The sequence below is a fragment of the Gobius niger genome (genome assembly GCF_951799975.1).
Source record: "Gobius niger genome assembly, chromosome: 1".
Classification (NCBI taxonomy): domain Eukaryota; kingdom Metazoa; phylum Chordata; class Actinopteri; order Gobiiformes; family Gobiidae; genus Gobius; species Gobius niger.
The window spans coordinates 49665602-49809780 of NC_136852.1; the positions used below are offsets into that span (position 1 = coordinate 49665602).

At 41.6% G+C, this 144179-nt stretch overlaps 4 protein-coding genes across 7 annotated transcripts in view; 1 reads left to right on the plus strand and 3 right to left on the minus strand.

The window, feature by feature from the left end:
- Positions 1-336: 336 nt before the first annotated feature.
- add2 (adducin 2 (beta)) lies at positions 337-19731 on the minus strand. Of its 4 annotated transcripts, XM_079567680.1 has the most exons (17): positions 19485-19731; positions 15430-15546; positions 14552-14737; positions 13308-13449; positions 10991-11142; positions 9779-9859; positions 9545-9694; positions 9137-9280; positions 8960-9058; positions 7558-7734; positions 6919-7167; positions 6250-6366; positions 6087-6173; positions 5120-5246; positions 3907-3978; positions 3308-3328; positions 337-1652 (listed from the first exon to the last, which is right to left on the minus strand). In XM_079567680.1, the coding sequence occupies exons 3-17, from the start codon at positions 14687-14689 to the stop codon at positions 1396-1398; spliced, it is 2013 nt and encodes a 670-aa protein (XP_079423806.1). In that variant the 5' UTR covers positions 14690-14737; positions 15430-15546; positions 19485-19731; the 3' UTR covers positions 337-1395. The 4 variants fall into 4 exon arrangements, with proteins under 4 accessions (XP_079423806.1, XP_079423807.1, XP_079423808.1 ...); XM_079567681.1 differs by lacking the exon at positions 15430-15546; XM_079567682.1 differs by lacking the exon at positions 3308-3328 and having other exon boundaries at positions 19485-19730.
- figla (folliculogenesis specific bHLH transcription factor) lies at positions 19657-38207 on the minus strand (the record flags this gene model as incomplete). The annotated part of the gene is made up of 5 exons (XM_079568842.1): positions 19657-19755; positions 30493-30636; positions 36315-36404; positions 36521-36667; positions 38022-38207. 5 exons carry the CDS (start codon positions 38205-38207, stop codon positions 19657-19659), a joined length of 666 nt encoding a protein of 221 aa, XP_079424968.1.
- Positions 38208-43307: 5100 nt separating this feature from the next.
- hk2 (hexokinase 2) lies at positions 43308-79125 on the plus strand. Its single transcript, XM_079567332.1, has 18 exons — positions 43308-43591; positions 47569-47731; positions 48409-48557; positions 51126-51245; positions 51529-51624; positions 54178-54277; positions 56129-56312; positions 57864-58025; positions 58186-58419; positions 60467-60771; positions 60856-61001; positions 61079-61198; positions 66595-66690; positions 68066-68165; positions 68367-68550; positions 74648-74803; positions 77178-77414; positions 78818-79125. The coding sequence occupies exons 1-18, from the start codon at positions 43520-43522 to the stop codon at positions 78963-78965; spliced, it is 2772 nt and encodes a 923-aa protein (XP_079423458.1). The 5' UTR covers positions 43308-43519; the 3' UTR covers positions 78966-79125.
- Positions 79126-103505: 24380 nt separating this feature from the next.
- Positions 103506-144179, minus strand: part of npffr1l2 (neuropeptide FF receptor 1 like 2) — a gene marked incomplete at its 3' end in the record, with an annotated part of 48898 nt that continues 8224 nt past the window's right edge. The window contains exons 2-4 of the mRNA XM_079568207.1: positions 122052-122431; positions 110216-110315; positions 103506-104505 (exon numbers count right to left, since the gene is read on the minus strand). Of these exons, the coding sequence (XP_079424333.1) occupies positions 103506-104505; positions 110216-110315; positions 122052-122394 (1443 nt within the window). The 5' untranslated portion in view covers positions 122395-122431. The remainder of the gene's footprint in view (positions 104506-110215; positions 110316-122051; positions 122432-144179) is intronic.

Here is a 144179-nt window from a genome sequence, read left to right on the forward strand (position 1 = left end):
TAACAGCTTTCCTCTTATCTTTTCTCTCTCAATCATGCACATAAGGAGATGATTTCGGAGACATGTGTATTTTGAAATAAAACTTGCGCTTTAATGACTGGTACATGGAAACCTTGCAACACACACTTATACATTCCTAATAAAATAAATAAACTGAATCATCACGCAACAGCATTTCATTAACAGATATTGATAAATAAATAACACAAACAGTAAAAAGAGGTATTTTGCACACATACATTGGAAGTAAAATCAGTGGAATGTTTAGTACCGTCGGTAGCATCTTCTATATTCTGCAACTGCATTGACAAGCAACAGGATCATATTTTTTTGGGGGGTAAAACGTTAGCATTGATAGCGCGGAGTGATTCAGTGAGAGCCAGTGTTATTTGCTGCACAAATCAGGCATAACATCAACAGTTCCATGAAAGACACTGACACTGCAGACCGGGATATAGATCTCTCACAAGAGCTGAATAGGCAATTTGAATTGGCAATGTCTCAAATACATACACATGCAGATATTTATGATGTATAAAATGAGCTAGCCCTATAGTTTTTAGACCAGCGGTTCTCAAACCTTTCACTTCCAGGATCACCTCATGTTTGACTGTCCAAGTCTCACCAAGCCAAGATCAGGACCAAACCAGGACTAAACCAGGTCTATAGAGAGTTTAAAATTGAACTAAATAATGTCTAAACTCAGTAAATGCAGCATGACTAAAATTAAAATGAAAAAAGTCTAAAATTGTGAGCGAATTCCAATGAAGTTGAACCAAATCATTGTGCTGATCAGTGGTCGTAATGTTATGCCTGATTGGTGCGTGTTTTCTTTACATATTCCCTGCTGTAATAACATCAATAGCTTGAGTTTTTTTTTTTTCCCTCACAAAATTGGCATTCAAATTCAAGAAGAGCACAATCAGTAGCTATGAGTTACACATTCAGCCTCTGCCCTAGACGTTACAAATTGGCGACAACTACCATCGACCCAAACCGTGACAGAAATGGTTGACGAAATGTACTACAATGTCAATATACATCATGTAGGTGGCTAGTAATGTGAACGGGTGCATAATTCAGTGGGTGTCCAGGAGATTTGGTTTAAAAATGTGGCAAGTAGTGCACGGGATCATACTAGCAATCCCAAAGTTGAAAACCAAACGTCCGATTATGGCTTTACAGTGACCAAAGCAAGAGTGACAGTGAGGAGTGATGCGCTGAAATGTTGTGTCCAGCCTTGGTCAAATAGTACAACGTGAAACAGCCTTTTTTTTGTGTGTCAAAAAGTGTTATTTAATTTTGCGTGAGCTGATTTGGATGCACCATTTTATTCAGACACTAAAGAAATGCTTCACTGTAGTATTTAACCCAAAAGGCTGCGTCAGGACTATCTCAAGTCTCGACTTTCTCTTTCTGCTTTTTGCTCTTTTTCAGGAAAGACGGCGGCTTGAACTTCTTTTTCTTCTTGGAGGGGGATTTAGACGGCGATCCCTCCGGAGTGTTGCCCTGCGGTTTGGCCGGGGCGGAGGCGGGGGGCGTGGACGTGTCGTTGGTGGTGAGCTCCTTCATGCCCTTCTCCAGCTCCTCGGTCGTCTGCTTCTCCTCTTCGCCGCCGTTTTGGAGCACCGCGTCGTCCGTCTTGGGCTCTTCTGAAGGAACGAAACACAAGAGTCTCACAGTTAGCGTTGAGTATAAAAGGAGAGCTGTGGAGCTGCTGAACGAGCTGCACATGCTGTTCAGTGAGTAAATAATGGTCTTTGCAAGCACTTTGACCGCAACAATTACGTACCTCAGTCAATCCATGCCTAAATTAATAAAAGAAGGTTGTATTAGCTATATTTAAGTAGGACAGTCCCTCTGAGATTCAGAATCTCTTTTTCAGGGGAGTCCTGGCAGCAGAGAGGGTAAAACCTACACAGACCCGGAAGGAACGTCTCGCTATGCAAGGCTGCCCAAGTGTTTTTTGTTGTTGTTTTTTTCAAATGTATGCCTCATCCAGAACCAGAAAACAGAACAATAATGTTGATCTATTCCTTTAAAGACTGTTTCTTTTAAATTTGTATCATTTATTTGAGCTGAAACAACCAAGTCACTTCCTTTAGTGCTGCCCCTGGACCCAACAGGCATCAAAACTTTGTCTCTAAAGACATATATTTTCCATATCTGCTTTCCATACCAGTACCTAAACTTTTTTTTAACCCACCCATACCCAAGTGCAGGGGCGTCGGACTGGGGGGGTAAAGGGTGCTGTGTACCCAGGGCCCAGAGCAGGGTGGGGGCCCTCAAAAGTGCTGCAAAAAGCGTTCTGTATTGTACTTTCTAAGTTTCCTCATAATTGATACTATAAGAATTGAACAACCGGGCTGAAATACAACGGTTGCTAGACAGAATTTTGCACAAACAATAATGATGGATGATGAATTTAAAAATGTGCCAAATGGTTCAGCCGGCTTCAAATATGGTGCGAGACTAAATGAGGCTGAAGCCCTTGAGCTTTTTTGTTCATGAGACAACATATAGTATAATATTTCTTTTTTGCAAAATAGCATTTTAATGCCTACTTTAAAGTCACACATTTGTTATTCCCAGCACAAATATCCCATGTCCCTGGTGCAGTCGTCCTGTTTAATATGGTCTGCTAATAATCATTATGCATGCAGAATATCCCACCACCAATTTAAATATCTATATCACTACAGGGATTGAAGGTTATTCAATTTCTGTAACTGAAGCCAATCCAGATGAAATTTCAAGTCAAACATCGAGTACACAAACAAAAACAAAACAATGAACTAAGTATCCAGGACTAATCTAGATTTTTAGGTCGCTGTATATAATAAAGTTATAATAGAAAATAAATCAACTGCATTGTCAAACCACTGTTATGTGGTTAAAGAACAAGAAATATGAGGGGGGTCCAAAAAGACAGTTTGTGCCTAGGGCCCAGAATTTGGTGCTACGCCCCTGCCCAAGTGTCCCAGTCAATGTACTGTCAACCGAAATGGCATGGGGACACACAATTACCCTGAGATGACAAGCTCAAAGCCCAAAGAATATTAATTTGAACTCATAAAACGCTTTGTCGTTTAAATCAACAGATTCAAAAAATGTTGTTGATTTGAATAAAATTTGAATAAAGATTAAATCATGGTCAAAATCTCAGCACAAGACATTTTAACAGACTCAAATACATTTTCAGAGGATAAATACTGGAAGAAATGTTCCCCAACAAAAATAGTTCCGTGACCCACCAGTTTAGAACCACAGATTTAGGCCTCTGGCACCTATCCTGATCGGAACCCACCTTTTAATCCGCAGCGTGTGACTATAGTGTTAAAAAACACAAAGAACAGAAATGTTTTAAGCTGCGGAATATGTGGAACCTAAAACCATCCCAATCTCAGCAAAGACTTGGCAGCAAATGAAATGGTTTGCATGTGCTATGACAGTCTCTCTATGACTAAAAAAGACAACATTGCGCACTCGTATTGTTATGAAATATATTGAAATATATAAAATACAATAGAAATACTTTTTGACATCTGCAATATGAGAGCGCAATGTGTTTTTTTTTTTATATTTGAGAGATTTGCACATCAAGCAAGATTTAGTTTTGGTGTGCGTTACTTTTCTCCTTTAATCTCACTCTATGAAGCACTTACTTTCTGAAGTCAGTCCAGCAGACGGCACAAATAGTCCCACTTTTCCCAGATTTGGCCTCCCTATGCCTTAGCATGTTTATCAGCTCATCAGCAAACAAACAGAAAACATCTCGACCTCATCTTCAAATGCAACCATCAAATATGTAAAGCACAGACGTCCATGATGATCGTACATGCAGTAAATACTCAAAGCATGCTGTAGACACATGCGGCCGATAGGGGGCGCTCTGTCTCGCCTCACCTGACAGAGGGGACTGGCTTGGGGAGAGAGGCTTTGTGGGGGAGGTGGCGGGGGAAGACTCCACATCCTCCCCTGTGCTCACACGGGGACAAAGACAAGAGACAGAGACAGACACATGGTGACTGGGTTTGGGGTTAGTTTTGTTAAGACGTCAAACAAACACAGTGACAGATGAAAACAGTCTCAGTGTAAACTAGGGCTGACTAATCGACTAATCGATTATTGAAATAGTTGTCAAGTATCTTAGTCATCGATTCATCGTTTCTGTCCCAAACTCAGATAGATTATCGTTGGAGAAAAAAAAGAAGCATTTTAAAAGTAAAGTATACGTATTTTTGTATATGTGTCCCTAGGTGTGAAATAAATTGTATTAAATCAGAAAATTGATTGAGCTCCACATTAATTGTTGCCATATCCTGAGCCTAATACCAGTTTGGAAAAAATATATTTAAAGGGACTCGCTCTCAGTCCCACAATCCCAGCCCATGGCTCCAAACAGGTCCTTATTTGTGCTCCGGCAGTAAAAAACTCTGACTGAATTTCTTGAGGTTGTAGTGTCTTATTTAATGAAACCACTTAGAACAGCCTACAAACATTACTTTAAGTTTACTCTGACAGCGTCACTTTAGTTTCATGTGTTATGAAGACTGCAAATAATACACTTTCCACACACCAAATAAGTAATCGTAAAAGTTAATCCACGGAAAAATCGATGACCAAAATAATTATGTGGAGTCCTATAGTAAACACACAAACCATGCTGTGAATTTATCACAATAACGCCACGGTATGACAATCATATACAGTGTTACATTAAAACTGAGGGGAAAAACAGACAAAACCTATTCTATTACAACACGAAATACACCCCGAAGATCCGGCTTTGTGTCTATTTTTCCTAGAGCATGTAGTGTTTAGTCTGACTGGTAAACAGGGAAACGGGTCATTTATATCATGAGCATGGAAACGGAGAATAGGAAAGGATTGAAGATCTGCAGGGAGTAACCCATTCCTGCAGGGTCGACTGTACTTTCACAATAAAAAACGCGACTTGTATTGAATCTTTCCAAGTTGGTGTTATCTTTGCTTCTGTGTCATTATCCATAGATTATACACTACCGTAGAAACAATGGCAGAAGTAACACCAGGAGCAATAGTAGTAGTTTTTACAGCAACAGCACTTGAAGTCCTCGTAAAATATAAAGGTTGATACCGTTGGTGCCCGTGTGCTGCTTCTTCTGCACCTCTTGGCGATATTCCTCCAGCGCCTGGTCTGTGAGCTCGTTGAAGGGGTTCGGGGGCTCGGGCTCTGGGGGCAGCTGAGGCGGACTCTCCGGAGACTGCAGCACCAAAAACACAAACCAGACGTTGATAAACATGACTCCTGTAAGTCCTGAATCGTGGCTTTTAAAAGTACTTCAAGAAATCCTTTGAAGTGGAAGCAATTTGCTGACACACATTTTCAAAACATAGGGGTATTAGTATTTGAGCAAAAACAAAAATGAACTGTGAAACGAATATAAGAAACAACATTCAGCTGTTTGCAGATGACATCACTGAAAGACACTATACCAGATTTTTTTTTCGAGTTATGGTATAAAAACATTTTTCCTCCAGTATGTTGTAACTGACATGTGGGAAAACACCGTGCCTCTAATTATAAAGCATTATATCAATATCATGAAGTTGCAGGTGACTTTTCTAGCATTTCTGTGAAAGTGACCCTACAAGTTGTGAAACGTGACTATAAACTTGTCCCTGTGAAGAATTGAGATGCTACAAATACGTTCGGAAAGTTAGGAATGTGTTTGGAAAGAGGGAGCCACTAAATTAAAATTAGTTGTGGTCCAATCATTGTATTAAAATTTCAGAAATTGGGCCTTTAAATAATTGCCTTTGTAATTTTTGTGATTGCAAAACTCAAATAGCAATTTTGATAAAATTGTAATTAATCTTTAATTGAAGTCGAAGAGTGTTTCCTGGAGATCATCATGTGTCACTGCCCACTCTGCAAACTGAAGAGACTTCAGTCACAATCCTGAACCTGTGAAGAAGTGAACTAATCACATAAAAACTGGACTGCTCTTATGTGGCTATAACACCAACATTTGGTTTTCTTTGGTCTTCCGTCTGGTGTCTGTCTATGTTGCATGTTTTACAGTACATTTCGTAAAGCTTACCGGAGGGCTGTCTTCATTTATGACGCCGGCAAGCACTTGGGACTGAGGACCAGCTGTCTTCATGTCCTGGCGATTTTGTTGTCGAATCTTGTGGGGGGGAAAAAAAGAAGCATTACATACAAAGCACAGTGTGGATTTGCCTTGACCGAGTCAGAGCGCTGACCTTGTTTCGTGTCTCGAGCACCTCCCGTGGGTTGGTGAAGAGAGGCACAAATTGGTTGGGGTTTTCGATTTTGATTGCCGTGCTGCCAGCCTGGTCAGTCTCGTCGGTCTTCATCCACTACAGAGGAGGAAGGGGAGACATAATTCTAATGAAGGAAAGTAACAGAACTGTAGAATGAACATGTGTTTCATAACCTGTCTTTTTAGTTTCTTGTACTACATATTGCTTTTGTTTATGTCACTGTTATTATAGTTCTGTTTATGGCCAGTAGAGGGCAGCCTGTGCACTGCAGTGCTGTACTCAGCTGTGGGCTTCCCCTGCAATGCAGAGAGGGGAGAGTCTGGGAGGGACCAAAGGCATAGTCAGAACCCGCCCTCTCGTGTGTTTCTGACAGCAGCCCACAACAGGCCAAACAGAAAATACTACAGATAATGGCAAATATGTGCAGTACAGAAAGTTTTCGTCTTTATGTTTACATCATGTCTGGTTTGATTTGTAAATATCATGGCTGCCTTTGGAACCTGAGGAGAGCGTAGGAAAAGGCTACATGTCTTCTGTATATTGATCAAAGAGTTTGGCAGGATTGTTTCAGTAGCCATGTTAGGTCCCTTCATAGTACGCGTACCCGCAAGTGGCAAAAGCATTATTTAATTTTGCAAGTACTCTTACCATGGAGCGCTGGTGGCCGGGGCTGGCCTGCTCCTGGTTGACCTTCTGGTAGATGTTGGGCGTGTTGAGCCAGCGGGTCCTCTCCTGCTGCTGCTTGTTGACGAACTGGTGCTGCCTCAGAGCGGAGTGCCCTCCGTCTTCGTCAAACGGGTAAAAGGAGGTGACCGTGGCGGGCACCTCCACGTCCCGCCGCGTCCGGGACCTCTCCAGCAGCAGGGGGAAGCGGTAAGTGTAGCCCGTACGGTAGCCCTGATGAAACACACAACAAATGGCAAAAATATTCTAGTGGGTAACATGATTTTCAAACTTAAACTATGGTTTTGGGGCCACAGCAGAGTTTTCCTCTATCCAGCCTCGGAACCAGCAACTATTTGAGTGGTTAATTTTGTGTTTATAGGTTTAGATACAGAATTAAAAAGCTATCCCTGATATTCTAGAATAGTCGGCACTACATTTCCAGCTAATGCTTTCACTTTACATCCTAACCACAGAAAGGCTTTTATGCTTTCATAGTTTGAACAGGAAACATCAGATGGTGCGCGGTAAAAGTGACTCAGCAAAACCCATTAAAAGCCAACTGCCCTTTCACACTGAGCTGAAACTACTCCAAGGCATCTCTAAACACTGTGTCCTCCTCACCAGGTTGTCCAGGGTCCTCATGAGGGCCTCGAACTCGTGCTCCCCGGTGCGGCTCTTGCTCATGGGGCCGAAGGTGGACCCGGCCCAGCCCACTGTCCCGGCCGGAGCAGGTCTGTGGGCGCTGCGGTCCAACATGATCAGGTTCTGCTCCCCTCCGGAACAACACAACGCCGACACCTGCAACGACATGGGCAGTTTACAAGTTTGATCGGGGCGCTTTCAAAAGGATGTATTTAATCTACAGAGGCTTCATCAGATTTATGGTCGATAACTCTGCCCACTGGGGCACCATTGCGGAACAAAAACTGGCACAAACCTGTTCTCTTTTGGCCGACTTGGGATTAAAAGGTGTCGGCACTTTCAATCACAGGCAAAATGTCAGTTCAAAGGACTTTAAGCCATGAGATCAATACGGCAAGTTTGCTGTACTGAAGGGCCCAGTATTCAATCAGTATTCATTACACAGTACAGAGGAAAGTAGTACATGTACAACAGAACACTTCTCGTGTACCAAATGCAACCATGGCGGGGAAATGTACCCAACACAACCTTGAAAACATTCCTGGACAAGCTAAAATATAGATAATATGTAAAGTTGAAAGCATAGCTCTATTTATTGCATTTGAAGCAGTTTTAATATAAATGATACTGTGACAGTGATAAATGTTTGATGGTGCCGCTCCTGTTTCAGTTTTTCAGAGACTGATGACTCCACATTTTAAAGGCGCAGTTTGGCACTGGTCTGTTCCTCTGCACTGCAGCTCAGTCCTGTTCAGTCCAAACATACAATCTGCATTTACTGCAGTTAAAGAGGAGCCACTCTCCTTCACACTCACAGCAGTTCACTTAAAGGGACACGCTACACTGTTCAGATCTGCCCGGGGCCAAGGCCAACTCTGGTGGCTCCAACATGTCCCGCTTCATTTAAAAAAATGTGTTCCTGAAAATTGACATTATTTACATGCAATTCTCTTTGTCCCATCTGTCCATGTAGCATAACAGTATCAGTTATGCTATATAGACAGCCTGAAGCAGCCTGAACAGTGTAGCATTTTCAAACTATGAGGGAAGAAATAAAACTTTTGGGAGACACCAGAGTCTCCATTAATGGGCAACACTAGACGTAACAAAATTTCAATTTATATTAATGCTTTTTTTAAAATAAGGTAATATACACTTCATTGTCTCTGTAGGAAATTGTTTTCTGCATTTGAACTGTCCAATCCATCTGCAGTGCAGCTGGGACAGCCTGTCAGGAGCAGTGTAGGAACCACTCTTCAGATCATGAGCTGGTTTGGGTCAGAAGAACCAACTGCAGCTGATGAAGTTTTGCGTAGTCTAGTTTTTTTGGGCCAATACATTTTCATAAAGGCTTTGAAATAATAAAACAGAAAAGTCTGACCTGTATTTGACACGCGGCCTGTATGTGGTAGATGGAGTAGAAAGCCTCCTCTACCGTCTCCCCCAGAGCCACGATGCCATGGTTTCTCAGCACAAGCACCTAAAGCACAAAAGCAACAAACATCCTGCTCAAACATGTCTAATTTAGAAGAACAATATCTCTTTAACTTCCACCGACTTTGCAGGTGGGCCCCAGGCTTTTCTGCAGCTCCACTCTTTCCTCTTCTTGCTCCATGACTCCGTTATAATCATAATAGGCGACTTCTCCGACCAACAGCGCCTCGTGAGACAGAGGCAGCAGCCCAGACTTCATATTGGAAACCTGGACACAGAACGATCAGTATTTTCCTCACTTTAGAATGTCACTAAAAAGTCCATAATGCACAAAATTAACTTTGAGCTTTTAATTCATTCATGACTGTGTTAAATGACCTTAATGAAAATAGGCCCCTGGAAGAGCAGCTTTGACCGTTTGTGACCAAATCCAATTTTACTTTAACAATTCTAAAGGGCTTCACAGTAAACGGTGATCAAGGCTAGTGCACTGATGGTATTTCAAGTCATAAATCCGAAAGCCTGGACTCACGGCGGCGGAGGCTGGGGTCTGGAGGTGCAGCAGGCAGCGCACGTCGGGGCGAGCCGAGTAAATGGCCGAATGAAGACTGAACTTGTCCAGATTCACGGCCAGGTTAGTGCTGCCCCGCTCCACCACCTCACCCAGCAGGTTCACCTTCACCTGAACGACAAGAGAGCCGCTCCGTTAGTGAACAAGTTCGGTCTGTGTCAATGATTATATGTGAAATATTAAAAACATACTGACCAGACTGGAGCCGGTCACTTCACTGTAGGCGAGGCCATCGGGAAGCACCAAGAAGTGTTCCTGCTCCTTATTCACACGCAGCTGTGCAGGAGGGAAAAAAACAACCAAAGATGCATTTTACTCAAAACTCAGTTCAGTTTATGTGAAAAACGCTGCAGTTAAAGCACCTGGATTTACAAAGACAACAGGCAAGAGTGACCCACTGGATGATTCAACAACATTATGCGCCCAAAGAAAGGCAAAAGCTCCGAATCAGTCATCTGTACTTGGTAGTTTAAGTGCTGCAGACATTTCCCCTCTCATCCAAGCAGAGGTGGATAGAGCAACTACTTTACTGAAGTAAGAGTAACGTTACTTCGAAATAATTTTCCTCAAGTAGAAGTAAAAAGTATTAGCCAAAATCATGTGGAAACTGTGATGTTTACAAAGAAAATTCTAAGAAAATACAGAAAACCAAAATAACTAAGGCTAAATAAGGTGCATGAGACGAAGTCCACCTATTTCATAAATTAAAAAAAGGGGCTCGATGCAAGTTAGCCATTTTATGCTCACTACTGCCACCTCAGGTCATATGTGTAACTGCACCTTCTATATTAATTAATTCATTAATATGTATGACTGGTAGGGGAAACCGGAGTACGCGGAGGAAACCTACGCAGACACGAGGAGAACATGCAAAAACTCCACACAGAAAGGCCCCGTCCAGGTGGGAATCGAACCCGTACCTTCTAGCTGTGAAGCATGAGCGCTAACCGCTGCACTACTGTGCCGCCCAAAAGGCTACTATCAACGTGAGAGAGTATTAGTATCAGTAACTCCCAAAGAGAGGTCACCTGATTTCATAGCATAGGTATATTTCACAATGATCCCACTATTCCTTTGGCTAAAATGAAGAATAGGGAATAGAATTCTCTGTGGTGGCTAATCCATGTATGAAAAAAGGCAGAATTGTGCCAAGCCAACATCTTGCACTTTTTAAATACTGATTCAAGGTATCAAATTCAAATAAATGTACTTACAATATGATTTAACTTTGTGAATTAGTGCTTCAGCTGCTCCTCAATACCAATTTTAAATGCTCTAATCTAATTTTACTAAAAGCCCTCAAAGACACGAGCCAGCGATAAAAAAAAGAAAAGACTTGACACGCCCTAAACCCTGAGCTTGTCGGTGCTGATTTTGTGTTGCTGTTGAATAAAGCAGTTTTCTCACAGTGAGGCAGGTGTGGCCGAGCTGCGCCCAGCCGTAGAGGTCGAAGAGTCTGTGCACAGAGGCCAGTTTGCACCTCATGAGCCGCTCTCCCTTCACCAGACGTCCGGGCTCCCAGCACTGCAGGTCATTCACAGGCGTCACCATCATCATGTCTGAAAAAGGACAGTGAGGTAGAGTCAATCACTGCATCTGTACGCCACAGACGAAGCAGATTAGCTTATTAGCCGCCTTTCTGGAGCAACAAGTTATTTAATGAGGAACAAGAATCAGAAAAGCTACAATAGGAGTTGTATGAAAGTTAGAGTTTGTGAGAGTGTGAAATATTTTGAACAAACAAGATCTTAGTTAAAACTTGCAACACTGGAAGGAAAATAAATCTTGTGAGATTCTTATGAAAACAATTCTACAGCAAATGTTTCACTCCGTTATCCAACCACGAAAGTCAGAGGTAGTTGAGTAAAATCTCTGAGCTGTTTCCTAAATGTGTTTCTAGCTCTCATAGACACTTCTGAACATCCCCATTGTTCACTCGAGTAAATTAGAAGCACGTCTCAGCCGGAGTTCATAGCGAGTATAGAGACGTGAACAAGGCGGACCTCCTAATGCCAACACTATCAATTTTCCCTAGACTTCCTGGTTTGTTGTGTTTGAACTCTAGATCTGTGGTGCCAAATGAACTCACTACAAGATAATATATTGGTCAGTACAGCTTTAATCAACTCTAAAAGTGGCCTGATGACATTAGAGTGAGTGACCTTTTGGGGGGGTTGGGGAAGCAGTGTCATGCTCCATTTAGCCAAAAGTGTTTAGACACATAAAACACTCAAAAAGGCAATAAATACATTCAAACAAGAAGGTCCCGGATTCGATTCCCACCAAGACGGGGCCGTCTATATAAAAACATAAAATACCTACATAAAAATATAGTGTCTACTTAGGGCTCGCTTCAGGTTTAGGAACAGCAGATTTGGGGCAATGGCTTTGTCCTTTGGGAATAATCAATAAAAACAGGCAGACCCAGATAAATGTGACTTTTCCACAGCACAGACTGGAACTTAAGCACCACAATAAGCTGACCCAATAACCATAATTACCGATAACACAAACCACTGCTTGGGAACAAACTTAAATAAAATTAAGCATCTTTGATCCCATGCATAATTAATGTTATTATTATAATGAACAAAGGTTGTGGTTATTACGTTCTCCTTAATGGAAACACAAATAAAGAAAAAGACATTAAGTCTTACAAAGAAAGTAATATTTGCACTAAAGCAAAAATAATTAGCCTTCACAGCATTTAAGTTAAGTTAATTGCAAACTCTAGACACACACAATGTGGAAAGCTTACCATAATTATAAAAATACAAAGCTTTGATTGAAGAAAAAGTTGTCAGATGATGTGTCCAGAGAATAAACACGGATGAAGCTTAGCATGAGCAATTATAAACCGTGGAGTAAGACTTCACGTGGCAGAGGGCAATTAATATTGAAGGTTAGCAAAAGAGTAACAGGCAAAGTTGTTTTGTTCTATACAGAGACGCTTTTACTATCCACTGCTTCACTTGTCACTGCTTTAACCTTGTTCATTTCAGCCTGAAAACATTTCCAACAGATACCGACTGTTGCAGACCAGGAACCGCTCCAGAGGCTGGTCTTTCGGAAATGCTCTGACCCAGTTCTTTGGCCCCGTCGTGCCCGACTGGTGTGTCGAGAACCAAATGACAGTCAAAGCCCCATTTTCAGCGGGATAAGGCAGAGCGATTACAATCTAATTTTGTTTTTGTATAAGCCTAATTGTTGAGTGTGTTGGTCTTACACACAGAGGAAAGCTGGTAAAATACATATGGGGTTGGTTCCTTCAAGCCAAAATGAGGGACAGCAGTGGAGAAAAAAAATACATGCACATCAAGCAGGCATAGCGGGAAAGACCTTGATTTTTCATTTTATTTTATTCAATTTATTACCTTGCTCTTGGTTCGGACATTTGCCAAAACCAAATGTTAAAAGTACATTATGTAACTTTTTATGCAAGTAAAAAAAAGAAAACCTTGATTTTTGTGCGTGTTGACCTTTTTGTGACCCAATGGCTGTATGAGTGGTTACCATGGCACCTTTATTTGGCTTGCTATGCTAACCTAAAAAGTCAAATATGCATGAAAACATTTTTATTTTCCACTTAAAAAGCTCCACAATGCACCGATCAGTCAGTGTCATAATGTTCCTCCTCATCAGTGCATAACAACACACAGCCAGTCCTTACTGCATGAGAGGCCTGTATAAGATATGACTTTAGCGGTACGAGTGAGTGACGTACTGTTGGGAGCCACAGGCAGGTTGGCGGGAGAGCCGTGTGATGTCATGTAGTCGGCCAGTTGCCTCAGAGCCCACAGGTTTGACGAGCTGCCCCCTTTCTTCATCTGCTCCTGGATCAGCCCGTCCAGGTCCTCTCTGAACGACTGCACAGACACAAATCACACTAATTCACATGCTCTTTCAGCCGCCGAGGAAGAGGAAGAATAAAGAAAAAGAGGAGGAAATAAGAATTCTATTGTAGTCTATGTGCCAGGTCCAAAATAACTGCATGGCATATAGCTATAGCATAAAGTTGCACATGTTCTGTAAAGGCTAGTTTACAGGTTTCATGAAATCAGTCGGTCATCGGGCACTTATTAGAAATGCTGCAGCCACAGTCGTCACAAAGACCAAGAACAGACACCACATTCAAAGGATAGATTTAAACATTCTGAAGTAGGTGTGTAGGGCTTTGAGATCAGCCAACTCTTTTCTGCTGGCTTTTTACCAGAGTACAGACTACACATGATGTATGCAGCTAACCGCCTGAAATCCATCATCTTGAACCAATGCCAATAATGCAGTTGTTATTTAAGTCCAAACTAAAGACTCAGCTTTTCAATAAAGTTAGTTTCTACTTGAAATCTGTATTATTTGTGTGTGGGAAACTCACTGATGTCAATTTTTTGCTGCATTTCTGACGCACTTTGAGTTCGCACCTGTACATGAAAGGTGCTCTATAAATAAAGTTGCGAGCACAGATGAACTAAGGTACAAAACAACAGTGTGAAATCGATTTTGTTACTCACTCACACAGGCGCAATTGATGTCAGAGGAAAAAACTTGAGGTGTTTGGGAACCTAATCACTATCACTCTTCAACAGCCCCTTGATAGCCATCTGAAATCATGACTGAATCAAACTCGAGATTGTGGTTTAGAAGAATATTCCCCAATTATCTGAAACTATGACTTTTGCATTATGATGTTTTGGTTTCATTTGTACAGGGGCAGTGCACAACACACTGACCATGTAAAAGTCAGGAAAGACGCTTAGTGCCAGGGTGATGTGCTAAATGCAGCATTTTGAAGATCCTGCTTTATTCACCACTCCCACGCCTCTGTGCTGTGAAGGAATATAGAAAACTGAACCCGCTGCACCCTAATCGACTACGGGCCAAGCGGCTGGTGGAATTACACATTCTTCTTCACAATGACAGTAATCTATAACACGCAGAGCAGAGGGCACTAAATCAGGTATAACTCACTGGGCTCTGGAGGAGAGTGGAGATGCGTTTCTTCAGCTGCGGGCCCGTCCCAGATTGGGGTGACTGCAGGCCCTCGGGGACCCCATCACTGGGACTCCTCTGCACCGGAGTGCCCTTAGGCGTGGGAGACTTGCTCATCTTCTACTGGTCCGTGCGAGCGTCAGTAACCGCGGGATAAGAGGAGCGCTGGGAACGAGAGGTAATTCAAGATTAAACAATACGGAGAAAGAGGCACAGTGCAAAATAATAGTGTTAGAGCTGAAGTATTTCAAATGAAGGGAATGGCAATGAGTTGGCGACATCGTGCAAGTGTAAAAACATGTTTTGGCAGCGGAATGTTTTGTTAAGTCCTTTGCAAAGAAGACATTTGTGGAAAAAAGACCTTTGTATATATCCACTCTTAAAGTCTTTTTAATCAGCCGTGAACTAGCTGCTGTTTTTTACTTGTGTTAATAAAGTTAGGAGTTAGTTTGGGTCACAACTAACTGCTTAAACTTCATTCCTGTTTGGTAAGCGGCCCCCAGTCCCAAAATCATTAAGAATCGATGCCCAATGTTTTAGTTTTTTTTTTTTTTTTTTTTCAATGTAAACAAAAATATCAATATCAATTTGTATTAGTAACCAATCTCGTTTCCTGCACTTGAGAACCACAGTCAACAGCACACAAAGTTGCATCAGAAAACATAACAGCAAAACCCTCCTGCTTCAGGCATGGGGCGAGTGTGAAATATGATCTTTGTCAATCTGGCACACTACAAGCAGACGACCAATAGTCCATGGGGTATCACACTGTATTGCATTTCACGTCCCAAAACAGAGAACAGCATCCCTAAAAAGTGCACATCGAGACAACCGGACAAAATGAAAGGCGGTCCTACCTCCCCTCGCACTGGAGCTGGCGTTTCCTTCTAGACCAGAGCAAACCCAGTAGAAAGCATTAGCGCTAAGTGGCTACATGCAGACAGATCAGACAGGAAGTTGTCCAGTGATCCGCGCTGGTAATAGGAGAAAGGAGGACAGGGTTACCGTAAGGACCTTAGCCACTCCCAGCGAGAACTCAAAAAAACGACTACACGCACATGAACGCAACTGGAGGCAGAAGATAAGGGCCTTGAATGCACCACACCCCACAATTTACTTTATAGTGTGTTTACAGAGAGGACTGGAAGGTAGCACCACTGGGTTTTTTTTGGCAATTAATATGGTTCATTTTAGACATTGTATTTAAACATTAAATTCACAAATGCCAGTGAGTCAAAGTGTGAAGATTAAGAAGATAATTATTGGTCTTTGAATAAAGTGACAAGATTGTGCCATGTCCTGCTAAGTCCGTCAGCTTGAAAATGAAGGTAAAACGGAATAATTTTGGAATATTATTTTGAATGGAAATGTCATATAGCATTGTAGTAAAATTTATGGTTTTGAGAGTATTGTAGATTTATTTTGAACACAGCATTGTCTTTACTTACAAATAGTGCTTTTAAGTTTAAGTTTATTGATGGAATGCCCCTTGAGATGTGCCATCTCATTTTCTAGGGGGTCCATTAAGTGATGCCTTTCTAAATGGAGGATCCAAGGGGTCCACCTAGGCCTGTCACAATAACAAATTTGAAGTTAGATATATTGAGGCAGGAAAGTATCGCGATAAACGACATTACTGACTCTAGCGATACCAGATACCGTCAACTCTCAGGCATCCAAATGACAGTAAACCTTTGTTCTAAAAGTGCATCATCATATCTTAAAATACCACACAAGCTGCAATAAACATGAAATATAATGTAACTCAATTTGCTTCAGCTAGAAATCAAAATTCCCAAAGTGGGGTCCGATGCCCTCATGGGGGCAGACTAAAATCACAAGTGATATTTAGTCTGGGGACCACCAATTTATTTTCTCGTAGGAGAGGTGTGGTTTACAATCGTCCATAGCCGTTTATTGGGCGCTACGAATGTCTATAGTGCGTCTGCACGGGCCACAGCCAATCGTATCATCGTATCCAATGACGTACGATGTACCCGCTGTAAACTTTCGAGCTAAACTATTTGGAACATGGTCTAAAGCTTGATCGAAAAATAGTGTCGCATCTGCTGCTGTCACGTTTGATCCGTAAATACTTTTTTTTTTTATTATTCGTAAATAAACTACAAGCTTCCGTGTATCGAAAATTTCGGCCATGGTCCCCAGGCTGCGAGTATATTTTTCCTAGGATATCCTCAATGTCATGGGTTAAAGTCCCAGCCTCGAGAATCAGCTGAATGTCTCTCCCTGCACTTCACCTCCTTTCACCCTGTGCAGTCCTGTCAAAGGAAAAAAAATCCGTAAAAGAAATCTGTCAAAGATTGTGATTTCCTGGTCAAGATTGAGTTGACATTGCCTTTTATTTAAGCTGTTGGTTGTCGCCTTTGAACTGAAAATGATCTGTGAAAATGATTGTGCACATACAAACTACACAGACAGGGTTATGCAGTTGACATTGTACCTCTTCAATATTTTTCACCAAATTGCCTATAATGACTATTCACTGTGCAAAAATTGCATTGAGCCTCGATTGCAATCAAGAAGAAATTACTAATGGAGTGTCCAGCAAGTGAACCGTGCCTTATCTAATGCTATAGCACAGAGCACGAGTCTGTTGGAACCAGCGCCCCTACAGTCATTAAGGCCGCCCCCAGGAGAGAGGGCCTTTATGTGGGCTCAGTGTCAGCAGCTGTGGCCCTGTCCTCCAGAGAAATCTACACACCAACCTTCCACAAAGAAAAACGGGGACACAGATATCAAGTCTGAATGAATGAAATCCAGTGAAATGTGGAGATGGCTCAATACAGACAGTGCCCCGTTATATTTAAGTCATTTCAACACAGCACACACTTAATTTAAACAAATATTACTAGTAAAAAAAATTAAAATGAAACCTAAATCAGGATCAGAACAAGTGGTGAAATATTGTGCAGTCCTATCATTAAGACACAGAATTTGCACTTCTGTTACTAGAGTAGTATATTATGTAGAGATTAAGGTAGTGCGGTACTGCGTGGTATTGATTAGTCTCTGGCTAAAAGGGCTTTGGCATTTTGCAGCGTAGTCTTAATTTAAGCGTCGAGTCCAGGTCTAAGCTCCAGTAAACACAGCTAGTACATGCCTGTATTATTGACCACAGTCGCTCCACAGTGAACAAAAGTATGTGCTGCTGCTGCTGCGTATCAGGAGCCGAGAGCCACAGGAAAGACCTAAAGTACATCGATTTCTTCTGGCTCCACTTTCATTATTAACGACTGGACAGTTCAAACTGCCGTTCATTGGAGGCAGAGATACAAGGATCATGTAGTTGTGTCTCTCAAGACTAAAACCAGATGAAAAATTGGAAAATATTCTTTGAGGCTTTTCTGATATTTGGATTTTTAGCCGAAATGTACTTAAATTATTGCTTACAACACAAAACATCCTTTAGTGGTCATCTACTTTGAAACAAGGCCCTAGATCAGGTTCTATTTTAAGTGGAACAAAATTAGTTTTATCCTTCAGTATATTGTACTGACATTGGTGGAATAAAAAAGCCTTTTGTGCACTTAAAAAGACTTTATAATTGGATGTTATCGAATGTGAACTAACAGGCTTGTTGTTTACATTATGGTGGCAGGATTGCGCTCTGAAATGTGCTTATAAAGTCATCGCTGTGAAGAATTGAGATGTTATAAACATGTTAGGAGAGTTGGGAATGAGTTGGACCACAACTAACAAGTGAAACAATTACACAATCCTTTAATTTAATCACAAAAATCAAGTACAGGGCCTTTAAGTGCAATCTTTACTGGAAAATGCACAGAGATGTTAAGCACATTAAGACAAAGATGGATTTTGTAGCTAAACGGCTAAAAAACAAAACAGAAAACTCAAACAAACGCCTACAATGTCTTATATAATCAACAATCGCAAATACAGCAAAAATGTATATGCTATATGGACTTTTTTCTTTCTTTTTTTGACGATGATAAAGACAGCCTACATCTAGACAACGACTGTTTATAAAGTAGATTCTAACGTATGCAAAACTGCCAAATAACTGTCTTTTTGTTATTGCGCTCCGCCTCTGCATAGATTTAGTCATGCTATTGCTATCATAGATGCTTTAGCTACCCTCTCCCCGCAGCCCGTCAAACCCACTCGCCCACTCGCCCACTCCATGTTACAAATACGCAACCATTGTATTGTGCCGCCACATCTGAAGCGATATATTCGCCAGTGACACACCACACGCCTTTTTTTTTTTTTTTTTTAATTTTACGATGGCATCCCGCGAGCGTGCTATTTGGCTCGCGGCCCAGGCTCGCGCACTTCATGGCTGCCTAGCAACACGCCGCCGCCGCAGCATCAGCACCAGCACCAGCCGCCGCTAATGTCCACCCGCAATCTGCACAGAGGGCCATCTGCACAACCAGCAGCGGCCGGATCCAGAGGGGATTTGGCGCAGAGCAGCAGCCACAGACGCACGCATCTCCTCGGGCAATCTAACCTTGTGCGTTAAAACCCAACCGAGCACGACGCGCATGACGCCTAAAGGAGAATGTGCACAGATGAGTGGCTAACAATAAACCACCAGCAATGGCAGTGAAACGGGTGGATTATAAAGGGAAGCTAAAAATGGCTGCAGCTCATGACAACACAAGCGCATAGCAACGCAAGAAAAGCTATTCTCATCGACACAAGCTAATGCAGCGACAATTAAGTGCATTAGCATTTAGCCTCGTGATGGTAAACAAGACCGTTTCCAAATATGGGTCGTGTTCGGGGAAGGGATCATGGGCTGGGGTCGACATGCGGAGAGGAGACGTGTCATGGTGGAGCATAGCCACGGTGGTTTTCATGGTCAAAGACACACGGGTCGAGTAACCAACAACAACACACACCAAAAAAAAAGGCAGCCAGGACTCACCTCAGCGCATCCCCGAGAGCGGGCGTTGTGTGCGGGCTGCGCCACACCCACAGCAGCCCCCCCAACTCCTCCTGGCCCGAACACGGATGTCGCCTGAAAAAATAACACTTAACAGGGGTTCAGTGGTTGAAGTTTGTGGTTAAATTGTGTAGAGCCAAACAAAAACACGTCGTCAGGTGGTGTTTTGGTGCGTGCGCGCGTTTGGACCGGCCCCCACGACGACCACGCCTGACCGGGGGAGGGAGAGGGGGAGGCAGGCGAACACGGGCGCCTGGTCACGGGGGAGACAGGCAAGTTAACGGAAAATGGACCTGGATGCTTTCATTTATTGATACATTTAGTTGTGGCGATATGCAAACTGTCGTCAGATCGGTGTAACACGCGTCTCCTGCCGCAATTGTAGAAAAGATAAGAAAAAAAAAAAAAGTTTAAATAGGTAGCTAATGGTCTAATGTTGGGAAATGGACCAAATCAAATTAAACTGTATTTTCTTCAGTTTTTACCCGAATTCCACATTTCTCCTGAAAATAAAATGCATATCCAGGTATTTATATAGAGACACCTGAAGTGTGACATACCAAGACAAAACAAAACGTTCTTTTAAAATATATTTTCACATATAAATGTACAAGCTGCAACAAAATTAATATATTTTCCAAAACCTGAAGCACTTTACACAAGAATGTGTGCATGAAAACAAAATTTACAGTAACTGCAGTCACACAAAGCAGGCCAAAGAATGACGTTTACGTCCAGTAGAGGGCGACACGAACACACGCTTTGGCTTAACGAAATAATTCACACATATTTCACATACTTAATTGAAAACTAATGTAATACTATTATCAGCATTCACAATTTTGCTTCAAAAAATTATTTTGAATTAAATAGTATGTTTAACTTTTAAATAAGATGTACATGTAAAAATTACATTGTTTTCTTTTACTTGTCGCGATTCTCAGCCCACCTGTTGAAGACTGTATGGACAACAAAATAATCTGTTCAATGGTTGAAAAATCAGATAAGAAAAGCTGTTGTGTCATTCATTACTTACTGTATAAATCTGTAACAATAAGTACCACTTCTGATCACACGAGGGCATCCTTTACACACTCTGGGATGGCTACATCCATAGGCTACTTACAAGAAACAGTGTTTCCAGAGCAAAAAAAAAAAAAGAAAAACGTGGAATTTTCTTTGCAGCTTTCTAGATGGGTGCATGTGTTAAACCTCAGCATGGTGAAGGCATCTGGAGGAAGAAAGGGGGAAACAGAATTTAAGAAATCTAAAAAAAGTTCCACATAAAATCCAGGCTTAATTCATAAGACTTAATGCCTTCTATGTCAAGAACAAAATATCCTTCCCGTCTCCACAGGGAACTCCAAAAAATTCAGATAATTATTCCAGACTACATAAAACATAGGTGTAAAAATACTGTTGAGATATTGGATTTTCCTTTTGAGTTTTCTCATTTCCCTGTTATATAGACTAGTGTATGCAGGTGATGATGGCATAGCAATGGCATGGCAACTGACAAGCACAACATTTGTATACAGCACACCTGCTAAGCTCCTTATACACGCCGTGAAATGCATGACTTTAAACAAAAGACATTTCACTCCTGACTGGGTGCAGAAATTGTTACCTTTTGCTTTTTTTTTTTTTCATCATTCACAAAACCAGGTTTTTTGTTTTGTTGGCAAAAATGTAGCTCAGCTGTGACAAAGTGTGCAGCAGCTGTCAACCTGTTTTATATAAAATAGGGTTCATAAAGGCTGCGCATCAGCTGTTCCGCTTTGGTCCATCAATCGAACAAAGCCGAGAGGCACAAGTTGATGACCAACACATAAACGAAGCACTGGCTTATCTGGAAGCTTGAACCTCCTTTGTGTTTGTTGGCATCATGTAGTGGCTCCGTCGGGAGGTACTCATGTGTGCTCTGCCTATGCTTTATTCCTTTTAATTAAAGATAATTCATTTATGCTTTAGTAACATAATAAAAGTAGGTGATTTAGACATGGTTTACAATACAACCCCACTTCGTGGTTAAGATTGACTTCTATGAGGGGCTCGGAGTAGAGTCGCTGCTCCTTCACGTCAAAAGGAGCCAGCTGAGGTGGCTAGGGCATCTGTTCCGGATGCCTCCTGGTCGCCTTCGGCGGGAGGTGTTCCAGGCATGTCCTAGTGGGACAAGGCCTCGTGGAAGACCCAGGACACGCTGGTGGGACTATGTCTCCGAGCTGGCCTGGTGTCGCCTCGGGGTCCCCCCAGAACAGCTGGAGGAGGTGTGTGTGGATCGGGAAGTTTGGGCATCTCTGCTGAGACTGCTGCCCCCGCGACCCGGCCCGGATAAAGCGGAAGAAAATGGATGGATGTCACTCATAACACAATAAACGGCATTCTCCACCAAGGGATTGTCCTCCGCTCTTTAACGTAAATTATAAATTCATTAAGAAAAAGGAAAATGCCACTGTATTCTCTCAGGGCACACCTTTTGTTAAAACAAAAGAGCCAGAGTTTGCGCAAAGCAAAGTTACAAAATCAGCTGGAGCTTTTAATCATGCAATCACATTCCCTTTTTAAGCCTCAATTATGCACATCTATACTTTATATAAGACTCTAAACTAATCACTGGCGAATGTGAAATACTGTAATATGTGTAATATCATCATTGGGAAATAAAGACATGCAAACTGGAGGTGAGAAGAGCTCCATCTTGAATAATTCAATCAGATCATGCACTTGTTAGATCAGCGTACCAAAGAATTGATTGCAGCTAATAATGGAATGGAATGAATAAAGCTACAGCTGGTGCAAATCGCTGTGATTAGCTATTGTTCACTGGCGTTGCGTCTTTGGCTCTGAATCAGATAATTCACTCATGCCATTAACGTCATAGGTCTACGTTTCTTGATTAATTACTCACCGATGAAACGGGACTTAACAACTCCCAGTTTTGCTCCATTTGCAAAACAAAGACTAATTATTGAAACTGTTAAGAAGTGCAAGAGGTTTGGCAGTCCTGATTTCAAAGACCTCTGGAGATCGAAGCGAAACGTCCTGAACTCAATCAACCCAGTCCAGTTGATGATACTTCAAAATTTCTACAAAATACTGATCTGGTTTGGAGATTTCCTTCAAAAAACGTTCCTTCAAAAACTATATTGGCCCCTGCCCTCCATCTTAGGAGCATTTCGCAGCTCATCTCATTAGCTATTTTTCTTTTTGATTTCTTTGCTTCAGCCTGGGAGGCAGGAGGTGTGGTTGTCCATGGATGTCAGGCAAGCCTTGTATTTATTATGGAAAATGTGAATCATGTGTAAAAAAACATGGCATATTACTAGTCAACACTGTGCTTACTGTGTAATGAGGGCTTGAGAGGGACGTACACAGTTGGACAAGAATACAGATTTGAGCAAAACCAAATGAACAGAATCCAGTGAAGCGTAATCAAAGTGTCCCCACAGCGTGACACACACTAGAGCTCAAGGCAATGTACAGTTGGCTGAACAGGAATTAAATGAACTGCTCAAATGGATGACTGCAGAATGCTTGATAGTTCTGCCTGCATTTGGTTCTATAAAATACAAAAATACAAACATTGATTTAGCAGTCTTACTTTGACACATACACACAATGACGATTTTCACTTTGCCTGCAAAATCTCATTTGAAACAATCAAATACTAAAACAGTAGTACAAGAAACCCCTCACAATATGCTAATTCAATTGTTGTTGAAATTAGGGATAATCACGGCTAACCACCAAATCCGTAACGGAACTTCAATGTTCCGTTTGCCAGTTGCACTAACTCCTGTGCAAGTATTACCAATTTACCCTCACACATTTTATATTTGTCAGAAGATGTGTGAGGTCTGTGGGTGACTTCCGCTTCAGTTTGTAACATGCGGTAAAGACAAACCAACTCAGCAAAAAAACAAAACAAAAAACTCTCCCCAAGAATGATGTTTACAAGGACAAGATGAAGGATTGCAAAGCGTAAGAAGACTGCAAGTAACCATTTGGACAATGTTGGGGAACACCATGCGGTGAGGGTGAGCCCGGCACCGGCATTTTGGAGGAGATACACCATATCAGGCAGGAGCATAAAGAAGCAGCAATGGAAAATAAACAGGCAATTGCTAGAGGGGAAATTTTGTTTAAAAAAAAGTCGTGAAACAAACGTCCACACTGGAAAAACTGACGATGGAGCTGGAGACACAAATGAGGAACACGAAAAACAGAATGAGAATTTACCACCTGGTAAAGGCCATTGTTTATCTGCTCCAAAGTGAAGCCAAACTGGCGGCTAAATGCAACAAATTAGAAGGCAAGAGAGAGAAGAAAGAATATCCGAATAGATGGGGTTGAAGAGCAGGTTTATGCATAGACATTGAACAAGCACATCGCATTGGCAGCATGGGAATGGGGAGCAACACAACACCCATAGTCGTACACTGTCTGAATTACCAAAGTAAAGGAAAAGTGATAAGAGCCGCGTGGAAACAACTGAATGTGTTTGGAGGACAGGACATCTACTCAATCAGGAGTATACAACAAAGGTTCAGAAGAAAAGGGTCTCTGACGACATCAAGCAGGAACAGAACACAAGCTGCTTGAGGTTCAGTGTGAAATATTCACAGTCAGTCATGATTTGGAGTGCAATGTCCAGTGCAAGTGTTGGTGAACTCTGCTTTCTTAAATCCAAGGTCACCACATCAGCATGCCAGAATGTTTTAGAGGACTTCATGATTCCTTCTGCTGAGGATCTGTATGGAGATGCAGATTTCATCTTCCAGCAGGACCGAGCCCCTGCCCATACCGCCAGAAGCACCAAAACCTGGTTTGATGCCCATGCCATCACAGTCAGTGCTTGACTGGCCGGCCAACTCGCCGGACCTCAACCCCATTGAGAATCTATGGGGTATTATCAGGAGGAAAATGAGGGACACCAGACCCAAAACCAAAGAAGAGCTGACAGCAAGCATCAAGGAAACCTGCGCTTCCATAACCCCCTCAATGCCCAAAAAATGTCCCAACAAAGACACGGAAAATTATTAAAAAGTAAAAGTAAACGCAAGGCAAAGAACAAAATTTTAAAAAATGAGGACCTATGGCTGCCCTCAATGCAGCCATAGGTCATTGAGGGCAACATGCTGAAGAATATTAGCCAGCATATTTACTCAAGTAAGAGTAACCTCTCTGTACAAACACATTTTTAAAATAGAAGTAAAAAAGAAGAACTGAGCTCTTATCGGTTCAGCCCTGTGCAGTGAATGTGAATGAAACCAGGGAAAGTCTGCAGATATTAACAAAATAAGGAGAAGCATGTCTATGAGCTGTTGTTTTAAGTAGGGCAAAGATTTGAGTGAAGCCGATTAAGTAATAAGGTGAGTTTGGCAGCGATACATCTTGATCTAATGCACATTTGAACTACCCCTGAAAAATGAAGGGATCACGCTGTGGAAAGCAAACACTGAGCTCTGACAATCACTTGGGAAATATGCTGGACCTTTACACAATCACCTCACGGGTTTCAGCATCCGAGTCACAAAATGCATTACAGAATTAGGTGGCCTTTTTTAAGTGAGCCGTCTGGGTGACGCTACATTTTAACAAAAGGCTTAAGATTCTATTCTGTTTTTTTCAGACTTGTCAGTACTAATCTTCTCCCACTTCCATCTTATAAAACATATGCAAGGCTTGATGTGCTGCATTGGAAGGATTCCATTCCCAACGTATAGGAACCAATGTCTTACAATGTTATAAACTGTGTTTATTACTAATATTAGTGGCATTTTCCATGGTCAGATGAATTCTATGACTTACTGATTTTGCATAAATTCTGTCTTACCGATTGCTGCTGTAGTATCTCAGAATACTTCTCTGATGGACAGGGACTATCTGCAAAATATTCTCACCGCTGGTAAAAAAAAAAAAAGTTTGCCTCGCAATCTGTGGGTCAGATCACGGAATGATAATTTCATTGCGGAGCATGTTGGCGACGTAAAAAAAAAGCCCCATCTAATTGTACACAGTAGTACACCATTTTTATGAATCTCCACAGCAACACCGTTGATTGTTAGAGGAGCATGCTGGACACGCGCTCTTCAAAAGTCCACAACAATCTCTTTTGTCTTCTCCACATTTAAAGATTGTTTTGTGTAAACCACATGGTCAGACTGCTCACCTCACCCCTGTAGTTTGACTCGTCTCTGTTGCTGTTGAGACCCACCACTGTTGTGTCGTCTGCAGACTTGACGAAGAGGTTTGAGTCGTACTTTGGAGTGCAGTCAGCAGAGTGAACAGGAGGGGGCTCAGCACACAGCCTTGGGGCTGATCAGGGTTAAAAAAAAAAGCCAGGTGTAAATTGCATGATTTTTGCCGTCTGCGACGAACGATCCCTCGTTGTGAGGAAATTCTTAGGTTGTAGCTCAAAATTGAATGTCGCAGGTCGTACAGTGTGACAGGGACAAAGATTTAAAATAAAACCATCGTGCGACCAAAGAAATGCTATGCGACCGACATCAGGCAGTGTCTGATCTTTTGGAAAGCTAGTCGCAGAGTGAGCCATGAGGATCTTTGTCAAATGTCTTGTTAACACCGCACCGCACGAGTCACAAGCAACATAGGCCAAATGCGGTCCGACTCTACATTTTTCAGGACTTTCCCTGCACTTTTCAGTGGAAATAAACACCACTAGCATGTGGCACTCGTCTAAAATCACATCTAAAAAATATTATAAGACAAAGAAAAAAAATGCACAATGTACACCAGCTGTTAGATCACAGGTCAGCCTGGTGTTGTGTAGCTGCACTCTGTGCACTGTGTGGGCTGTAGTACTCAGGGGAGGTCGACTTTTATTCCTATAACCATTCAGCTCCTAAACACTGACCCCATCCTCCCCTGGTATTGTAAAATCACAGCACCCATAGCCTGACAATGCATTTGACCATGCACTGCGTGCATTTATTTATATCTTTTATCTATATTTTACAGTTTTTTATTACATTCCAAATCTCTCTGCCTTTTGATTGATTGACATCTTTACAGCAGACCTTTGATGTAAATAAGAGGTGGATTTTCATAAAACAGTGTTTTACAGCTTGTGAATTAGAGTTTCTTTTACCTGGCACTTGTTGTCTAAGCAAAGCAACACGAGTCAGGAGGGAGAAAGAGAGGAGAGTTGATGCGTGTTAGAGGACAACATTAAATCGCTATTTATCATACTGGGTCAAACTGTAAAGTCGTACTATCCGTGGGTCAAGCAGCACAGTCGTACTACCTCTGTCATAGCCTTGACTGTGCTGCTCAGCCACCCACTCTCAGCCACTGAATGTTTGCTTGTGTATCCGTATGACGCTCGAGAGGGTATTTATCCCTTTTCTGTGGAAGCATAGACAGACTTGAATGGCAGGACTAGTGCAATGTCTCAAGTTCATGTCTCCAGGTTTCGTACCGATGATAAATAAACTTCTCCTGTATAAGACATCCCGACTGCTGCCTATTCTTCATCAATCCTCTTGAACACCATTGTTAATTCTCTAACGATGCATAACTGTCTGATCTTATATACAACCCCAAACTGGGGTGAAGTTAGAAGCTACCAAGCTGTTCCACGTTTTCCCCATTTAAATGAGCCTCTACACGATCCAAGTCTAGTTACACAAAATTAAACATGTCGATTTTCTAAGATAAAGGATCTAGGATAAAAAAGGGGAACTATATCGTAAGGCGTAATAATACCTTAGGAGAACTGTATGAAATGTTATTGGCATGTATTTTTCCATTTGCAGTAGGTGCGATAAAAAAGTTCATAGCTGAGTTAGTACATCAACCAATGAGAAGTCATGATATTGACAAAATCAATACTATTTTGTCAATATCATGAGGCTGAAAGGCCATACACATATCAACCAATCAGCTTAACCCTGACCTAGCCACGAACCTCAAGCATCTTATCTAATCTTTCAGTTTCAAAACCTTTAACTTATATTTGTCATATGTCATTTGAATCTGGTGTATTTCCAAATAACATGAAAACAGCCAAGGTTATTCCTATATTTAAACATGGTAACAAACACCTCTTTACTAACTACCGACCCATCTCACTCCTCCCACAGTTCTCAAAAATCATAGAAAAAATATTTGATACAAGACTGGACTCATTCCTACAAAAGCACAATACAATTACTGACCATCAATATGGTTTCAGGAAAAAATGATCGACATCCCTGGCAATAATTGATACAGTTGAAGACATAACAAATTCCATTGACTCCAAAAAACATGTAGCCGGGTTATTTATTGATTTGACAAAAGCTTTTGACACTATAGATCGTCATATTTTAGTAAATAAATTAGAGAGGAGTTGTTTTAAAGTGGATCAAAAGTTATTTATGTAATCGTCAACAGTTTGTGAAGATGGGTAACCATACATCTGCGCGCTTGAATGTTGCTTGTGGTGTCCCCCAGGGGTCAGTGTTGGGCCCTAAACTGTTTAACTTGTACATAAATGATTCTCAAAATGCTTGAAAATGGTCCTCTTCGCAGATGACACCAACATGTTTTGTTCTGGTGATAACCTTGATCAACTAATAGAAGTAATTAAAGTAAAAAAGTAAAAAAAGTAATTAAAAAAAATAAATCATGGTTTGATTCTAACAAACTCACCCTAAATTTAAGTAAAATTAAATTAATGATATTTGGTCGGCGCAGTAAGAAATTAAATGCACAACTGCAAATAAATGGATCAGTTATTGAAATTGTGAAAAAAATCAAATTTCTTGGAGTAATATTTGATGATTAAATTCGATGGAAAGGTCATATAGAACATATTGGGAACAAGATATCAAGAAATTTCTATAATGCAGAAGTCAAAGTACCTTTTAGATCATAAATCACTTCATATATTGTATTGTTCACTGGCATTACCCTATCTAAGCTATTGTGCTGAGATTTGGGGAAATAATTACGAAAGTTCACCAATTTCATTAACTCGTCTTCAAAAAAGAGCCATGAGAATTATCAACAAATCAGGTTATCTTGATCATACCAACATAATATGTTGGTATGGTATGAACAATATTATTGTTCTTGGAATCAAAAGTCAATAAACTCACTGACCTTGTAGATTATCAAAAAGTCCAAATGATGTTAATGAGTACAGCAGAATACCTTACCAAACAATATACAAAAACATTTTCTCACACAACAAAATGTGTACAGCCTCAGGAGTACTGATGACCATAAATTTACAATACAAACGTTCAAATCAACTATGAAAAGTTGTTGTGTTTCCATTACTGGTGCCAAATTATGGAATGATTTACGCTCAGATCTAAAACTGTGCTCAAGCATGAATCAGTTTAAGAAGAAATATAAAGAAAGCATTTTTTTGAAATATGAGACAACGGAACTTACAGATTACAAGCGATTCGTCTCATGTATGTGCCTTGTTACTATTGCTACTTAGCAATTTTTTTTCGAGTTTTGAGTAACTACGTAGGAACAGGAAACTGATGTTATCAATCTATTTTGAAATAGGGGGTGGGGTTAAATAAGTTTAACTTCTCCTCACTCCTTTTTGGACATGTGCATTTGTATTTGGCTTTTCAAGGGAACTGGCAAGTTTGCTTTTGTCTTTTTGATTTGTAACAGCCATTACGTTTAAAATGTTGTAAAGGTGTGTTGTGTTGCTCACATGTTCAAAATAAAGTAACGAACGAAACAAAATCTTAATACACTGCGTTCCAAATTATTATGCAAATTGTATTTCAGTGCAATAAAGGTAAAACAAAAAAGTTTTTTAATTAAACTCATGGATGGTATTGTGTCTCGGGGCACTTTGAATCACTGACCTCAACCTCAGATGCCTGGGATGATTAGTTTTCAGGTTAAGCTCAGTTAAGGGAAAAACTAATGAAAAAAGACGTTCCACATTATTAAGCAGACCATCATTTTCAAGCAATAAGGCAAAGAAAAAATATCTCTGCTGATGAAAAGCATGAAATAGTTTAATGCCTTGGTCAAAATCATCTTCATCATGACAACGCACCATGTCCTGCTGTAAAAATACCTCTGCATCACTGGCTGCTATGGGCATAAAAGGAGAGAAACTCATGATGTGGACCTCACATTCTCCCCTGACCTCAACCCTATAGAGAACCTTTGGAGCATCATCAAGCAAAACATCTATGAGGGTGGGAGGCAGTTTTCATCCAAACAGCAGCTCTGGGAGGCTATTCTAACATCCTGCAGAAACTCTCCAAAAACTCACAAGTCTAATGGATTTAAGAATTTTGAAGCTGCTATCACAGAAGGGCTCCTATTTCAGTAAATATGACCTCCTAATGCTGCAAATTCAACAAATTACCATTAATTAATTACAAGCTTTAGAATATATTGAAACCCTGAGTTGCATCATAATTTGGAACAGTAGATTGATTATAATAGATAGATTATTTTTGAAACAAACACTGTTATGACCGAGATGTTTTTCTACCACATTCAAATGATCCTCTACCAGTTAAAGACTTGGAAATTATGCTGACTCTCATTTGAGTTGACAGTTTAGAAAATCAGACAAAAATGTCATTTGCATAATAATTTGGAACGCAGTGTACATCTCTGATTGGATGATTAATGTCCACAGTGAACCAACTCACCGACGAAAAATAATTTCACCTCCAGGGTGCCTTCTGTACTTTACTTTACTTTGATAACAAGCACACAGGTTTGCACTGCACCCGATTATAGCTAAACAGCTAGTTTACATCTATAGTCCCTGGATACAAAATAAATAAATGATGTGGTCTAGGACTGCAGATGAAAACAAGCCTTTTTGACTAACTGTCCATATTTCCAAGCTTTCCAAATAAAGAAATTGTGCATCCCTAGTAGTAATATCAAAATATTATCATCAACAGACTGCAGGGCTGCCACTTACCAGAATAAGTGTGTCTTTACTTTAAAATTAAAAAATGTTGGTTAGAAAGCAAAGCGTTACCGTGGCTTGGTCCGGTGCCACTTGGATGATGAACTGGTATGAACAGTGCTGAAGGACTAATCTGGCCATGTCAGCATCTTCTGGTTCAGGTTCGGCGGTCACAGCAAGATCTTCGTCCATGTGGTCGTCGGGTAGATTCAAGAACTAGATAGAGGATCATTTAAAAAAAAAAAATCATTAAAACAAAGCAAAGATACTGGTAAAGCATTTCACCACTCAGCTCAATTCTCACAGTGTTGGTGTGAAAGCATAAAAGCTCTAATTTAATGTAATAATGAAAGGCTTGGAAATTATTGAGTAAAAAGAGGGGGAAATAATTTTAGGTGTACTGACAGAAGAGAATGGAACAGGTGGCTAAAATCACCAGACAGTTTTTTACAAATTTAATTAAATATTTTCTAAAGAACATACTCCACATATAATAGGCTGAGCATGTTTTGCATAGTTTGAGGACCTGAAATGCATTAAAAATGAATTTTAACACTTTCTAAAGATAAAGAAACCAGATCAAATGAAAAGAGCAAATGGGAGACTTCGAGTGGACTTTTCCCATAAATACCAAATACACCGTCTCTCCTATATTGGTAAATGGTAAATGGTCTCAACTTATATAGCGCTTTTTCACCTACATTAGGCACTCAAAGCGCTTTACAGCAAGGATCCACTCACCCATTCATACACCAATGTACGCAGACACTGGGGGCAATGTGGGTGAAGTGTCTTGCCCAAGGACACAACGACAGTGTACACTTCCAGGAGGTGTGATTCGACCCCCGACCTTCCGATCACGAGACGACCCGCTCTACCATCTGCGCCACTGTCGCCCCTATATTCATTTGCTTCTCACTGTTTCATTGCACAATGGTATAATCACTTGGAATCTACGCCTTGCTAAAGGGCTTCATATCAGGAAAAACAAGAGGCAAACAAAGCCTGGCCTGCTGCAAGTGTGAAGAAATAATCAGGCATTCTTGTCCTGTGCACAGTGTGGATCTTTGCACATATAATGCAGGAGGTCTAATAGTTATTCAAGACAATGCAAAGAACACAAGTGATATACAGTGCCTCTCGTAAGTATTCATACACCTTGAACTTTTGCACATTTTGTCATGTTTACAACCCTAAACATAAAGATTTTATTTTGATTTTTTTTACTGAACGTTCACACACAAGTAACAGACAACTGTGAAGTGAAAGCAAAATGATACATGATTCTGTTATTTTAAAAAAATAGAAAAGTGAAAAGTGGGGCTTGCATAAGTATTCATACAGCATGCATGAATACTTTGTGGAACCCCCTTTTACTGCAATAACAGCACAAGTCTTCTGGGGTTTGACTCTACAAGATTTGCACATGTAGAGAGTGACATTTTAGCCCATTCCTCTTTACAAAACAACTCAAACTCTGTCACATTAGAAGGAGAGCGTTTGTGAACAGCAGTTTTCAGACCTTTCCACAGATTTTCAATAGGATTTAGGTCAGGACTTTGACTGGGCCATTCTAACACATTAATGTGTTGTTATTGAACCATTCCATTGAAGATTTAGCTTTGTGTTTTGGGTCATTGTCCTGCTGGAAGGTGAATCTCTGCCACAGCCTCAGTTCTCTTGTGACTCCAGCAGGTTTTCCTCCAAAATGTCTCCGTATTTTGGTCCATCCATCTTCAAAACTATTCTTACAATCTCCCCAGTCCCCACTGAGGAAAAGCAGCCCCACAGCATGATGCCCCCCCCCCATGTATTTGACACTGGGGATGGTGCACTCAGGACCATGAGCAGTGTTAGGTTTGCTCCATACATAACGTTTTGCATTTGGGCCAAAAAGTTAAATTTTTGTCTCATCTGACCAAAGCTCCTTCTTCCACATGGAGCTGTGTCCTCCATATGACTTCTAGCAAACTTCAAACAGGACTTCTTATGGCCTCCTTTCAATAATGGCTTTCTTCTTCCACTCGTCCATGAAGGCCAGATTTGTGTAGAGTAAGACTTATAGTTGTCCCATGTACAGATTCCCCCAGCTCAGCGGCAGGACTTCACAGCTCCTCCAGAGTTATCTTGGGGCACTTGGTTGTATTTCTGACCAGTGCTCTCCTTGTTCAGTTTGTTAGTTTACGTGAACAGCCGTGTCTTGGTAAGTTGGCAGTGGTGCTTTACTCTTTCCATTTCTGAATGATGGATTGAACAGTGCTCCGGGAGATGTTTAAATCTTGGGAAATCTTTGTATAACTTAATGCTGCTTTAAACTTCTCCACAGCTTTATCCCTGACCTCTCTGGTGCTCCTTGGCCTTTATGATGTTTTTTAGTGACCAATACACTCCGACCACAGCTCTGAGGGCCTAAAAGAACAGCTGAAATTATACTGAGAGTAGATTACACACAGGTGACCTCTATTTAATGGTTAGGCCAAGGTGTGAACATTCTGGAGTCATTAGGAATGTTATAAAGGCAATTTAATGCACTCAGAAAATACTGTATGAATACTTATGCACGCCCCACTTTTCACTTTTCTATTTTTTGAAAAATAACGGAATCATGTATCTTTTTGCTTTCACTTCACAGTTGTCTGTTACTTGTGTGTGAGCGTTCAGCAAAAAAATCTAAATAAAATCTTTATGTTTAGGGTTGTAAACATGACAAAATGTGCAAAAGTTCAAGGTGTATGAATACTTTCGAGAGGCACTGTATAGGCTCCCTTTCCTTTTAGTGCAACTAATTGCCTTCAGAAGTTGCCTGATGATTTCTGAATGATCACATGTTGACCCAATGACTAAATAGAGGCTACCGGTGTGTAATCTAATGTCAGTTCAAATACAGCTGCTCTGTGATGGTCTCAGAGGTCTGTTAAGACAACTGGGGAGCAGACAGCATCATGAAGTCCAAGAACACCCCAGACAGGTCCGAGATGGCAGAGTAGCATTTTTAAAAGGCCCATTTTTTGTTTGCCAGAAACCACCATGTGGCCTCCATGTGGCATCTGGTAAACAGCAAACGGGACTTCTTATGGTTTTCTTTCAAAAAATGCTTGTTCTAGCCATAAATATCATATTTGTGCAATGTACGACTAGTAGTTGTCATGTGTACAGTTTCCCTCACCTGAGCTCTAGCTCTCTGCAGTTCATCCAGGGTCATCATAGGCTTCTTGGTAACAGCTCTGGTCAGTGCTATCCTTGTTCAGTCAGTAAATTTAGGAGGACAGCCGGGTCTTGGTAGGTTTGCAGTGATGTCATACTCTTCCCATTCCTGGATGGTGTATTTAACTGTACTTTGAGAGACGTTCAAAGCTTTGGAAATGTTTTTTATAACCTGCTTTACACTTCTCAATAACTTCTGTATCTCGGACCTGTCTGGTGTGTTCTTGGACTTCATGATGCTGTCTGCTCCCCAATAGTCTCTTAACAGTCCTCTGAGACCATCACAGAGCAGCTGTATTTGAACTGACACTAGATTACACACTGTTAGACTCTATTTAGTCATTGGGTCAACATGTGATCATTCAGAAATCATCAGGCAACTGGGTGCACTAAAAGGAAAAATCATGTATAAATTTCATTTCTCTCAGATTGTGCGTCTATCTGTCTGTCCAAATGAAAATTGAAGAGGACATTAGTATGTGGACGCACTTGCCACACTTTTATTCCTGACTGGAAGTTAATTTGGGAAACATCATGTTGGGAAAGCCTCAAAAACTGAAATCACTGTTATATACATTTGAAATATTGCCATAGAGCATACCTAACCACAGTTGTGAGGCATAGAATGGGGACAGCACCGTCCATGTTGTATGGGAATGCCCAGGAGTTCAGAAGCTCTGGGGTAAAGTAGTGAGCCGCCTCAGTACACTAACAGAAGTTACTCTACCAATGGAGGCGGCTAGACACCTTTTGAAAGATAACTGAAATATAAAGCTAACGGGACATCATTCTCAGAGTGTTAGTGTGACAGGACACATAATAAATTATAGCAGCAGTACCATTGGACCAACCAGGTAAGTTGAAGGAGCCAATTTTCTCTTATGAGTTATTTATTTCATGGCAAACAGTTCGAGTTGAATGGAGCAGTAGTCAACTTCACAACGCTAGACAAACAAACCACATATATATATGCGTGTTGACTTACATTCAGGGGACGTCATGCACAGTTTCGTTATCACTTCGCCGTGGCTTAAACCAGGCCTTTCGTTTAAACATTGTTGCGTCCTAAAAAACGCATTCATAGACCACCAACAAAATGCTGAGAAAATATACATGCTATCCTTTATCTGCTCCACACATTGAAAGTCGCTCGTCCATATAAATATTGCCACCACTTTGCCTTGTCTGTTTTTTGTTTGGCCCATTCGCTTTCCAGTTGTGTCATGTTGAACTTGTTTTATTGCAGGAAACTTTCGAAGAACTGACAATCGAAGCGACTTAAGACCATCGCCACCCATGCAAAATGAGCACCTGTTTTGCTTGCTCCACACCCCATGATGATGGTGTTACGTAACTTACTTCACAATCTATTTTTAGTCCCTGTAAAAGGCGCTTTCCTGACGACTGCACAACACAAACTCCTTCATGAGAACGCGGGATGATTGGTTAAAATAGATAGACGTCACAGCTTACTTGTTAACAAAAGTTAACAGCAGCACATTTACATTGCTGTACTTGCGACTCAGTGGAGAGTACATTTCACGTTGTTCCCAGGAGAGTATTATTCTCTGCATGATTATGGTTTTGATCAGAAAACTGCACCATTCATTTCAGGCTCAATCAAATAGGCCACTCGCAATTCTAGTCCTTCCATTATAACCTACATAAAGACACCAGTCGGCAGTTTAGATCATCAGTGGCTTCTCACACCAAATAATTGACTTCTAGAATTTCTATAAATTCTGAGGTGTGTGGAATACACGTAAAAACAGATGTTCCAATTTACAAAAAGCAGACAGACAATTTAGCACAATTGTCAAGCATACCACAACCATTTTTTGGCAGTAAATTAGCATTTGTAAAAGCAAAGATAGAAATTAGCTTGAAAGACAGTAGTTAGCAGCAGCCCATATAGAGTGACTCAGATACACTAATGGGTTTACAAAGACAGCACTTGGTTTAGCACTGAGCACTAACACTTATTCAGTCCTCTAAAATGCCACTTTCCTGATGGAACAAATTGACTGCGAACACCAGATTACAATAGATTATTGGCCATGGCCTTCCTTAAAATAAAGTGCTGCTGACTGCCTGAGGATCGTGATCATATTCAGAAAAAATAGAAAACTAAAATGAAAGTGTGTCCACAATTTCACCGCATTATTGCAATTATGTCACAACATTAAAATGTGCATGCTGCTTTTCTAAAGATTGAGGTAATTAATCAAGACAGCAAGTGGCGGTGCTAAACAGCAGGTGCAAACTGAAATATGCCATTTGAGGCATGATGCACCAACTTTACCATTTGACATGGAAATGCGGCTGCGACTCATTTTGCACATGAGCGAACACTTGGTTAATGACCCTCTAAGAGTACATTTACTCTGATGCAACATATTTCTTTATGGTAGGGCAGCAGGTTAAATCACACTTTTCGTTCCCATTTTGTGGAAGGGAAAATACCAGCATAATAACTCTGCACACCTGATTCAGAGTGTGGAGCTTTTTTTAACCACACTTCCGCTCATTAAAATATCGCCATCAAATCCTACAGCATTTCAGTTTACATAGTTAACCAGTTCAAAATGTCAAGGAAAAAATACCAATTATTGAACACGCACTATTGTGGCAAAATACATTTCCCCTGTTGCAAGAAAATATATTACTGGTGCTGCAAAACAGAGACTTACGTCATCCACTCTCCACAGGTCGCTGCTCAGAGCTTCAGTCTGACTGTAAGTGATTGCATTCTTTAGGAAATCAGTCCCACAGCCATCATCCTGACAAACAAAGAAAATGGCACTAATCAGCATTTTGATACAAGTGCTGTCGGGCTCCTTGGGCTAAACACAAAGGGCACTTTGACTTTGATGAACCTAACGAAGGCTGTACTTACACCGTCTGTGTCCTGCAGAACGGCAACAAGCAATCGGATGTACTCCGCCGCGGCTCTGAGCGTGTCCACTTTACTTGGCTTTCTGTCAGGGCGCATCAGAGGGACCATGCGCTTTAACCGGGAAAACATAGTGTTCAGATTTCTGATCTGAAAAAAATAACAAACCAATCAATGTATTCTGTATGCTGCATAAGTGAAGCCCAGATGGCACGGTAGTACAGCGGTTAGTGCTTGTGCTTCACAGCTAGAAGGTGCGGGTTCGATTCCCACCAAGGACAGAGCCTTTCTGTGTGGAGTTTGCATGTTCTCCCCGTGTCTGCGTAGGTTTCCTCCGGGTACTCCAGTTTCCCCTACCACTAAAAACATGTACCAGAATGTTTGAGCGTGCGCATGGGGGACGACGGATGGAAATTAGCCCAAGGCTACAATTCGGAGTGGCTTGTTCATTAACTTGCACTGTCCCTACAAAATAAACCAATAAACTAAACTAATGTGGCACAGTGGTTAGTGCTCGTGCTGCACTAGTGAGCGAGTGCGTGCGCGTGTATTTATTTGACCATTTAGGAGAACACTTGACTTCTATAACACCAGTGAGTAATACCAACAATATACGAATGCTAAAAGTTGCCTTGACATGGTGATCCACACTATTAACGTCATGACAGATTATGTTTTAAAAGACATATAATTTCAGCTTTTGCATGTGATGGTTGACAATAAGGCCCACAGTAGAAAACAATAGGGTACTCCTGACCACAGTCACCATGTACCTAGCTCAAGATCTGGTCATATTTGCATCAGCAGAATATGGTCACAATGCTACACCGACAATAACAAAGCTATATCTTGCAGGCAGAATATACCAAGGCACTCTGGTTCATTGCACTCTAAAAAGGCAGTTATAATATAATTATGCAATTATCTCAGTATAGACAGTTGAAAGCTCAGAACCTGATAGAGTTCTGCACTGGCACCATCTAGGACTTGGTTGGGGGAAGGGGCAGGATATTTGTTTGCAGGCATGTGTAGGCGAGCACTTTTAGGCTTACTACATTGTGACTCCATCCATTGGATCTGCCAACAACAACAACACTTCAATGTCGTTACAGTGGGAAAAGGAAAGCTACTATTGCAGCCTCAGCTGCCCTCTGGTAGACTGAAGTGAGACTGCCAGTCTTCACCAACCCACTACAATGCAAACCATGGACACATTCTCCGTGGGCTTGACTAGGGGACAGCTTCAACCTCACGTTACAAAATGTTTTTGTAATTGTAAATAATGGGTACTTGTTGAAAAGTGAAGCGGAATTAGGACATTTTTTGTCCATCCCAAAACAACAAGCACATCAAGCTTTCAGTTGCTCATGCAAAATCTCAGGGAGTTGCTGACAGCAGGAGGCCGCCTATTATTAGCAGCCTTAGCGACCCATGACTCGCTCATTTGAAGTAACACTTATTTCTTTCAGTAAATTACAGTTTATAAAACGCATCTAAAACTCACCCTAAGTCGCTCCTTGGCGTTGACCATTTCTCGTTTTTTCACCGTCTCAATGAAGTCCTCAGCCACAAAGTACAGGCCGTCTTTCCCTCGTTTGAACTTCTCGATGTTACAGTAAATGGGTAAAGCGGACTCACCCGTCAAACACTTCAAAATGTCACTCATCAGCTCTTTCTCCGGGGTTTTCATTATTTCGCCAAATTTACGACGAAGCTTAATGCGTAAATGTTCCTTATGTATGGTAGTGAGAGAATGATGTTATTTTCAGTGCGTGTAACGAGCCACAGAGGAGCTGTGTCAAAGCCAAACACCTGATAGCGCACCTGACTAATTAGCCACAAGGATGCGCTCGCGACATCCTTATATCCGGTGTACTGTGGAAACAGGCTGCCTGTCGAGTGGTGCTGAATCATAGAAACCATTACCCGGCCTCACAAATCTGCATTAAAGTGCAAAGAGAATGCCTGTAGCCTCATACAACTACTACATATGCTGGGTTACTTGTTTACCCTGCAATAGTTTACACCGATTGGATGTTCTTTCAGTGTTTGGTTCAACTCTGTAATCCCAATTGAAATACTTTGCTAACATTAAGCTATTGACTGCACAACACACTTATATCATCATCCCTTGAGCCAGAAGATTGTTCGTTGACCATCTCAAGTCTGTCATCAAAAGGGAGAAGAGGGCTTTTTCACATAAGAAAATCAATGTTTTTCAATATTCTTTTCAATGAAGATTATAGCGACCTTACTAAAAATGATAACTCTTGTAGGCCTAAGCATTGCCTGACAATATTCAATCTTAAACTATTTGGCCACGAGCTTTATAAATGCAAATATCACCATCATGGCAGGACGCCACATGCCCTTTTCTATAGAGCCACGAGCCACGCTTGGCATTTTGAAGTGTCTGAAAACCCTATAGGAGTAAAGCTTTCTTGCTGTTCCTGTCACCTTCACTGCAAGAAAGTTACATAAGCTAGTATGCTACCAGTGTTGGGAAGATTACTTTAAGAAAGCAATTAGTCATAATTAGGCCCGAGCGGCCTGCCGTCGCAAGGGCCTATTGTAATCGCAATCACAGCGCAGTGCGCGCAGCGCACTGAACCTAAGTGCGCGGAGCGCACAAAAACAGCGCGAAGCGCTGTCCCCATGTCAACCGTAAACTCACCATGTAAAACAGTGAAGCCCACACCGAAGGTGTGGGCCCTTTATACTTATTATTGCATTAAAATGAATGGGGGTATATAGTGTGAATGGGGGTATATAGTGGATGACGAGCGCGAAGCGCTCGTCATCCACCCAGGAACCCCACGGGTGCGTGCGGATCGTTGAAAGCTTTCCAAAAATGTATAATATAACATTGTCGCGAAAGCGACTATATTGTTTTTCTCGGAAATATTATTATTCTTTCTTTCTTTCTTCTTTCTTCTTTCTTCTTTCTTCTGCTCTTTGAGCAGGAATTTGACCCCCTGAACATTGTCGAAAACTCACCAAACTTTGCCCAAAATTCAGATTCGGCGAAAAATTAATTAAAATGTGTGTTTCATATTGGGGAAAAAAAAAATGGCGCGACAGCGCCACCTACAAAAATCAAAATACATTACGCCAATGGGGGAGGGGCCGAAGTAAACTTTGTCGTAGAGCGACGAGATTCGGTCCAGACATTCGTCATGTGACGACAAAAAAAAAATATTATTGTGGCCACGCCCCCTGACAAACCGGAAGTCCGCCATTTTGACAGGAAGTCCGGAGAATGCTGAGTCAGCGTTTTCGCTGACATCGCATTTTAACGAACTCCTCCTAGGGCGTTTAACCAAATGAGCTCAAAATCGCTCCAGCTCATCTCGAGATGTGGGGCATCAAAAGTTATCCAAATTTTTTGGCTAAGTTTTACGGTTTGTTTGCGGCGAAGCCGCAATCTTTCCGAAGTATTTTGCGATTCATCAAAAACTAAAAATCGCTCCCATTCGCACAAACAAACTCCGATTAAAAATCGGAAATATACATTTTATTGACCTTTCAACCCTGGACGCAGCAAATGTGAAAAAGTGACATTGGGCGCGATAGCGCCCCCTCCAGGTGCAGAAGAAAAATTGCATTGTGGGAAAAAAATTAGTTTGTCGGAAATGGATGAAATTCGGTACAAAAATAGTTGATGGCGCCCCGATCCAAAAAGCCAATGAGACCCATATCGTATTTTGTACGGTGTTGCCATGGTGAATCAAAATACATTGCGTCTATGGAGGCGGGACCAACCGGGGCCAACGTCAACTTTGTCGTAGAGCAACGAGATTCGGTACAGATATTCGTCATGGGACGACGAAAAAAAAATATTATTGTGGCCACGCCCCCTGACAAACCGGAAGTCAGCCATTTTGACAGGAAGTCCGGAGAATGCTGAGTCAGCGTTTTCGCTGACTTCGCATTTTAACGAACTCCTCCTAGGGCGTTTCACCAAATGAGCTCAAAATCGCTCCAGCTCATCTAGAGATGTGGGGCATCAAAAGTTATCCAAATTTTTTGGCTATGTTTTACGGTTTGTTTGCGGCGAAGCCGCAATCTTTACGAAGTATTTTGCGATTCATCAAAAACTAAAAATCTCTCCCATTCGCACAAACAAACTCCGATTAAAAATCGGAAATATACATTTTATTGACCTTTCAACCCTGGACGCAGCAAATGTGAAAAAGTGACATTGGGCGCGATAGCGCCCCCTCCAGGTGCAGAAGAAAAATTGCATTATGGGAAAAAAATTAGTTTGTCGGAAATGGATGAAATTCGGTACAAAAATAGTTGATGGCGTCCCGATCCAAAAAGCCAATGAGACCCATATCGTATTTTGTACGGTGTTGCCATGGTGACGCCCGGGGCCCCCCATGTTATCTAATGGGGCTGACACATGAATCTCACATTATACAACATTACAGCGCGTTAGCGCCCCCTGTCAGGAGCTTGTGGACAGTGGTCATGGAAATACGGCCCGTTAGGGTCGTCTGATGCCACTTGTGAAATTAAAAAGATTACGGGCGCGCTAGCGCCCTCCGCAGGCTGGAGCCATTGCATACATGGAGAGGCTAAAAATGTAGCTTAGATGTTTACTGACAAAGATTAATGGCACATTTAGGCAATAAAATGCAGTCTGGCGACCTTGGTACGGTTACATAGATGCGGCAATAGAGGTGCTAAAGGAGGCACGGCCCGCGAGGGCCGTTCGATGCCGCTTGCGGCTTTAATTCTCTGTTACTTCTCCGCAAAAGTAACTGCATTGGTACTCGAGTTACAGTATGATAAAATAACTTTTACTGGAAAAAGTAAGTAACAGAAAATACTGCAAGAAAAAGTGATCCCTCGACATAAACATAAGCCTGTTGTAGCCACAGTAAAAGCTTTGGAACCAGCATTTGCTTTTAGTCTCTGACCAAGAGCTCAGCCACGACACAAAAAGCCAACACAGAAGCTTCATCATAGTTTGTGTTTTTCGTTTTATAAAAATGGAACCAAAGATCACAAAAGAATAAAAACATTAATAAAAATAGAAAAACAAGTTCAAAGAAGTAATCATTTATGTGACCATCTGTACATTCATTTTAAACTTTCTTGAACCCCATTGAAATCTTTAATCTCAGATTAAGTTAGTCAATCATCAATCATTAGTTAATCCTTATCCTTTTTTGGTTTCAAAAGTCACTTTGTGATACAAGGCCAAATTATATGTTGACCATGACCTTGTGTTTCAGCCCGTTATAGCTTGTAATATAGGCTCCCAAAAACATAAATATTGCACAGGGAGGGAAGCGAGGGAGTTCAGCTTGATAGCCTGGTGGATGAAACTGTTCTTCAGTCGCCTGGACCTGGCCCATGGATTACGCACGCCTCGAAAGGCATTACCTTGAAGTAGGGCTGTCACGATAATTACTACATCAACTAATCGTTCAATAAATAACAGATAAACTATATATTTATACATACATTTATATATACATTTATTAGCATTTCCCCCTATCTATTCTTTGTAAAACTTAGATTTTTACCTGAAGCAAATTGAGTTGCATTATATTTCATGTTTATTGCAGCTTGTGTGGTATTTTAGGATATGATTATGCACTTTTCGGACAAAGGTTTACTGCCATTTTCATACCTGAGAGCTGACAGTATCTAGTATCGTTAGAGTCAATAATATTGTTTATCACAAATTTTGCTGCCTCAATATATTGAACTTCAAATTTGTTATCGTGACAGGCCTACCTTGCAGGGACTGTGTGATGGGTGTGTAGGGTCCCTGGTTTCTCCTACCACTAAAATGTGTACACTAGGTTTTCCTCTGAGGCCAGGACTTCCCGCAGATTCTTAATCTCAGTCATGCTTTCCTGGTTATATAAAGGTCAAATAAAATAAAAACAAATTCTAAAGGCTTTGCGGGTGAGACAGGTGATGTCCTTAATGGAGGGGAGAGGGGCTCCGCAGATCTTTTCTGCTGCTCTCACGATGCGCTGAAGGCTCCTGCGGCAGGACACAGTGCTGGCGCTGTACCACACAGTGATGCAGCTGGTCAGGATGCCCTATGGTCCGCCTGTAGAAGTTGCACATAACGGAGGTTGGGACTCTGGCTCTTCTCAACTTGCGGAGAAAGTAGAGACGCTGATTACTTTTCTTGACCAGTGATGCAGTGTTCATGGTCCAGGAGAGGTTCTCTGTGATGTGCACACCCAGGAACTTAGTGCTGGTCACCCTCTCCACACTAGCACCGTTAAGGTTAGTGCATAGACTAGTGACTAGGGCAGTGTCAGGGATTTTTTTTTTTTTTTTTATCAAGCAATGTATAGTACAGTATTACAGTAGTATAAAATCATTGAACAACAATAAAAAACAACATTTTACAGTAGCTGCACATGGAAATCACCTCTAGAGTTTAAAACAATGCTTTGCTGGACCAGTGCATCATAAAAAAACAAACAGTAAGAAGAAAGAGAGGATAGGAAAGCAAAGGAAAAAAGAGGGAAATAAATAAATAAATAATAATAATGATGAAAAAACAAAGGTATATTCAAACGCTAGGGTGTTTCAGGATTTAAATAAAGACATTCAAAGCTGTACAGCACTCTACAGTCTTCTGTTTGGCAGTGTCAGGGATAAGCTTATTGGTTGATATATGTATGACGTTTCACTCCCATGACTTGTTATTGGTTGATGTACCAATTCACCTACGAAAAAAAGGTTCCGCAGACGGAACCTGGTCGCAGCCAATCAGCGTCCATGAAAACAGTGACGTAACGTGTTGACCAACACCAGGAAGTTGCTCTAACTTTTCCTACTGTACATTACTCCGCCTTTTTGGCTTCATTTATTATGCCCGTCTTGGCCGCTAACTCTGTGAATCAATTAGAAATCTTGAATGTTTTGTACTGAGCTAATACCTTGAAACTTCCGTGGATAGTCACAAAATATCGTGGAGAAGCGCAGACCTTACTAAACTAAAGTCGTCATAGATCACTGAAAATGTCATCTCCGTTAGCGCCCAGTCTGCTGGCTAACTACTCCATAGAGCTCCACGATGTGCAAGTTCATAAGGTAAGTGATAATTGGATAGGCTTGTAGTTATTAACAAGATAAATTACGTCTCTATTTCTTTTGGTCATACTTTTTAACATTAGAAAATATCGCAGACAACCTTGAGGTGTTTTTATTGACTGCTAGCCGTGTGGCTTTTATAAACTCAATGGTAAACAACAATGGTAAACAAGTCCCACAGAAGGCTATACCACTCCTCAATATAATGCTGCGCCTTCTTATAGTTAGATGAACCTTCAGACGAAGGTGACCCATCTCCAAAAACTAGCTTCAAGCTAGTGCTATCACAATGTAATTATACTTTCACTACAACAGTAACAGCTGAGTTGATAGATAAATCTGAAATGCATTGATCATGCAGGTTATTGACTGCAGTCTTAAACCAGTGAAGTGGCAGTTTATGAAGACATTTTCATAAAGCAGTTGAAATTGTGGCATATTTGTGACTCACTAATTTTTCATTTGGTTTGTTTTCACACTTTCTTTAATATATTTGTAATAACGGTGTTCTTGTGAAAAGTGTAGTGTCATATTCTCTTTAATAATATAGTTTGCTTTCACATAACATTTTAATATTATAGAGCAGCACTCCCAATAACTTGGAGGTGATTCATGGTTAATATTGCTGTAATTACTAGGCCTAGCTAGGCTGGGAATACCCATGCTGCTGTGGGCCTGGGGACTGTGGCCGAAATGTTCGCGTGGATTTGGGGACCAATCACAGAACGAGGAGGGACGGCAAGACAATGATGAGCTATTCGACATACGGAAGCTTGTAGTTTGCTTACGGATAAAACTTTTTTTTTTAAAGATAATTTACAGATCCAATATGACAGCAGTGATTAAGCTTTAGATCGTGTTCTATATAGTTTAGCTCAAAAGTTTACAGCGGATACGTCATACGTCATCCGATACAATTGATAAGATTGGCTATGGCTGCGTGCAGACACATAATTGACATTCGTAGCGCCCAATAAACAGCTATGGACAATCATAAACCACACCTCTTCTACAGGAAAATGAATTGGTGGTCCCCAGACTAAATATAACTCGTGATATTTTGTCTGGCGATAGCCAGGCTAAGGCCAAGCTGTGGGGGGATAACAACATTTTTGCTGTGAGCAAAAAGTAACTACATTTGAAAAGAAAGTTGGTAAAACAGACTTAATTTTAGAGAATGTCATGATCCCCGAGGACCACTGGAGCACAGCATTATACTCAGAGAAACAAACTTAAATCTTAAATAATTTAATGATAATACATTTAATTTGTAATTTGATAGCGTCATAAGAATTTAGGTCTACTGGTACTCAAACCAGAGGATGCAAGTTAAGTGGGGCAGTACAGTCTCAGCCTCCTTTGGGGCGCACTCAGGGGGGCTGCTGTTTCCAGCATTATTTAACTTGTACATGGATGAGTTGTCGAATCAACTGAATAACTGTAAAACAGGCTGTGTATGTAATTGGTGATACTGTAGTAAATCATCTCATGTACGCTGACGATTTTGCCATTTTCTCACCCAGTAGTGCTGGCTTTCAAGAACTGTTAAATATATGTTCGGATTATGGAATCCAATATGACATATTGTATAATGCAGAAAAGAGTGTTGTTTTGATCTGCCGGACAAAAGGGGACAAGGATCTGTGTTTCCCAGTTTTTGTCTTGTCATTTGTCTGGACAAACAATATTTGGGGCACTTCATCACAGATCAGTTTTATGATGACGGTAACTTTAATCATCAGTGCCGTGCTCTTAATGCCCAAGCAAACCTTCTTGTCAGAAAATTTCATATGTGTTCAGACACTGTAAAAACTCAAGTGTTCAGAACATACTGTACACCTTTGTATACAGTCCCACTGTGGTGCGGATTAAAAGGGACTATACAGAGTTTAAAAATGTTAAAATTATGTATTTTCCTCCCCCTACATGTTCCAACAGTGTCCTAATGTGTAAAATGAGCCAAGACCTGTTCACCACAGCTGTCTCTAAAATCCTGCACTGTCACTCAAAAAGGTGTTAATTCAGGTCCGAAGTGCCCTCATGCACAAGCTTGATATAGAAGGTGCAGTTACACGTATGACCTGAGGTGGCAGTAGTGAGTATAAAATTGCGAACTTGCATCTAGCCCCTTTAAGAAGGCTTCCATGAAAAAGCTCAAAGTAGCTTGTAGTGATGCATTTCGAATCCTCTTGAAAAAGCCAAGGTACACAAGTGCCACTCTATATTTTTCTCAGGCTTGTGTTTGTACTTTTGATGCTCTCATGAGAAATCTGATGTACAGGTCTATGTAACGTTTGAATGAATCACAGAACATTGTTGTTTTGCCTGGTTGCCCGTGTTTTTTTTCTGTCCTACAGATCAGACGGTGCTGCTCTTTACTGGTCAAAATCTCTTTCATTGGAGAGCTGGCTCCGAAATGTACCAATAAATGTTTTATTATTTGACCAGGATAGTCCCACTGAGATTAAGAATCTCTTTTTTAGGGGAGTCCTGGCCCCAGAGGGGAATCTATTGTACATGTTTGACGTGAGGAAACCTACGCAGACACGGGGAGAACATGCAAACTCCACACAGAAAGGTCCCGTCCAGGTGGGAATCGAACCCGGGACCTTCTAGCTGTGAGGCGTGAGCGCTAAGCGCTACGCCACCGTGCCGCCCAACGTATACTCAGGGAGAACATGCAAACTCCACAAAGTAGACCTTCTTGCCGCCTCTGTGCTGCCTGTGGTGTTGGCTTGCTGTGACTGTTGTCGACTTGTCTTGACTCATAACTGGATCGAGCCAAGACCATGAACATCCATTGCCAGTCTTTAACTATGTCAGTTTTTGTTCAGAGACAATTGTCTGGATTAGCGTTTCTGTGACAATGTGACCAAAAGTCAACGCTTTGAGAGAATTTCTGTTTGAGCTTTGTACAAGCTGCATAGCACATTGCTTGGTTTTGTCAGGAGGAGTCAAGCTGTGTTTCTGTGAGTCACTCAATGTCCTTACAAAGATGTCCATGAACAGAGAGCAACGCCCCAGTACATCCTTTTTTCTCAGGATGTTTTCTGTGCACGCAAAACTAGTCACGAGTACAAGTACATTGGACATTGTTGGCACATTTAGGGGGAGGAAATTTTTCATTTTATTATTTATTTGATTAATTTAAAAACAAGCAATTAGCATGAATGAAAAAGAGCAGAAATAACTTATAATTTCTGCCCCCTATTTTAGTGGGCAGTTAAATCTGTGGCGGTAACTATGGTACTGTATAGCTCATGGGTCATGCAAAACAAAAGTCTTCTCAAAGAAACATTTTTCATAATGTTCAAAAGTGGTGATAAAATTAAAAAAAGATATTTATATTGGCTGGCTGAAAAGACGTTGGGCCCAAATATATTAAGGCAGAAAAAATCCTTATCTTACCTCATGCAAGGCTCTCTGCTGTGCTGTCCTTCTTTTGCTCTCTTTTTACTTCTCAACTGTTCTTCTCCATGTTGTTTTGGGGTGTTTTTGCACCGGTTCCCATCCTTTTACAATCGTGGTTTTGCTATTTTGCAATGGTTTCCCTCCTTGCGATAGCCTATCATCGTCTTCTTCCGACTTCATCACTGATCTCGTTTAGTCCGGTCAGTGTTTTAATGATGTTGTTGGAAACATGTTGCTGGTGGATCTTCAACATCAATATTATTTTTAGACATTTGTTTTGAAATCTATTTAGTTTCCTCTCCTCTTTCTCTGTGATTTTCCATGTTTCACATCCGTAAACCAGTGCAGGGACATGACCCCTCATAAACAATGATCAGGTTGAACGATTTCTTCCAAAAATTGTAATTGTAATTGATCTGATATACACTTACATTAGGAGAACCCATTAGTTGTGGATAATCAATAGATCACAGAAGCGTGAGCTAAAGTGATAATTTCTCTGGTCAGGAACAGTTGACTGCATTTGTAATCTGTACATCATGTTTTAAAGCTCTTGGCTCTTTCAGGTGGATGAGTACTTGCAGCACTTGCAGCTCTCGGATGAGACGCTGATGGATTTGTCGATGCGTTTTCGCCGAGAGATGGACAAAGGCCTGTGCAGAGACACCAATCCCACAGCAGCTGTCAAGATGCTGCCCACGTTTGTCAGCTCCACGCCCGACGGAACTGGTAATTAACCTTTCCTGTTGGCAAATTTTCCAGGGTTGTACGGATTCACTTTCCTCACCATTTGATTCGATACAAAAGGGTTTGTGCCGGTAAAGAACAATGTGACTCAGACATTTCAGTTAGATTCAGTTTTTGGTTCATTTGGTTGATTGATTTTTGCACCCCATGGATTTCAAGTGCAAAATAGAGTCCCTAATTGATAAATCCGCAATGATATTTAGAAGAAGCAGCTCTTTAAGCTCTGCATATAGCAATGGTGCAACTTTAGGCGATGACAGTAATCCCCCTGATGGACTGCTCCTCGTCAGCGAGCTCCTTCCCTCAGTCCCTTGCTCTGTTCTTCAAAAAAAAGGCTGGAAATGCTTTGCACTGTGGTCACACTCTCCCATCATCAACACAAGATTTTGGAGAAAAATAATGTATCTTTAGACCCTGCAGAAGCTTATTGAACTAATGTCAAAGTGAATGCGTGAATTTTCTGTTGAAATAAAAGTAGATGTAGTTAGAATGTCACTACCTTTCACCTTAGCTTATTGTTGCGGACAGAGAAAACATTATGCTTTGTGCCAGGTTTTGTGTCATGGGTTCGGATCCAGTGATTACAAAGCTGTTAATTCCAAAGTAGGGAGCGACATGTTACGTCATTTAACTTTACTTTTATGTATTTATTTTGTCAGAGCAAGGTGAGTTTCTGTCTCTGGACCTCGGGGGAGCAAACTTCAGAGTGCTGTTGGTCAAAGTGGTGTCGGGTGAGAACCGCCGAGTGGAGATGCAGAATGAGATTTATGTCATCCCCGAAGACGTCATGAGAGGCACGGGCTCCGGGGTAAGAGCAGATCAGTGTATGTGTTTATAAACTGAACTAATCCTTTGCTTTTGAGAAGTCCAAGTTGGATTGTAGTGGTAGGTAACTTCAGTCTGGAATGTTCTGCAGAGTTATTATTTAACCAGAAAAAAATAATTGGGCCGCTAAAACATATTTATTTCAAGGGAGTTCAGCCCACAACAGGCAATGATATTAACATATTTGAACAGTACAATGATTTTTCACCGAAAAACAGTGACAAACCATTTGTGATAAGAAATAGTTACATCTCTGTGTTTAAATAATTGCATAATGCCTTAAGACCTCAATGCTTGTCGGAAATAAAATATACAGCTGGGATAGTCCCACTGAGATTAAGAAACTCTGAAATCCTTGTCCGCTTAAATTATGTGACTGTAAACGACTTTGGGGGTTACTTACTAAAGCTTTGCACAAGTGCAAAATGAAGTGCGTACTGAAGTGGCGCAAAAAGTAAGTGCAGTTGAAATTTGCATCTCTAAAAACAGGGAGATTTTGCCGTGTTCCTTCCTGCTGTCCCGTATCTTATTTCAAACTCGGGAAAACCTAATATTTAGTCCCACATTCAACCGCGCTGGTTAGCCTCCTGCAGCATGTTTTTCACCACATCCCTATGTCTGTGCCTTGTACGCTTCAACACGTGAGAGATGCACCTCCTCGAACCAGCGCAGGGTACCACAGGGTACCACAGGGTGAGCGCGGAAGCGTTGTTGTTGTTGTTTTTTAAGTAAAGTAACAATTGTAGTGCATTTCAATCAATTAATCTTATTTATTTATTGGTTTCTTTGGTCAGGACAGTGCATGTTAATGAACATACATGATGGGTCTCATGCATGTAAACACAAATCAAAGTTTATTCATATAGCACTTTACAACAACACCAGGAAGACCAAAGTGCTTCACAGAAAGATAAAACAATGTAAAAACACAACATTATCACATCCTAGACATACATCAATGTGTTTTAGATATTAAAAGCCAGTTTGAAGATATGAGTCTTTAATATGGGCTTTAAAAGGGACTGATCTGTGAGAAGACGCAGACTGAGGGGCAGCTCCTCCACAGTTTAGGTGCGGCAACCACAAGGAACGATCACCCCACTGTTCGTACCGGGACCTGGGCATTTGTCATTTATCGATCATTACTTTTCAGACATTTGAAAACAGCCACATCCTCTGCTCATCAGGTTTACAGCACTAATAATGCTCACAGTTTCTAACGGTAAATCAGGTTCAACGTGCTCACAAAAGAGCACATGCTCATTTTAAGTAGTACTCGCAATTTAGCGCCTAACTTAATAAATGTTCATCACTGTAGTCTCCCCAGCTCCTCTCACTCTGCCTGCTCTTTTGACATCCATGTTCTGCACAGCACTGAAAGCACAGTCTGTCATGGGCTATTGGCAACTCAATTACAGTGACAGCGTTGTTGCATCATACGGTCATTATTTGTTCAGGCTTTGAGAAGCAAACTCTCCATTAAAGCCTCGGTATGTTCACTCTTGTCATGTAAGTTGTTTGTGCATCAAGACCACTGTGGGGCTATTGATGGGACTAATGTTTCTTCCTGTGTTAATTGCCGCTGTGTACTGTTCCAAATTGGTTCACACATTATACTTCCACTAATAAACCTCTTTGTAAAAATAGTTTGCCTTTGAATTATTACAGGGGGAAAGGTTCTGTGACAGGAATTGAGTTAAAATAATTCAGTAGAGACGCGGACATGGTTAAGAATGCTGGCAGACACTGCTGTCAAGCCATTATTGTTCTGATGCCTCTGAATTATCTCAACAGCAGCATGCAGGCTGTTTTTAATTAGACCAATTAGACCAACAACATTAGTGCGTTTCCACTGATGTTCAAGGGGAAAACAGGAAGGATTCTAGCTTACTTCCATTGTTTTGCCCCCCTTGCCTTGGACTTCAAAACAGTTGTGCATAGAGTGAAGTACCGTGTGAGAACCATTTATCCTTCACAGAAGAAAGACTGCAGCTCGTTCAAAGCTCAGAAAGCGACGTTGTAATTCCTGTTTTAGCTTTTCTTCAATACACTCTACATTTTAGAACTGATTTGAAGTGATTTCATCAATTTATAAAGCACTAAGTGGTTCAGGCCCAACCGGCATCACCTTTGTAACACATCAATTATGCCCTAAAGGTTTCAGAGGCTCTCGTTGACTTAGGTGTTTTTGTTCTTCTGTTGTTAGCCTTTGTTACAACTCTGTAGATGAATGAACATACAGTATCTTTGCCCACAGGAGACAGATCGAAGATGTTTTACTTTCAATGTATTTTTAAATTGTTCTTTATATTGTTCTTCTTCTAGTTTGGTTAAAAAAAAAGAAAAAAGTATGAACTAAAGGTGGACTTGACCAAACAACCCTATAAAAGAAAAAAGGAAGAAAAAAAAAGCCTGAAAGAAAACAGGACATCAGTATAACATGCTACTACACTGTCACCAGAGGAGACATCCAAATACCTAGAAACGTTATGTAAAATTGTGCCTTTTAGTGTTTTGTGACTTGAATCTTACTCTTTTCATTTGTTTGCAGTTTTTTGACCACATTGCCGCCTGTCTGGCTCAGTTCCTGGAGAAAATGGGTATCAAGGAGAAAAAGCTCCCTCTGGGTTTTACTTTCTCGTTTCCATGTCAGCAAACCAGAATGGACGAGGTGAGTCAAACCTATGGCAGCTGTTTGTCATGCAAAGATATATTGTGTCAGAATGACGCACAGACCCCCCCTACTGTTTCAGGGCAGGTTCTGATACCAACCACAGGCTGTGTATAGAAGCAGCAGTATATATCGTGCTGTATTAGGCTGAATTAACCACGATGCAGTCAACAGCCGTGCTACCACGGACTGGTCCTTTTTTTGGAAAAAGACATTGGATTGGTTCAGCGGTAGTTCAGGGTCTCGTCGATACAATACCTGTCAAATCTGTGTCTTTGTGCAGGCTGTCCTTATGTCATGGACAAAAGGCTTCAAACCGACTGGAGTGGAGGGGAAGGAGGTGGTCAGCCTCCTGAGACAAGCCATTAAAAAGAGAGGCGTAAGTGCACACACCTTCAGTGATCCTTTTCTGTAATGTTATAATCTTGTATTGTGTACAATTTAAATAATGCATGATAAAAACCTTTAATACTAATTTACAGCACTTAGCCCAACAGTCATAAAGAAATGATAAAAACGGCAATGCATTTAAAGACAGATGGTATGAAATGTATATTTCTTTTCTCCTTTTTGTATTCTTGTTTTATTATTTAGTAGGCAGGGTATCCGTGGGGTCTTAAAAAGTCTTAAAAAGTCTAAAATTCAAGAATCCAAATTGAAGGCCTTAAAAAGTCTAAAATTCGGCCTATTTGGTCTTAAATCCATGGTAAACTGGTCTTAAAAATTAACGTTCAACGACCCAATTATTTTCGCACAATTTAGTTTGAAAAGTAGACAAATAAATGCACAGAAGCACCGATGAGGAGCCCGGTGCCGCTCATTTACATGGTCAACGCGTAAACTCACTGATATTTGAGCAAGGCAGAAGGACTCTCCTTCGGAGCTTTATCCGCCCAAAAAACGATTGAAGTCAGCAGTGTTTAGGAATCCAAAACATGACCAGTGTGTTGTCGCTGATGGACGTCCGTAATGCTACTGTCGGTGGAAAGTTGCAGCAAAATGCGCTGATACGTCCAATATGAAACAACGTGGAGATAATCCTTGGCTGTAAATATCCAACTAAAGGTAATGAACTGCATAATTTCCAATAAAGTTTGTCCAAACGTTCGGAAACACCCGCCACAACTGGCTCAGGATGGAAACACAAAGCTAACGCTCCTCTGCTCAGTGACAGAAGGAAAGTGAAAGCACAAACACGAGTCCTGTTACTTTAGAAACACGTTTCTCAGTTTGTTCATCAAAACATCTGACAAAGAAGTTTAGAAAACATAAAACCTAGACTAGATTCTGGCCTAATAATAATATAATTAAAATAATTATGATAATTAATTAGTTGTAAAGTGTTTTGTGTTATTCTATGCAAACGAGTCGAAAAGCTGCTTTTATTTTTAGAAACATTGAATGTTTACCAGCACAAGTATTACAAAGCATTTTAAATACAAAAACTAAATATCTGTTGTTTTCTTGCATTTGTACTTCCCACTGTGATATCAAAAACAACAACACTTGGATTTTTGTGACAGTGGTTTTCTTTACAGTCCATTTATATATTGCGCGTTCAAAAACAGGTCTTATTTTTGACATTTTGTGGTCTTAAAAAGTCTTAAATTTGACTTGTCCAACTCTGCAGATACCCTGAGTAGGGGTGTAACGGTTCAGCTCTCTCATGGTTCGGTTCATTTCATGGTGCAGGACCCGCAGTTCGGTGCATCACGGTGCAAGTACAATGTAAAAAATAAGACGTTGGTTTTGAAATAAAATAGCATAAATGTTCATCATTAGACAATATTACTATTCTCAGAATAAAATTGGCAATGCTTTCAAAGCTGCTTTATAATGAAATAAAAAATATAAAACAAAATTGTAGCACACTCACCGAGCAGCGCGTTCGATTTGAGGCTCGTGTTTGGGCTATTCTTGAACAACATTTTTGCTCGTACTGTTTTGGAGACAAAGCTTTTGAGGCCAGATTTTAACCAGGATTGGATCCTATGCCTTTGTCTGCATCTGCGACAATGCGCGGTGCACTGGATCTATAAATCACCACAGACATACAGACAGACAGACACACACGCACACACATGCATTGCACACACATGCACACACATGCACACAGTATCTCTGTGTACGAGAAGAGAGAGCGAGTACATTACATCCTGAAGATGTCATTTAATGTGTGCACCATGTGGTGTGGTCTGTACTTCACAGTGGTCTGCTGAGGGAGCAGCAAGAGACATTTGCCAGATTGACAAGCTGAACAATAAAAAAAAAGAGACAGGACAGGTCGTTAGGGGCAACCCAGCCCAGACAGGTAGAAACATATACTAATTAGTCACGGTTATGAGATCCTGGATCCACCTCCATCTACTTTTAAAGACCTTGTATCATTCAGTGTCATTAACAGGGACATTACAGAAGATAGGATAGTTATCAGCACTGTAATGCGCAGAAGAAACCAGGTTATACAATAAGACACAATTGAGATTTTTTTTTATATATTAGTGCCAAAAGTACCAAAAGGTTTCTCTCTCTGAGGAGCTGCTGACTCTGTGAAACAGTATATGGTCAATGAATGATTGTTAAAATAATCCTTATTTCATTTATGGCTAAATAATCATTAATGTTATTTTGCATTCGTTTGAGAATGAAATAAAATTGCTATCATATTGTGTCATTTCTGTAATAACGTCTTAACTTGGCTCAGAATGACACACAGCAGAGTTGACCAGACTTGAACGGTCAGGCTAGTGCAATGTCTTGAGATCATGTCTCAGGTCTCGTACTGATGATATTAAACTCCTCCTGTGCAAGAAATATGATATTTAATAATGTCATATTTCAGAACATTCCAGAATTGTTTATCAGTGTGTGTATTGTCCTTGTATAGCTAAAGTAATATAACAAATAAAAATGTATTCTACACTCCATGTAGGATTTCGACATTGACATAGTGGCAGTAATCAATGATACAGTGGGGGCCATGATGACCTGTGGCTATGACGACCAACACTGCGAGATTGGCCTCATTGTTGGTGAGTAGATGCTGCAAAAGTCACCATACAAGAGCTAACATGTCTAAAGGTAAAAACTGCAGAGGGCCTCAATCAATCAACACAAGTAAAAAAGAAAGATCCCTGTTCGGGCAAAAAGGGGCCAAAAATGGATGCAACCATAGCTGATGTGTTTCAAATCAATACGTCTGAAGTGTATAGACGTAAAAGTGTGCGCATTGAGTTGCCTTGTGTACGAAATGCGTGGTATGAATAAAGTTGCCTTGCCTTGTCTTGCGCAATCCCCCTTCCCAAAAGTCCACGGCATCGCATCCCCCGTGAAAGATCCAAAAATCCCACGTGGACCTCCCAAAATATGATGCCATTTTCCTGATTAATATTTTCATAAATTTCCATAGTAATTTACAGATGTGTGTAAAAAATGTGGATGATGCTTTGTGGCCCCAAGGCAAAGCAGAGAGAAAAGTTGTAGGGAATAAGCGATCACAAAAGGTGTACAGTGTCCGGTGCGTCCACTCGCTTGAATTACACATAAAGTTTATCTTTCGCCTGGTGCAATAACCCCATTAGTCCAATATGGCTGCCACCTTGTATACACACACCTGCTGTATCGGTGTTTGTGGCCTGTGACTAGAGAGTGTTGCTTACAAAGAAAGAGGCTGACTGAGGCATGGTGTGCTACAAAAACTGCTGCTTCCCATTCGTAGCGGTCAAAAGACAACGACCTCTATTTTACCATGCCACTGTGAGTTAAACACTGAATATACAGATGGTCCCATTCTAGATTATTCTGTGATAGAACATCCTTCGTCCACAGTGCTCCACACAATCTGTGCTTTATCGAACTCAGCTGCTGTAGAAATCTGCACATGGGAACTCAACTGCTGTCACACCCTCCCTAGGGGAGATGCGATCCTCAGCAGCAGCACACCACAAGCTTTATTTAGGAACATTAAAAAATCAAATGAACAATTAAATGACTCATTAGTCTTAATGAAATCAGGCAACAACAAGAAAGCCCTGGAAGACCTTGGTGTTTTCTGAGCTCATAAATTTTGGTAGTAGTTCCGTTTTTGATAAGCTCAGAGGATTCCAGTCTGATGACGGTGATCAGATGATCACTGAAACATTTTGATCAAACATAAAAACATTTCCAGTTGACATTGTATTTTGTCTTTAAAGAAATAGGCCATGAACTTCCAACGTTGATATTCAAAAGTAAGTCAAATAGCTTGATTAAAGCATGATATCAAACCTTCAAAGGGACTACATGGAGTTTAATGCAGGTAATGCACAAGCTTGATATATAAGCTGCAGTTACGTGTAAGACCTGAGGTGGCAGTAGTGAGTATAAAAATGACTAACTTGCATCTAGTCCCTTTAACTCATTGACTGCCAGCCATTTTCAATCAGAGAGCTCCCCACTGCCAGAGGTGTATCAGGATTTTGAATGTTTTTTCAAGACCCACAGAAAATTTAGGTCTAGGTCTATCCACCAAAAGAAAGATTAGACTCTCTTCTTTCATCTAAAAAAAAAAGTTTGTTTGGATTTCTTTCCATTCTTTAGTAATCGTCCGTAGAAAATAGGTGAAATCACCCAAAATGCTGTTTTCTGACGAAAACGAAAGAGCAATGCTGCCCCCTTGTGACTCAATAAAATAAGTTGTAGTTCTTGTATTGAGTCACTAGCTGGCAGCATTAGGCAGCACAACTAAGATTTTAACACCAGACATGCTCAAGGCTTTGCTGCAGCTGTTCCCAATGAAAAACCTAATTGACATCTATAGATGTCATTGGCAGTCAACGGTCGGATTTCAATTGACGTCATTGGCAGTCAATGAGTTAATGATTGTGTCTAATTGTGATTTTAAGGCACAGGGACAAACGCCTGTTACATGGAGCAGATGCGGCATCTGGAGATGTTGGACGGGGACGAGGGGCGCATGTGTGTGAACACAGAGTGGGGCGCGTTTGGTGATGACGGGGTGCTCGATGACCTGAGGACAGACATCGACAGAGAGCTCGACGCTGGATCTCTCAACCCGGGACAACAGCTGTGAGTGCAGGCAGGACACAAACGAGACCTCAAAATAGCATGATGTAGTATTTGTGGGATTCAATTTGTGGAACTCAATGGCTTTAACGTTACAAGCAGTTATCAGACTGCCTGACTGTTTTTCAGTGAAATATAAATACATTTTTGCTGACCTGACAGCATACATATTAGTGATGCGCGGGTTGCGGGTTCCACCGTGGACCCTGCGGTCTGGCCGCGGTTCGGGTCGGGTCGTGATATTCTCCTTTGATCGCGGGGCGGGTTGGGGCGGGTCGAAAAATGACGGTCGTGGGCACACTATGCCTCCGTACGCGCATCCATTGAATTCAGTCACAACTTATTCCGTCGTCTTTACAGCAGGTTTTTGGCGTAAATATACGTCGGATTTTCATAAAACAAGCAGCGCTTTTGTGGAGCTCATGTCTCCTATTTTCCACCGTATGTGCGACTGTGTGTGACTTCACGTTAGGCCGACCTCTGCTCTCTTCCTCTCTCCCTCTTGCCCAGCGCTCTTCGGAGGGAGAGAGAGAGAGCGCGCGCGAGGGGCTGACACGCCGGTACTGTTCATACGGATCATATTTGTAACGCGGAATATTTAATGGTTGCGGGTGTGGGGCAGGCTGTAAAAATAGAACAATGTTGCGGGGTGGGCTGGGTCGGGTTAAAACCTGCTCCAAATGTGGGACCCGCGGGTTGAAAAAAACCCTGACCCGCGCATCACTAATACATATGTCTACTGTGTCCTGCTGTTCAATCACTCACACACCAGTTCATACACACTTGCCCTAGGACACAACGGCAGTGTGCACCAGTCACACTTCCCAATCCCACGTGAGGGAATGCAATACTCATACCACTACAACACACAGTAATTACAGCAACAATAATGCCAGGGACATCTGCAAGCCGTGAACACAAATACCGCATGTTAGTGATGCGCGGATCAACCCGAAACCCGCGGTCAGCGCGGATTCGGTCGGGTCGGGTACCTCAAAATTACGACAAACTTCGGGTGCGGGTGGGTCGGGTTAAAAAGTGCACTTTTTTTCCCCCTTTTATTGTTGGCTTTCTACATACAGTGCATGCTTATCCTTAAATGCCACACAAAGCCGGCTATATTTTGTTGAATGTTTTGTTTCATGGGGTAAACGTATCATTATGTTATGTTTACATGTTATGTTTAGATGTCACTTGGCCTATCGCTTCCGTTTGACTTTGATCACCGCTACAAATGCAGCACAATAGCCGTGCCCAAGCACATAATGACACGCACATGTGATAAAAGTAATGCATCAACAAGAAGCAAGGTAAAACTACAATCAAAGACACAGCCTCGGTCTCACTAACCTAAAGAGAGCAGCTTCGTAGCGTCAGGTAAAGCAGCTCACTTTAGTCCAAACTCCGTTTAAATTACGGCGGGTCGGGTTGGTGAGGGTTAGAAAAAAAGCCAAGCATCTCTACCACATTTTATGGCATTCTTGACTTTCACAAGTGCCAGAAAGACGCAGGTAAAAGACTCATTTGTTATGCTGTTTTGTTTTGCCTGTGCAGGTTTGAAAAGATGATCAGTGGAATGTACATGGGGGAGCTGGTGCGCCTGATTCTAGTGAAAATGACCAAACAGGGGCTGCTGTTTCAGGGCAGGGCCACGCCAGAGCTCCTCACAACGGGACACTTCAAAACCAGCTACATCTACACCATCGAGAGCGACAAGTTTGTAAATCTTTTGCTATTGATGCTACTGATTTAGTTCAATTCACACAAATTATTATTTTCATTGTCCAGTATCAAACCAGTCGCATCACAGGATTGAACAAAATGAGACATGTTCCCTCTTTGTAATGAATGCCTCTTACTCCCTCGTGCCGCTTAGTGAGGAGGAGGGTCTGGCAGAGGCCGAGAGGGTCCTGAGGGGTTTTGGTCTGGATCCGACTGTGGAGGACTGCATAGGGACCCAGCGTGTCTGTGAGATCATCTGCACTCGAGCGGCACACTTGGTGGCAGCCACGCTCGCCTCCATCCTGCGGCAGATACGGGACAACAAGGCGGCAGAGAAACTGAGGACTACAATCGGTGTGGACGGATCTGTGTACAAGAATCATCCACAGTAAGGAAACACAAATTAGGGAGCAGTGAGTTTATGTGTGTTTTTTTTTGAGGAGAGTGTTGAATCCAGCGAGACCCTGAGATACTTGAAGTCCTCTACAAGGTCAAGCTCAGTGTCTTCAAGGAACAGATTGGACCGATCAAGTTAAATAGATTTTTTTGTGTGAACGTCATTGACATGGTTTTCTTTTCATTTAGGACGAATTGTTGTATGTCTTCCAAGGCTGCTGTGAGGGTAGATGATGCCTCCTCAGTTGTTTTAGCAGGAGTAAAAAATGACAGCATCATCTGTGTACATTTGAAAGTGGACAATTTGACATTCTTTGTCCACGTATGAATCTCCCCCGGTGATTGTTCAGAATCAGAAAAGGTTTTATTGTCATTGTCAATGATGGCACGTTAACAAAGTGTTCAAAGTGCTGTGGTGCTGACTTTTCTATCAAACACCGACGATGTGTTGAAAAGTCTTACAGTGTTGGGTTTTATGTTTTTGTTCACATATTTGCTAGACTAGAGGTCCATACAATGTCAATACGTATTTGATGTCGGGTCTGACACAAGGCTAGAGCAGCTCTGTAACATGAATGCTGCTTAATAAAATAAAATAAAACTATGGTTAACACTTGACCCTAACACAAAAGGACTCACGATTAAAATACCAAATGCAGCTCCGGGAACACATTTAGCGGAATTTGGATTCCTCTCATACATAGTTTGTACTAAGAGGGCAACGCAAAAGGTGAGCAAACTGATTGTGGAGTCTTTCACACAGTTGCAAACTGTGCAATTGAGCAATTATGACACAATCAGCCTGACCGCAGGAAGAGGCTGTTACGTGAGGGTTGAAATTAGGCTGTTGTACTTTTACAAGAATGATTTAGAGTTTAACACAAATAGTCTCTGATTTATTTTTGTTGTGGAGTTTTTCAAATATTGTCGACTGGACTAGTCAAATGTAAGTCTAGTAGTAACACGAAAGCTAGAGCAGTGGTTCCCTAACAAGGGTCTGTGTCCCACTGGTGGTATTTGAGCTTCTTCATGTAGTACTTAGGGTCATCTGCAACTTTAAGCTTTATTAATTTTTATTAGATATAATTTCATTTATGCTTTGATTATGTATTTAAATGAAATGATTTGTACAGTGTAGATATACTATATATAATCTGCTGTAAGTGTGAGATCACAGCTGCTTTGGTCCAAACTGCTCCAAGCTCCTAACTGCAGAAATATGGTCTGCTGTAGATGTTTATACAGGTTTGTCCCTTAAGACTCAATTGTAAGAGAGACCTGTTTCAGCGTCTTGGCCTTAGTAGCACAGTTACATTGGCATGTTTTACTTATTGTGTAAACATTTATAATAAAGGTTTTAAAGGTAAAATCTACAACAAATACTAGTAGCTGCTGTTCTCACATATGGTTTAAATCAGCACTTAAGAAGAAGCCTAACATGATTACAATAAAAATAAGAGGCTATAATGTAAATGCCATTTCTAATTGGATGATATTTTTAATCACATTCCATCCTTTTGCTTAAGTAAACTAGTTGCAGCTGTACTTTAAACTTTTACTGAAGTATTTTTTCCCTAAGCACTTCTAGTAATGAAATCAAGTACTTTTGACATCTCTGAAAGATAGCGCAAAAATCCTGTACGCATTAACCAGGACAATGACATACAATTTGATAGAATTGATGCCACAGAAGTTGGAACAAAGGAGTTCTTAAAGCGACTTGTATTATGCCTGATGGTTCTGAAGGGCTTCCATGGGCTCATGATGATGGAGACGGTGGACTAGTGGCTTTCAGCTTGTATTAGACTTTACTTAATTTGAGTGCAGCAAAGTTTGGTTCTTTGGTAAATGAATATGTATAATAAAAAGGTTTGATGTTATATACTTCTGCAGTGGTTCAGTGCATTTGGATGTGAAATATTCTTGACGAAGCTCACTTTTATGTGTTTTATGGATTGCGCGCACCTGCTGTTGTATTTCTGTTCCTTTCCACTTCCCAAAACAAGACTAGAGACTAGAGATATATTTTGTTTGTTTAGGTTTTCCAGAAGACTCCACAAGATGGTCCGTCGGCTCGTGCCTGACGTGGACATGCGTTTCCTCCAGTCCCAGGACGGCAGTGGCAAAGGTGCAGCAATGGTGACCGCGGTGGCCTATCGTCTGGCCGTTCAACAGGCCGAACGAAAGCGCATCCTGGACACTCTGCGCTTGAGCCGCGAGCAGCTGCTGGAGGTGAAGGAGAGGATGAGTGGCGCAATGTTGAGAGGGCTGTCCCAGCAAACGCACCAGCAGGCCAGTGTCAAGATGCTGCCCTCCTTTGTTCGCGCAACACCCAACGGGACAGGTACGTAGTTGACAGAGTAAAAACAGTGTCGAGATCCCTGACGTAAAGGTTTTTCCATGTTTCAATCTTTTATGTCTTCTTCAGAGCACGGGGACTTCTTAGCTTTAGACCTTGGCGGCTCCAGCTTTCGTGTGCTGTTGGTCAGAGTGCGAGCAGGAACTAAACATGTCGAGATGAACCAAAAAATATACAGCATTCCACAGGAGATCATGCAAGGCACTGGAGAAGAAGTAACTTTGCTCTAATCTTAAAGTGAACAGCACATGGATGTTTGGTTTACTGCAATGTTTGTGTGTTATTTTTTTAGCTTTTCGACCACATCGTGTCTTCCATCGCCGACTTCCTGGAGTACAAGGGGATGAAGGGGGCGTCATTACCTCTTGGATTTACGTTCTCATTTCCTTGTTATCAAAGCAGGCTGGATGAGGTAAGGCACCATATGCCTTAAAGGGATATTTCAGGATATTTGGCCTAATTTCCTAGTTATCCAGAGTGTTGTTGATTTCTGGTGATTTTTTTTTTTTACAAGTCATGTAGTCCTTATGTTTGAAGAGTTTAGTGGTGCTAGGCTGGTATGGTTGCTGGCAGCTTGCATTAGAAACCTTTTCAAAATCATGGGGTAGTCCTCCAAACGTTGCCATATCTGATTTGTAGAAAGCTCCTTTGTGAATTCCACGTGTAGTAATGCCGGCTGCAGGTACAAACCACTGTAGATCCGGTAACCTAGCAGATCACTCCGCCGCTGCATAGCTTACAACCAGGAAGCTGATGCTGCTCAAATATAAGTTCTGTTAAATGCAAAATGGTTATGTTTCCAAAAAAACAAAACAAAGAAAAAATCTGTCAACACAGACATGTATATTGGTAGTCTGGTGTTATAAGTGATTTGCCTCAGGTGCACTGTGCTTGGGTCAAACTGTTTTTAATGCAGGCTACTAGTTACCATAGACATGTGCTAGCCTAGCACTAGCCTAGCACCACTAAACTCCTCAAATATAAGGACTGCATGAATAAAATATCTCTATATATATATATCTCCAGAAATCAACAACACTGGATAACTAGGAAATGAGGCCCTATGTCAAAAATCTTAAAAATATCCCCTGAACCCATTTAGGCCGGGAAAGCATTGCTACCATTAAACGCTCTTGCGTAATTCTACTATTGAGGCCGGCAAATTTCGGGTATACGGGTGTTTTTGTACCAATTGTCGGTCTTTGAGCCAATGAAATGCACCAGAATAGATCACAACACTTTTTGTTTTCGTGTTATTTGGTGAAATATACGCGGAGATATTCACTTTTTCGGGTTGCAGCCTAATAATTACCATTCTTATTTCCCACATGTTTCTATATAAAACAATTAATTCAATTGTATTTTAAAGAGTGGATGTTGTTTTGGGTTTAGAGACATTTTTGAAGTGACACAATTGCTGAATTTCCAGAAAAAACATTTTAGGCCTAAATGGGTTATTAATATCTTAAAGAGGGGGTATTATCAGTCCCTCCAGGATTTCGCGGGCATTTTTTGTGATTGTTGACCCTTTCCGACACACCCCCTCCACACGCTGTGGCATCATCTCAACACTCTGCTCGTTGTCTCCACACGTATTGAAAGTACGATCGATTCTCGGTGCATTTTCATTTTTATTGTTGGAAAGGAGCTACGCTTTATCACTTTGTGAACAATGGCCACGCAGGATATGATTATCCAGCGTCTGACCCGGAAAGTGACTTTGGAGACGAACCTTCCACACCGCACGCTTGGAAGGGGCTCTTGCCTGAAAAATAACTGCTGTTTGGAGGCTATCTAGTCCATCTTTGCTACTGCCATGCCCTATGGATCTTTAACTATACCTCCATGGACCCCATGGATTATAATCGACTACAGCTCATTGTTGATGAAAAGTCTGCGATAAACCACAAATGTGTAAAGCCAGGCTCATTGTGTGATCATCGTAAAGGCTGCTTCAAGTAGTTGCCTGTTTTATTGACGTTATTTGTGCATAATATGCTGCTTGTTTTCAATGAATGTTCCGAGCTGGCTGTTAGCACCTGTTTTTAATGAGGGAATGATATAATAACATGATGTAAAGCTTGAAAAAGTCGATTTTGCATAATACCCCCCCTTTAACCCCCACCTGAACCAAGCACATTTCTCCAGTTTGGCATTACCCAAATTTAAAAGCATCTTGAAAAAATATCATCAAAATAGTGACAAAAATGAGAATGAAAATGCAGCCACGCAACAAGAATGTGACAAAAAAAGTGACAAAAACACAATGAAAGAGTGACAAAAAAGCAAAGAAAATTGCCAGCTTTGTAAAAAATAGACCACTTCTATTGATAGTCAATATAAAAACTCCAGGGTCCAGTTTTTGTCAAGTGAAGGAGCTGATGTCAAGAGGTCACTGCTGATCAAACAAAGATGGGGCGCCTCTGGTTAAAGGGGGAACAAGTGCATAGTTTTATGAAAGTAACACACAAGTGATATACTGTAGCATATATGGAATGGAAGTTTATTTGTATAGCACTTTTGACCCAAAGCGCTTCAGTGGTATCAATCGTGTGGGTTGATAGGCTAATATCAACGTCCTCCGCGATAACAACGTGTTTTCTCTTTGACCGATACCAAAAATCAGTATTTTTGTTCTGTTTTTTTTATGACCCCAGGAGGAATGATAACAACCTGTGTTGTGGTATCACATGACCAGCTCAATAAAGTGAGGGGAAATATAGGTAATTGTAGTGTGTGAGTAAGTGAGTTGTGGTCGGAGGGGCCAATGGCGCAGATTGGCAGCCTCACTTTCGTCAATCTAGACGAGGGCGAATGTGGCTACAAATAGTAACTTACCATCACCAAGTATGGAGTGAATGAAGAATGCAATGTTAAGAAAAGCACTATATGGTGAAGATGAGACAGTGAAAGCGCTTTACAGCAAGGAACCACTCAACCATACACACTCTCATTCATACACCTATGTACACCGATGTCTTGCCCAAGGACACAAGGACAGTGTGCACCTTCAGGAGGCGGGATTCGAACCCCCGACCTTCTGATTGTGAGACGACCCGCTCTACCAACTCCACCACTGTCGCCCCATAATGCACAAAACAAAAACGCGCTCATCCAGCTCCGATGTGAGAACCTGCTCGTCAACGGTAAAGTTACTCGTAAAACGGTTTCAGTTTCCGTACGCAGCAAAGCAAAACCACGCGCTGTTAAACTCTGAGCTGCAGAGAGAAAGAGAGAGAGCTCCGCGCGTCAGAAATAGAGCAGCGCTGCGTCTTTATGTTAATAATTTCGGCACATTAAACACATCGTGGCTTCTGGCAGGCCACTGACACTAGTGCGCATATTAGTTACATCCGTGATTTAATTTACTGTGCAATCCCTGCAAAGTTTGTAGGTTTGCAAGGCCTACAGAAGACCAGTGCGTGTTTCTGACATGAGGGGGCGTGGCATCACGATGGTGGCTCATCCATCACGATGGACGATGATATCGTCCATCGGCACAACCCAAGGCCACATATTGGAGCGTACACGGGGTAAAGGGCCATGGGTCGGTGGTTAGTTCCACGAAACCTTCGAGTAGCAGAGGTTTAAATTGTGCCTCATGCCTTTATTTATGCTTAAAACCTTGATGCCAGCTCTGTCTCACAATAAAATGCTAGTTGTTAGGTTAGAATTGTGTAGAATTATTACATATTAAATAAAAAGGACCATCTCTGATGATGGGAACCGATTCAGGAAGCTGCCCGAGGGCCACCAAAAATTGGTCTGAGGGCCACGTTTGGCCCGCGGGCCGCACTTTGGACACCCCTGCCCTACACCCTTCCGCTCAGCCCTCAGTGAGGGCACCCTCAGAGGTTCACTTATCAGATATTAGAGATGAGGCCTTTTCCTCTCCCAATAAAATCATAAGTCTATATGACGGTATAGATGTTAAAATGAACACTTAGATGCTCCTAAGTAAACGCGGACCTGCGGTTCATGCGTGTTGCTCGTGGGGCTGCTCTCCGGTGTAACACACCCCTGTTGAGCCTGCATCAATGCTGACTCGCTGTGAAGGAGCTTACCAGCCACTTCCCCTTCACTCCGCAGGCATGCGCAAATTCGGGCGTTCTGCTCTCCCAAATTTCATCCACTGAGCGGTGCGGTGATCAAAAAGAGACCATGCACAATGGAGACTTTTCTTTTCTGTTTTATTGTCTTTGGTGCAGCCCTGTGAGGCAACTCCTGTTGTGATATTGGGCTGTACAAAACCATTGATTGCTTGAGACGCCAGGGGTGAGTGATTTTAAATGTGTTCTGAAAAATAGAATGCTCTTGACTGAAAAATAACTGTTGTTTTGAGGATAACTAGTCCCTCTTTGCTTCTGCCATGCCCTTTGGATCTTTAACTATAGCTATACCCAATACCCCAGTATTTAGTCACACATCCAGCCCATACGTCCGAATAAAGGACGATTATCTGTGCCAGTGGACAATGATTATTCCAGGTTAGCCCCGTTAGCTTGTTACAGTCGCCTACAGCTCATTGTTGATGAAAAGTCTGTAATAGACCACAACTGCGTCATGCCCGGCCCAGTGTGTGATCATCTCAAAGGCTGCTTTATATAGTTACCGGCTTTTATTGACATTATTAGTGCAAGTGTATAATACTTGTTTTCACCTGATCTATGCATGCTAGCTGCTAAGCAGCTAGTTAGCTTCGGGTGAGCTGTTAGCAGCTCGGCTACATGGCTGGATGTTCTCATGTTGAAAACACAGACACGATAAAGCTGTATTGGGCAGAGAGAGCCGTTGGCAGCGGATAGCCGCCTGGCCTTCGAGGCTCCGAGCCGGGGCACAGCGGGGCAGTGAGTGTCCACTGAAGGCAGGCGGCAGACAGAACCGGAAGTTGCAAAGTTGAATGTTACCCTTAATTCAGTGCAAAATTCAATCACTCCACGCCCATGGGATGAAATTTTGTGAGAGCAGAACGCCTGAATTGAGTGTTGGGGCGTATTAGGAGGGAGCAATTAGGGTTTTCCAAAACCATTCCCTTACCCTTCCACTATCCCATTGCACTCTCCGACCACACGGAACGAACCTACCCCTTTATCTTGACAGGTGTAGAATGAGCCCCAGACCTATTCACCACAACTGCCTCTAAAATCCTGCACTGTCACTCAAAAAGTTATTGCTTTGGGTCCGAATTGCAGTCATGCACGAGCTTAAAGGGATATCATAAAGGGAGATCATAATTTTAACCATTTTGCATTTTAAAGAACTTATATTTGAGCAGCATCAGCTTCGTGGTTGTAAGCTACGCAGAGTGATCTGCTAGAAAATAGTCCCTCAAAATGCGATCATTCATGTGATGCAAGGTCAGTTATATTCCAAAAATTATTCTATTGACACATTTATATGTTTAGTCTAGCATTATAAGTGATTTCCCTTAGGTGCACTGTGGAGCAGGGCAGCCTGTTTATAATGCAAGCTAGCTGATACTGTAAGAAATGCGCTACCCTTGCACTAGCCTAGCGCCATGAAACTCTTCCAAAATAAGAACTGCATGAATTACAAAAAAAAATATCTCCAGAAATCAACAACACTCTGGATAACTAGGAAATGAGGCCCTATGTCAAATATCCTGAAATATCCCTTTAATATAGAAGGTGCCATTACATGTTTGACCTGAGGTGGCAGCAGTGAGTACAAAATGGCCAACTTGCATCTAACCCCTTTAAAGATGATATACTATGCACATATTTTTCATGGTTTCTTCTTAACGATTCTTTTCACTGTTTTTTTCTCATTGCAATGTATTTTCCTCAGGGCATTCTTCTGAAGTGGACAAAAGGGTTTAAAGCCAGCGGCAGTGAAGGTCAAGACGTGGTTAAGTTACTGAAAGAAGCCGTTCGCCGCAGAATGGTATGTACCACATACAGACATTAAATACAGTACAATACAAACACATTGTATAACGAGTGGAAAAATGAGCATGGAGTGAATGAATGATGACTGCAGTGTGGCGCTTTCAGAGACTTAATACAGGCTTTTATAGTGCAATACAAGTATAAGGCATTATTATGATTATTATTAAAAACTCTCACTCATTTCTTAGTAAATGGCACCAGGGGCAATGTTCTGTATGTGCCATTGAAACCAGTGCTGTGGGCGTCACATGAATGGTTCGATGTTCAGTCTCGCTGCAAGACGGTTCAGGGTTCAACGTTATCAGGAAACTCTTTAGGTTTACTCCTCATGGAATGCATCGCCTCTGTTTCACATTTCTATCAAGCATGAGAAAAAGACACAGCGTGCACTATGCGCTATAGCCATGAAATGGATTTCTCTCGACATTGTTATCAAAGCCTAAATGAGTGGGATTTCTTTTGTACACTAGGACAAGCTGGTGTATTGCAAAGCATCTTGGACGATAGGCGAAATTTCATACACTTCAACTGCACAGTACAGATGATGATTCATGAGCCTTTGTTTAAAATATAGGCCTAGAAATGATATAGATAAATAGATGTCTACCATAAATCAGTGCTAACTTTGTCAACTAAAATATTAAGTCATAATTTTAGTCAAAAGTAATATTTTTGCTGACTAAAATTGAAATAAAACTAAATTAAAAGTTTTTTATGAGACTAAAACTGAGACTAAAATGTCCAGATATTTTCGTCGTCTAAAATAGGACTAAATGAAAATGAAATGAAGAGACTAAAATCATCCAGACTTCCACTGTGCTTTGTTCATATGGGAGAAGCTCCATTAAGCAGAGGACCTTGATTAATGATTTGCTAATAAATCTTATAAATGCAAAGTCGACTAAATAAATAAATGTTGTCAAAATGAACACTGCCATAAACCAGGTCGAAACGTCAGCTTTTTACCAGTTTAAATGTTAATTCCTCCATAAAATTCTAGATACAATCACATGATGCAAATAAACGCAACCTAATGGATGGCAGAGTTTCTGCTTTACTGCCCTTTGATTTTACAAGATGTTTCATTCACATTAAGGTTTATATTTCTGTAATGAACCTTTTCTTGTGCGTAAAAAAGGAAGGAATTGATCACCACCACTACAGAAGACCTGGGTTTATATAAATAAATTGACACATTGTCTCAGATTAATTAAGCCTGATAGCGCACTTATTATAAGAATAAGAAAAATTGTGATTTATTTATTTTACCATTTTGTATGAATGCAACATTACAATAAACTTTGTAACATGGGCTGTGTTTGAGACACTGAATAAAGAAGAGTAACTGCGTGTTCATCTTGCGTTTTTAGGAATTTGATTTGAGCTTTGTGGCAGTGGTGAATGACACAGTTGGCACCATGATGACCTGTGGATATGAAGATCCACAATGTGAAATGGGACTTATTGTTGGTAAGGTTTATACAAATAAAGTGTACAAAAACAAAAACATAGTAGATGTGGATAACTAAAAGTTGGACTATTGTACAGTCACTGGAATATAATGACACTGCACTATTTGTAAAAAGTCTGTTGTAGAGAGCCAACTGTTTGTTTCCATAATATAAACCTCTGATGTACCTGTATATATAACAGGCAGTGTTCTCTCTCTAGGCACAGGGACTAATGTGTGTTACATGGAAGAAATGAGGAACATTGAGCGGCTCGAGGACGATGAGGGACAGATGTGTGTGAACATGGAGTGGGGGGCTTTCGGTGAAAATGGAGAACTGGATGACTTCTGCACTCACTTCGACCAAACTGTGGATGAGACCTCCTCTACGCCTGGGAAACAGAGGTAAGCTTAAGACTATAATCCGTACCCAGCTTGGCGGTTCAGTATTTGCTCTGAGTAGTGCAGGTTTTGTTTGTGTCCTTTATTATTTCTAACATTTTACTGAAAGATGAATAATATGTATTACCCAGTTTTGTTAAAACAATCCATTTGCAGTTGTTTCTGATGCTTTCCCTGCAAACAAGTGGCACTTCCTGCTGCTCTGTGCCACATTCTTTTTTCAGTGACAGGATTGGCCAATAATGCTGTTGATTAAAACACACCACGCGATTATTGAGATTAAAATGCAATTAGATTGAAATTGCGATTAATTGCCCAGCCCTAGAAGAACATGTTTGTGGTGGTCACTAACTTTCAAACTTTAAACCTGCACTACCTTAATCACAGGTTTACAGTCGAAGGTAGTAAAATAATGTTGCCTAGATGTGTTTCTAGCACACATAGACACTCACATCCTGATTGTTCACTTGAGGTAATTATAAGCACGTCTCAGCCGGAGTTCATAGTGACACAGGCGTAAACAAGACGGACAGCTAATGCCAACACTGTGCTAAGTAATATAGCCTCTTAACTTCTTGGTTTGTGCTGAAGGAAAATGAACTATATTTAGACACACAACATCACACGTACATGGTCCGTATTTCTTTCACAAATGTCAAGTTTACAATGTACGACGCTAATGCATGCTTTTATCACCAATCATATCGACTACTGTAATGCCCTGCTTTCTGGTCTTCCCAAAAAGAGTATCTCAGGTTTACAACGTTTACAAAACTCAGCAGCTCGTGTCCTGACGAAGACCAGGAGGCGGGACCACATTACACCGGTTTTAGAATCACTGCATTGGCTCTCCATGTGTTTCAAGATCAACTTTAAAGTTCTTGAATGGTTTTTAAATGTCTCAAGCGCTTTATAAATAAAGTTTGATTGATTGATTGATTGATTGATTGATATACTAGCGCACTATATTCTTCTATTGCAGCTAGAAATCCCTTTAAATTCTATATACTACCTCATCTATGACAATCTTTATGATTTGCTAATTGCAACTTTTTATATTGTCATTTTGTGATGCATCTTTATGTGCATCGCCCTTATTTTGATACTTCCCAATTCCCAAGCCAATTCGCACCTATTGTCGCTTGCACATCACAGTGATTACACTGACGCATTGAGACCATAAATATACAATTCAGGAGATATAAAGCCATTCGTTGCTTAAAACACATTTTTATGCAAAAGTTTTTAACACTGTCTAGCACATATCTGGCCAAATCTAAGCTGTTAGTGCTTTGCTGTTTTGTATATTGTGTTTTGTTTCTTATTATTATATTTATATGTTGTTGTTTTTTTCTCTGTACTGTAGACCTTTTGTGAAGCACTTTGGTCAACAGCAGTTGTTTTAAATGTGCTATATAAATAAATTTGATCAATATCAATCAATATTTGTTCAATATTGAACCTCAGTCAGTGACTGACATTACAGGCCTAAATATTTAAAGTCTATTGTTTCTATCAAAATAAAGTTTAGAACTACTACGCCGAAGATGATAAAATTGCTTTCAAAAAGGTACATTACCAGCTCGTGTCCCCGTGAAGCTCTATGTTTTGATTTGCATGTGCCTTGTCTGCACAATAATCAAGCAATCAATCAACCTTTATTTGTATTTTACAACAGCACCCACTGAACCAAAGTGCTTTATATAAGTGCAATGTAATGAAAAACAATTTTAGCACAAAATATTTAAGAAAACACATAAATGAATGGGACATACATATTTTGAGCTTTGACAAAATGTGCCTCATGGCACAAACAAAAACTTCTGGAGCGACAAATCAGAGCTTTCAAAAGTTGTTGATGACTGCAGCACCAGGGTCCATCTTTAGCCAGCCAGAACACACGCTTTTCCTATTCTATAGTCTGGGACTTAACACTGTCTGTGATTTCCAATGGGCATGATTGACATAATTGACTAAAGTTTTAGTCATCGGTCCAGAGAGAGACACTTTTACCCAAACTACAGTCATTGTCTTTTAATCCTTCCTCACAGGTGAAGAACCTGGGTGTAATTTTTGACTCTGAGCTGACTTTTATTCCACACATTAAGAATATCACAAAGATAGGTTTTTACCTACTTACTTTTATTTATTTATATTTATTTATTTTAATATTTTTTTGGCTCTTCCAGTTTCCTCTGGAGGAGCCCTCTGCCTCAGGAGCAGTGATTGGCTGTGGCTGCTGGGGTGCTGTCTTGTGGGTGTCTGGATGGAGGTGTGGTGTTTCTACTGCGCCTTGTCCAGCCACCCTGTGTTGGTCCCTGTGGCTGCAGCCGAGGTGCCGCTCCCGATGCAGATGGCTCCTTGGATGGTGTTTCCTTACCTGGTTTATCTGTACCCAGCCTTATCTTAGCCTTTGTCCATAGTCTCCACTGTTTTACCTTGAATGTGTGTTGTGTGCTTGTCTGGTGTGTCTCTGGGGAGGTGGGTGGGGAGAATGTGAATGCGACAATGTGTTTGTATTTGTGGAAGGAGGTGGGTGTGAGAGAATTTTTTTAAATCTATAAAGCACTTTGTGTTACATGACATGTATGAAAAGCGCTATACAAATAAAATTGATTGATTTATTGACAGGCAGATTAATCAGACAACACAATTCATGAACCAAGACAAACATATGGCTTACCATGTGTAGGCAGCAAATTTGTGGGTTGTGAAGTGCTATTATTTACGCATGACCAGTGTTGGTAGTTACACAAAAATACTTTGAAGTTTTAGTCAATATTCCATGTTTTTGCTGTCGTCAATAACATGAAACCTAAAAGCGTCACAAATACTATAGGTATGCACTTATATATTTTTCAAAAACTAAAACACATAGTTAGGCCCGAACGCCATCAGGGCTGGCGAAGGGCCTCTTGTAATGGGGCTTCGCTCAGCGCACTCCCCCAAAGTGCGTGGAGGGCTACTTTAAGAGCATTAAGTTGTTCCAGGGCTACCAGTTAAAAACAAATCCTAAAGACTTAAACGTACACTGTTCACTTATAGGATATTGACCCCATATTATATTAAAATAGCTTTATTTTAAACTCATACTGAGTCACAAGAACCAAAATAACTGTAATTTGAAGAATTAGATTCAAGAAAATGAAGTGTTTTACACTTTAGAAAAAGTCCCAAGGGCTACTGGACATGCCCCAAAGGGCCTGGGTGCCCGCGGGCACCACGTTGGTGACCCCTGCTCAGGAGTCTCCCGAACATCAAGGTGTAAGACCCTCCAGAGGCTGCAGTTGTGCATAAACCTTCTATCCGGCCTCCCCTAAACTGTTCATTGAAGCTCATGAACAGAAACGGCTGCAGTGGCTCAGAAATACATGAAGACTCATTTTCAAACAGTCGTGTTCACTGATGAGGCCGTGTGACCCTGGATGGTCAGATCAATGGAGTAGTGGATGGTTGGTGAATGGCCAAAATGTCCCAACAAGGCTGTGACGTCAGTAAAGAGGTGGCTGAGTCAGAATCATGGGGAGAGAGCTGGTCGACCCCTTTAGGATCGCTGAAGGTGTGAAAATGACTTCTTTCTGAGTGACCACTGTCTTCTATGCTACAAAAAGAATAGTCGAGTTTTCCCAAACAAAATCGTCTTCATCATGACAACGCACCATGTCCTGCTGTAAAGAAAACCTCTGCATCACTGGCTGCTATGGGCATAAAAGGAGAGAAACTCATGATGTGGACCCCATCCTTCCCTGACCTCGACCCTGTTGAGAACCTTTGGAGCCTCAACAAGAAAAACATCTATGAGGGTGGGAGGCAGTTTTCATCCAAACAGCAGCTCTGGGAGGCTATTCTAACATCCTGCAAAGAAATCCAAGCAGAAACTGTCCAAAAACTCACAAATTTAATGGATTTAAGAATTTTGAAGCTGCTCAAAGAAGGGCTCCTATGGTAAAATATAACTTGACCTATGGAGATGTTTTGGATTGAAATAGGATTTGATTTCAGTAAATATGACCTCCTAATGCTACAAATACAACAAATGACCATTTTCAGTTAATTACAAACTTTAAAATGTATTGAAACGATGAGTTGCATAATAATTTGGAACAGTAGATTTTGAGTTTTTTACTCTATTTATTTTTGGAAAAAAATGCTGTTGTCACTGGGGGATTTTTTCAACCACATTTAAATGATCCTCGTCCAGTTAAAGACTTGAAAATGATGCTGACTCTCATTTGAGTTGACAGTTTAGGAAATCAGAGAAAAATGTCATTTGCATAATAATTTGGAACTCAGTGTACACATATTTCTCTGTATAATGTATAAATTAAGAGCAGAGTTCTCAACATTGTCTAAAACTAAGACCCTAGGGAAGCTTTGGGCAGGGCGGTCTTCGAGGGCCGATAATTGCCGCTTGCGGCTATATTTGGCGTCTGTTTTCATGTGACATCATCTGCGTTAGGGTGCATGAAACGCCCCAATGTCAACCAATTATGATGATTAAAACATTCCTTTGGTCATAAAAAGAATTTCTACCATTTTTTGTAAAATTCCAACATTGTTTAGGGGGTCCACCTCAATAAGCAAGATTTGCGTTATGAAGCATATGCAATATTCATTAGCTGAATGTTATGTGCTGTTGATCTCTTTACTTATTTCATATTTTACAATGGTATTGAATTTGATAAAATAACTAGTCTTCGCTTGTTTATTCAGTTGTTTGTGAAGTCTGCAATCTTTGAAAGTGAGTTTTTACCAAATATTTTGTATTAAACCTTCACAAACTGTTATTACAGGGCTGTTAGATTTAGCACATTTTGACTGTTAACACATTGAGTGCCGCGCTGTTTTGGGGATTTAGCTGTTGAGTGCCAACAATCCAGACCATTTTTTGATCTTGGAAGCTAAGCAGGGTCAGTCCTGGTTAGTACTTGGATTGGAGACCGCCTGAGAATACCAGGTTCTATAAGCTTTTACCTCCTGTCCAGGCTGGGGCTAAGACCTCCAGTCCTAACAGCTCCAAGCTGGGTCTGATGCCTCGTGCCCGGTCCTAACAGCCTCAGGAAGGGTCTGAGACCTCCATCCCGCTCCCGACCGCTCCAGGCGGGGGCAGAGACCTCCAGCTTGCTCCTGATGGCTCCAGGCCGGGTCTGATGCCTTGGGCCTGGTCCTAACAGCCTCAGGAGGGGTCTGAGACCTCCATCCCGCTCCCGACAGCTCCAGGCTGGGGCAGAGACCTCCATCCCGCTCCCGACAGCTCCAGGCTGGGGCAGAGACCTCCAGCCTGCTCCTGACAGCTCCAGGCCGGGTCTGGACCACCTAAATGTACTTCAAACTTCACCAAACTTTGTCATACATTTTCTTTTTTTATATGTAGCAAAACTAGACTAGCTGAAGCTGAAGTTAAAAAAAATATTGGGCGTATGATGCACCCTAATGTGCGTACCTACTATTTTGTTCATATTGGATGACTTGACCTCTTCTAAATACATCGTCTGTAACAACCTCTACAATCCTGTTGTTGAACTGAATCTCTAATGCATAGGAAGGTCTCCATGCAAACAAACAGCAGCCCGGGTCATACCGGAAATCCCTCCCACACTTCATACTTACATGTACATAGATATACATAGCGATGTGCACGTATTTTTCTTTTTGTTTTTGATTACAATCTGGCCCCGAAGACAATTTTGAGAGAATGTTGAGACATTTTTAATACGCAAACCAGGGATCAAACACCTGAGTGCCATTAGAATACTGAAAATACTTTCAATGACTTCAGAATTTCCTGGAGGATGCCCCAGATCCCCACATTGGGACAGATATCATGAACAACACTGTGAATTGAAGACATTGGGCTTTTACTTTGGGCCACAATTGGGAGGTTCAGCCCCTGGACTTATGATAAGGAATAAAATTGGCCCGCCACAAAGGTAGCTTGCCTACCCCTGTTCTATTGTAATTTAAAAAATCCAAAAGCAGCGCTTTTCCAGGTATGGTCTACAGACATAATATGATTGGATCTTGTTTGTTCTTTACACAAGGAGAACTGTTTGCGAGAGCTTATCTCACTACTTTTTCTTTCTTTCTTTTTTTTGCACAGGTATGAGAAGCTGATCAGCGGCATGTACCTGGGAGAGATTGTGAGAAATGTTTTGATGGAGCTCACGAACAAGGGGCTACTGTACCGAGGGAAGGTCTCTGAGCGTCTTAAGACACACGGAATCTTTGAGACCAAGTTCCTGTCTCAGATTGAAAGGTAAACAATGACTACGTTTACAGGTGTAACCGGGTGGGGCCAGGGGTCCCCTCGATAGTGTATTAGTCGCCCAATTTTAAAGGGGCTAGATGCAAGTTAGCCATTTTATACTCACTACTGCAACCTCAGGTCATACGTGTAACTGCGCTTTCTATATTAAGCTCGTGCATGACGGCACTTCGGACCCAAATTAACACCTTTTTGAGTGACAGTGCAGGATTTTAGAGGTAGTTGTGGTGAATATGTCTGAGCTCATTCTACACATTAGGGCATCGTTGGAACATGTAGGGGGAGGAAAATACATAATTTTGACATTTTTAAACTCTGTATAGTCCCTTTAACCTTAGCTTCTGTTTCAAATAATATTGGTCGAAACAGAGGCAGAGGCACAACTTAAAGCAGTACTGAGTTTTACTAAGCAGTACTAACTTGTTTACCTTAATAAATCCTTTACGTAGTCCCTCTGGGGTTAACAAGTGTTGATGGGATGATTGGGGGGCCTTTCATCTCCCCCTGGTGTCTCTGGCCAGAAAACCACACTTGCAGCTTTGCGGCCTCCGGGTCGGAGTCACCAATACACTCTATAGAATATAGAATTTCTCTAGAATCACGAAGAAGAAGCTAATGGGCAAAGCTGACTGAGGGCTAGCGCCACTTAAACAGTATTTACAGCCAGGTTTGAGTGAAAAAAATGATCTCCATTGTGTAATTGGATGTACAATATCCCTCTCTCCCTTTGTCTTTTCTGTCAACGTAGTGTTTACTCTCACGGACAATTAATGAGTGAAAAAACGCAACATGCTACGACGCCTGCAGTGGTGCTTATGGCCTCTGGAGGCATGAGTTATTTAGTACTGCTTTAAGTTTTAATTATTATTAATTATTAAGAAATTCACACTCGTTCATTTTACTTAATCTAATTTTAAAATGGGAAAACATCACACTTTATTTCTGGGGTCGCTCATGTAGAAATGAGGATGGGGGGAATTTCTGGTGAGATGCTGGACATATGAAAAGATGTCCTCACGCAGCTCAGGAACATGTTTTGCTGTTAGTCGTTGAATTCAAAACCAGAGAACGTGACATTTGTGGCTCTGGATCATTCAGTGTTTGGAACGTGCTCCAAGACTAAAACTGGGCTTACTCTGTGACATCTATGGGGCGATTTTGAACATGCCAACTGCGACTGACTCTCATACAAAGAAAGCCCAAGCCCACGGAGGTGTTTTACACTGTAAAGAGCGATAACACACACGGCTGACCTGCACACATTGTACGAGTGACATGAACCAAGCCTGTGAGGCTTGGTTCTGCTGGGCTGGGTCTGATTATATTGCATTATGCATGTCTTAGTTTTGGAAAGAGCGTTCTAACTATTTTCTGATTGTTTTTGAGTAAAACTTTTGACCTAATGAAACCACAGACATCGCGTGTTACGGCGTAAATTCAGCCCATGTAATGAGGCTTATTAACAGACTATAGCTCAGTTGTAATCCAAAAATGTGAAGATCTCTGCGGATATTTGACCAATCAACAGGAGACAAAAAGTGTTTTTGTGCTGATAATCCACTCTCTAAGCTTAAAGTACCACATATGAGTGAAGTCTTTGTGAAAGATCTCAGAATTAGAACACAAAGGTTAAGTGGAATCAACTTGGCCAACATGGGTCAGAAAACTCTTTGACGATGCGATTTTCAGTCAGAAGTTTATTGTGTGCAGCTAATCGTGGGTCGTAGTTTCATTTCCGCTGTGACCGCTCGTGTTCCCACATAGTTTACGCCTGTAAAGCTCCTGAAAAGTGAATTTGAGTGAATGGTCTCCATGGAAACAAACAGCAGCCCCGGTCATACCGGAAATACCACACTTCATGCAAGGGTTCATGGGGCGGAGGACTAAGGTGGATAGAAATGACCAGAAGCTGGTAGTACTCAGTTACATACTTACATGTACATAGATATACATAGCGATGTGCATGTATTTTCTTTGTGTTTTTGATTACAATGTCTGAACTGGCATATCCCATAATATTGTTAGATAATACAGGCATAATATTAATATTTTTATTTATTGAGAGCTTTTGTAGCAAGTGAATGTCTCCATTGTGAGATCAATAAAGTTCTTCTCTCTCATATTTTGTAACTATACTTTAAGATTTGTATTTCGATAACAGCTTGTAGGATCCTGACTCCTGCTGTGATCTCCTCTGAGTCATGCGCTACATAAGGATTTACAAAGCTCTAAAATAGTCTCTGCCTGAGCAATGAACTTGCCTCTTTCTCATTCACAGCATGCCATTCAAACATCGAGTTCCCATTCATCCCCCATTCACTGTATCGCCTGCTTGAATTCCTGTTCTCTTTGTATCCCTGCGCAGTGACCGTTTGGCGATGAGGCAGGTGCGCTCCATTTTGCAACATCTGGGCCTGACCGGATCCACGTGTGACGACAGCGTTTTGGTGAAGGAGGTGTGCACCGTCGTGTCTCGGAGAGCGGCTCAGCTCTGCGGCGCCGGGCTCGCCGCAGTTGTGGACAAAATCCGGGAAAACCGAAACCTAAACCACCTCTCGATCAGCGTGGGAGTGGACGGGACGCTGTACAAGACGCATCCGCAGTGAGTAAAACAATTCCAGGAGTTTCTCAGTGCTTTGTCAAAGGGTACATCTTAAAAATAATATAATTTGAGCATATTATAGTTAAAAATTCATACAGATGATTGGACAGGAAGCGGCAGTGCAGACAACTCCCCAATATCTTTCTATTTGTTTGAAATACACTTTTATCTGCAGTTATTTGTATGTTTTGAACTATTTTGGGGTTTTAGATAGGCCTCAGCCTATCTTCAGCACGAGCAACTGGAGCTTCAATGTAAAAAAGTTGGTAAACAAGGATTACTATAACCAGAGGAGTAAAGTACAAAATACACAACAACTTAGCGACTTTATTGATCTCACTCTGGAGAAAAGAGAGACATGGACACTTTTTTCATTCACAGCAGCCACTTTTAAGAAAGTCGTTTGTTAGTGGTATCGGTTAATATCGGATATCGGCAGATACTCAAAGCCCAAGTATCGGTATTGGTATCAGAAGCAATATAGCTGAATCGATGCATCTCTAGTTATGCATAAATTGCTAACATGTAATAAGCAAATGTGATTAGCCTTCAGGTTTAGTAATGCCCAGACCAATGATTTGAAGCAACTGAAAAATAATGTGTAATTGTATTTAATAGCTCTGCTCTCAACTCGAGTTCAACAATGGCATTTTCACCTTACCAGGAGATTGTCTTGAGGAGGAAGTGCATGTGTGACTTAAAGTGTGTTTCAAGGAAATATTGATGGCTGTGGTTGTCATAAACCACAGCCAGCATAATTAGCTTTTTAATGATTGTGACTCTAATATACCGTAAATTCTCTAATACTGGCCTGTATTCCATTAGCGGCCGGGTCTCTAACAGTGGCCCGGTTTGCGGCTGGCGGAGGCAAATTAAAGCCGGTCTCTAAAACAGGCCGGGGCTTTTAGATCAATAAAGTATCATCTTATCTTATCTTATCTTATCTTATTAGAAACTATAGCGGTAGAAATATCGTGTAAAAGATAACTCTTGTGCAGGAAGTAAACAAACGGGAACCCGGGCCGAGGGGAACGCTGCAGAGTGGAGCTGATCCGAGCGTAACTTTGACACAGATTTAGCCACTTTTCAAACCTCCTGTGACTATATTTGGAAACAGGGCAAACAACAAATGTTGTGTGACCCTCCGCGAGTCCCGTGCAGGGCTCTAGGTGGTAGGAGAGCTGACCAGGCTGCTGTGTGCTCCGTTCATTTTTTATTTATTTTTCTCAGATGTCTCATAAACTACTAAATTTCAAACCCCAAAGTATCACAGTACAGCTCCCTGAAAGTTACGAAACAGAAGAATGCAAGGAGTGCGTAAGGGAAGTTGGGAATAAGTTTGGACCGCAGGTAACAGATCATATCGGCCTGATATTCCAACTGTGTTTTTTTCTTCCCCGCAGCTTCTCCAGCATCATGCAGGAGACTCTACAGGATTTGGCACCTCAGTGCAAAGTCTTGTTCCGTAAGTCTGAAGATGGAAGCGGAAAGGGAGCGGCACTGATCACTGCTGTGGCCTGCAGGGTGCGACAAGAGCAGGCCGAAAACTGAAGCAAAGCAGAGTCTGTGTGGGTCAAAAGCAGTAGTTCTAAACTGGTGCTTCGGGACACACCTTCAACCAACCATGACAGGTCACAGCACCCCCTGAAAATATTCATATCACTTAAAGGCCAAAAACTTGCAGTTTGACCCCACCAATATATAATATCAAAATACATCTTCAGTTTCGGTTTCGGTTCGGTTTATTTCGGTTTGGTCATTTACAAATGATTCAAAACATTCAAAACATAAAAGTCAAGCAATGAACACAATAAATGAGCAGGCAGGAGCTAAAGCTTATTGTGCCTGCCCTTCACTTTTAAATCATAAATGCAGCACGTTAATGGTAACAACCATCCGATCGCAGAATTAACACAGGTGGACCATTGTCCGCTCCAGAAGCATATTTAATTCCTTTTCATTCTGTTTTCTTAGTGTGTAGAATGTACTTGTGGTTGATTAAATATATATGTTCCTCTAAGATTATAGTTAGTTTCTCGCTGGGTAAACAATATTTGCAAGCATTTAGGAATTTCATTATGTTGAGCTTGGTAAAGATAGAACTTCACATTTTTGGATTGGATAAACAGTGAATGACTTGGTGAATTGTAAGGTGCATGATTAATTAATCTGATAATCTTCTTTTGTAATGGGAAAATTGGATTTGTTCCAGTTTTATAAATATTTCCCCATATCTCTATACCATACGCTATGTATGGTGTGACAAGAGAACCATAAAGTAAATGTAATGCATGTTCAAAATATATTGTAACTTATACAAAATTGCAATTGTTTTTGATACTTTCTTTTGCATGTTTAAAATATGTGGTTTCCATGTCATTTTACAATCAATAATCACTCTATATGATTTACTCTTTCTATTTCATTTTCATTAATATTGATCCTGATCGTTTTATCTAAATTCAGTGACAATTTATTCACGTCAAACCAATTCTTTAGTTTATATGATTCTCTTTCTACCATCAACACAAGCTCCATAAGATTTGGGCCAAAGCAATATATCGTTGTATCGTCCGCGAAGAGAATAAAATTAAGAACATCCGATGCTTTACAAATATCATTTATATATAACAAAAATAACTTGGGGCCAAAACAGAGCCTTGTGGAACCCCACAATTAATTCTCTTTAAGTGGGACGCAACTCCATTTAAGTTGACATATTGGAAACGATCCGTTAAATAATTTTCTAACCATGAAAGTACATTTCCCCATAATCCATATTTTTCCAGTTTATGTAATAGTATTCTGTGATCGATGGTATCAAAAGCTTTCTGTAAATCTAAAAACACTCCCATTGTATGTCATTTTTCATCTATTGATTGTGATATATTTTCTACCATTTTAACAACTGCCATTGTTGTCGACCCATGAGCTCTGAAACCAAACTGATTTTCATTCATAATATTGTTAACTTCATCATAGCTATCTAATCTTGAGGGATTTACCCATAAAGTGGCCCCAAACACGGCCCTACTGCGCCGGCTTTGCGGGGCTTTGGTGACACATTTCCTCGCTTATAGTGACCCAGAGCAGCCTCGGCTTGGGGCCAGAGACAAGCCACCCTCCATTAGCAAGTCTTTGTTTTACTCTGCTGCTGAGACAGAGGGCTGACACGTCCCATTAGCATTAAGAAAGGATCTCAATATGTTGTTATAGAAACAGGAACGGATTTGCCTCAGTCCCCCACCCCACAGTGGTCTTCTGCTGTTTCCGGTCAATGATTTAAAGGAATAGGCCACCGTTTTTACATACTGAGATATGTTCTTACCTTAGCTTTGACAAGTTCTTTAGGACCTGTCGAAATCCGCACAGTAATCTTCACTTTACTGTGCGGATGCCAAATTACTCCTGGTATTATTACGCCTTACAATATAGTCCCCCCTTTTATCCGCTTAGAAAATCCACATTGTATAATTTTGTGTAATTACACTTTGTAGTGGAACACTTCACGTAACCATATTTAAATAGGGAAAACGTGGAAGAGCTTGGTAGCTTCTATCTTGACCAGTTTTGGAGCTATAGTGGAGAGAGGGAGAGGCTAAATGCTAACGCCGTCTGCGCTGTGTTTACGTGATTGAAGGCATGGGTGAAGACCAGACAGGTCCTAAAGAACTCGTCAAAGCTAAGGTAAGAACATATCTCAGTATGTAAAAACGGTGGCCTATTCCTTTAAGCTTCACTACTATGAATACCTGTTGGATGAATGAAAGCCTTCACAAACAATCCACTTTTGTGTCCCGAGCCACCATTTGAGAAACGCTGGTCTAAAGGGAGATTATTTGAATTTATGTGACTTGTGATTCGTGTGATTTTTTTCTTTACTGGCAGAAAAAGGACTTAACCTACCACGAGCAGCGTCATTGCTCATTAGGATAAGATGAACATGATTTATTATGCACTTCTTTGCATCTCTCAAGTGCAACAATGTGAATTGAAGAGAGGTCAAATAATGGACTTATCTATGACTAGTTTTAGTGAGGTTCTGTTGAGTAGCATTTTAATGTATTCTCATTGTGAGTTTACTTGACGGTTACAGTTGCACTGTTCAAGGTTTTTAGAAACATACTCAATAATTAAATGAATAATACATACAATATTCAAAAGGTTACAACAAAAGATGAGTTTTAGCTTGCAAGGGCTATATATTTGGTCTTCCGGGCGACAGTGGCACAGTTGGTAGGAAGGTTGGGGGTTTGAATCCTAGCTCCTGCAGGTGCACACTGTCATTGTGTCAGGGCTTGGCCTTAACACTGGGGCCTAATGACCAAACACTGGGAGAGTTCTGTTTTTGGATGGCATGTGGCTTCAAAACCTAAAGTCTGGTACAAAGCATTTTTTCATCCGTTTGATTAATGCTCATGTACATAGTCCCAAAAGACATGGTACACGATTCCGTGTGCTATAAACACAAACATAGATTAACTACTAGCAATCTGATGCTGGTCTCAGTGTTTTAGCCTAATTTAATTTATAAAACCAGTTCTTGGAAGAGCTTTTAACAGTTCACAATACATTAACACATTGCCAATTCACTCATCTCTCACTCAAAGTGCTGTTTTGAAAGAGACGAGTTGTAAACGAGTGCGTTAATGTCCATCCCTCTTAGACTGAGACTTAAAAATGCAAATTGACATTTGACTTGTAGCAAGACATATTTTAGAGGCAACGTCAATATTTGTTCATTTTGAAACTATCTTTGACTTTTACAAAGACCTTTATTGTGCATAACAGTCGAAGGTTACATTATGGCCAAAAGTGACAATATGCGGCATAAAAAACATAGGTCACTGAGATATAAAGCAGTTAATTAAAATTCTTGTCATTATGTCTCGAGACCATGAGCACCGAGATTAAGTCTACAGCAGAAACATTGCAGACTAATTAGTGCTGGCAGCACAGACGGCAACACATTTTCTTAACAAACTCCAGGTCAATTATTGTTTCCATATAGCTATATTTGTTTTTATTCAGGTATAACATTTTTTTTAAAGGGTTAGGGTGATCCAAGTAATGACATATAGCTAATGTGGCCCACTTTTATTCATGATGTGTAATAACTATGTACAAAACCTGTGTTTTTATTCTTTATTTATTGCTATCTGCTCTCCTGTAATGAAGATAGATTCTAGTTCAGGCGTTAATGCGTTACCATACATTTTTCATACACAGTGTATTTAGTATATAGCCAGTTAGGGATGGAAATTGATCAATTTGATCTATATCAATGTTTTTTCTTTTATTGATCCGGTTCTTTTTTTATTCTTTTTTTTTTTTTAATAAAACAATGTGATATATTTTTTGTGAATGCTTCATGTTGTTTTATATTTGAACAGGGTTAATAAATTGGTGTTTCTCTGACACAAAGTTCTATCACACAAAACATTTTTCTAAAGGCTATTGTAAAATCATTATTAAGTTAATGGGATTTAAATCTGAAATGTATATTTGAGAGAAACAGGAGACACTTACAGTATTTGGCACGTTCACACGCAGAGGAGTGTGTAATGTGGACCCCCCGTTCTTCATAAAATCTTTCAAGACTGAAAAATGATTAAATAGACTCTGCTCACTCAGTCTCCTTTTTACCAACGGTTGTTGAAGTGATGTCAATGAAGTAGAAACTAAACATTTTGTGACTTCAAACGCAATCACTCCCAATTTTTGCACCCTTTGCACCTCTGATACCAATATAGCCGATTTACAGGCCGTTCTTGTAAGTAATTTAATTTGATGGGATTTTGTTTTTTAATCTCTCAAACAGCCTATAGTTAAACATTTATTTTTATAGAAAAGGTTTCACCAACACTGTTTACAGTGCGGGTGGGGACCTGCTGACCACAACTGGGGATGTCGTTGGGCGGTGGAAGGAGTTCTTCGAGGACCTCCTAAATCCCACCGTTACGTCTTCCGATGAGGAAGCAGAGGTTGGGGACTCGGAGGTGGGCTCGCCCATCACCGGGGCTGAAGTCACCGAGGTGGTGAGAAAGCTCCTCGGTGGCTCCGGGGGTGGATGAGATTCGCCCTGAGTACCTTAATTCTCTGGATGTTGTAGGACTGTCTTGGCTGACACGTCTCTGCAACATCGCGTGGCGGTCGGGGACAGTGCCCCTGGATTGGCAGACCGGGGTGGTGGTCCCTCTCTTTAAAAAGGGGGATCGGAGGGTGTGTTCCAATTACAGAGGGATCACCCTCCTTAGCCTCCCCGGTAAGGTCTACTCCAGGGTGCTGGAGAGGAGGATCCGGCCGATAGTCGAACCTTGGATCCAGGAGGAACAATGCGGTTTTCGTCCTGGTCGTGGCACACTGGACCAGCTCTATACCCTTCATCGGGTGCTCGAGGGTTCGTGGGAGTTTGACCAACCAGTCCACATGTGTTTTGTGGATCTGGAGAAAGCGTTCGACTGTGTCCCTCGTGGTGCCCTGTGGGGGTTGCTCCGGGAGTATGGGGTCCGGGGCCCTCTGCTAAGGGCTGTCCGTTCCCTGTATGACCGCAGCAGGAGCTTGGTTCGCATTGCCGGCAGTAAGTCAGACCTGTTCCCGGTGTGTGTTGGTCTCCGCCAGGGCTGCCTTTTGTCACCGGTTCTGTTCATTACCTTTATGGACAGAATTTCTAGGCGCAGCTCTGGGGCGGTTTGCAGCCGAGTGTGTAGCGTATCCATAGACTGTATAAAAAAATGGACGTCTTATGCTCACTCCTCCCCGTTTACCAGATTGACCACGGCCGTGGGGCAATTCATGGCGGATTTACAGACTCCCCCTCCCCAGCTCTGACGAAGCATGTTCCTAAAAAGGACATACGGGCGGGATTTTCACCGTAGACTCGGCCCTTGCGTGACGTGTAGCTCGCGCTGCTCCAATGCTAACAGTCCGAGCCTCATTAAGTACGAGATTTCAAAAAATCATATTACGAAAACCAGCCTGGTTTCATATATTGTTATTAACCCAGCGTTATCTCAGGAGGAATATCTAGCCTCGTCTAGTGTTGAAACAATTGAAACCAGGCTTTAAAGTAGTTTTTAACGTGTCTAAACTCCAATGCTTTTCAATGGGGGCCTAGCAGCGATATGGAGGTACTGCAGCAACGGCGGAGCAATGGCGGCCCTCACGTTTGTGGTCAAAAAGCAGGGCAGCCAGCGGCCATTGAGCGTATCACTTCCGGTTGCGGAGATATCGCCTTGTTTTTGTAAAATACCCAAATATCGGGCAGGCCCGACCATAAAACATAAAAATTGGCACAAAGTCTTCTCTGTCAGCACATATGAAATTTCAAGATGTCTAAAAGTGATGACAATGTTCAAAAATATATGTGCGCAATCTTGGTCCAGAGGATATTCAGCCAAAATATTTTTGTGTTTATCTAAATTTATACACTTGCCTGACATGACTAATCTTCTCTGTTTATTGTAGACTGTTCATTTTCAAATATATTTTAAATGTAAAGATAAAGAAGTGTGCATGGCTGGCCAGGCAAGAACAGAGCAGTCATTACAGTTTTCAAACCTCGTGTGGCAGAGGGCGGTCAAAGAGCAGTTCACATTATGGTTTCACTGTGATGTCTGTAAATGAGTGACGGTGATTCAGCCCGTGAGGAGCGGCTGCTGTGGGACTGTGACACCAATAACAATACCCTGCCTTACATCTGAAATTGCCGACATCAAATCCTCGAGCGTGAACCCAACCTTTTGGAGAGGGTGTGTTATTGTGTGAAAGCTTGCCTCTGCCACTGTGCACCAGATGGCTTTAATTTGACAATTTAAGATGGTAAATCCCTAAGTGGGATTAAGATAAGGAAACTCATGCATTGTATGTGCTCATTTTATTAATTAAGATGTCATGTTTGCACTTTAAGCAGCACATTCTTATGGTTGCAAATAACGTGTTTCCTCTGTAGAATTGGCACCACTAAAGCGTTCACCTTGTGTGTCGGTGTCCCTTTGTACTTTTTTCTTCCATTTCAAGACGGAATCAGAATTGTTTTATTGCCATATTTATGAACAGGTTCACAACTAGGATTTTCTTTTTTTTTTGTTCGATCGTGCAACATGAAACATATAACGCAGGCTATAAGGGCATGCATAAGAAGGTTAAATTTAAACTATGATAAAGACAACAACAATTTGACACCGGTTCTGTTCATTACTTTTATGGACAGAATTTCTAGGCGCAGCCAGGGGCCGGAGGGTGTCCGGTTTGGGAGCCTAAGGATCTCATCTCTGCTGTTTGCGGATGATGTTGTGCTGTTGGCTTCAACAAACCAGGACCTTCAGCGCTCTGGGGCGGTTTGCAGCCGAGTGTGTAGCGGCCGGGATGGGGATCAGCACCTCCAAATCTGAGGCCTTGGTTCTCCACTGGAAAAAGGTGGCTTCCCCTCTATAGGTCGGTGGGGAGTCCTTACCTCAAGTGGAGGAGTTCAAGTATCTCGGGGTCTTGTTCACGAGTGAGGGACGGATGGAGCGTGAGATCGACAGACGGATCGGTGCGGCATCAGCAGTGATGCGGTCGCTGTATCGGTCTGTCGTGGTGAAGAGGGAGCTGAGTCGGAGGGCAAAGCTCTCGATTTACCGATCGATCTACGTTCCCACCCTCACCTATGGTCATGAGATTTGGGTAATGACCGAAAGGACAAGATCGCGAATACAAGCGGCCGAAATGAGTTTCCTTCGTAGGGTGGCTGGGCGCACCCTCCGAGATCGGGTGAGGAGCTCAGTTACCCGAAAGGAGCTCGGAGTAGAGTCGCTGCTCCTTCACATCGAAAGGAGCCAGCTGAGGTGGCTCGGGCATCTGTTCCGGATGCCTCCTGGTCGCCTCCCGCGGGAGGTGTTCCAGGCATGTTCTAGTGGGACAAGGCCACGTGGAAGACCCAGGACACGCTGGTGGGACTATGTCTCCGAGCTGGCCTGGTGTCGCCTCGGGGTCCCCCCAGAACAGCTGGAGGAGGTGTGTGTGGATCGGGAAGTTTGGGCATCTCTGCTCAGACTGCTGCCCCCGCGACCCGGCCCCGGATAAAGCGGAAGAACATGGATGGATGGATGGACAATTTGACACAGAACAACAGCATAAGTGTATTTGCGGATGTGCGGTGCAAGTCAAGTCTAGAGACGACATGAAAACAGTTATAATTTTACATCAGCCAAGCTTAACAATATGATAAAGTAATCCGTGCATTTTACCATTACATTATTATATCTCAATAAGAACTTTTTTTTTTCCATTTCATGTGCGGCACATAGAAACAAGATTACAATACCCCCGCCTCTGCAAACGCTCTTCTAAAAAGTCATTGCATCATCCAGTAAATTACACGCAGAGGAAACTCCTGGCAAAAGGAAGTGGGGAAAACTGGGTACTGTCTATGCTGTTGACTGGCACCGTCCATGAGAGTGTGGAGGCAGCAGCTGGTGATTTTGTGTTTGATGTGAATCACTGACTCAATGGCATTGGCTGTGGACCGCCTCACTCTGTAAATTATGGGTCCACAGTAAATTTACAGTAACTTCATACCCAGCCTTTCAAAGCACTTATACTGTTGGAAGTCAGGGCTTGACACTGGAGCCTTGAGGTGATACAAGCATTTTTCAGCCATGTGTGCACTGTGGCTTGGGATAGCGATGTATTGTTCTTTGGAGTGTGCTGATGTTCACAGCCTTCACGACCTGGACTCCCTGGCATGTTTTTAGGAGGAGACACTAATATAGGCAAAATGCATTTTTTTATTTATTTTGGGCCAATTTGGTCTTTTAAAGGGACAAGACAGAGTCTGTCCCTGAAGAGTTGCTTCAGGCCCAAAGTACCATTATGCAAAATTTCAGTAAAATAAAAATAATTTTAAAAATTCTAGGTGCATTTCCACTGTGAGGGACGGATTTTCTTTCTTTAACAAATTATTAAAATAACATTGTGATTTTAATAATTTATTTGTATTTTCTTACTTGGCATAAGTATTTGAACACCTGAGAAAATCAGCTTGTACATGTTCAGTGATTCAATAAAAATTGCAGTAAAAAGTATTTTTTTTCCTTTTCCGCTTTTTATCCACCACAATTTCAATAGCCTGAGCGCAAAATGTCTCCATAAATCTATCAATTGCTTGAAGTTGAAGGGAATTTATTTAATAGTACTTGAATAGGAGCCGATCAAAATTGGCTACAGAATTCCTATTGAGCTCTGACCACACTGGATCATGAGCCTCTAGCACTGTGACATTTCGTTTTTACCAATTTAATTCACTTTGACATTTACTGTTTGTGGTGGCTTTAAGATTATGCCCTTGAAGCAAATGAACTGAATAGTATGGGAATAGTATGCATACATTAAGAAATGCATACATTAAGAAGTGCATACATTAAGGTAAAATATATCTAATAAATGATTACTGTAACAATCTGGCATACTTAATTGTCTCTATTTGACCCCAGTATTTGACCCATTCTTCATGCAGGGACTTCTCCAGATCTTGAGGGGAGAAAATACAAGAACTGAGGGCTGCCATCTGGATGTAGGAATCAAAAGAGCAAAAGCCAACTACGCTCTGAAGGTTCAAGGAACCTTCTCTTCGAACAATACAACAGTGTTGGGGGTAATTACAAAACACTTACAAAATATATAACTTTTTTCAGTAACGAAGAAATATAACATATTACTTAAAGAAAATATGTGTATATATTAGTCAATGCATTTCAGATAACGCGAGTTACAAGTGCATTTATATGTATGAACAAAAAATGCCAAATTCCCCCCAAATATATAGCTAATGAATGCTGCATAACAAATCAAGTTGGACGTTTGTGTATAAGATTTGCAGTCTGTAGTTAATGTCGTCAAAACAAAACAAAAAGCGAAGGAATCCTTTTCCTTCCATCTCTGACTGCACTTTTGCTCGGTGGCTTTATTACTATTTTCAGTTTATATATTGTTCACAAAAATGTTTGCAGCGTAAATCTGATGTTGGATGTACTAGTAGATTTGTGCAAAATGTCCAATGTTCATTTGCACCAACAAGTCAACACTGCACTGTTTCTCTGCGCGGCCTGAAAACGGATATGTGTCCAACGGATTTTATCATGACGTCGTCAGTCCTATCTATGTAAATGAATACGAGTGAATCAATTATTGTAAATTGCGAAAGGAAATGAAAATCACTCTGTATTTCTCTCCCTCCATGTAGCCTGCAGCTATGGTTTACTGTTCTGTGAAGATGGGAAATGCTCAGCTTCTGCAAACCACAGATGACGCCTCAATCCAGAGCTTCTGCCCCCAAGAAGATAGATATAGATTGAACAGCGGCTCTTCAAAATTAGTTTGTGTGACCCCCGGCTGGCCAATCAGAGGCTATATAGTCGCGGAGTCAAGAACACCACGACACGCAGCGGAGTGGTGTTACTCCGCGAAGTGCAGTACGCCTGAAAATAATGAATAGTGCCTTAACCGTTTTCAATAGAAATGGAAAGCTCATATTTTTTTAACAGTAGGCTAACCTAGCTGCTCACTCTCCTCTACTTCACATTTATCAAGTTTTGTTTTGGCCAAAAACGTTGAAATTAAACAAAATCCATCTCATACGTTCCTGTCAGTCACTAATTACGCTTATCTGAGCTGTGTCAGTTGCTATGGCGATGCCCACAGCGGAGTGATAAATGGTAAATGGTCTCAACTTATATAGCTCTTTTCCACCTACATTAGGCACTCAAAGCGCTTTACAGCAAGGATCCACTCACCCAATCATACACCAATGTACGCAGACACTGGGGGCAATGTGGGTGAAGTGTCTTGCCCAAGGACACAACGACAACGTGCACTTTCAGGAGGTGGGATTCGAACCCCCGACCTTCCGATCATGAGACGACCCTCTCTACCGTCTGCGCCACTGTCGCCCAGTGGTGATATCCCAGTGATTTAACTACCGGACTACGTGTGCGGTTATACCAAAAAAATGCACGCTTGTTAGCCCCCACCAGCCAATCAGAATCCAGTATTCACCCAGACCATGGTATAATATTGTTTAATTTTTCCTTTTCTGTAACCTATTGTTTTTGTGTCTCTGTGAACCACTTTTTGATTTTATCTGTGAACAAACTGCACACAAACTCTGTCCACTCAGTCCCCGAGTGGTGTGTTGACATTTTTTAAGCCGGGTAGGCTGCTTGTGCACTGCCCTCCCCTGGTTCGTGGCTTAGCGTGTGTCCTTCCACAAGAGACAACGCTTTTGCTATTTCCTGTAGTCATAGCTATGGATGGGGCGCACTGTTGTGTTTCCTGTGGCGCCTCACTCCAGGTTGATGATGGCCATGATCTCTGTCCTGCCTGTCTCGGACCGGCTCATTTGAGAGAGTCGCTGTGCGATAGCCAATGAGAGAGACCTGGTTGGCACAGATTACCCCTGAAGGCGACCTACCCCCCAGTTAGGCGCTCAAAACGTAGGGGTGAATCCGCGTCGGTGGCTCCCCGTAAGAAGAAGGCTGCGCCAGATAGTGCACTCTCCTCAAAGGTTGAGCGACTGTCTGTTGAACTGGCTGAGATGAGAAGCTCACCAGTTGGATACTGTGTCAGAGGAGACTTGGTCTACTCGGCTCATGTCTGTCCTTCCCCCTGAAGATGACATCCTTTCACTGGCTGCTTCTGCGTCTCAGTTCTTTAATGACTAGGATGCTGCCTCACAGGGTTCTGAGGAGGGCTCTCGTTCTTCTGACCAAAGCCTTCTACTTTTACCGTCCCGCCCTCTGTACAATGTTGGTCAGGCTGGGGCTGGAGCACATCTGCGGCTGAGCCAGCAATTGCTTCTCTGATTGTCTCTTCTGAGGATGCGACCCCAATGTTGTGTAAAGAAAAGTGCACTTCTAGGAACAGCAAAGATACTGCGCAGAACCCTCAAGCTCCCAGGCCTCTGGTAGAGGACCCGAGTTTAGAGGAAAAAAGAGACTACCTGCGGAGGGTGAGGAAGAGTTTTTATTTTATTTTTATACCCACTACCGGTCAAATATTTGGGGTCATCCAGGCCAGTTCTATATCTTTTCTCATCATTCTCTTTTTCTCATCAGCACTACAATTTTCAGCACTGCTAGCATAATTGCATGAGGGTTTTCAAATCATGAATTATCATCAATTAGGGATAACACGATTAGCTAACACAATGTACCATAAACAATGTCTAGACTGGATTTCTGATTAATTTAATGTTATCCTCATTGAAAATAAGGATTTTTTTTTTTAACAAATGAGGGCATTGTAAGGGACCCCAAACTTTTGAGCGGTAGCATATATACGCCCTGTCAAATACCCTGCAGGAATAATAAGCTGGCCAAAAGATGAGATACAGGAGGGTTCCACCCCAAATCTAAAACAGATATGTGGTTCTGCCCATAGGGTATGGTACTCTACCTATTGCGTCTCTGTTTTCTTCTTCTTCTTCTCTTAAGATAAGATACACACTAAAAACATGTACAATAGATTCCCCTCTGGGGCCAGGGCTCCCCTGAAAAAGAGATTCTTAATCTCAGTGGGACTATCCTGGTTAAATAAAGGTCTCACAATGGAGACATTTACTTGTTACATTCGGCTCTCAAGATCTCTCAGAGTGTGCAAAAAGACAGGAAATGTACAAACAGTTAAATAGTAGAAAAGGAGGTATCTTATCTACAATGAGTAGGCGCAAAAATCTTAAGGGGCAATAAGAAAATAAAATAAAAAATAATGAAAATATAATAAATACAATAAGATTAGAATAGACTATGAAAAGTAGATGCCAAGGTCAGCATTGGCAGTGCAAAGTCCTAGTGCAGATTGTCTATACGTGATGCTAATACAGAGAATAAAGTGGCGCTGATGCAGAGAGTATTGCACGTAGTTTTGCAAAGGGGTTATTGCACATGTTGCGTTACAGTCTTGTTGTACAGTCTAACGGCAGTGGGGGTTAAGGCCCTGTGGTAACGCTCTGTCTTGCACTTAGGGTGTCTCAGTCTACCACTGAAAGAGCTGCTCAGCCCCTCTACAGTCCCGTGCAGTGAGTGCTACCTCTTCACTGGTGTAAAACTGTGATTACCACATCATTAATCATCATCAATACGGGCTCTTTTATCATACAATCTACCTTGACAAATCATTATCGCTATTACACTTGTCCAAGAACAGCAACTGAAAAATAGACTTTTGCCTAAGTCAGGTACATTTACAGAAATATTCAAACATTTACACTTTTGATGTTGATATACATTTGACTTTTGATTAAAAACAGTTACTTAAACACATGCCAAATATTTAGATTTTTACTACAGTTTTTATATACAGTATGTGTGCATATAAATAACAAGAGCACAGAATTTAATTGATCTTTATTTAGCATCAAATCAATAAAGAAACACTGACGTGAACACAACATAAAGCACAGGTCAGTTAGAGGGAAAGGCAGCTCCAGCATAAAGCGCAGCAGTTCATATTTTGCCTCCTAAACGCAACATGCTACAGAAAAACTGTTCAAACACAAGCTCAAAATAACAATATTCATTAACATATTTTTTCATTAACATTTTCAATGTAGTTGTACATTCAAAGACAAAATAAATACAGAAATGTTTTGACTTTATATCCACAATATCATTTAACCTCTTGAAGCATCACTATGTAACTTTAGGACCAGAAGAAGCAGAAGGCACAATCATTTTCAGGTTGTGAGACTTTCCCAAAGATGTATTTATTTTTTATTTATTTATTTATCAGGGACGATACAATCAACATAGTTACAATTAATATTTGCAGCTGATGCGATGCATGAAGAGCTTGTAGCTAGTGCTAATTCGCAGCTCATGTCCCTGGTTGGGCCTTTCTTTACCTTTACCTTTCTTTTCAATTATTTATCTACTGTTAAATTACGACAATACAATCTGAATTCTGTTGATCATAATTTCATTTATCAATATTTAAATCGATAACAATCTGTGGGAAAATACAGTGTTTTACATAATTTTTCACGAGATTCGTACTGAAGTAGTTTGTAGTAAACCTTTATTTGTGCTGCAGCTTGTGGTTATCAAGCGATGACACCACAGTTAACAACCACGACTCAAAGGAATGTGATGTGATGGTGCGTTCAAGGCAAAACGCCGCTCGAACTGGTAATTACAACTTGTAAATTGGAAACCTGAAGACTGCTACGAGGTCGTATACAAGATGAAGACAGTAATGACAGCCCCCAGTGGAGGAGCTCAGTTAACGTTAAAAAATGTAGCAAAACCACTGCATCAGTGATGTGAACGTTACTTTCGGTCACAGTTTTCAACATAACGTTAAGTTGCATGTTTTTAATTATATCTGGTTTGGAGAAACTTTCATATAACGTTAACTTCATATGAGCTAACTGTTAGCATTAGCCGTTTTGTTTATATATGAGTTTAGTCACCTGGACGGATGTCATAAGTCCTAATTTTCAAGCGGGAAAGATACCAGTTACCTGGAACACACCATAACAATAGATACAGATGGCATCTTTATCATAGACATAATAAATAATAGACTGCGTCTGCTCACTCCTCCCCATTTGACATAATAACCAAAGAGGGAATCTATGGCGGATTTACAGACTCCTCCTACCCAGCTCTGACGGAGCATGTTCCTAAAAAGGGCATAAGGGCGGGCTTTACTGTAGACTTGCTCCTCGTGTGACGTGGAGTTCAGTCGTTACCACGCCCTCGCCATTAGCTCCCATGCTAACGGCCTGTTAATCAAAGTCCTGTTTTCTTCTTCTTGTCGAAATGTATGGACTCCTGCTTAACTACCGGTACTCATATGAGTAGTTTCTTGAAAATACTATATAATCAAATATGTAATCATAACTGCTAAACTGTGACTGTATTCATACATCTCACATTAATCAGTATCATAATCATTTATGATAATTAATATATATTTAAGTAGGTTACATTAAGATTTAATGTCAAGTTAAAATAACCTCTAGTTATTAACATCATGGTTTGGTGTTTCTTTCATAAATACATGTAAATGAATGCGTAACAGTGCGAGCTGTCTGTCTGCTTGGTGTGGAGGTGGTTTATAATAGATCCATGAGGTGGTGTAGCTTCGGGCTCTCGTGAGCAGGTAAAAGCCAAAACAATACTTTAGCGTAACTTCCCTCAGAATTGTTAGCCCTAATCCGAGCCCTGCGTTTGGTGCAGCTATGGGTCTGGGGTGCGCTTCAGGCGCAGTGCGAGATGGCGGTGCTGTAGGTGGGAGGTGTGGTTCCCCACGGGCCAGTACGCAAAGCATGACGTCCCCGCGTAAATGATGGATCCAAAAGCGGTATGTGCGCTGCACATGTGTAACATAGACCGGCGTAAGTTTAGAGGCTAACACTATTCATCTTTAGGAAAAATTCAAGGCGCCTACATAACAACAACCACCACTGCTGCTTTGTGGACCCGGACGTGATGCCGAAGAGCGTCTCTGTGAACTGTGAAACGTGACAAACGGATGTTTGCCATCCCTTTTCGTTTTTGTTAAAGACATCGACTGAACTGGAACTGAAACAAGTGACGACTGAAACTTAACTTAATTTATCGAGCTAGAAAATAAATTGGATAAAACTATTGGAACGACTTGCCTCTTCAATGAACGAACCTGTGGTCCTTTTCTTAATGTGGTACATGTGTTAAGCTAAAGCCTTCCACTCTGTCACAAATGTATAGCGACGCTGACCCCGCACACACTTGTGTTTCCACTGGTGTGACATTGTGTTTGGGAAGTGAGTGTGTTACAGAGCAGTGATGGGGTCTGTTTTAGAAAAACAGACTTGGAGCTGTGAGAAGATGAGAAAAACAGGGCATCTGTGCGATGGCACTATAGTCCATTATGGGGGAAGAACTTGGGGGTTATTCAGAAAAGGGTTTGTGTGTGTACATCTTCTCACAGCTCCAAGTCTGAATCTAGTGTCACTAAGTAACTCAAAATGTTCTCATTTTCGTTAAACCCCAAGTTTCTCATAGAGATTTAGATTTCACTTGAAGTGACGAGTGCCGTTTTTCAAAATTTGCTGTGAATAGTCATACATATGGACCTGATTTTGGCTTGACTTTGGTGTGTGATTAGTACGTTTACAGTTTGCCAGAAAATGGCTAAAAAGACTGAAAAATCTATTTCCACGCCCCTTGTTTGACACATATCCATCTGTATCTATTTTGGAATAGAGGGAATGCCGCAGCATAGCACAATCCAAATGAGTGACAGTTCTACATCGGTGTGTGATTCTGACACATTTTCTGTTTCAAATAACTACAATATTTTAGTTATTCTAGTTATAAAACGGGTCCAGCTCTGACCAATAGAGACCAGTTACAAAGCGTTGCTTCTTTTAGGTCCATATTTGCACAGCAGATTAGCAAAGCTGACATTACATTACGAATAGACAATCACAGATCGACACAGCCTAAGCAGAAGCTATAATTAGGCTCTTTGCACATCCAACACTTTAAACAGCGATTTGCATAAGTGCATACATTTCACTTTCGTACTTGAGAATTATTTCTTCACTATATTGATGAACGCCTGTAATTTGAGTTTGAGTGCTATCTAGGGCTGTCACAATAACTACTATATCGACTTATAGTTCAATAAAAGACAGATAAACAGCACATTTTTGGGATTGATATATATTGTTTGTGCATTTATTAGCATTTTCCTAATGTAGTGCTTTAGTTTTTACCCAAAGTAAGTTGTGCTTCATTGTATTTCATGTTTATTGTGGGTTATTTTAAAGACACAGGCCTCCGTTTTTCCATACTGAGATATGTTCTTACCTGAGCTTAGACGAGTTGATGTGTAACTGTCTAGTCTTTGTACATGCCCTCAGTTACACAAAAAGATGTTGTTAGCATCTGCTGTCTCTTCATTCTGAACATATTACTGCGCGGATAGTGCTCCTAAGGTGTTACTCTGTCCTACAATATAGTACCCCTTTTTATCGGCTTTGAAAATCGACACGTTTAATTTTGTGTAACTACTCACGTAACCGTATTTAAACAGAGAAAACGTGGAAGAGCTTGGTCGCTTCTAACTTCACCCCTGTATAGGTCCGTAGGAATATGCTGGGAGAGGCTATATGACCAGGCAGTTACGGATCAACTCATCTAAGCTCAGGTAAGAACATATCTCAGTATGGAAAAACGGTGGCCTATAAGTTAAGAGAAAGTACTTGTCGAACAAAGCCTTTTTTGTTATTTTTAAGCTTTAGAGGCTTGGAAAGGTCATCAATAATATCGTTTATCGCAATATTTCTCCTACTTCGATTTATTGAACTTCAGATTTTGTTATTGTGACACTATCTCAGGTTCAAATGACACAATTTTACATGTTTTTTTATGTTAAAGAAGTTGAAGTTGAGGCCTATATAAAACCTTTTTTACGGTTGGGTTGTGGCTCATCATTCTTTGGTGCTTCACAACACCGTTCTACACTGTGTCGTCTTTGTCAAGAATGGAAATAATAATAAAATATATATGTAGAATATATATAGAATTGCGATAAGGACACACTGAAGACATATATGGGGTGTCTCCACTGGCAGGCCCTACCCAGCCCAGTGCTTGGTTAATCCAGTTTAGCCGTCTTTCCACAGATCACGGTTCTACCGTGCTTGCCACGGTCTTTGCACCCGCATTGTCACGTATCGACTCTACCCAGTACGCGCTTGTCTTTCCATTGTCTTTCCATGACACAACCGCAGTTGTTGTGGGCGGCGCCTCCACAGATGTGTGCACACTGTATAGAACGTCATTAAAAGTTTTGTAAGCCGCAATGAGAACAAATGTGGACAACTGCTGCTTTCTGATGGGGGTTATGGACTCAGAGGTGCCAAGGGTAATAAAAAATAAAGTAAATATGAACTATGAAGGAAAGAAAAATGCAAATATTATTATAGGCTTTAGGCATCTCCACTGCCTAGATCAGAGCCAATCCGGGCTGACCTGGCATAAGTTTTGGGGCCAAAATGCGCTAAACTGATACAGATGTGACGTGAACAGACTGCTGGTTTCTCACTCAAACAGGGATTTAATATTTCAACATCATACCACTGTTGAAAAAGAGATTTTGCCGTTGATAGCATTTACTGGTAGCAAAACTTTAGCTGGCGTTAGCATAACATTTGCATGCTGCTTAACGTCATAGTTTTAATAAGACGTTAAATCAAACTTGCACCCACATGTGACCGGATGTATGCGTGTGTGTTTAACCTGATTGTTGTGTATGTGAAGAATTTCTTTTGCTATTATGAACTTAGTCAATGTAAATGCCATTATCCATGTATGCATGATGTTTTTATGTATTTTACTACAACATCAGCCTGCCCAGGGACTATGGGTGGAAATTAGCACTTGAGCTATAACCCGGTACAATGCATCTCTCCCCTTGAGGTTAATGTTTATTGTACACTGTCCCTGTTTTTATAAATAAACTAAACTAAACATAGTTCATCTTTTTTATTTCTTCTAGTTTTTGCCTTGGCACCTCTGAATAATTCCATAGACCCCACCAAACTGCATTATTTGTCCACATTGTTCTGTTTTTCCTTCAGTAATGTGTATTCTAGCATGCCCATTCGTTGAGCGCTACCTACAACCACTGCGGTCCATAATAGTGGAAACCCTTGCATGTACTGGGTAGAGTCGATATGCGACAAGCAGAGGACATCGCCCAAGCCGTACTGAATAGGAGCGTGCTATGTGGAACCGCAACTTCAGGTGGACTTCATATAGTCAAGTAAAGTAAACATTATCTTTCTTTGGGTTGAAAATAACAAGTAGCTCAGGAGAGCTGTGGTGTGGGTCAATACATTCACACGCATTACAACTGGTGTATCTAATATTGTGGCCATGAATGTGACATTCAATATAAAGTTGTGCCACTTTCCAAAATGATAATCAAAACATTTAAATCTGCTGGTGAGAGAAACTGACTGCATCACTCTTTTACAAGAACCAAAATACTATACTATTTGGCTATTATACAATCTCTAGGCTGTACATAACATTGCTGCTTAAATGCTTTCATTTAACTGTTGATTTGTTGACATTTGTGCGACGTTGAAAACTACACAGTTGCCTGACAGCAGCCGAGGTGGTTTGAGGTAGTCACCGAAAGGCTATTGTTTGAAACTGAGAAGACGGAGAGGTAGATTTCTATTGTAAAGGCACTCATGACTATGCGTTTTTTGAGAACATTAGTTTTGTTTTTATGTATATTGATCAGGCAAGGCGCATGTACCAACTCTACTGGATACATGTACATATATTGACTTGTTTTGAGTAGTTCCGACTCTTCTTGGCAGTATTATCATGTAATTGAAGGGGTTAAAATCTCAGCTGGAGAACAGGGGCTTAATTCAATTATGGATAGGATTTACACTTTTGAATAGAATGTTCAAACAGAAAGACAAAAAAATGCTCCGCATTTTCTTGTGTAGTCAAAAATGAAGTACAGATTTTTCAAATACCGTCGAGTGGACTGGATTGATTGAGTTGAGGATGATTCGCTTCTATCAACTATAAGAACAAAACCTACAGCATGAAAGACTGAGACATGCCAAAACTAGTCAAAACAAGGTTTGTATTTAACAGAAGCTAAACAATTATACTCTTGTATATTCTTTATCCAGTGTAAAAGTGGTATATAATACTGCATAATAAATAAAAGTGATTACTTTATCATAAAAAATAGGTTCTGCATCTTTTTGCATTTTTCTGCATTCTGCATTTTTTTTTTTTTCATCTTCACAGAATGTACCATAACTTAAAGGGGCTGGATGCAAGTTAGCCATTTTATACTCACTACTGCCACCGCAGGTCATACGTGTAGCTGCACCTTCTATATTAAGCTCGTGCATGACGGCACTTCGGACCCAAATTAACACCCTTTTGAGTGACAGTGCAGGATTTTAGAGGCAGTTGTGGTGAACACGTCTGAGCCCATTCTACACATTAGGACATTGTTGAAACATGTAGGGAGAGGAAAATACTTAATTTTAAAACTCCGTATAGTCCCTTTAAGCATGTAATGTACAAGGCTTAAAACAAAAAGCTTTCCCATAGAAACTAGCCAAGTAAGCCCATATAACATTAAAATAGTTCTTAAACCAATATTTCATACACAGTCTCCCCAACAACAATACACAATATAAGAAAACATGTACCAGTAATTGCATTTGCATCATTCATTGACAACAGTCGTCCAAAATGTAATAATTATACATAATCATGTGCTGAAGCTCTCGTTTGAATCCTACTTCTTTTCCACATTTGTCCAAATGTATTTACAAAGTATTTGCTTCGAACAGCTTGAAACAGTTTGACACAGTTTGAAACAACTTGCGACTGTGAATAAAACAGTTACAGATGTTATTCTAGTCTAAACTCCGAGCAAAGCGTGACCCAACACGTGCAATAATCATCCACTTCATCAGAGTTGGTATTTATCAAAGAGTGGGTTTTATGCTTTGGTATTAATTTCAAACACATCTTCGTCACTATATTGCACTATAGATTGCACATTGTAGGAAATGAAATTTAGATCTCGAAGAGCAAAAAACTCAATATTCAGTACTTAAATTCCCAGATACTTTACGCAATCTCCAAGTAAGCCCCTCTCTCCACCCTTCTTTGCCTCCCCGTCATAGCTGTTTCAATAAAGAGAGAGAAATAGAAAAAGAAAAAAACTGCGTGGCACGTGAGGTTGAAGTGACGCAATAGGGGGTATTTTCATGTCACAATGACAGGATTAAGTTTAGCAAGAGATTGACGGGTGAGCAAAGCATTTCCTGGATACATAGGACCTCAGGGGGAGCTTTATGGGAGCTGCTGCCGCGATGCAGAATAGCCACTGGAGAACCCCTATGGACCAGGATTATGTGTCCTTAATAAAGCTTGAGTAAATGAATGAGAAGATCCAAAGAGCAAGATGCACTACCTGCTCAAAACTGAGAAAACTGGTGTTTACATGCCATGACAAACAACCCAAATAAATAAATAAAGTTAAAAATTGTTGTAGCCTGGTTTAACCAGACCCTCATACTCATTGCATTCCGTACAAGGGTCTGGATCTTCACAATTGAGCTCGGTTATCAGGTGGGAGGGGTGAACTCTTTTGAAACGACTGGACCTGATTTTCGCAAGCATTTGGTCGTGACGTATGTAATGCGCCCGAGTGAGTGAAGCAGCTGTCATAACTCTTGGGGGCTTTCCTTGCGCATTCCAAGGCTTCAATTTTGATTTCTGGATATTTGGGAGCCGAGCCGCCAGTTTTTATAATGCGTTGGGTAGTCATTAGGCCAGTTTTAGTAGTTTCTGCAATCTCATTAGATGTTTTGTCAATCATATGAACCAGAATGCGTCTTTTAAAAAGAAGCTACTCATTGCTAGCCTGGGAATACCCAGACTGCTGTGTGCGCTCGAGTCATTTCGAACTACACAGCAGCCTGGGGACCATGGCCGAAATTTTCGCCTGGATTTAGGAACCAATCACAGAATGAGGAGGGACGGCAAGACGATGATGCGCTATTCGATATACGGAAGCTTGGAGTTTGTTTACGGGTAAAAAAAAAAAGTTTATTTACAGATCCAACATGACAGCAGCGACGCCATCTTTCGATCAAGCTTTAGACCGTGTTCTAAATAGTCTAGCTCGAAAGTCTGATACGATTGGCTGTGGCTACATCCACACATATGATAGACATTCGTAGCGCCCAATAAACGGCTATGGACAATCTTAAACCACACCTCTCATACGAGAAAATGAATTGGTGGTCCCCAGACTAAATATAACTTGTGATATTTTGTCAGGCGATAGCCAGGCTAACTCATTGGATCCGTTTGGGTTAAATAACTTGAGCCTCCAGAAAGATAATCACCTAATTATTATGCAAAAACATCTGAGCTCCAGGTGGCGGCATTTTTTTTTTTTTTTGCCAGGCAGTGTATATGAAAAAAAAAATGTGTCTTTGTTTTTCATTCTTTTCATTAAAAACAAACAAAACAACTTAAAAGGTTGAAAAAAACTGGATTATACCGTAGTTTCAGATACATACAAGCTACAAATGTTAAATCTAAATGCTTATAATTGTCACAAGGATTATGATCACATTTGTCCAACAACAAACCTATATCTACTTATAAAAATAGACATTAATATTCTCTTATTGAAATGATGATTATGACTTTTATATCCCCTTTTGCAGTGTAAAAACAGTAAGTGGCCTATACAGGAGGATCTGGCCTTTTCTATTAGTACAAAGACATGAGCTAAAACTTACCTAACTACGTGCTCCCCATATGCACTCGTGGATGAGACTGCATGCTTTTTAAATGCATTGTTTTCCTCTTTAGTTGCATAGCCTACGGACGATTGTCTTGTAACACATCCCAGCATCACAACTGACCTCGTCCTTGTCAAATGAGACCTCTCGCGCATCATTTATCTGCAGACCTATATTGTCAAATCTCAACACATGGTGAATAAAAAGAGATGCCCTGTTGTGAATGCAGTTTGTGGGTTGACATATATAGAAGAGGCCAGTGAAGCTGTGGACTTTCTTAACCCTGGATAAGGAGCGGAGATGACGGCTTTTAGCTCCTGAGTGGGTGGCAGCCTCATAATGCAGGTGCAAAGCATTTAACAAACCAACTGTGTTTCTGAGGTGTCACCAATATTATATCAGTTTAGTAGCAGATTGGACCTTTAAAGGAATAGGCCACCGTTTTTACATACTGAGATATGTTCTTACCTCACTTTAGACGTGTTAATATATCCCCGTCTGGTCTTTGTCCATGCGCTCTGTCACGCAAACGGAGCACATACGCAGCCTCTCCCACATGTCACATAGCTCCAAAAAAGCTCACGATAGAAGCTACCAAGCTCTTCCACGTGTTCCCTATTTAAATAAAGTTACGTGAAGTGTTTTCATGCGAAGTATATTTACACAGAAATGTAGCATGTCGATTTTATAAGCAGATAAAAAGGGGGACTATATTGTGAGGCGTAATGATACGAGGAGCAAAACGTCCGCGCAGTAACTCCTAAAGGTTATTGCCGGAAGTGAGCGGGGGAAGTCTTTAGGAGTTACTGCGCGGACGTTTTGCTCCTCGTATCCTTACGCCTCTTTTTATAGTACCCCTTTTTATCTGCTTATAAAATCGACATGTTACATTTCTGTGTAAATATACTTCGCATGAAAACACTTCACGTAACTTTATTTAAATAGGGAACACATGGAAGAGCTTGGTAGCTTCTATCGTGAGCTTTTTTGGAGCTATATGACATGTGGGAGAGGCTGCGTATGTGCTCCGTTTGCGTGACAGAGCGCACGGACAAAGACCAGACGGGGATATATTAACTCGACTAAGGTTAGGTAAAAACATATCTCAGTATGTAAAAACGGTGGCCTATTTCTTTAAAACTAGGGTACCTGATTTTTCCTCATTTTTGTTCTGAGAAAGGAGGAGGTAGTGGAGGTTATTAGCCCTGTCCCCGACTCCAACTCTCACACACACCTCTTGATAACATTGGTTCTCGACATGGGAGTTGGAACTCTCATGGGGATTGATAGATAATTTCAGGCCAGGGTTCATACATAGAGGAAAAAGTATGACCCCTGGTCCAATGCACCAGTTATGCACAAAACACCACTTTAAAGACATGTTTTATGCAGTTTGTATTTGGGGTTGCACACACCCGTGGATGTTACACTTGGGGTCGCGACTAAAACGAGGTAGCGAATCACTGCTCCAGAATGGCAATTAGAAATGTATTACAACAGTGGTTCTCAAACCCACTACTAGTACCTCACAGGCTATATGCACGGGAGCGTCACGTGACTTCCAAGTGGATCCTCAGCCATCGCTTGTTCATCCTGTCTCTGTTATTTCCCTATGAGGTTTTCTTGAACTATTCATTGATTTGTGCAAGACAGCGCTAAGTGTTAATGGGAAATAGCGAGAAGAAGGACCGTGGCATCAGGAAATTGCACTTGGAGTTACATGCCATTTGTGTGCATACAGCCTATTAAATATAAACCTGCCATATTATTTTCATGGCAGAAAAGCCTTTCTTCTGGCCAGCATCACGTCATTTAATATTGTCTCCTCTTTTAGACACCTTTCACGCGGATTGTCCCAGTAATGACAGAGATAATAGCCAAAAAAAAGACAAAACAAATTGCAGTTTGACATAGTTACTATCAAGGAATTCTTAATATTGCTCTGACAGAATGTCTGGTAGTTTTTGCTCCAATTTAGTCATGCTACTTCAACAACAGATCGAGACTCTCGAGTCTTAAATCTATATCAGAAAACGTCTAATTTATGGGAGGTTTACACATAATGACAAGTCACGGACGTCACATTCGTCATCCTTGGTATTTGGGGCAGAGGCACCGTCTCAAACTGTTGCAAACTGTTACCACGTGTTACAATTAATGGCACAAATTATTATGCATGGCAATAAATATTGTCCGGCACTGTTGCATGCTGCTACAGGCAGCTGTGGGGCACTGTGGGCTGCAGCGGGCCATTGCGAACTGTCACGTCCTGTCAGGATTCTATTAAGAATGTCAAGAATCGGGCGAATAAATAAATCTAAATAAAATCGCAGTACATTTGCAGTACATTGTCAAAGTTCATGCAAATTTGACAGTGATTCCAACACTACGAATGCTGTAATGCTGAATTACGAATCATCACTTGTCATTACGAAGGGACACACTTTGTTGCGACCTCTACGAATTGAGGGTGAATCGTGAAAGATTTTTTGACAAAAACATTCTTCACAAACATCACAATGTCACAAGTCAATGCGCTCTGTTAAGAACCCGATCTAAGTAATGTTACAAATGTCACGAATGAAGAAACAATTCGTAACACATGGTGCCTATGTGTTGTAGTATTGTTTTTACAATCCTGCACCAATGGTACACATACCACAGTTTGAGAACCACTATACTACAAGATTATAAGTTGGGTACCCGAGCTTTAAAATGTAACACAAGAATCTGTTGTTTGTAGTTCCTTAGTTGTCCCAAGCCTGATAGACAGACACCCCCGCTGAGCTCACTCGGTCGGTCGTCCCCTGAGTGTTGGGGAGCTGCTTGTTCTGAGCAGCCGCCTCCAAAGTGCTCTTCTCCGAGTGAACCACCACACACTCCACTCGCACACTCTTGTTCGACTCGACTAAATCCGTTAGATTGTCGTCATTATGCACCTTATTCCGAACGGCCAAAACAAGGTGGTTACGGGTGCCGTCTTTGGAGTTACCGCTACCCCCGTTGACCTGCACTGCTGTGTTTTTCTTCTTCCTGCCACAACAAGCCACTCTCCTCCACAAGCCACATTGCACCACGCAGCACAGCGGTTTAGACTTGCATACAGCTTGAAAGCCCCTTTTGAAGTTTTCATTATAATAGCCGTAAATAATGGGGTTAACGCTTGAGTTGGAGAAAGCTAGCCAGTGTGCAAATGGAAAAATGTAGCTGGCGAGCAGATCTATTTGGTCTCTGTCCAATCCTGCAAAATCCGCCATCATTAGCAAAGTCCAAAGCGGCAACCAGGACAGGAGGAACAGCAACGCCACAACAATTAGCATTTTGATTACTCTGATCTTCTTCTGAGAGATCCTTTGTTGTCCGTTTCTCCGGCAGCGGGCCTGGACAGTGCCGGCGACCTGCTGCGGTTCGCGGTTAGCCACGACAGAAGAGTACAGCTTGACTCCGATGCTACCGTACATGAGCGTGATGAAGGTCAGCGGCAGCAGGTAGATGTGCGTGAACAGGACAGCGGTGTAGACTTTACTCATCTTGGGGTTGGTGAAGTTCTCGTAGCAGGAGTAGAACGGGATGGAGTTGTTGAAGTCACCGCCGAGAACCATGTAGTGATTTGGGACGCGCCTCACTGTAAGTGCTATCACCGTGGGTAACGAGATGGCCACAGCGAGCAGCCAAATCAGGGCTATGGACACTTTGGCGACCACAATGGTGGGCTTTGGCTGCAGAGGGTATACTATGCAGCGAAACCTGCAACACACACAAAAGACTTTTAAAATTATTATTAGGCCCGAGCGGCCTGGCAGGGCTCGGGCCTATTGTAATTGTACGGCAGTGCGCGGAGCGCACTGAAGAAAGACGTGCGCGTAGCGCACGTCCCGAAAAGAGCGCGCAGCGCTCAAGAAACAGAGCGCGGAGCGCTCCCCATGCATTAGACAGTAATGGGGGGACTCCCGGCACCACGCCCTGTCCGGTGAAATAGGCGTGTGCCGCGAAAGCGGCACATTTGTTACTGCTCGTGTGAAAAAAGGTGAAAAATCCAGTGAAGGCGCAACATTGACAAGAAAGCAGTCGATGACGAGCGCAACGCGCTCGTCATCGACCATGGCCACTTCCCAATGCCCAAAACACTACTAGAGTGACTCAGGGCATCGAGGCCTATCCAATGATATAGGTGTTTGCCGCGAAAGCGGCATATTTGTTGTTGCTCGCACAAAAATCTGAAAAAAAAACACATTAAGAAATATTGACAAAGAAGTGGTAAAATACGAGCGCAACGCGCTCGTATTTGACAATGAACCTCACGGGTGGGTTACTGGACGTGAGACCTTTCCAACGATATAAATATGGGCCGCCGGAGGCGGCGCTATATTGTTATTGTAAGAGTTTTTCTTATTCTTATTATTATTAGGCCCGAGCGGCCTGGCAGGGCTCGGGCCTATTGTAATTGTACGGCAGTGCGCGGAGCGCACTGAAGAAAGACGTGCGCATAGCGCACGTCCCGAAAAGAGCGCGCAGCGCTCAAGAAACAGAGCGCGGAGCGCTCCCCATGCATTAGACAGTAATGGGGGGACTCCCGGCACCACGCCCTGTCCGGTGAAATAGGCGTGTGCCGCGAAAGCGGCACATTTGTAACTGCTCGTGTGAAAAAAGGTGAAAAATCCAGTGAAGGCGCAACATTGACAAGAAAGTAGTCGATGACGAGCGCAACGCGCTCGTCATCGACCATGGCCACTTCCCAATGCCCAAAACACTACTATAGTGACTCAGGGCATCGAGGCCTATCCAATGATATAGGTGTTTGCCGCGAAAGCGGCATATTTGTAGTTGCTCGCACAAAAATCTGAAAAAAAAAAGCATTAAGAAATAATGACAAAGAAGTGGTAAAATACGAGCGCGTTGCGCTCGTATTTGAAAATGAACCTCACGGGTGGATTACTGGACGTGAGACCTATCCAACGATATAAATATGGGCCGCCGAAGGCGGCCCATATTGTTATTGTAAGGGTTTTTCTTATTATTATTATTATTATTATTTTTCCTCTCCCCCCACAAAGTGCCTTTTCCCTCTGACGAAAAGTCCTGATTTTTGGCACAAAATTCAAAAATGTTAATGGTTCAAAATTTGCTATTCCCAAATTTCAAAATTCAAAAAGATGGCGCGTTAGCGCCCCCTGGAAATCAGGATTACATTGCGCCCATAGAGAAACCCAAAAACGCAAGTTCGTCGTAGACGAAAAAAATTCGGCACAGTGATTGGTCACATGGAACCAAACAAAAAAACATATTACGCGGTTGCTAAGCAACCATCTGTATGGCGGCCATCTTGGCCAGAAGAGCGACCTGGCGCCGAAGGCGCGTTTTCGTGCCCTCGCATTTGAACGAACTCGTCCTAGGGCGTTGAACGCAGCGACTCCCCGGTCGCTCCAGATCATCTACACATGTGGGGCATTAAAAGTTATTAAAAACTTTCTAATAGGATTTCCGGTTTTGTCATGGTAACGCCATGAATTTGGCGTTCGTTTTTGGCGTTCGCCGTCGCCTTCGAAGAGTCATAACTCGCACATACTGTGGCCGATTTTAGTGAAACTTGAATCGTTGGTCGAGTCGTCGGCCCCGGATGTTTTGATATGGGAATTTTGAAAATGGGCGCAATAGCGCCCCCTGCAGAGCACCGAATAAAAATTAATGGAGAAAAAAAGTAAACTTTGTCGTAGACAAATAAAATTTGGCACAAACATCCGTCACGTGAGCCCGATCAAAAAGTAAATTATGGCCACGCCCATTTTCCCACCGTGTTGCCATGGCAACGACCCGAAATAAAGTTTGGCGGAGCCAAACCAAAATTGGTACACACTTTCGTCATGACCTTCTGAACAAAAAAGTACATTGCGCGGTTGCTAGGCAACCCACACAAAGTCGGCCATTTTGGGAAAAATCGCATAATCTGGCGCCAAAGGCGCATTTCTTGCCTTTGCTCTTTTATAAACTCGACCGAGGGTGGTAGCGTCATTTTAACCACGTACGGCGCGGCAGCGCCCCCCGGTTATTGCGGTGGCGTGCGACGGCGTGCGCCAACCGGCCAACGCTGCTCGCGAGGGCCTCTAAATGCCGCTTGCGGCTTTAATTATTATTATTTTTCTTCTATCCGTGTTTTTTTGGAATAACTCGACGAGTCGTCGACGAAAACTCACCATTTTTTGCCCAAAATTAAAAATCCCGGCGATACACAGTGTCAATGAATCCCATTAAAAAATGTTGAAAAATGGCGCGTCAGCGCCCCCTGGAAAATCAGGATTACATTGCGCCTATGGAGAGATTCGAAAATTTAAGTTCGTCGTTTTTGCCCAAAATTCAATTAGGTGAAAAAAAAAACTTTCACATCTCCAAAATTCAAAAATTCAAAAAAATGGCGCGTCAGCGCCCCCTGGAAAAACGACGTTAACATTGCGGCCTATGGCCAGACCCCCCAAAATCTCGAAAAACCCGAAAATTTTAGTTCGTCGTAGACGAAAAAAATTCGGCACAGTGATTGGTCACATGAAGCCAAAAAAAAAAACTTATTACGCGGTTGCTAGGCAACCACCTATACGGCGGCCATATTGGCCAGAAGAGCGACCTGGCGCCGAAGGCGCCTTTTCGTGCCCTCGCATTTGAACGAACTCGTCCTAGGGCGTTGAACGCAGCGACTCCCCGGTCGCTCCAGATCATCTACACATGTGGGCCATTGAAAGTTATTAAAAACTTTCTAATAGGATTTCCGGTTTTGTCATGGCAACGCCATGAATTTGGCGTTCGTTTTCGGCGTTCGCCGTCGCCTTCAAAGAGTCATAACTCGCACATACTGTGGCCGATTTTAGTGAAACTTGAATCGTTGGTCGAGTCCTCGGCCCCGGATGTTTTGATATAGGAATTTTGAAAATGGGCACGATAGCGCCCCCTGCAGAGCACCGAATAAAAATGAATGGAGAAAAAAAGTAAACTTTGTCGTAGACAAACAAAATTTGGCACAGACGTCCGTCACGTGACCCCGATCAAAAAGTAAATTATGGCCACGCCCATTTCCCCACCGTGTTGCCATGGCAACGACCCAAAATAAAGTTTGGCATAGCCAAACCAAAATTGGTACACACCTTTGTCATGACCGTCCGAACAAAAAAGTACATTACGTGGTTGCTAGGCAACCCACACAAAGTCGGCCATTTTGGGAAATATCGCGTGATCTGGCGCCGAAGGCGCATTTCTTGCCTTTGCTCTTTTATAAACTCAACCGAGGGTGGCAGGGACGGCATAACCACGTAGGGCGCGGCAGCGCCCCCCGGTTGTTGCGGTGGCGTGCGACGGCGTGCGCCAACCGGCCAACGCTGCTCGCGAGGGCCTCTAAATGCCGCTTGCGGCTTTAATTGTTATTATTATTGTTGTTATTATTATTATTTGTTTAATCTCTCCTGTCCTTCTTTCCCCTTGTACGGTGCATTTACACTAGACATACATGGCTAACTGAAATGAGGAAGCAAAGCTGTGTGGGAGTTGTGTTTATAATCCTTTGAACGTGACATAGTGGTGTTTCACTTATTAACTGCAGCTTAATGCTTCTGAAGCATTAATACTAATTATTATTATTATCATCATCATTATCATCCCCTCCTGGAAGCACCACCTTAACGTGGTGGAGGGGTTTGACTGAATGAAGTGACGGGTCAGACAAAGAGCGGTTCAGAAGCCCCTTATGAGAGACCAACAGGCCTGAGAATCGTGAGGCCGTCCTTCTGTGGACCCACTTCCTGCAGGAGGAGCCATAAGGGGCTGGTACAATGTGATTTGACCCAGGGCCACTACCCGGAAACATGGTCGTCGTCGTTGTCATCTTCTGAGCTGGTTCGTTCACCAGGGGCCAACCAGGTCCCTCAGGTTTGGCTCAGGTCTTCAGCCAAGGACTCTTTGAAGTATGCGGGCAGTCCCCAACAGCACTGTCTTTTGTATTTCTTTGGCACTGATTCTTCAAGGGAGTTTGTCCAGGTGCTCTTGGAGCCCTTTCTTGGCAGTTCCTAAAGCTCCGAATACAATCGGCATAATTTGAGATTGATTTCAATCTCCAGATCTCGATACTCTTCTTCTTCTTCTTCTTCTTCTTCGCGCCCAGGTGCATTAGTAAACTGTACAGTCAAGGCATATTAAATGAAGTGGAAACCGCCTAATACATTTGTATTTAATGTCCCCTTAATTAGAGCTAAAAGCACACAAGCTGCAAAGACTGTTTACTTCAGAGAGAGCATGGACATATAACTGCGCTGTTTGTGAGTTGGAAAAGCATGACGCACCTGCAGTCGGTCTGTACAATTACAGACTGAGCAGGTAATTAAATAGAAAATAAATATGAGGTATGTGTTAGGGTTAAGGTTTACATTATTCTTGTTAAATCTTTTCATAAAAACAATTTATGTGATGATTTCGGATGTGTTTTATTTTGTCATGTTAATATCTGAAATTTTCATATTTCCATATTCATATTAAAGGCCTCAAGGAAAGTTTATCATCTGTGGTTTCTGCTTGAGTTCGGCCATTTTCCATCGTAGGAAAGATTTTAAAATATCAACTTTACTGCATTGAGTTACGGATGTTTCTCCTGTTTGTTCATGAGCTTCTTCTCGCTCTTTATCCACTTGCTCAATGGTTCTCAACTGGTGGGTCGGGACTCAGAAGTTGACTCTGGGGAGCATTCTTTTCAATATACAGTATATCTACAGTAAAAGCACATTAACATTCTGCTAAAAAAAACATGTAAATTATGATTTCAGCTTAATATAATATATTTAACGCTAATTCAACAATAATTTGTGGTAATATACAGTTTTATTTATAGAACAAATTTAATTCTTATTTTAAGTCATGGTCTAATATTTCCCTAGAGCGCCTTTAGCTTCAATTAAAGCTCGGTATCAATGCATGTTATCTAATGTATTGGTACTGTTACACCCCAAGTTTTTAATTGTGTTTATTTCATCCGAGGTGATGTTCTTTCCTGTCATCATGAGGACATGGCCTCAACTTGGATATAAACATAAAAGTGGCTTGTGAGAATAAAAGTGTTTCAAGGCAAGACAGAAATCTGCAAGAAATACAGTATATATTTGTCAATCTTCCATTCAACAGCGGCTTTCTCTGAAGAATAATGACAAACACGGATGGGTAACCACACATAACCACATATGACATATTGTTATTTATTGATTAGTTTGACTGTGGCCCGTCTCCATTTCAATCAATAAAACATGTCACTGCCCTGACGAAGTCGAAACGTGTTGACATTCAATAAAGACCACAAAACAGCTGATTTCGTGTGCCTCGGATTTGTATTTTGGCTGCGATAAAACATGGGTTTTGACCTCATATGTCAATTTCAAATGGCCGTGAAATTGTCGAGTGTTGACAGGCGAAACAACTGTGAAAAATCACATACCTTTCGATAGCGATGGCTACCAGAGTGAAGATGGAGGCAGATACGGAGACGGTCTGCACAAACCCAGTCATTTTACACACAGGGTTGGAGAAGGGCCAACCTGAAAACAGAAAACCGTAGACACATTTATGATAAAACCTGCTTGGGTCCCTACAATTACTACTGAATTATTTACAGTTTAACATGCTAAGATCAGAGAATTATTGCATCATGAAAGACAAGTTCCTTCCAATAGTTATTAACACAGACCAAGCAGGCATTACTATCAACAAAAGGTGCTGAGGTGACTCTTTCATATTCAAACTCTTCCATAGAGATCATCCTGCTGTGGTGATCTTTGGAGAAGACATCTGACAGCTATTGTCGTCACAATGGTAAAAATTTAAAATAGAAGGTCCTTTTTAAACTTATTAATCGTTTTTTTGTTTTGATTTTACATGTTTTAATTTTAATTATTCAAAAATTGTCAATAGCCATTCATCCATTTTCTTCCACTGTATCCGGGGCCCGGTCGCGGAGGCAGCAGTCTGAGCAGAGATGCCCAGGCTTCCAGATCCACACAGACCTCCTTCAGTTGTTATGGGGGGACCCCTAGGTGTTCCCAGGCCAGCTCAGAGACACAAGCAGGCACAACTCAGCCCAATGCCTGGTCAACCCGGTTTGGCGAGCTTTTCCACTGCGGAGGCCAGGGTCAAACCGGTCTGACCAGATATAAGTTTTGAAAGGACCTCTGGCTGTGGCCAAAGCACACATAATTATACTAACGTGATGTGAACAGACCTCACTAAAACAGGCAGGTCATACAGATTTAATATTTCACAACAACATGCTGTTCTAAAAGGGGATTTTGCTGATATTAGCATTTAGCTGCTGTTTGCACAACTTTAGTTGGTGTTAGCATAACATTTGCATGCAGTTTACCCTAATAGTTCATGTTTTAGCTGTTTCATTACTGTTGTATAGCCTTGGCACCTCCGAATGATTCCATAACACCCACCCTTCTGGTGGGCAGCATTTGTCCAATTTTGTTCTCATCGCGGCTTACAAAACTTTAATGACATCTGAAAAGCATGCATCTGTGGCGGCGCCACCAACAACAGCTGTGGTTGAGTTGTGTACTGGAAACAAAAGCGTGTCCTCCTGGGTAGGTTGTGGAATAGGGCCTATTGTTTCTCCAGCGTGTCCTGGGTTTTCCCCGAGGCCTTCTCTCAATAGGAGGCCCCTGGAACACCTCTCGAGGGAAGCGACAAGGAGGCATATGATACAGCCGAGCCACTTCAGCAGCTTCTCTTGACATGAAGGAGCATCAGCTCTACTCTGAGCTCCTCCCGTGTGACTGAGCTCCTCTCACTGTACCTAAGGGTGTGCCCAGCCACCCTGAGGAGGACACTTATTTCGACAGCTTGTACGAATGATCCATATTATTTGGGTGTTGTTCAACCATGAACCACATTTGTGTGTCAGTGCCTTGATACAAATAATTTCTGAATGGACTGACCTTTTGACATTTTACTTTAGGCATAAATCAATATGTATAAGTGGGCTCTGAGCAAAATTTAGGTTAAGTTTTATGTTTTTTTTTGTAGGATCGGATACACATCCAGTGGCCAAGAGGCATTGGTCCGGATCTTGCGGTTCATGTAGAGCAGACGATTGCGTAGACGGGTGGCGCTTCTTGCAACCTTCAGTATCACACCTGGTGCAAAAGAGCTATGCAGTATATTAGAAAAAATGTAAAGGGTAGCACATTGATGTGATTCATAAATCCAGACAGAGGTACTCACATAGTTATTTATTTGGCTGCAATATAAAGTAAACTAGGGCTGCAACTAACGATTATTTTGTAATCGATTAATCTATCGATTATTTTTACAATTAATCGAGTAATCGCTTGGCTGTGAACGGTGTAGGAAAATAGTATTTTTTCTATTTTTTTTTATCACAAATAGCTTAAGTGGCGCTGCTTGAAGATGTGTTGATGGAGTAAACTAAAGGGAAATGTTTGTTGGAGGCTCTATTCATGAAATGTACAATGAACAAAATGTACACAGACCCTAACTATAAAAAAAAAGCAGGATTTCATCAAAAATACTACATTTTTATGTCATTTTTGCTCCATTTTAGTCTGTGTGAACCAGAAAACGAGTAAGCGATTACTAAAATAGTTGTCGACTATTTCAATAATCGATTAGTCATCGATTAATCGATTAGTCGTTTCAGCCCTAAAGTAAACGCTAACATGGTTCAGCATAAGCCTTCCTCAGAGTGCTGGAACAGCTCTCTTTTGCAATGCAAAAACAAAACACATATGGTATTATTGCATGCTACTTGTATCTGTGCGTGTGCGCATTGAGCAACCGTGCCACATGGTTTAGATGGACATGAGAGTGTGAGTGAAGGGAATGCATGCAGTAAGCGCTGCTTGTAGTACACGTCTCCGCCAACCCACTCAGGCTACCGGCGAAAGGACAGGCGCAAAGTTCTATTTTGCGGATTTCTATGGAGTTGACTATAGAGAGGGCGCCTGTTGCAACATTAACCCTGTAGAACAAATCATGGCGCACTGTGTCACCCAGGACACACAATGTGTCCTGAATAGAGCTGCTTTGTTGGTGCTTCAGAGGGATGAAATGATAATTTTCTGTCACAGCAGGAACTGCTTCAATATCGAGCACCAAACAGGTCATGTCACTTAAGTTGCCATGACTGAAAATTATGTGAAGATGCGACTGTGTGACCATTACAGAATCAATGTATGAAATTGTTATTCTACACACATGCAGTATCGGTCAGCTATGGCAGGCACACAGAAGCCTTTTGCAGATTGGATCATAATTTCATTAAATTCAGACATTTTATCAACTGTTTTTTGTAAGGCACTTCTGGGTTTAGTCTGGTTTTGGCTCATTTAAAACTTGTTAATCCCAGGAGCTCTTGCATATTTTTTTCCAATTTTGTTTTTATGCTGAAAATGAGGTTTAAACTAAACTTAGGTTACTATTTTTTTTTATTTACAGTGCAGATAGATACAAAAATATTGATTTTCAAATGTAGAAAGGAAAAAGTATAAAAGTATTTCACTCGGGGGGGAAAAAAGAGAGCGTTTTTGTTGTAGAATCACTCGTACGAGACTGAATGTGCAGTCGTTTTTTTACCAATCAAATAATAAAAAAAAAACTACCTTTAAATGAGATGGAGGTCAGAAAGGGAGATGTTTTTTCACTGGAACAAAGCTATGGATTTATATCCAGACATGTACCTGAAGTGAGTTTGTGGACCTTTAATAAATGTTAGGTTAAAACATGTTTTAAAAAATAATAATCTTGAGATCTTCTCAAAAACAATGCCTCACAGTGTTGCATTGGCCCCTGCCCTCCACTAGAGAGTTGGACAATGACACCGATCCAGATCAGTGCTCATTTTGCCAACAATTAGCAAATTAGTTTGTGGAGTCGTTGATTGTTTTCGTGGATGTTTGAGCTACAGTTTGGAGATCCCTACTATCCAGAAAGGTCTGTCAACAACAAAGATGGAACAGGTTGAAATGGGTTAAAACCCAGTCAGCAGCTTAATCAACAAGGTCATAATAACTACGGTTAAACACCAGGGGCCTCATTTATCAAGCTTGCTGCGCACAAAATGAGGCCAAAACTTTGCGTAGCCGCTCCTCTGCGCCAAAGTTGGTATTTATAGAAAACAAACTGAACGTGAAACATTGCGCTGCTCCACGCAAACTAAAGAGCTCCCGTACGAGGTACGCACTTTTCAGAAACACTGCTGAGACGGGAGAACAGAGACATGACTGGTTTGAGGAAGTCAGGTTTGGTTTGAAATGGTTTGAATTTACTTTCTTCAGCAATGACAAAGATCAGAATGAAATAAGCAACTTATCACGATGTTTGTGAATATTGGTGCGCACATACGTGCACGCTCGTACCCGTGCACGTATGCGCACTGGCGTTAAAGCCTTTAACGGGAAGCAGGAATGACCCCGTTGTCCTGTACTGAGTCATCTCTGGACATAAGTCGGGTCACATGCGTTTCAGACGAGGCCGTCTTTACGCAGTGCGCACCGGCACCGCGGCTCCACTGCGCGCGCCCTCCTGAGACACTACCGGACACTGACCTCTCCTCACTCACACCACCCGGACACTGACCTCTCCTCACTCACTCCACCCGGACCGAACCGCTGCTTCATCCTACACAGAACATGACCTAATGTACAGCGTGTGCCGCTTGGAGTTTGACTGAAATGCGCTTCTTTACGTTGTAAACATGTGTTTTGGAAAGTTTTATTGATATTTATATGTATAAAGATGCCAATACGTGTGATCAGAGAAGCAGAGTTCACTCTTCAGTAAATCTCCTCGAGCCCGTGTTGTCTCTGCCCGAGCTGCGGCAGCATCAGCCCCTCCCTCTCTGCACCTCGCCTTCGGTAAAACCCACTCATTATCGCCTCATGTTTAGGGAAATCTCATTCATAAGTCACTTTGCATTGCCTTTTATGGTCAAATGGAGGCGGGCAGAGGGCGTGCTCTGAGGTCCGCAGCTTTCTGCTCCAGGTGGAATCAGCGAAGGAAAGATTGCGGTCAGGTGTGTGTACCGGCGCATACGCAGGGTTTTATAGATCGGAAACAAACTTTGCGTATGAATTTTTTTGTTACTTTCCTACGCACTTTCAAAGTCAGAGTCTCACGCACAGTTTGATAAATGAGACCCCAGAGCTTTTCTGAAACATGTGACTTGATATCTCAAATAGCAAATTGCAAGCAGCACAGTAATGTAAGTACCATAAGGACTTACCGTATATGTATAAAAGATGCTGCTGACATTGTGGTTTGGACTAGTCTCGCCAACCAGACTCCGCTTCTTTACAGAAGAGGGTCCGGCAACACTCCATTGCGCGCTTTCAAAGGAAGTGACGCAGCGATATGGAGCCTACCGACCAATCAGAGCAGCTCCTGAACGGGCGTCACGTTGTTGCGCCTTTGTTTTTTAGTTTTTCAACACAAGCAACCCCTTCACGTAATGCTCCGGTTTGCTTGTGTTCTTAAGTTTTTCTGACATAAACGACAGAAGTCATTTACTGAACTCCGTGTGGCAGGAGCGCCATTGTTAATGTCTGAATGATACAACTTTCTTGTCGCTGTTTCTGTCGTCACATCTGCTATGCTCTCATTGGCTGCTATGCGCTTCGGTTGTCCCACATTAGTCCCGCCTCAAGCAGTAGCTTTTCTACGACAGGGTCGCCAGACTAGTCTCCTGTTTATTAATTAATAAACATCGGAGATTAGTCTGGATGCCAGGCTAGGTTTGGACATCTTAGAACTAATAAATAACTAATATGATCAGGGGTTTTTTCTTCAAAATAATAAAGCCCTAACCTATACTCTAAATCAGAGCAAGCTGTAATAAATGAAGGTTTCTTAGGTAAAAGTCTATGTGTCGATGGATCGCTCAAATCTCTTTTTTCCCCGATGTGTCCCTGTATAACACTATGGGGGCGCATGTGTGTGTAGCTCTGCCTCGGGCAGGATTACTCCCCTTTGCTTTTCTGCTTTCATACATGTCATTGAAGTGTGTAATGCTGACCGCACAGAAACAGACACACACAAAAATCAAACACATATTGATTTAGAATATTTATGAGAGGCCTGCTGCTACATCTCTAAAGGTGGACTGTAGGAGCCGATAAAAACAATGATGATAACAACAATGATGATAATAACAATGATGATAACGTAATAAATTTGTCCATTTTAAAAATGTAATATCCGATAACGTAACAACAATGTTTTTTTAATCATTATCCTATCATCACTGTACCAAACTGGGCTTTAGTCAATGGTGGAAGCAAGGAGCAAGATATTTACTGATAGTCCCATCGGCCACTTGGACCACCACCAGCTACTCACTCATGCAAAGGCAAGGTGGGTGAAGTGCCTTGCCCAACGGCAAAGCAACATCATGCACCTGTGGGAGCAGGAATTCACTGGCAACCTTTCGGCTGCGACCTCAAGTGACCTCAAGTAGAGCAGAAGTAACAGCAAAATACAAAAGTTGATGGAAAAACAACAGATCAGATCTAACATTTTAGAGAAAACTGTACAAAAACGATGTTTAAAGTCAGATTAAAGTACTATTACATTATTGGCTGAATTTATTACATTTGTGACCTATTATCGACTTGTCAGACCAAAAACGTAATAATTATTATCGGCTGGCAAATTCTTATTACGTTATTGGCTGTTATTATCGGCTTATTAAATTTTTAAACTGGACAAATTGATTACGTATCAACAGTTATTACGTTATGGGTTCCCTTGGGCCTGAGATGGCACCATCCCTTCTGGAATTTGACCCCGCCCATAATGGCGGAAAACTTAAAAGTCATTGTGATATGTAATCAATGGGCAAAAGCATTTTTATCACTAACAAAAACAACCGTGATTGTAAATTACAGTTTTTCACAATTGGTTTAACTCAGGGCTCTTCAATTACTTTTGTCACTGGGCCAGATTTGTGGGAGGTCATTGGCCACTGGGCCGGTCAGTCGGTGAGCCGACATCTGCCACCAAACGTATTCATATTTTTGTGATAAATAAATGATAATTTCATTATCATCAATGCTTGAATATAATAGAATTGGGCCTAAACTCAATAGTTGTATTATATTCCAGCATTTTAGGCTTTAGAAACATTGCGATAACATATTAATACAGGATAATAAAGAGCCTAATAATAAACTGGGACTACTCAGAACTAAACCAGGATTAAACCAGGGCAAAACATGATATATCAGGGCTAAGGCAGGACTAAATCCCATAAACCAGACCAAAGGCCTGATACAGAATAAGAGAGTTACATGTGAGACCAGAACATCTCAAACAACATGAGTAACTCCTGTTCAGCCACTGCTCCTCTCAGCTGACGGGACATACGCTGACCAAACCCCTGAGCCGCTGTTCTGAGCTTTATGATAGAAGTGAAAGAAGCTCATCCACATATTCAGCCTCTCTTTTGCCTGTTAACTTCACAAAGAGCATCTCTGCGCTTGTACATTTCCCACAAAGACGTATCGAATGAAGTCGGGGGAGAAAGGAAGAAAATGCACCTGTCAGATTCATGATTCAGATGTTATTTAGTTATGTAACACTAGCAATGGTGTTAAACTACAGGTGAGCTTCAATAACAAAGCCAGACAGTCAGTGTGGGTCCAACAGCCCTAAGGCAAAGTTTATTTACAATTAAACACAAATACTAAAATGGTTGAATTGGAACTGTAGTGGTGTGGCCTTGAGCTGGGGTGAGAGGGGTATACTATTAGTGAATAACAAACACAAGGTTAAACACAAATAAACACCATTTCCATAACAGAAATCACACATATATACATGTGCCACCACCACCAAAACTACAAATTAAATCACCACCTAGAGTGAACCCCTGTCCCACCCAGCTGTAGCTAGATTGGGTCCACACCATTTGGGGAGATCTTGTTTAAATGAAATAACCAAGTAAACTAAATCTAACTCAAAACTAAACGGCAACCAGCACTGAGCCTATAAAAAGCACAGTGTGATTATTAAACAATATAACAGAACAATTTACAATTAAAAGCATACCTTTAAAACTGGACTGTTAAGACCCTTAAAAGAATACAAAATAATTCACAGTGTCAGTGTTTTACAATAAAAATAACCTTAAAACCTAAACAGTTCTCACCAGGAAGCAACGTGTGCACAGGCCTGCTCAGAAAGAGGAAGCAAGCATGTGTAGCTCCTCCCTTTATAGCCTCATGTGATCACCTGACCACACCTGTCCCTGCCACAGTTAGAGCCCAGAGAGCGAGGTTTAGCGCTGAACGGTTAAACACGCGCGCTGCAGGTGCAGTACACTTATCCAAAACTCACGCACCATCAGCTTCATCGTCCACTTTTCAAAGATCCACAACCGAACTGGTGTTTCTTACCTGACAGTCGCTGGTCATGCCCTTTGTAACGATGAAGACGACAGGGAAACATGTGGTCATCTGCCGCGGTGTGCGAAGAGAGCTGCTTCTGCACGGGATAATCCGAGCAAAAGTCCAAAAACACGCTGCACACTGTCCTTGTGCTTCGGTGTAGAAAACCTGTCAGTCCGTCCAACGATAAGCCTCCTGTTTACTCAGTTTACAGCGTTTTAAAGAGCCATGTTTTCATTTGAGCCGCGCTGTAGGAGAGATGCTAGCTAGGCTGCAGGCACACTGTCTGCTACGCAAAGCAGCGCGATTCCGGCGCGAACGCGGCCGGGATAATGCCAAAAAATAGATATACTTATGGAAAATGAGGCGCGGGCCAGATTTTATTGGTTGCCGGGCCGGAACTGGCCCGCGGGCCGCCTATTGAGTAAGCCTGGTTTAACTCATCGCTTAAACAAAAAATACATTTGGAAAAAATGTCTGTATAATTTTTCAGTGGACCAGGTTTAAAAACTATTACTGACGACTATTCAAATCCGTTTTTTTCCCAGAAATAGCGGTCAGTGTCCTCAAAATGCCAAGTCCCTTTAGATTTTTACGAGTAGCCTACTGCTGATCATGATGTTACGATGCTTTGTCACCATGGTAGAGGACCATGAAAATATCCTTTGTGTCCAGCTAATAGAATATATTACTGCAGTGTTCAAACGGAAATACATAACTAAAATAATCAACACTCCGCTGGGCGTCTTGGTGTTCTTGACTCCGCGTCGTGCATTATAACCATCTAATGCACGGCTCCGAGTTGTTTAATCCGCTTATTCACCTTATTCCGCCCCGCCCACTTTTGCCACTTTTTGCGTTGTCTCGTCACCTCGTTTTCCTGACACTTCCGGTCGAGCGCGAAGCCCGTTCATTTTAACGGACAACGAGGGAAAATATTCTCCGCTCAAATCTGATGTTTAGGCGATTGATTTGTGTAAAATGTCCGGTGTTCATTTGCACCAACAAGTCAACACCGCACAGTTTCTCTGTGCGGCCTGAAAACGGCTTTGTTTTCATGTAGTGACTGATTTTATGCGGACTTTTCCAGCCCCATGTTAACACATAGGAGACAAGGGGCGGGCACAATTCATGGCGGCGCCCACGCTAACGTCCGGAATAAGGTGAATACCATTGTCCCACAAATGTAACATTTATAATAAATGTTTTTTTCATTTACTAAACTCACTAAATATGCCAGACTACCGGGACTATTTTATGTGGGTTATTAGCCGGTCACTGAAGGCTCGTCTCAGAGCGAGTCATTCTCCGCAGCTATTACGAGGATCTCAGTCAGGCTCAACGACACAACATCAGCACAGAATCATAACACAACAGGACTAACCCGGCACTTTTCCGTCGAAGTAAACACCGATATGCGGCACTCGTGGGCAGGAGTTATTTCACTGTTACGCTGTTTAACCTGAAGCTAGCTAGCTCAACGAGCTCAACTGTTTATGGAAACAGCTGCGGTGGAGTCCGCTGGGCCCCACGAACTGAAACTTTTATGTTTGACTTTATTAATCCAGCCAAATATGCTTAAATGCTGGGATCATCTTATGTACGCCTGAAAATAATGAATAGTGCCTTAACCGTTTTCAATAGAAATGGAAAGCTCATATTTTATTAACAGTAGCTAACCTAGCTGCTCACTCTCCTCGACTTCCCATTTATCAAACGTTTTGTTTTGGCCAAAAACGTTGAAATTACCACAAAATCCATCTCATACGTTCCTGTCAGTCACTAATTACGTGTTTATCTGATTCAGCTGTGTCATGCGTTGCTATGGCAATGCCCACAGCGGAGTGATATCCCAGTGATTTAACTACCGGACTACGTGTGCGGTTATACCAAAATAATGCACGCTTGTTAGCCCCCACCAGCCAATCAGAATCGAGTATTCACCCAGACCATGGTATAAGCAAATGTAGCACACTGTTATCCATGGCGTTGTTGAAATCTTTTAACGATTGAATGAAATGTGATGCTTGTGAAGCTTTGATGCTCAGGGTGTAGTGACACATCAGTCAGATATACTTATGTATTCACTTGGTGCTTGTGCAAGCTGTAAGATATTGTAGTTAATATTTTCATTAAGTATTAGTCACCCAGTGTTAAAAATGTGATTGAATTATCAATATTGATATTACTCTGATTAAAAACCCTGATTTCATGTAAGAATAAATATTGAGTAAAAAGTATGCAAATATATATATATATATTTTTAAAAAGGTGATTAAAGTATTTTTGTTTACACACCAAGGCGAGCAAATGCACTATAGTGTAAAATCATCATTAGCCAAAAAGGTCAAGTCTCCTCTCCTGACCAGGGTTGTCAGGTTTTTAAGCCATTTTTTGTTTTGTTGCCTTTTGTAAAGTGTTCTTTTCAAAGTAAAATTGGCTATTTCTGTCTTATTTTTCATCAAAATCACTATTTTGAATGACAACATTTCAAATCCAAGGCTCTGTGTGCTGCTTATACAATAAGGCAGGTAGATGGTGTAAGGGTTTGTGTTCTTTGTGTTTTGTTTTTCTCTGCAGTGCTTGTGGGTGACGGGGGCGTGGCTGGGACCTGCAGGACCACCTGGTCCAGGATGAGGAACCTGGAGTCAAAAGCTCTGCTCAGTCCTCTCCACGCTGCCAGAAAATTCCGTCATGTTCGAATATCCTCTGTGCCTCTGCTGCGTCCTGGTTCTGTCTGCTCCCAGCCAGCCTCCGTCACCTCAGCCTTTAATTTTTGTAAAGAATAAATTCTTCAACTTTTTCCTGCCTCCGTCTCCGCTTTGGGGTCCTAATTGAAACCATAACAGATGGGGTAGTTTCTCATCATCACAGGAGCACATGGGCTCTGTTAACTAGTAAACAATCTTGAAAATTTCTTCTGCACCTTATGTCCGCGGGTTTTCCAAGTTTTTTCAAATATTTTTGGGCGGGTTTGGCTGCACAGACCAGGCAACTCTGCTCCCGACCTCTGTACGTGCTCGTCAGACACGCCAGAGCCGCAGACCGAGAGAGACCTTGTACCTGCTCAGGGGAAGCTAACGCCGCAGTAGAAGCCTTTATGGTGGAAATAAATGGTGATTGTGCAATATTGGGGTTTGTGCAATACAGTCGATGCATTTCCGTTACCGTTTTTTATATTGTCTTTTGTTGTCCACTCGTGTAATTGTTTGTTCTAACATGATGTGATCTCTGTTTTCGTCCTTGTCTCTCTGTACATAGTCTGTATATATTGTCTGTATGTTTTTTACTAACTTGTGTGTAACACCAACCTGCCAGGGGGTCTGCAGATGGAAATTAGCCTAAGGCATATTTACATTTGTGAATATGTATTGTCCCTCCTTTTCAAAATAAATAAATAAATAAAATAAAATAAAATAAATATTATCGCTGCTCTTGTTGGTGTTGAAAGGTCAAAGGTTATCTCATCTCGGGAACTCGGGCATCAAAATTATCTCCCAGTTTCCCAGTGGAAAATAGGAGAAGAGGTGGTATTCACGTGAAATGTTCTACTCGGCAAGTGGTATTTACTATTTACCATATAATTAGTCATTGATTGGTAGCAAGCTGAATGTTCAGTATTCCCCACTCGGCTCTACTGTGAATGAGTCTGTTTCTAACTACATGTAAAATTGGATACACTCCATCTGTTTGTCTTAATTCCTATTTACCTGTATGTAGGGATGGGCACCGTTAAATGGTACCCATCCCTACCTGTATGTGATCTGGAACTCCCAATGGAACATGTATTATTACTATTATCTCCTTTTTTAATGTTGTGTATGTCATTACGTGGAATCATTGTGTCTTCGGTACTCAGTTTGCGTGCATTACCTGTGATGAGGTTGTCCACCAGTGTCGTGGGCACGCAGAAGATCCCCACCAGCAGGTCTGAAATGGCCAGGTTGAAAATAAACAAGTTGGTGACTGTCCTCATCCTGCGGTTCTCCAGCACGATCAAACACACCAGGATGTTTCCCGCCATGCACAGCACAAAGATGAAGAAATAGGCCACGATGTAGGTGGCTGCCACGTAAACAGTGTGCTGGTAATAGGGGAAGAAGGTGAGGTTTGTGGTGTTGACGAACGAGTCCAGGCTGGAGTTGGTCAGCGCTGCAGAGGATCCCGAACCCTCAGAATCAGGCACATCCTCCCCCGCTGTGTCCATTATGTCCATTGTGTCCAGTGTGTCTGTGATCTGGAGCAGCACGGCTCTGTGGAGGAAAGAGAAGAATAACAATCATTCAATATCTGTAATGTGATCTGTGATTGCAAAAAAATGTTCCCTTCATTGTGAAATAAAACCAAAGTTTGAAAAATTGTTATCTTATTTTACAACACATGTTTGCGGGGATTAAAAAAATCAGAAGCGTAATGTTTATCTATTTCAATTCACTTTAAATTTCATTTTGTTGTTATTCATTTGTTTATTTTTTACAAACGTACGAGGAGCTAAAGATACAGAGATCAGAACTCTCATTTTTATTTGAATTATCCTTTGTTTTTCAGTATATTGTTAGTGCGGTTCTTTGTATGTGGGCCATTAGTCTCTTAGCTGCACCTCTGCACAAACACACACTTTCACAACTGTTTGCCTCCCTCATCTCACTCTTCACTGGGCTGTGGCTGAAAACAGGGGCTTAAGAAAAGGACATTGACTATTGAGAATGTCCAGGTCGCAAAAACGGTGCGGGGATAAGTGGCGCTATTGGTTTGTTGATCTTAATGATCCGTGGTTATGAGGCTAATTGACAAAAAAAATGTAGATATGAAGCACAAGATGCGGCGATGTGCTCTCCGCCCCTCTCTCTGCTGGGCCGATGGACGGGGCATCGAAAACACACGATGAACTTACGCAGAGCAGAACCAATGGCAAGAACCGTGGAAAGCTTTGGTTACACAAAATACAATAAATAAATACAAAGTCTGGAGTGAAAGGGGCAGGGTCTCAAGCCCCCTCCGGCCCCCCCTCTGCGCGTGCCTGGTTGACTTCGGAATGCAGTAAATTCATACTAACAAGTCGACATTAAACATGAAATATTTGTAAATACTCATATCATAATTTCTTGGAAAAAGCTTTCACTATCATTTGTTAATTAGATATTTATTTACCCCAGAAGAAACAACTTGCTTAAACCTTTTTTCTCTCTGGACTTTCAGACACCCCTACAAAATGGCGTGCTCACTGCATTTGGTGCTCTATGTAGGAAATAGTGCACACAGGCTGTGCATTGTTAAGCACAGCCTGTGTTTAACAATGCACAGCCTGTGTTTAACAATGCACAGCCTGTGTTTAACAATGCATTACAAACTGACCTTTGAGGCTCTAGTAGTTGATGCTCTTTGGATGAGACTTTTTTTTTTTTTTTACTTTTCCCTTTATATGTTGGTTTGGTGCACTTTCCTTGAAAAACAGGATGTCCCTTGTGCATGCTGCAGATACATTCAATGACCAGCAGGACATACACTGCGTTCCAAATTATAATGCAAATGACATTTTTCTCTGATTTTCTAAATTGTCAACTCAAATGAGAGTCAGCATAATTTTCAAGTCTTTACCTGGTAGAGGATCATTTAAATGTGGTGGAAAAAATTTCCTAGTGATAACAGTATTTTTTTCAAAAATAAATATAGTAAAAACCTCAAAATCCACTGTTCCAAATTATTATGCAACTCATCGTTTCAATACATTTTAAAGCTTGTAATTAACTGAAAATGGTCATTTGTTGTATTTGTAGCATTAGGAGGTCATATTTACTGAAATCAAAAGCTATTTCAATAAAAATAAAAATATTAACAGGTCAAGTTATATTTTTCCAAAGGAGCCCTTCTGTGATAGCAGCTTCAAAATTCTTAAATCCATTAAAAATGTGAGTTTTTGGACAGTTTCTGCTTGGATTTCTTTGCAGGATGTTAGAATAGCCTCCCAGAGCTGCTGTTGAAAACTGCCTCCCACCCTCATAGAAGTGTTTTTTGTTGAGGCTCCAAAGGTTCTCAATAGGGTTGAAGTCAGGGGAGGAGGGGGTCCACATCATGAGTTTCTCTCCTTTTATGCCCATAGCAGCCAGTGATGCAGAGGTTTTCTTTACAGTATGACATGGTGCGTTGTCATGCATGAAGAGGATTTTGTTAGGGAAACAACCAAAACATGACTCCGCCACCTCCTTACTGACGTCACAGCATTGTTGGGACATTGTGGCCATTCACCAACCATCTACTACTCCATTGATTTGACCATCCAGGGTTACACGGCACTCATCAGTGAACAAGACTGTTTGAAAATGAGTCCTCATGTGTTTCTGAGCCACTGCAGCCGTTTCTGTTCATCAGCATTCAATTAACAGTTTAGGGGAGGCCTGGATAGAAGGTTTATGCACAACTGCAGCCTCTGGAGGGTCCTACACCTTGATGTTTGGGGGACTCCAGAGGCACCAGCAGCTTCAAATACCTGTATGCTGCTTTGTGGCATCTGTTCTCTTAATCTGATGTATTTGTCTTGCAGAAACCGTCCATATTGTGCCTTTATCGGCACAAACCGGAGTGTGCTCTGAATCATCCACAAATCTCTTATCAGTATGATGATTACACTTAAAGTGTAACTAAACGGGCGTGGCAGAGCCTTTCCCCACCCACAAACAGAAGTCAAAAAGTGCTGAGAAAGGGGTGGTCTCGGAGGCTTTGGGGGAGACGAGGGGGGTGAGTGTGTGGGCGGGGTCTGCTCTGTTGACAGTCTCAGACCAAGCCCCTCGATCTGACAGGACTGACAGACTGCCGGTGTCACGACTGTGCGCAAGGTTGATTTTTTCGTAGGAGAGTTGGTGCACTCTCATGACTTGTGATTGCTTGATGTAGCAACTAGTGATGCGCGGGTCAGGGTTTTTTTCAACCCGCGGGTCCCGCATTTGGAGCAGGTTCTAACCCGACCCAGCCCGCCCCGCAACGTCGTTCTATTTTTACAACCCGCCCGCACCCGCAACCATTAAATATTACGCATTACAAATATGATCCGTATATGAACAGTACCGGCGTGTCATCGCGCTCTCTCTCTCTCTCTCTCTCTCTCTCCCACCGAAGAGCGCTGGGCAAGAGGGAGAGAGGAAGAGAGCAGAGATAGGCCTAACGCGAAGTCACACACAGTCGCACATACGGTGGAAAACAGGAGACATGAGCTCCACAAAAGTGTTCTCTGGATCACAAGCTGCAACACGCTGTTTGTTTTATGAAAATCCGACGTATATTTACGCCAAAAACCTGCTGTAAAGACGACGGTGGAACCCGCAACCCGCGCATCACTAGTAGCAACTATCCTACGAAAAAAAAAAAAAAGATCGCCACTGGTAGATACTCGCTCGCTGTCAGTGACTGCGAACAGAGAGGGCATCGCACAGTAGCTTTTCTAAGGGATTTATTCCTCTACACCACCTCAGCCGAAGTGTGAGCATCGCAGGGGCGCCATCTACTGGTTTGACTGCGCGACGCGTGTCATGGTTGCTACGTGACGGAGGCGGAGGCGTGTGTGGGCGGGGCCACAGAGGCACAGAGGCAGAACCACGGGCAGAACTGATGACGTTTTGTGGACGCCGTGGACACATTAGGTGTGTTTGAGATGAGCCAGACGGACGCAGTTTTGACAGCCGACTGCAGACGCACGGTGCATGCCGGTTAGATTTCTGTCCGACTTGCTCCAGACGGGCTCTGATGTCACGGGCACGTGGGGCACGGAAAGATCGTGAGACCCCAACGAGAGCAGCCGACTTGATCAGCCGCTGCATTTCTCCAGAGGCAACTGCAGCGGCTCCACGGCCCCGTGCATGACGGGAAAACGCCCACCTGTCCGCGGCTCAGGCTCAGGTGATTGGTTATGAGTCTGCTGTGATCAGAAACATGCTCCTCGCCCCCTCCTCTCTCCTCTTTAGATCTGAACAAATAAACCATGACTGAAACTATTAAAGTTCTGTATCGCCCCTAAAATAGAGCTCATGTTTGATACTTTTCAGAACAAACTAATGATTTAAAAGGACGTGTTTTATCTCACAAACTTGGACAAACAAACGAATGGGAAAGTTTTCTCTGATGCAGAATGACGTCTCTGGAGTAAAAGAAACAGAGCAGGAGGTGAATGACTTTTACTTAGGATAAACTTTAAATTAACGCGATATCTGAACGAGACGCTGCGTGATCAGAGGCCGCTCTCGTTGTTCTCTGCATGTGGAGGGTCGGAATGACTTCAGACTTTTTTTCTCCGCCCCCGTTGCGCCGGCTACTCTCGCCGATCATCCAGGCGAGCCGCAACGGCATCTTAAACACACCTATTGGCTGTTTCCCAATTGCCAGGATCCTCGGCGTCTCGACCACTTCGGACGTCATTTGCGTCATCACGGCGCCGCCAAGTGGTGTTCCATTTCACCTGGACCACTCGCCCCCTCGCAGCTCGACTCCTCCGTTTGGCTCATTTACGAAGGATACGGCAGTGGATCCTCCGCTGCCTCGGAGAGCTGAAATTACCCATGATGCACTGCAGCATAGTTTCTTTTTTCTTTTCTCGCAAAACTTTATTAGTTTGAACTTACTTTAAAAAAAGTTTTGTTCCACATAAACAGTTTCCTGGCCTCTGTTATTTATAAAACAGTTGTTTTAATGAGCATAGATTGACACGTGACCTGACGCAGCCGCTCGCTCCGGAGGCCGTTCCATTTGAGCTCAAAGGCAGCGGAGAGAGGACACTCCGCTCCGTTTTGGAGGAGCCGCCACTGAGGACGTCAACAAAGTGGCCAAATGGAGGACGGATCCTCGCAATTGAGAAACAGCCACTCTCCTCCAACCGCAAAATATCAAATGTAGTTGCTGCGTGAAACCAGTAGGGGGCGTTAACCATGCGGTTTTAGACACAAAAGTGAGATTTTGAACAAGTTTGCACCAAATGTCAACATATTGACTGGGACATGTAGCTAACTCTATTCAACAACCATTTAGACCGTTTATCAGCAAAAAAAAGTGGATTTGGTGTTTAGTTACTCTTTAATCTTTCATGAAATATCGAAGGTTTTCATACCTAGACCAAGGCATTCAACTATTTCACGCTTTTCATCAGCAGACAGACCCTTTTTCTTTCCCATATTGCTTGAAAATGATGATCTGCATAATAAAGTGGAACACCCTTTTTCAGCAGTTTTTCCCTTAACTGGGCTTAACCTGACAACTAATAATCCCAGGTCTCTGAGATTAATGTAAGTGATTCATAGAGCCCCAAGACACGATACCATTCATGAGTTTCATTATTATTGTTTTTTTTTTACCTTTTTGACACAAAAATCCAATTTGCATAATAATTTGGAACGCAGTGTAGGAGCTGTTAGAGGATAACATTAAATCGCTATTTATCATACTGGGTCAGGCTGTACAGTCGTACTATCTCTGTCATAGCCTTGACTGTGGTGCTTAGGCACCCACTCTCAGCCACTGAATGCTTGGGTATCAGTATGACGCGAGAGGGTATTTATCCCTTTTCTGTGGAAGCATACACAGACTTGAATGGTAGGACTAGCACAATGTCTCGCGCAAGTGCCGTGTAACCCTGGATGATCAAATCAATGGAGTAGTGGATGGTTGGTGAATGGCCACAATGTCCCAACAAGGCTGCAACGTCAACAAGGAGGTGGCGGAGTCATGTTTTGGGCCAGAATCATGAGGAGAGAGCTGGTCGGCTCCTTTAGGCCCTTTTAGGCTCCCTGAGGGTGTGAAAATTACCTTTAAATAATATGTGGAGTTTCTGACTGACCACTGTCTTCTATGCTACAAAAAGAAGAGCCGTGCTTTCCCGAACAAAATCCTCTTCATGCATGACAACACACCATGCAATACTGCAAAGAATACCTCTGTATCACTGGCTGCTATGGGCATAAAAGGAGAGAAACTCATGATGTGGACCCCCTCCTTCTCTGACTTCAACCCTATTGAGAACCTTTGGAGCCTCAACGAAAAAAAACCTCTATGAGGGTGGGAGGCAGTTTTCATCCAAACAGCAGCTCTGGGAGGCTATTCTAACATCCTGCAAAGAAATCCAAGCAGAAACTGTCCAAAAACTCACAAGTTTAATGGATTTAAGAATTCTGAAGCTGCTGTCACACAAGGGCTCCTATGGTAAAATATAACTTGACCTGTTAATACTTTTTTGATTGAAATAGCTTTTGATTTCAGGAAATATGACCTCCTAATGCTACAAATTCAACAAATGACCATCTTCAGTTAATTACAAGCTTTAAAATGTATTGAAACGATGAGTTGCATAATAATTTGGAACAGTGGATTTTGAGGTTTTTACTATATTTATTTTTGAAAAAAATGCTGTTGTCACTGGGAGATTTTTTCAACCACATTTAAATGATCCTCTACCAGTTAAAGACTTGAAAAATATGCTGACTCTCATTTGAGTTGACAATTTAGAAAATCTTAGAAAAATGTCATTTGCATAATAATTTGGAACACAGTGTATTTAGTCCGCTGCTGATGTCAATGGCCCTTTCAATAAGTACAGCCTTTGCACATGGTGTGGATCTTGGCTAATGCTCTCATCTCATGTAAAGTGCTTTGTGACTATGTCTGTGAAAGGCGCTATATAAATAAACTTCTTCTTCTTCTTCTTCTTCTTCTTCTTCTTCTTCTTCTTCTTCTTCTTCTTCTTCTTCTTCTTCTTCTTCTTCTTCTTCTTCGGTCAGAATCAGATACTTATGCCCCTGAGTCCAAGTGTTCTCATTTATGTGATAACAAAATAGCTGGCAGCATAATGATCAAGCACATGTAAATCACTCTAGAGAGTCTGGACAGTATTTTCTGTGCATCGATGAATACCCCTCGCACCAATGCACCATGCGACATGTTGTTTGTCACAGCAGCACAGAGCAGTACCATTGTTATCTTCTCCTATACACACAATCTGTTGAACGAGTGACTGCACTTGAAATATACAGTATGTGTCCTTCAATACATTGTAAAAGTATTCATGGGAACAAAAACAAAACCTTGGTATTACATTAAAAAGCCTATATATCAGCTGTGAACTAGGTGTTACGTGATGCTTATAAAGTAATCCCTGAATTGGGATGTTGTTTTGGTGCATCTCTAGTTGGTTGTAAACAAAAATTGGTACAAGGACATTAAGATAAAACTATTGTTTAAAGCAGGGGTGGGCAATAAGGGGCCACATGAGAAAACTGAATTGGGACGGAGGGCCGCACCAACAATGCCTCAAACTTATTCTTATTGTACAATACACTAAATTGTGTATTTTGCATATCTGATACCTACTGCTATTTAGATGGGCTATTATTTTCTGTAAATATTTTGCCATTACAAGCCAAGGATGTGCATGTGTGTGCATCGTTATTTCAACTTAACGATGACACATATGACACATTAGACTACATTTTCACAAATATGTAATTAACACAATTGCATTCAAGATTCAAATTAAAATTTTCCCTAAATCTGGCAAAAAATACCTTTTTATTTATCCAAATAAACTGCAAACTCTCAAACATTTAGTGAACCACAACTATATCATCATGAACCTGGGACAAAATGTGACAGACTGAGGACCAATGATAAGAAAGAACATAACAAATGTGGAGCACTGACATTTAAAAAGGTCTTGATACAATGAATGGAGATCAGCGCTGATAACGCAAAGAAGCTAGCAGGCTAAAGCTAACTAGCAGCTAGCAGATTAATTCAGGATTAGTTTGTTTACGTCACACCACTTTTATGTTGTGCTTTGCGTTAACGAGAGAGCGATTCACTCACGGTAGAGATTCAAAATGACAGTGGCTGATGATAAACTTGGCCTCTACACTGTGGCACACAGCAGCCATTACCAAAGCTAACCACAGAGACGACATCCACACGGCTTACAAACGCGGAACAAAGGCACAAACTGATACATCAGATCAAGTCTGCAGAATGAAATCACATGTGGATCTGTACCGTGACCCTGCCATGAACGGCAAGATTTGACTCTGGAGGTAAAAACACCGCTAGCATCCGATAGATATCCGATTGATGAACATTGGCCACAATTCTCTCATTGCACACTGGAGACAAAGTTTGTTTGCTCAGGACAGATTCCTACTGTTGTAACCAAAGTTTTGACGTTTTAATCATACTTTCTCCACAAGCTGATATTTTACGGGTGTAAAACTGTGATATTTTCTTTAACACAGGTATTATTGCACCAAATCAAGAAGAATTATAAAAACTTGACAACCTGTCATATGCACTTTAAAGTTACTGCTCCAGTGCCAGTTTGTGTAACGTTGTGTGACTGTCAGTCGCTAGATGTTAGCATGCTAAGTTAGCCTAGCGGCGAGGCCCTAGTCTTACCTTAGAGCAGACATATGCTTGTTTATTATGGAGACATTTATCTGGGTGTCGGGCGTCCACATTGTTTGATCCATTGTAGGCAGTGTTCAGGTTGTGTTTTCGGCTTTGTGAAGGAAAATAACTGGACTCCCCCAGATACACTCTAGTGGTACCTAGTGTCTGATTTACATCCTCCATAGGCAGATGCTTCACCATTTTGCTTCTTCTTCTTTTGTCTGGTGAGTTTTTGGTGGTTAGCAGTAAAAAAAAAAGTGCATTAGCTCAGTGCTCATTGCTGGTATGTCCCATTGTTTTGCATTGGAGGCCGACGGACCTGGCTTCATAGTAACGGTTGCTAGGATGTCTAATTGGACGATTACCGTTTTGGGGAGTGGTTTTGCAAAAGGTCATTTGACGGTATGTTTTTGCAGTGCTTCCAGGAAACAAATGCATGCGTGTTCCTCCTTCTAAAACATAATATCTTCATACGGTCCTGTATCTCCCCTTCCTTCTGGAAGGGCTCGTTCCTCGCTGGTCTCACGAACAAACTCCTCCACAAACAACTTAGCAAGGCTATTGGCCATCTGAATATGATGATGTCATCGGACCCAACGGGGGCAGGAGCCAGTTTTTCCTATTAACACCGTTACACTTTCACAAGTCGTAGCTAAAAAGAAAATATATACATTAAAAAAATGATCATTTATATCAGTGACAGGGTCCATGATCTGTGCAAGACCCAAAATTTCCTCAAAAACAAAATAATTTTTCCTCAATATAATAGTATAGGCCTTTAGAATGCTGTGATGTCACCTGCAACCCAGCAATACTGCTGTAATACTTTGTTCCTATCCTGGTCTGCTTGGCCCTGAGCGCCATGTTGTGCATAGGACTATTGTTGGAAATGTCTTTTATTTAATCTTATTCATTGAGTGGATGCGGATATGAATGAGTGTGAATGCGGTTGTGTGTGAGTTAAAAAGATTTTAAAATAGATTTACAAATTGAACTCTGTCACGGGGTACAAGTTGGGTTTTTAAACTTTGCATTGTATTTTTTTTTTTTTTTTATTATGCACGTTTGAGCAATTTTAGCTTGTATCCACTTGTTACCCCTGACCGTGTCACTTATAACGAACCGATTGCTTGATTGAGCCCGAATGCAATCAAGCACACCTGCACTTTGGCGCATAAATGGCACACAGAGGCGCACCAGGAAAGAGGCGCACCAGGAAAGACCAGGAAAGAGGCGCACCAGGAAAGACCAGGAAAGAGGCGCACCAGGAAAGAGGCGCACCAGGAAAGACCAGGAAAGAGGCGCACCAGGAAAGACCAGGAAAGAGGCGCACCAGGAAAGACCAGGAAAGAGGCGCACCAGGAAAGAGGCGCACCAGGAAAGACCAGGAAAGAGGCGCACCAGGAAAGAGGCGCGGAACGCGGCGAACAAGGACAGCTGAGGCGCCCCGACACACTGTCAGACCTAAAGACGCAGCGGCAGGGGGACCCCTGCTATGCGCGTAAGTCTCCGTCAATAGAGTGGCAACTTCTGTCCTAACCCTCCTTGTCGTTGCTGTCGGAGTTTGTTTTATGTCCAGGTCGCCCCGACTGGAACGGGAACAGAATGCTGGATCCGGATTGCACCTTATTCCTGGACTTTGGCAGTTTTTAGCTTTTATCTTCCTCCAATATGTTTTTCTTTAATTCATATTTATATTGTTTGTAGAGCTGTTTTAATTAGAGAAATAAATTGGTTAATTTTCAGGTCTTGTTTAATGGATTCACCACCATAACTTCAAAAATATTCAATAGCTTAATACTCAGCCATTGCTAATATTCTCCTTACAATAAACCTCAAACCTGTGATAAACTCAAAAATACATTTTCTATAAAACTAAATTCATTTAACTTAATATAATTACTTTTGCTTTGTCTGTCCGTGTCCACTTTCATAATCCTATCAAGTGTGACCTTGGGTCCAGAATCCAAGGTGGCGTTGTTGGTAATTATTAAAGTCGCTACATTTTGATTTAAGTAAAGCCTCTGCTGCGACACATGGCACCTTTACTTTCCATCACAGTGACCTCTTCAACACTCCAGGATCAATTGCTTTGTAGGTTTTCTGGGGGAGAGGGTCTGTCAGCGGAGAAAACCTGATCCTGTAGCGTCAAAAGCCGGACCAGGATTACAAAAACACTCTCCATTTCTACAAATGAAAGCTTGGATAGTGATGAATTTTTATTTGGCAGCTCCTTCTCTAACGTTACTCTAGAAGATTTTCAATTACACTTTATTTTACACTACCTTTGATACCAACCAATTGTAGCACAATCTAAATGTGTAATTCAGCGCAGTTCAGGTTAAATTTAGACCCTTTAAGTCCTGATTTGATCTTGATCTAAGTCAGCTGAGAAAGTCAAATGTTTTATCCGATGCCACTTGGTGAAAGGTTTGAGAGCCGCTGCAATAAAGACAGCCCGTCAAATGTTTGCCTGTTAAATTAGTGGATACCTCCCCATCTGCTCAAGGTCTCCAGAGCGCTTGGGGGAGTATATTGCGTCCTCAGTCGGTTTCCTCATAAAGGAAACAGACTCACCTGCACAAACATGTTGCCGACCCCCCGGCTGAGCAAAGAACACCACCACCACCACACTGTCTGACCCACTGCACCACATTTAAAATTAGCACGGATGATAATGTCAGAAAATCCCCACGCAGCTGGAGAGTAATTGCTCGCAGCTCAATGAGGAAACATCTATCAGCACAAAGCTTTTCCCGGATCTAAAAAGCAAGACTGACCTTTTAGAGACTCCCTCGACACTTGGTACCTGGCTAAAAGGAATTTGCAGGCTGCGTAATGGAATATAGTTTATCTACACATCTACCTGGAGGCTTACAAAGGTCAAGAGCAAACACTTTGAACACGTGACACATGAGTAATTGTTATAGGGCCGCCACAATAGAAACGAGAGAAGAAAAAGAATGAAATGCTCTCGCATTAACCTCTTTCACCTCCGCCTTAACGGAGCGCATTGTCTCCAGTTCAGTGCGTTGTTCTCTAATTCTTGCTCTTAGTCAGAATATGTTGGAAAAGACGCAAGTAGTTTTCAAGTACAAATTGACATGACTACATTTGCCAACCCAGTATTCCCCTGAAGTGGAATCATAGAATGAATTCCTTTCCAGTCCATTATGTCAACCCCAAATGACAAAAAGCAGAGACCAAAAGAAATGGATAATAGTAGTGGGATACAGTCAATCTAAATCTCTTGTGACGTGCATGTGATTCTGAAGTGGTCTCTAAGTTGAACATTGTCATTTTCAAATCGCTCGGAGTGTAATGAAGGCCACAATTGTAAACCAGTACTTTACCTCGGCTGCTGCTCGTCTTCTTGGTGCCCTATAGTTTATTTATACAGCACATTCAAAAACAGAGTACCCCAAAGTACTTTCCATATTCAATGCAAAAATACAGGCAACACACAAAAACATACTCGATGGAATAATAAAACAGAACTACTGCAACAATGTATAAAATATAAGGGTATCGCTTTAGAAAAAGATGTGCTCACTAAGTATTAATAAGTATAATAATTTTAGGGTTGCACTTGTAATTGACCTCTTCTTTGTCAATGTTTCCCAATGTGTTTTTTTTTTCCGTATTTTTGTGCGAGCAGAAACAAATATGCCACTTTCGCTGCAAAGACTGGATAGGCCTCGATGCCCTGAGTCACTTTAGTAGTGTTTTGGGCGATGGGGTGACTACTTTCTTGTCAATGTTGCGCCATGCCTGTAATTTTCACCTTTTTTCAAGCGAGCAGTTCCAAGTTTACCGGACAGATCAGGGTGCCTGGAGTCCCCCCTATTACTGTCTGATGCATGGGGAGCGCTCTGTTTCTTGAGCGCTATGCGCTGTTTTAGGGCTCTGTGCACTTGCCTGTACAATAGGCCCGAGCCCGGCCAAGCCGCTCCTAATAATAATGTGGCATGGGCAATTTGACATTTTTCGTTGCAATAGGGGTGGCAGGAACTGGCTCCCAAACAACGGGAGGAACGACCGCCAGAGGAGGAAAAGCTCAAAGCTCAGGAACTCAAGCACCTGTAAGACGCACAGTAAGAAGTGCGCTTTTCCCGCACTTCTTACGGTCCATGAATGCATCTTTCTTGCCTGGCCTGCCAAACTACATGCTTTTTCATAGATATTTCAAAGACATATAGGGCCCGATCTTGTGCATCAAAACGGAGACGATAGCGTGACATTTTGCGCTCAGTAGGAGCGCACTTTGTGATCTTGCCACTCCAGACTTGGCGCATTTAAGTGGGTTGAGACACACACATTTTCCTCCAACCAGATCGACTCCGCGTCCAGGAGAGTGGTTGTGTGGGAGTGGGGGGTGAACATGTGCTTTTGTTTTGCTTCGCGTTCACCCCAAGCGTGGGCCGATCCGCGCCACAGCGGACGCTGTAGCTCTTTTTCTCTCGAGACGTGAACATCGTTTAGCTCACGATGGGGTAAATAAAGTTTTTAGTTTGACCTGTGAGAGCCTAAGGCTTAAGAAAGAACGCAAGACAGCGCAAAGTAAACGAGGAAGTGAATGTCAGCCGTGTTTCCATCAGTGCAGTCACCTCCTCTTGTGACGCCCCCTCACAGGTGGCGGAGGCGAATGGCACATATAGCGCCGCCACTCGGAAAATAATTCGCCGTGCGCCGCCACAAGATCTGGCCCATAGTCTGGGAGCAAGTATGATCTCAACGATTTCCCGGTGGACGTGATTGACAGACGGCATCAACCAATCAGAGCAACGCCGTAGATACATCGCAGCAACAAGCCTTTCCAAAAATGTCCTTATTTACGAGGAACCCTTCGAACGCTGTTTCTTGCTCCGGTTTCAGGGATTACATTTTTTTTTCAAATGATTTAAAACAGACAAAAGAGTAGAAGAAAACATCGTATCACTCGAGTGTGGTGACGACTTCCGCCTCTTGGGGGAATTAAGTCCCGCCTCTCGGTGCGTGATTGGACCGATGTGGGTAAAATCGTGAAATGATCGGCTGCGAGGAGCTGTCCAGACGGTTCTTCTTTTGAACAGAAAGAAGGAGTGTCTGGCTGGCCAGGCAAGCATCTTTCACGCTGCCTCTCACAACAACAACAACGCGTGGTTACAGTACCATGGATAAGTTAAGGCTTTTTTACAACTTTAGACGTAAAACAAGCGGCCATGGGCGCAGTGCAGGTGAAGACAGGCCTGTTGTTGTGGAATATGCAAAAGAAGTTTTTCCAAATTGAGCTAATGACTGACACGACGAGAGAGAGTCATTGAATAAAGAGGTGAAGAGCAGCAAGTTCTACGACTGATCCCAAGAAGATCGAGTGCACAGTGAGTGTAGAGTTTTTATGCTTATTCTCCCGAGTAAAGTCTGGCTGAATGTGCAGTGTTGCACTGACTCATTTGACATGAAGCATGTGCGTTTGTTGCTATGTGTTTGTCTTGATAGATCCAGTCTGCGTTTGCCCATGTTACGCAGTGACAGGAGACTATAATAGGCCATTGGCTAGCTTTTCTAGCGTGAAGTTTCGTTCCAAGAAATCAGAAATACAATGCTTTGCATATTCTGAAACTATATAAAACCAAAGGGGTCAAATAAAGTTTCCACATGCAGAAACCCTGTTTTTGAGAAATTCGAGCATGAAATGGGAACTATTTTCTTCTGGCGCGTATGATTTTAGGGTCACCTGACTTACTTCTGACCAATCGGCGCATCGCGTTGACACCACAACCCGGAAGTAAACACGCAGCCCAGAGGAGCGCCTTCACTGACAGCGCAGCTGTTAGCTACTATTGTTCAAGTATAAGCCATTTCATTTGTCTAAGTTTTTGTTAAGCGCTTGGCTTACACTCTTTGTTTAATGGTTTTCTGATGTCTGCCTGCATTTGTGTCTTATAAGCCCATGCGGGCTGGGCACCTCTAGGTGCAAGACACCAAATAAGAAATAAACTAAACTAAACTAAACTAAAACTACTATCGTAAAGAAAATCCTGCTTTTTGAAGGCAAACTTTAGATCCTCCGCAGTGAGAACTCGAGCAGCGTGGGCAACACTCACAAAGCAACGAGTGGATATCGACCATAGACCTGTTATAATCCCTGGACAGCGAGTAAAATGAACTGGAAACTTCCTGCAAACTCTTCAAAGACATCGTCAGACCTATGCCAGGCAAAGACTCCTAAAACGGCAGCCAGGTGATTGTCCTACTCGTGAGTACCGTCATATTTATTGTGTAATATAATGTCAATACAAATAATGCCTGAGGGAGCTACACACGTGTTGTGCCTCACGTTTTAGAAGAAAATTCGTAGTTTGTTCTGATTCTGGATGTAGTCCCCATTTGTCTGATTTGTCTTAGAAATGATAATATCAAATAACTTTACCAGTTACCAGTTTTTTTTTTACAAATAGAGGTAAACGTATAAATTATCCAACTATTTTTATTAATGGCAATAAAATACAAAAATTTAATGAATTCACCTACCTAGGCGTAATCCTGGACCCAACTCTGACTTTCAAAAATCATGTATAAAAACTTCGAAATTCTTTAAAATTTAACTTGTCCAACTTTAGATACATTCGGGGGTCTCTTACCACAGAGGCATCCCATTTGTACCTGAACTCGATGATCTTGTCACACTTTATGTATTGAATATCGAGTTGGTCACAGGGCTGTAAAACGGTTCTGGGGCCTCTTGAATCATTATAATATAAATATGCACTCAAGATCCATGATAAGAAACCCAGGCGCTATCACCATTGTCAAATAATAAGTATGGAATTCTGAGTTTTAAAAACCTAATATACTACTCTAATGTTTGCTTACTTTTTAAAATTATTCATGGAGTCACTGCACCCCCTCTGAGAAAATGTGTAACTTTATGAACTGATAAAATGACTCGAACTACTCGGTCCACTTTGGGACGAATGCAGCATCCCAAAATGTAAAACCGCCTTCGCTAAATCTGCCTTCTCTGCGATCGGGTCAGTGGAACACACTGCCAACCGATATTATTGCAAGTACGACAATCAAAAGATTTGCGCATTTGACTAAAAAATGGCTTCTAGAAAAACAAACTTGCACTCATGACCTGTAACGACGTCATGTGGGAGCGACCGTTCACCTAGAAAAAGGACCGATAGAAAATGTTCTAATGTTCCAATCTAATTTAAATTAAATGTATGTTTTTAATGATGTCAAAACGCATAACTCCATGGTCAAGTACTCATCTACATTTAAAATCAGCTTTTGTACTGAAAGATCAACCTGCCCAGGGACTGCAGGTGGAAATTAGCATTTTTGCTATAACCTGGTACAACGCATCTTTCCTTTTGGTCAATGTTAAATTGTGCACTGTCCCCGTCTAAATAAAAAAAACATGCCATACCATCATCCCAGATACAACACTTTATTTTTTAACTAATAATCTACTCATATGGGCCCCAAAACTGTACATACAATGTAATTTAAAACAAAACTAATTGGAATATGAAGTATTTACCATCAACATGAAATAAACTAGTTGTAAATTAAACTTAACGGTACTTTTTGATTTCAGATCTGACCGGCTGATGTCAAGGATTCAAGCGGATTTTCCTCCGATCACCGTCTAATCTGAGAAATAATAGTGAACATTGAACAAGGACAGTAATTCAGGAGTTACGCTCTACATCAGAAAGAGCCTTTAAAGGACCCTAACTAAAAGAACTTCTCAGCCTCCTTGCCTGGATAGAGAGTGCGTTAGAACAGTGGTTCCCAACCTGGGGAGCGGGGCTTCCTACCGGGGGCTCCTGGGACGGCAGGTGAGGCCCAGAGCTTTGTCTGGTCAGAGAGTCAGGTCATACATTTGCACAAATTAAAACTGTTAAAAATCACAACAGGTGCACAAAACTATCTAATTTCAGAAAATGTGTTTTAAATGCATATCGGTAAATATTTTCAAGTTTTGATTTGTTTAATGTATTTTTTTGGACTGAGGGAGCGCAGCCTGACTACAGCATGCGCAGGAGGGGAATCAAGAAAAAAAGGTTGGGGAACCACTGCATTAGAAGGTCTTATATTGAATGAATTACAAGATCTAACAGGCAAGACTGAAGTCAAGCTTTCATCCAAGTTCGTCAAGTTACACTTGATCTGCTTCTGATGGTTAAAAACCCAAAAATCACAACAAATAAAAGAATGTTTGAAACTTATCTGGAGCAATTTTAACTATTGTACTTGATAAAAATCTAAATAAAAAGTATTTCCTGGATGAAAAGTCAATTTCTAAGCCCTTTCTGAGAGCTAGCCGATGGCCTATAACTGTTTCTATCAATTTTGAGCGTGAACACAGTGATTCTGCAGTATGAATGCTCTTATTCTCAAAAGAGAATGAATAAATGAAATGAAAACGAAAATTATTTACTTTGCGGGACAGCAGTTTATCGTCCCACCCGCCCACTCCCGCACTCTGCCGTCCCGCCCCCCTCCCGCGCCGCAATGAGCTTTAAAATAACGCCCGCGGGATTGCAGGGCTCTAGGCTCTACCATTCAGACACTGAAGTCATTTTTGCTTCACACCCAAATGCGTACCTGTTACACATAATACGTTTCAGAAACGCGTAAGGGACGCGCTAAAGGATCCACGTTAAAACCAATGTAATTCGAAGCCAGGGCCCTTCGGGCCAACTCGGAATTGTCCGATGTCTCACAAAGGTTTCACCACACTATTTTCCCTCAAAAACTGGCTTAAAATGAATGTTTTCCTTACTTTTGCTGTCTTGATAAGACGATTACTCCAGTATAAGTCCCAGATGTGCAGTTGTGGCGCTGTTATCCGCTCATGAGTCCCTCCGTGCTGCGGTAAACTGACCCGGTCCCCGCGCCGTTCCTTTAGCCGGGAAGGGGCGTCCTGTCCGGTGTGCAGACCCAGAGCTCCATCGCGCTGATGCCTCCTGCCACTATCGGCCTGTGTCCCGCTACACTCCATATAAAGTGATGCAAAATGTGTCCGTGATGAGATAAATGTCCTTAATTTCGCCGCTTTCAGAGATTTGAGGATAGAAAAGTAGCTAATGCTAATGTCAACAAGTGCAGGACGATTGACACCCGCTCCAGCCGTTATTATTATAGATCCATGGCTCCAGCCCATGACGTACCTTCATAGTGGTGACCTGTGACCTCAGAGAAGGATGCGCTCCTGTAAACCTGTACTTCTGATTGGCTGTGTCAATCTAAGTTTATTATTTTTATCATTGGGAAAGATTAATATTGGTCTCATTTTTTTATTTTTTTTATTGCAATCTTGCTACTAAAATATAGAATAATTTTATTGTGTACTGTTTTTGCCTTTCAGTTTGTGCATGATCAATGAAAAATAAATACATAAAAATGTACTTTAATTTGAATACACAATTAATTTTGTGTTGTATTGCCTGCAATGTAAGAACTTTCAAAAAAACATTGGTTTTGACTTGGATCCTTTGGCGTACCTATGTCACGAAAAAAAGCTCTTTTTTCGTGACATAGGTACACGTTTCTGAAATGTATTATGCGACTGGGATGTTTTGCTAAGGCACCCAAACTAATAGACTATTTTTAAGCTCCATATGCATGATGTGTCCATGCATTTGTAAAGACTGGGGCGTTCACATTACACGGCAACAAAAAAATGGCGTTGTATCCTCAGCTCAAAAGGCTGGCAGTATTAAGTAATCTTAGAATATCTAAGTAAACTACATCAAATGACACATACAACTAAAATAAATAATAATAATATGATTAATCTCCTTGAAATAAGCGGAACATTATTGATATTTTGATGTCGTTTGCCTCAATATTTTGGGGGTTGCGACCTGGAAAGTTTGGGATGTTTTGGGACCCACTTGCTAATAGTGCCTAACTTTATAATGTGCCACATCCCAAAATGTTAAATGAGTTGAGAATTTGTGGCCAGACTTGTTTGTTCTTTTTCTAGTTCTAAATCCTGACCATGAAGTTCAAATCATTTTCTTTCAATCCATCAATATTATGCACATAGACAGTCTATGTGGCTACTTATACGCAATTCGTATGCTAATAACATGCATCATCCTCTAGTATTACAGAAAAACGCTCTGCATAAGCAAAAGCAAAATTCATTAGCAAAACATAAGCTAAAAACAGCATGTGCATTACAGCAAACGCTATAATTTGTGCCCTCTACTTTAGGAGGTTGCTTTAGTTGGATAAATTATAGATCTTTGTAATAACCGCTTATTACATACAAAGTGTGTGTCTGCGATCGTGATGGAGAGGCTTAACAGTTTAACTGGTCATCTGGGATGGTATTGCCTGAACTAGCCAGTACATGCCCAGCTGGGGGTGAGGCAATTTGCAAAGAAAAAAATATATTATATACCTAAATGCTTTTATAGAACTTAATTTGATCCCTCATTTTTAAAGGATCTGGGAACTATTTTGGAGGATTCGGTGTTCTGTCAAAACGTGCACCCTTGTCGAGACTTGCATCATCATCATTTCACAAAATCCACTTATTTCAGCATTCCTTTGTCATATGTCATATGTTTTAGCTTATCTATTTAACCTTTAAAATGTATATTTTATTTATCTAATTTGTAAAAGTGTCATACGACTGCAACATTTATTGACTCTGAAAATACTGTCATTTGCCACTCAGTGTGCAGAGGTTGCAAAGTTGATCACTACACACCAACTTACTTTGTGTGGCCTTCAGATCCGCTCAAGGACATTAAAGAGATTGGCTGAGCAGCTGAATTCAAACTGTACATCACCAAATGCAGAGGGTTGGGAGCAGTGGTGGAAAGCACCCCATCACTGGCCAAGAGCAGTCGAGATATATCTTATGGATATAATCACACTTCTCCATCTGGCAGGTTGATGGACGAGTCTTGTTTTTGGTGGTTGTCAGGAGAAAGGTACTACTGGTCTCACTGTATTGTACCAAGTGTAAAGTTTGAAGGGGTATAATTGGCATGGGGTTGTTTTTTCAGGAACTGGGTAAAAGGAAATTGTACGTCAGCAAAATTCCGTACGAATTTCCTGGTCCCAAATTGGTAGAAGAGTTTGAAATGCCCCCTTCCTGTTCCAACATGACTGTGCAGCAGAGGTCCACAAAGCAGACATGGACGAATGATGAGAATATCCACTTATAATGTTTCAGCTTGACAAGCTTCTCAAAGCACTGTACAGTTGTCATAATTCAAGGTTCAAGGTTCAACTTTATTACTGTCCCAAAGGAAATTATTATGCAGCAGGTGTCCACACATGATACAATAAAACAAAAAGCACAGTAAGACAACAATTGTGTTTGGGACAAAGATCATACAGTCACAGCCATCATCAGTCCGGCTCTGAAGCTGGTGAGCCAATCAGCATAGGATCGGACAAAGCCTAGGTGCTGTAGCTTTACTGAGCGACATAAGATCATTTATCTGAGCAACAGCCTCGGGAATAAAAGAAGCCCTGCCCGACGGGTTCCAATACAGGGCATTCTTTGCCTGCGTCCGGAGGGGAGTAAGTTAATTCCTTAAAAAGGGAATGGTCCGGACACTCCATTATCTGTTGGGCTTTACATACAACCCTTTGGCTGTAAAGGTCATGCAGCTGAGTCTGCTATGCATCAATGATTTTACCTGCTACTCTGACTACCTTCATCAGAAAATTTTTGTTGGTCACAGAAACGGCACCAAACCAAAATACAAAACAAAATGTTAAATCTGATTCAATAAAACACTGGTAAAAGATAGTCATGAGGACATTACAAACTCTAAATGAATTCATTTTTCTTAAAAAGAAGAGTCTTTGCTGCACGTTTTTGCAAATGGCATCAGTGTTGGACTCAAAGCGTAAGTCCTCTTCAATAATAGTCCGGAGGTACTTGTATTCGGAGACTACTTCAACCAGTTTTCTCTGGATCACAGGACCACTAGGGGGAAATCTATCAACATGTCCATGGTCTTTGACACATTGATGGACAAATGAAACTGTTCACACCAATCAATCAAATCATCAGCGATAGGTCCATGAGCACTCTCGCTGTTAGTTAAAAGACTCACAATGACTGTGTCATCTGCAAATTTCAGAAGATGCCTGTTCCCATAGCCTAAGACATTCCCAGCGCAGAACCAGTCACTGAAATAAGCGTACTTGTCACCGGTTTGAATCCTGGGTGTTTCGGTAACAGAAACACTGATGTTTGTCTTTGTAAAAGTCTCAGAGCTGCTGTGGCTCCTGTTCACAACACATGAAGCTAATCCTCCATGATGACTCTGTTTACGTCTTAGGGCTGGACACTACGGGGAGGGGGTTCTGCTGAGGAGCAGTGGTTGGTTACTCGGCTGGTGACGAAAAGTAGGGATGGGCGGATCGATACCAAAGTATCGATATATCGATACCAAAGTATCGATATATCGATACCAAACGGCTATTTTTTAAGTATCGATATTGGGCAAAAAGTATCGATACTAATATATAAAATAACCAGTTTTAGAAATGTATATTGATTGAAATACATTCACCCATATAAAAATGACCAGTATCGGTATCAGTATCGACAAAAATTACCCCAAAAGTATCGGTATCGTATCAATTCCAAAAAATGTGGTATCGCGTCTCCTAGGAGATGGAGGCGTTCCTAGGAGGACTCCAGCAAACCTATCCCTAAAATGGCTGCCATCAGAGTTTTTACAGATTACTCAAAAATACGTGAATGTGCCAAGGCAACACTTCAGGCATGTTTTTAATGAGGGAATGACATAAAAACATGATGTAAAGTTTGAAAAAGCAGCACAAGCGTCTAACTACGGGATTTAGGCACGTTTTTGACCTCCGAAAAGCGTTTGGTCTGTACGCACCTTAAAGCTCTGTTGGACCCCGAAGTAGAGCGATGACATCATCACTTACCAAACGTATAGCCCTGGCTTCTTAATCCACCACACAAGATAGGGAACACATTTGTTTTGATAATAGTCATCATAATGAAAATGAATGTTGCAGTGGAGATGGTAAAGACAACAAGGAAGTAATAAGATGGTCAAGTTTTTAAAGCATAGAGCACAGCTCTTTGATTGCGTCCTACAGTGGGACCATGGCACAATCTCTCATTTTTCGGGACGGTTCACTTCACTGGGGGATAAATACAGCTCTCAGTCCTGTGAAAGTGTGAAAGATAAATGCAAATAAAGCGAGGCTGCAGCGCGATGAAGTTTTTGAAAAATTTGCATGAGCTCAGGGGGAATATGAAAGCACGTAACACATTCAGCTGCACGAGGCTGCGCTGATTCTGTCTGTAATAAAATCAGACTCGAGTCCAAAAAATTCTATTGTGCCTTTCTATCAGGAGTTTCATATCTGTGGATGATCTTATTGGCAAGTCAAGAAGGACAGGCGAAAGATAAATTGGAGAAAATTAGGTTGTTTGTACATGATTTACTATTTTTGTGCACCCCGGTAGCAATGCATCACGACTGGTGACTGATTTAGAACCAGAAATCTATCGGGCTGCTTTTAGTCAATGAAACATAAATGAAGCACTCAACTGCTGATATAGACTGACCACAAACA

Coding starts and splice junctions, on each gene's coding strand:
- add2 (XM_079567681.1), bottom strand. CDS start 14,689: ATGAGCAAGTCTCCCACGCCTAAGGGCACTCCGGTGCAGAGGAGTCCC. Junction 9,860..10,990: donor TCGGCCACACCTGCCTCACT/GTGAGAAAACTG, acceptor CCTCCTGCACAG/CTGCGTGTGAATAAGGAGCA. Junction 9,281..9,544: donor AGACCCCAGCCTCCGCCGCC/GTGAGTCCAGGC, acceptor TTCTGTGTCCAG/GTTTCCAATATGAAGTCTGG.
- hk2 (XM_079567332.1), top strand. CDS start 43,520: ATGTCATCTCCGTTAGCGCCCAGTCTGCTGGCTAACTACTCCATAGAG. Junction 54,278..56,128: donor CGAGATTGGCCTCATTGTTG/GTGAGTAGATGC, acceptor TGTGATTTTAAG/GCACAGGGACAAACGCCTGT. Junction 77,415..78,817: donor CTGTACAAGACGCATCCGCA/GTGAGTAAAACA, acceptor TCTTCCCCGCAG/CTTCTCCAGCATCATGCAGG.